A 144,179-nucleotide genomic window follows, 5' to 3' on the forward strand; every position below is an offset into this window, starting at 1 on the left:
GAGTTTCGACAGCCTAGGACCTTCCGGACTGGCCTCGACGAGAAGTCACTCGTAATGAAAAGCCAATGCTGTCTTAAATCACAATCCGAAGCAAAAGTAACAATGCCCGGAGAAGCAGATGAGTTGTCTCCAACGGACCGACATCCCAAGCAACGACTTCTCCTCCTTTCACGTAGACGTCTTTGGCAGTTAATTCCGATTCGGCTCTTTTTCGGCCTTATTCCAAAACTCTCTTTTGATAATTTATCAAACAAGGTTGTAAGTCGGAATGCGTAGGTCCTACTAACATACAGACTTGCAGATAGCCTTCGGGCTTTACCTACATGCTTTAAAATTCCATCCTCTCCCATAAGGATAGGAACCAATAGGGTGTGTGTTTTTTATCCCCCCCCCTTCAACGTGTTTTTTTTTCGCACAACAGAATTAAGCTAGAGGTTTTGTCTGCTTGCAGAATTCTGTCCTCGGGAGCTTCCCTTCATTTTCTCTTTTTTGTTTCTTGTAGTTTTTTCTGTCTATCTAATTTTTGCCGTCTGGTAAAAATCTTCTTTCCATAAGATTGAAATATGATTTAGTTTAGATACCCTATGTCATACGTAGGTAGAGTTGCATGCTAGTGCATGCCTGCATGGAATGGAGGCTTCCCCAAGGGAGAAATCCGACTTGACTGGATCTATTCCGAGGGGAAGATTGTACCTAGGCAAAAGACCAGACATGGGGCTATAATGTGCTTGGAGAGTGCATTATTGTCTCAGGCAAGGTCTGCGCCTTTCGGTGTGGTTGCCGGCTGACCTCGGTCGAGCGCCACTCATCCTCGCGAACCTTTGGGGGCGAGGGTTTTTTTTTTCCACGTTAGAAGCACTTTACCAACAACTTGCTGGCCCATAATGTACATTTAACCCAGTACTGGATCTACAAATCCTGGGCCCCCCTGCAAAATATTACCAGAGGCCCCCGTCTACTTACTTACCTTCACACACACACATACATACACACACACACACACATACATACATATATATATATATAAATATATTTAATTAGCTGGACAAAAAAATCACTGTAATACTGTGATTATGTAACTATACAACAGAATACTTTATAGGTAACTTTTGACTGAGAATTTGATTATCATATTTGGTTTATAATACTTATTCCTACAATCTCTTATAGTTTAATATCTTCACACATATTTACATAAATTTTCATCCAGGCGAGGCCAATTTTTGGCACCAAATGTCCACTCTGATCCCACTACTTTCCACCTTCGACCAATGAAAAACATGACCCTGTTGTATAGTTACGATTATAACGACAATAAATAGCCTTGTTTATTCAATACCTTATTGTGTAAGAACCAGTGGTGTAGCATGAGCATTTCGGATGGAAACGCCAAGTCCGAAGGAAGGGAAGGCCTTTTCTTTTGCTTAAGAGTTTACTTATGGAATTAGCCGACATATGTATTGTCTATTTAAAATCACAATCTCATTGTGTTTATTACATGAAGTCAGCCGGGTTCCGATAAAACATGATCCATGCTTGTTTTATCTAGAAAATAAGATGGCTCAGTGTGCAACAAATGCTTGGAGCACTGGTGTTTTATACCATTTTTAATTAGATTGCTCAAGTCAGAAACACCACACACCATTCGGAGTATTTTGCTCCGCACGTAACTCATGTGTAGCAAAACAGTATTTTATAATCAAGGAAATTTTTCAGCATGACGCAAGTAATTTAAAAAAAACCTACCTGAATCACAAGCGCCTCTAGAACAACACTAGACTTCATTGTTGTGGATGATACAACTATTGATTGATTAGGTTTATTTTACTTTGCTTTCTACCACTTTTGGCTAATCGCAAATATGAATATGAGTGATGATATTGATGGTTGATGAAGACACACACAAAGAACAAACATGCGTAGGCCGGGATTCAAACCGGAAACCTCTGGCATCTTAGCGCGCTGTGCAAAACACTCTGACACGAAGGTGGGTGGATGATCCAACCATTGTACACTCTACTGACGTAACAGTGCCTATTAGTAATTCAGAGTTTCAGACCACTGTTTATTGCATCTTGAGAATGCTGATAAATAGAGCCCGGAAGTTCAGGCATTTATTTTCATTAAAATAGGCAGGCAAAAAGGCATTTATAATGTGGAAAATAGGCACTAAAAATGGGAAAAAAGGCACATTTGAAAGTCACTTACTTTTATCTATAATATCTGGCGAAATGTTAATGAAGCATACATAAAACAAGCAAATGTAGCTGGAGTCATTTCGATAACAGCATTTTCACCTTTTAGAATATCACAAATTGTTTTCAATTGTTTCAAGTCATCATTTGCACTCACTACCCATTTGCACTTTTCCACAACAGCTGACCCCTTTTCTCCTGACACTTCCATCATCTGCTGCATAGATTCCTCGAAGATTTTCATGGATGCTACAAGACTCTCACCTCTTTTTTCTAGCTTTGTAATTGTCTCTGGCAATGCACCATAATGTGCAAAAATAAACGACAGTTCATTCTTCAGTTCTGAATAGCACAGGAGTTTTTTCACTTCACGAATTGAAGCTGCTTCATTTTCTGGAAGAGCATCGATCACCTCACTGATTTTTTCAAGGTGGTTAGCATAATATATAGCTGCTGATATCCAGGTTCCCCATCTCGTCAAGACTGGTTGCGGAGGTAAACTAAGATCAGGTGCAACTTCCTAAAATGTTCGGGTTCGAGAGGGAGATTTCAGAAATATCTTCTTTGTGTTCGAAATCAACCTGTCCACTTCTGGGTGCAACACTCTCTTTTTCGGCGATTCTGCGCATTGCGTGGGCTACACATGTGATATGAAGCATGTTCGGGAAGAGAATTTTCAATGCTATGGCAGCCTTCTTTATATAGGGAGCTGCATCACTGATAAAAAGGAACATGTCATCATGATGTACACCATCTGGCCAGAGCAGAAGTAGGGAATTTGAGAATAACTGAGCTATTGACGAACCATTGGCTCTCTCTAGTTGTTCTGATGCGAAAAGAAATGACGAGCATTCTACGCATGTTGGTTCCATAATTCATATGATGACGTTGGCTATTCAGCGTCCCATAGCGTCTGTACTTTCATCTGTTTAAATCCAAACCTTCTTTCCACCAACTTCAGCACAAATTCTTTGCAGAGCTTCTTCGTAGCAGATGCTTAAATATGTTTTCTGCAGCGTTGATTCCGACGGCACCGTTTCTTTAGTGTATTTCTCCAGGAATTTCCTCAGTGACTTGTTTTCCACTTTCCAGAAAGGTATCCCTGCTTCCATGAAAGCTTTGCACAGTTCAAGAGAAAACTGAGATTGCCTGTTGGATGAAGTGCCCACTGTTGAAATTAGGGATATCTTCTTCTGTCCAACCTTTTTGGCAACTGCAGATTTATGTTTTGCTGTTGACACATGCTGAGATATAATGTATTTTTTCTCATGGTTGAATGTGTTTTCACATATCTTGCAGAGAAGAATAGTACCATCTGTCAAAAATGTGCTTTCACCAAATTCATGCACGTAACCATGTAACTTACCACTTAATAGCACACTAAATTTCGGCATGATGACAACTACACGATCCTTTCCTTCCAAAGTGCAGAACTAAACTAAAGATAGAGAACTTGATTTTGGAATCCATGCAAAGGCCCTTGGGCATTAGTGCTGTTTCTTGTCAATAACCTCCTGACACGGACGCTGGACGTGATGACGTAATTGTGCAGGTGTTCTGCAACAGGTTTTCAGCAGTCAATCATTCACAAGGACATCTTAAAGGAAAGGCAATATCTTAACTCAGCATGAAATACTATTTTTTTTTAAACACACTTTTCTCCTTCAGCAATGTTGAAACATACGTGAGTTCAATATTACTTAAATAAGTCGAAAATTATTCACATAATAAATGAAGAAAACTAAATGCCAAAAACGTTTTTTGGGAGAAAAATAATTTATTTACACATTTTTTTTAAAAAATGTTCAAATTTCATTGAAAAAGGCAAAAAAGGGCATTATAATTAAAAATAGGCAGTGGGGTCCCAAATAGGCAAAATAGGCAAAATGAAAAGGCTTCTAAAACATTCGAAACAACATAAAAAACGTATATCCGGAAAAATTTTATCAATATATGCAGTAGATAAAAAGAGGCATTTTGCCAAACTTCCGGGCTCTACTGATAAACATTTTAAAATAATTTTGTCAAGAGATCATACGATGTTATGAGTTTTGAAACGAATGCTAAACATTTCCACTGGCACAATATTAGGCAGTTAGATACTAACGAAAAAAATATTTTTTAAAAGAAATAGTTTTGCGGGTTAGGTGGTAGAGCAGCCACAGGCTGAACTTCTACCACGAGGACTTTATCAACTTGTTTGACAAAAAACTGTTTTGTTATTTTAGTTTTTAATGCACTTCACTGTTCTTGCGATAAATTACACAATGCAATGGTCATTAAAGATACATCAGTCAATATTGCGTATTGTAGCATCACACAGCACGAGCAGAGGCACGAGGTTTGTCTATGGGCACGAGCGCGAAAAACCGGGTAGGAATTCTACTTCTGTCGTCTGCATCGGAAGTACAGCACCTTGAATCGGAAGGCAGGAAAGGTCACATGGTTCCTAGAACCAATCAGGTGCTCCGTACGCCAGCGTATGGAGAGAGCATTTCGCCCGTGCTGTAGAGATCCAAGCGACAAGCTTTCCCTCCCCCTCTCTGCCTCCAGGAAGGCATGGTCCTGTACGCCAAACCGAGCCGGCGTCCGGCAAGCAGAGACATTAGAGAAATGCTACAACGAGAGCTGTTAGTGGAGCGTTGTAGACGGATCGAGAAAATAGCTTTTATAATGCCATAATGCTCAAACATGAATATAATTAGTCACGTTTTACTTTATATTTACAGCATTTACGCATTTTTAAAATTTTAAATCAGGCAACGCCGAGCGTATGGGCGTACTAGGATGCTACGCTACTGGTAAGAACGTGTATATTGTAGGTTGATATCAAAATAACAGTAGTCTCTTAGTTTACTTTAAATTAATACATGATTTTGCAATTACTTGTGTAATTGAGAAGTAACTTCAATTATTTTTTCTACACAAATCCAATTGTTTATAAAACAAATATCCACATTTATGTAATCAGAAATAAGGATTTGGCTATACTAAATCGGGATGCCCCGGTCTGGCACTGTCAAGGTTGGTGCACTGGGCAATCGCTTGGGTCATTCGGCCCTTAATCCGCTCCTCCATACACACACATACACATATTGTTTTGAACGTTGGTTAAGCATTGGTATAAATATGTAACACTGCAACTTTCATCCACATCAATGCAGTATGAAGTAGCACACACATATTTACAGGTACATGGAAAAAAATACTAATCTGATTAAATAAAACAGTGGCATATTGAAAACAGAATACTTTTAACTTCTGCCTGACTTTTCTGAAGGGACTGGCTCATTCAAGAGCATGAAGACTAGAGTATTCCCATGCTTCTTCCTCTTTTCTCACACATATGCATTCATAATATACCATGTGTTTTCCTTAATTCATTGTCAGTTTGAAAAAGGAAATACTGAAATAATAAACAAAAAGCACAAGAAAGACACTCAAACTGGGTGATAGTCCCACATTATTGATTGTGTCCTTTTTCAGAACAAAATCCTGTGTATTTTCCCAAATGTTGTGTGTGAAGTTTTATGTGCAAAAGTTATGTACCTAGGTTGTATACATTATACATTGGGCTCCTATGGAGGAGGGGGGGGAGAACTGAAGGGGCCCGGGCCCCTTGTCTCTAAGGTTTCTGCACCCGTGGTGATGTGATATATATATGACACTGTTTTCTCACACCTGGAAAATGATACCTTTGTTACAATCATGCAGTCATAACTTTTTCCTTATTACATATAGGTTGAAGAAACCTTCACCACTGCATTCATCGTGAAATTCTAACATGATTTGATCCTAGTCTGACTGCCATGAGGGAGACCCAGGGTGGGTGATCTAAGGTCGAAATTTTTCCGACTTTGTCCCCGTATAAAGCATCTCCAGGGCCCACCCAGCCTCAAATCAAATGGTACTCAGTGGGGGAATAAAGGAGCCGGAGCGTGGTGCTGATCACATCGAAAATATGTGGCACCCTACTCCCACATACCCTAAGTGTGTCTTCTTGGCACAGTGCTATGTGCACAGGGAACTTTAACTTTACCTGTATACTCGTTTCTGTACCACTGAGTAACTATGTTTATTTTTTACTTACGCATAAACGAACCCTCTACCATAGAATAGCACCTTACTATTTGATGCCTATACTATTTCAATGGCTGAGGGCCCCCTAAAGAATTACTTGTCTCTGGGCCGACCCACACTGCGGGATTTTGCAGCTTGTAGATCCAGCACTGATTTAACCTGTGTTGCTGGCTTTCTATTTCCGTGATTTTAAACAAATGAACGAGTGCGGAAATCACGTGACCTAGTCACCAACCATCTGTACTGCGAGCTGTGTACTTGCGCACTTCTGTTCTTGGCGCTTTTGAACGGTAGTAGGTGACATCACTTCCGCCAAGACCATACTTCAAGTCTGTACTTTGTACCTTTCGGACAGAGTCAATTCAGGAATTGAAACAAAACACCAAGAAATCTGTTGACAACCTTTGCACCAACATATGTAAAAATCTATCCCTTAAAAGGACGCAGAAGTCATTGACCATTTCCAGATGGAAGACGGTGGGAAAATATCGAGAGCACTAGAAGAAATTAACTTTTATCCCAAATACCCTGTTTTCCCATTTTTCGTTATCAACTTATAAATCCGGGCAGAAGGTTCTGGAAACTGAACAGGATGATATGAATCTGATAAATAACTGGAAAATGAAATTGGAAATATTGCTTTCATTTTAGTTCAGTGTTACAGCCAGGATATTTTCTTGCATGATTTGTATGTTTTACTTAATACAATTTAAAAAGAAAAACAATTACGTTATACACACAAAGGCATTAAAAATATATTGTTTTGAGTCTCTGATCTAACTCGACTTTAATCGAGACTGGACTTAGAGTACAATCTAAATCACCAATTGCCTCCACTGGGTATCGAACTCATGATCCCTTAATTACAAGATGGCGACATTACCACAATGCCACAGAATGCTGTTTTGGGGAAAACAGTAAACATTTCTCTTTTGGACATTGAGGTGGATGGGGATTCAGCCCCAAAAGCCACACTTTTGACTGTGCCAGCCCAAGATTCAATGGAAGGTCACGTACCTAATAATACTAATACTAATAGACTCAGTCATAATAATAACCCGTGGCACAACAGTTCGTGAGGGCAAAGGTCTACCTACAGACTGCCGGCCTCACTGCCACATGCCTTAGCTTATGGAAGTGGGAGATCATCAAACAAGTTATGGATTGATGTGTGGTCAGCATGACAACACACCCAACCCCCTTGTTGTTGCAGATTTCCGTGAACAGTGTTACGTCAAGAATATTCTATGGTTACGCTACTCATTTGTAGCTCCCCAGTTTCCTCACGATGGTGGGTGGCATCAGGTCCCATACACTGGCCAAAATCTCAGAAGAAAAGTTGTTACCCTTCTCCCCAGGAGACTTGCACAAGCACACCTCCTGTAGCATAAGTCCAAAGCCTTAGACCACATGGCACGGCCACAGTGCAGGACATATGATTTTAGTGTTGCAGGTTGAACTTTACCAAAAATTGTTGGAGTTGACCAAACATTACAAGGTCAATTGGAATCTACTAGAAATAAATAGAGTGGTGATGGGACTGAATTCACTGATCACTCACCACTTAATGAAAAATATATTAGAAGAACATGGCCCACAAATAGTTGTCACAGAGTTTACTTTTAATGTTAGTGGACTTCGAAATTATTAATTATAATTTAAAGATGCCATTTCTTTTCAACATACCACTGAAATTTAAATTTTTTCATGAAACAAAACCTGTTTAATGGATCATCATAATAAAAAATACTCATAATGCTAACACTGTTAAGCCTTGCAAAAGTGTTCCCCTGTGCTTAGCACCACGCCATGAAGGCGTATAGGGGGTGTGAGGGTAATGCCCCACACTTTCTTGATCCAGTCGTGAGTGGGGGTGATGTGATCAGCACCACGCCCCTGACTGCCTTTACCCCCCAGGGTTTCCCCCAGATACACATGTTATTCGATGCTGGGTGAGCACCGGGGCCGCTTCCAACGTTAGAAAAGTTCCCGGATTTGAACCGGCTGGGGATCGAACCCGGGACCTTTAGCATGGTAGTCAGGCACGTTACCGACTGAGCCACCGCATTGAAATACTGACCAAGGCAGAATTTATTGTATAAAAAATATATAAACTTAAAAGGTAATGTTTCCACCCTCTAACAGGGTCTTCTTGAGACGAATATTCACACTAGAATGATGAAAATTACCAAACATCATCTTATATATACACACTCCCAGACAGTCAAAATACCAGTGGCGTGCAGTGCTAAATCAGGCAGGGGAACAGGTGACCTGCACTTGCTCCTCCCCCCCCCCCACCTCCCATGCCTGTCGTAATATAATGCAGTAGACCAAGTAAAATTCAACTCTTACTGAAATGAACTAAATAAATATACGATACATATGTTACAAATTGTCAGAAGTGACATACATGAAGCACGTTAAAATTACGACAATAACATTGTTAAAGTGAATATGATATAATGTAAAGAAAACATTAAAAACAAAATTGTTGATGCACAACAAAGAAAAATATAATGAAAGCAATTTATGAGTGATCAGAGGAAATGAATGTTTGGTCGAATCCTGTTTCATCTCTCTATTTGTAGATTACGTTGACATTTTTTTTGTAGAGTTGAGTATTCTTGTAATTCAAACGTCCTCAATGAAATAATTACATTCAGATGGCCGAATTTTTTCATGCCGTTCGCTAGATTTGTAGAAATTGTGACAAAACCCGAACTGTTCCAAACTCCCTTCTCGGGAACAAACAAGGACAACAATAATTTGCCGCTGGAAGAGTATCCAGTTAATCATTTTACAGAGTTGTAGTAACTTGTTTGAAAATGCCTTGTGTATGATTTTGTTTTAGTCTTTAATCCAGTTAGGATAGGTATTAGTTTGATGTCTTTTCTGTAAAGTTCAATGAACTAAAAGCTTTCGTGTTCGTCTTCAGCCGGTCGATCATACAACATTCGCTTTCTTGTCCTGCCGCTGCGTGCGTCTTGGGTCTTGGCTTGGGGCTGGTGGAACAGATGGATGCGAGCCGTTTCCTCGGAAGCTATTTCGCAGCATTTAGCCAAAGCATTTAGCAGACCCTTACACTATAGAACATTTTTCCAGTTCGTTATGAATAACAGACGCAATTTTGCAATGAAATTAGGAAAATATGGACTTACTACACTCAAAACTATCACTACGACGCAATTAAACTTTAGCACATAGCAAGAATTCGAAGGGAAAGATAATTTAAATAGCTTCAATGGGCGATAAGTAGGAGGGAACAGCCTGTCCCCTCTGTTCCATGGAGGGACCGCCACTGGTCAATACACAAAACAACATGAAGGCACCTGTCCTTATCTTAGAACATTTCCTGTCAGGAATTTTTGAGTGTGGAATCTACTGACACGTGATTGACAGGTACCTGGTGAGAGTCTGTGCATTATCAATTCCTCCACTAATGGACCTAGACAGAGTCCTTATCTCCTGGACTCCTTGCCTCCTCTCTTCTTTCTTCCTTTCCTTTCCTTCATAATGCTGTCAGAGAGTAGCGAGTGCTCTATGATACAGTGGAAAAGATAATAATGGTGACATATATATGGTACCCTGTGTGGTAGTAGAAGAGGGATATAGAATGCATGACTAATTATCAGGAGGTACTGGTACTTAGGGCAAGGAGACATTTGTCCCTTGGACAGTGATCAGAATGCTACATTTTAAAAGTAGAAAAACTCAATATGCTGACCAAGGCAGAAATTTATTTTATTATAAAACATAAACTAAACGTAACGTTTCAACCTTCTAGCAAGGTCTTCTTCAGACTCTGCACCAAGTACAAATGTAACAAGGTACAAAAAAGGATGATATATATACACACACAAACATTACTCCCCTCCAGACTATTAGAAAGTTGTTCTGGAACATTCTAGCAGGTGGGTTTCCCTTGTCAACTGTACTTTCACCTAAAAGGCTAAACATATTTTCTTCGATCTAGAATGTGGTTGGACTCTTTATCTCATGCTCTTTTTCCTTCTTCTCCCCTTTTTCTCTCTTGTCCTTTCCACTCTTTCTAACATCTTCAGTCCCCCATTCCAGTTCATTGTGTCTTCTTCACCTTTCTTCTCTATTTCCTTGGACTCCTTCCATTTCCTCACTAGCATTCTCTTCTCCCTTCCTATCTGCTTAGCCTCATTCCCCTCTATGGCATGTCCTGTTTCTCTTGTGTGTTTAAATATTGCATTTCTCTCTCTCTCTCTCTTAAGTTGTACATCATCCCTATGTTGTGTCAACCTGCCTTTCAGCCTCTTTTTCGTTTCTCCTATGTACACGCTCTGACATTCTTTACATTTCACTTCGTAGATAATACCTTCCTCTTCCTCTTCTCTGTTTTCCTTTTTCTTGTTAGCATTCTTCGTTATTCTTAAGATGCTTCTTCCTCCCTTCCTGTAAGTTTTAATGCCCGCTTTCCTAAGCACTTTGCATATCTTTTCTGCGGTCTTCCCCATGCTCCTTATTCCAAACCTCCTCTCTTTTTCTTTCTCTTCCTCTTCCAATTCTCCCCTGCCACTTTTCTTCCTTCTTCTGTTTATGTCCAGTCTATCCTCCTTCTCATAGCCATTCTTTTCCAGCTGTTCCCATAGGCTATTTATTTTGCCTTCTTTTTCACATTCTTTCGTGCATATTTTCTTGATTCTGTCCTCCATATTCTTTATAAAATTTCTTTTTGTCACCTCATTTGCATCACTTCTATTATGGCAGAATACCCCTGCTGCACACTTCTTCTGATGCCAAGCGGTTTCAATTTCTAGTCCTCTCTTCCTTTTCATCAATATATTTAGGTAGCTTATCTTGCCTTCTTCCATTTTGAGTTCCAATAATATCCCTCTTTCTTCATCTTGTATTTCTTTGGCAAGTATGTTGAGCTACCTCTTCGTTCCCTTCCATATGCCAAAACAATCGTCCACATATCTACAAAACAGAATTATTTTGTCACCTCCTTTTTCTATCACTTTCTTTTCCCATTCATTCATAACCAATTCAGCCAATGCTGGGCTTAGTCTAGAACCCATATTCAGTCATTCACTCATTAACATTATTTTATCCCCCATATACTGTAACCATTATTACAAATGGTTTCCAGCGCCTTCACTACCCTTTCACTATCCCATTCTCCTATAATTTCTTGTCCCATTCTCTTTTTAACAATGTCCAAAACGTGTCCCCTCTTGATGCTCAGGAACATACTTTTTATGTCTAAGCTAAACATTATGGTCTTCATCTCATTTAACTTAAGTCCTTTTATGAGGTCCACTACTTGTTCACTGTTCTTAACTGCTATGCTTTCTTGCTGTGTTACTAACACTTCAATAACTTTCTTTAATTTCCTTTCCAAGGGTTCCAAAATATTGTTTCTGCAGTCCATTACTGGTCTCAACTTTATCTCCTCTTTGTGTATCTTTGGAAAGCCTTTCAAACTTGGTAGTCTTCCTGTCTCCTTTATGCACTTCTTGAATCCTCTCCTCCTACAGTCTTGTATCACCCTTTCTCTTATAGTTTGTTCTTCTTCTGTTCCAAAAATCTCCTCATATCCGTTCTCTTTTAGGTCTTCATACTTCCTCTCGTACCATTCTCTTTCCATCACCACAATTGCTCCTACTTTATCTGCCTGCTCCATCACCACATCACTTCTCGTCTTGATTTTCTTCATCCCTTCCCTTTCTTTTTGACTCAAATTATCTACTTTTCCTTGTTTTTCCATTTCTTTTTTCAGTATGGCTGCTGTTCTTCTAATCTTCTCTTTTTCTGGTTCTTCTTTTATATAGTCTGGAGGGGAGTAATGTTTGTGTATATATCGTTCTGTCTTGTACCTAGTTACATTTGTACTTGGTGCAGAGTCTGAAGAAGACCTTGCTAGAAGGTTGAAACGTTACGTTTAGTTTATGTTTTATAATAAAATAAATTTCTGCCTTGGTCAGCATATTGAGTTTTTCATATCATGGAAACAAGGCTTAATGGTGTTATAATTTAAAAGTAGCTTCGCTAGAGCTACCACTACTCATCCAAAAATGTAGCTTCGCTACGGCTACAGCCAGGGCCGTAATCACGATCTGTAGACCCCTAGGCTGAGCCTGTGGTGCAGGGGGGGGGGGGGGTTGAATTTTTTTAAATTAATATTTTAATTTTAAAAATAACCTATTGTAATTTTAAGTAAACATGTTAGGCAAATTGTTTGAAAATAATATTTCAATTGAAAATAATATTTTAATTTTAAAAATAACATATTGTAATTTTAAGTAAACATGTTAGGCAAATGCAAGACAAAAAACAAGGAATGTAACAAACAAGCAAATTTTACTTATATTTAATTCAAATACAGTACTTTCCCAAACAATCAGACTTAAAATGAAAGTGTCAAATAATCTTAGTGGCTAATTGGTTTGCACCTACACTTCATACTAATGAAGCTACATATCTTCATAGCTTAGTTTCCTTAAACTATCACTTTCAATGCTGAGCAAAGCCAAAACGTTGAGCCTGTCTTCTAACATGGAGGTTCGAAGCCTGTTTTTGATCAACTTCAATTTTGAAAATTACCTTTCTCCACTGCTGTTTGTGACCATAAGCGACAGGTACATTCTTAAAGTGACCTCGATATTAGGAAAACAATCTTTGATGGGTTTTTTTTCGAGGAGGAATTTATACATCCACCTCTCCTAACTAATGGTATTTTCATTTTCCTCATCATCTTTTTGAAACTTGTGGCAAAAAGCCTTGAACTGAATCAGTTCATTTCAAAGTTGATCGTTTAAGCCATTGTTATATGTTTCTGCTAAGTTTTGAGCTGCTGCAATTCTCTCTCCATTAGTAAGTGTATCCAACTTGTTGAGAAACCCAAAATGGGTATCAACTAGTTTGTATGCCTCAAGTCTCTGCCGCAATGAAGATTCAAATTGATCTATGACAGGAAGGAAACTCTGGGTTCAAAATTTTTCTGATGGGGTCAGCTCAACTTCTGGTGCTTGGACAGAGTCAAGAGGTGCCAAACTCACGTTTATTTTGCGCTTCCCCTGTGTTTTACTTTCACTCTCATGCTCAGTGCAATTGTATAACTCAGCAGCTTTCACCTCACATTCTTCAAAGCTATCCCATTTTGTTCCTATGCAGCTTGTTAGCGATGTCAATGCTGAAGCGGCTGTGTTCATGTCAAATCTAGGGTTCTGCAGAGTTTCACTTTGTTTACAAGCATGGATGTCTGCAGGATTCTTTCCAGGGAGGGGCAAGGAAGGTATTTTTTCCAGGGTGGGGGCAAACAAGGCACATTTTCCCCAAACAATAGTGTTCTTCCCTCAAGAAACATAGCTTAAATTTGAATATATCATATTCATGCAATAATTAACACATAGTATTATTGTGGTTGAAATGAAATTATATGTGTGAAATATATAATTTTTGTATGACTTTCATTTTCCAGGGGGGGATTTTCGTATGACTTTCATTTTCCAGGGGGGAGAACCCCCCCCTCCCTTCCGGATGCCCATGATGCTGTGTAGAGCCTCGTTTCCATCTTTGACATTTTGTTATGCAAACTTAGAACAGTAACAAGTGATTGTCCTGAATCTTCTTTGTCCTCTGAAATTTCAAAAAGTGCATTTTTTTGCTCTAACATTACGGATAGCTGGGGGATGCTTCTTTTGTATAGCTAAATGAGCAACAGGTGGAGCGATGCTATACGTAAGTTTCCTATTTGGAATGCTTTCCTGAACACACAATGAAAATGTTGTCACCTTATAAATTAATCAAAGGGGCCCAGGTTCGATACCTGGCAGAGGCACTAGTGATTCGGATCCAGTCTCGATTAGCTTATCTGTGCATAACGTGGACTCAAAACAAAAACTAGGAAAGACGCCCAGTTGGGAGGATGGATCCTCCTGCTCCTCCATTCCCCATACTGTTCATCATCATCATTCATCATTCTTCCTCATTCTCACAATTAGCCAAAAGTGGCTGAAAGCGACTCTAGATAACAGAATAACAAAGCATTCATCCTCACTGTTATGATTAGAAAATGTTACAGAAAAGCGACGTAAAAGTAGAAGAAATTCATACATTTGGAAACTGTATTAACTAAAGACAATTATTGTTTCTGCAGAAAGTCAATAACTCGTACATACTTTTTACAATATCATAAAATATATTGAGGAAACTAATGTGTAAACCCAATTATTCTAAACGTATTGCAATTTTAAAATTTGTGAACAAATACAGTGTGATCGAAAAGTCCCCGCACTCATACTTTGAAAATATGCTACAAGGTCAGTAGGCAACATGAGTTGGCAACGTTGTTAGTAGTGACTGGTATGACCTTGAAGAATGCGATAACGTCCCGGGAGAGCTGCACTGCTATTACAGTCAGTGGTGTGAGTCATTATTGTGCAGTCGGTCGACAATGCCTTTTAAGCGAGTGCAGCGAATCACTTTGTTAGAAGCATATTTTGAGTGTAAGACATACAGAGGTTGTGTGGAGAAATGGAGACGTCTATTCCCTGATGATCCGGTGCCAGGAAAAAGTGCAGTGTATGATCTTGTTCGCCGATTTCGTGAAACAGGCTCAGTGCATGATCGACAACGAAGTGGAAGACCCAAGGTCGTCACACACGAATTCCTAGAGAACGTGAGTGCAATCTCCAAGAAAATCTATACGACGTTTGTCACAAGAAGTTGGAGTATCATATGGATCCACACAGAAGGCACTGAAAGTAGCCAAGTTTCACCCATATCGTGTGAAAGTCGTCCAGGAGCTAAAAGCATTAGATAAAGATAAGCGTATCAAGTACTGCCGGTGGTTCCGTGCTTTCACACGCAACAATGTGGCCATTCTCGATAAAACTTTTTTTACCGACGAAGCATGGTTTCATCTCAGTGGATACATCAACTCACAAAACACCCAAATGTGGGCAACTGTAAACCCACATGCCCTGCATGAAGTACCGCTACATTTTGCAAAGGTCGGTGTCTGGTGTGCCATTTCGCGACGAAGGATTGTTGGACCCCTGTTCTTTGAGGACACAGTGGATGGCGATGTGTACAGGGATTTGGTGCAACAATTCGTGGCTATGTTGGAAGAGGATGAGCGTGAATGTTGGTTCCAACAAGATGGGGCAATGTGCCATACTGCAAACGACACAATGGCTATGTTGCGCGAGTTTTTCGGGAACCGCATCATCTCCAAAAATTTGTGGCCCCCTCGTTCCCCGATTTCTTTCTTTGGGGGTTCCTGAGAGAAAGAGTATATACACACAACCCTCGCACATTGGATGAACTCCGACAAGCAATTTCTGACACTATTGCTGCAATTCCAGCGGAAACATTGAGGAAGGTGTCGCGGAACATGTGTAAGCATGTAGACATGTGTTTACAGGAACATGGTGGCCATTTTCAACACTTCCTATGAACTGGAAACCAAACACTACTTTGCAATGTCCATAGAGAGTGCAGCATAACCTCCATTGTGTGTTTATGTGATTATGTTCTGTTTGTGTTTTGGAAACTTTTTCCTCATGCACTTAAAGTTATATGTCATCTTGTTTGCGTTTTACCGACCGTTGCCATTACAGTATACCTCACTTTTGGTTTACATTTATTTTTCTGTGTAGTACAAGGACTAAAGCATTTATATATGTATTCCTTTCGTTCCCATGTGTATTACTTTCTACACAATAAATTCTTAAAAAGTGAGTGCGGGGACTTTTCGATCGCACTCTATTATGACGAAAATAATTGCAATTCCAGAAAGTGTATGTCTAACATTCTTGTAACAAAAACTTCTTGCTGGTGAGATCCTATGTACTAACAATGATCAATGCTGTTATAACGTACTGAGCCATTGAATGATGGCACTATTGCTTTGTCATTGTCCATCCACTGATCGCTCGCTTTTACACAGTAATTAATTAATGACATTTACCTGTCTCTTACACCATGGATATCCACAGGATTTATTCCTGGGGTGGAGCAAACGAGTCATGTTTTCCCCAAAATAGCGATGCAGCTCAAAAAATGTAGCTGTTAGTCAGAATACATTCATATGGCAGTTCAGTTTAGTTATCTGGACATTAGATTCATTCTATACAAATGAAATAAATTACGCAGATATCTATAGGTAATCTGGGATATCAAGATATTTATAATCTAGATTATACAATTTCCATGTAATAGAATTTGTCTTTATGAACCTCCTGCAAAAGTAAACGTTATTGTTGAACGTTTCTTTGAGCTATGGTCACATTCAAAATTTTCCTCAAAATGCAGAAAAGAAATGTAGATGTAGCGACATTTTCACTTCAACTACAGGAATTTTGTAGCTTCGCTATATCTGCAATTTTGTACCTAGCTACAGTAGTGATGCTACAAGTAGCGTACTACTTCCGACCACTGCCCTTTGGGCTCCACCTCCTACTGAGCTTTTGGGCCCATTTGAATTGTTTAACAGTAAAAAGAAAAAAATAACTACCTTGTCACAGTATAACTAAGAATTGAGAATAACGTACCACATAACAGGAGTGTACAATGTGGGAAATTTATCTCTTATTTGGATATGAAAAGGCTTGGGGCTCATTGAAAATATTTAGTGGGAAGTAAAACTAATATTAGCAGTAACAGTTCATGAATTACCAAGTTGGATTGTTTATTGTGTGGCAATAAGAGACAGACTGGTTGCACAACTGAATATATTCATACTGGATTTCTAACTGTAGACAATTCTATAAGTTGACGTCAAAGGGTGCATACCAGCGGCATATACTCTGGGTCATCTAGGTAATCGGAGATGACCCGGCTATAATTTTATCAAAAGTTGTTGTTTATTTCTTCGCAATATTCTTCCGAACCAAAATTTGATTCACATATTTTTTTGCTTCCAGCATGCAAATGTTTTCAACCGTTTGTCGCACATGTCCTTGAGGCTATCAGCCACTTTCTCCAGCTGGTGGAATCTAGTGACATCAGGGTGAGATTCCACCAGCTCCCTTTAAATCCCTTGACGGGAAGGAAACACTGCTTCTCAGGGCCAGTGATTCCGTGGCAAGGGTAACCTCCTTCTGGAGAGAGTCCATCAGTCGGACTCTCCACCCCAGAGCCTTTGCCGTTCCCTCGGCTCGGCTGGCACCCTCTTCTGCTATTCTTCCCCGACGGCCTTTGTATCGTAGGAGCTGTGTTGTTTACTGTTTACAACAGGGAAATTTCTCAGGAAACAGAATTCTGGGTTCACAAATTACGTACTGAAAAGGGAAGCAGAGAAAATATATCTGAAAGTGCGCGAGAAAACGTGAAATCTGAACAACATTTGCGAACCAATTCTATTTTAATTCTCATTTTACGTTTGCTTCTGTCTTCCTGATCTCTGCTATTTCAACAGATATTGTCAAAGGAAAAAAAATAATATTGAAGATGAAGGTAATTAAATAAATTAAAATTTGAATATTTGAACTAGACATTCAAGAAATTAGACCGACCTCCGTTGTGGAGTGTTAGCACAGCTCCCTACGACGCCCGAGCTCCAGGGTTCGAATACCGGCCTGGGCATGGGTGTTCTTTGTAAATGTCCCTTCATCAACTTCATATCATCACTCGTAGTGATTAGCCAAAAGTGGCAGAAAAGCGATGTCAAATAACAATTTAATCAATCGATTAATGAAGTAAAACTATTTATATGCTTACTTTTATCATTTTTGTATTTTAAACATCTTTTTGTAGCCTTCAAAACCAGTGAGAGTACTTCTTTCACAGAAGTGAATAATTTTTCAAAGGGAAAGCTATCAGAAATAAATTATATATATACGTACACATATATTAGTTAATTTAAGTTGCTTTTCCCCCCTCTTTAGATTAATAATGATCATAAAGATAAAAGATGTATGAATGTGAAATATTTAAACAAAAAACGCTATGATTCCAACTTATAGAACCTCGCGCATCGCAGGGAATATAAAGCTGGGAAAGGGAATTTTTCAGCATCCATAGGGAATTTAATTCTGAGTCAAGGAGTAAGGAAGCACAATAGAAGATTGGTGCAGGGAATTGAATGCGTGTTGTAGGTGGCTTTGTGCTGTTGTTCCTATTAGCAATTCGAAAATTTATTATTTGTTTAGCTGTTAGTGGTTTAGTATTCTTGCTAGTGCTGTGCTTACTGAAGTTAAAGGCAATGGATATAATACAATATTTGCGTGTGAAAATATTTGGAACACAATCTTTTCCGGAGAAATTGCAAATAGTTAATGCAGGTAGGCCAGTAGCATCTCTTGTACCACAGGTCTTGAACTTAAACTTCCATGTATAAAAACAAAAATTGGGAATGCAGGAGTTATTGGGTACTGGGGTAACTTGAATCTTACACTTCAATTAATATTGAGGGTTTTTATTTCACTACCGCATTTCTTTCATATTCTTTGTTACAGTTTTTTTTCTTATAGGTTTATTATATTTTCTTGTTTTATTACTTGAAATTCTAAATGTAGATTAACTGCAATCACAACAATTATTCGACAGGGTTCGCAACAATAAGGTAAAATTTTTCACACAAATATTAAAAAATCCTGTATGGATGTTGAGGTAAATTTGCAGGGAGACTTCAGGAGTGGGTGGATGGATCAAATGTCGGAGATTACCCACTAGTTAAAACCAGCATACGCCACTGGTGCATATAGGTATGAGGATGAAGGTCTCTTTTTCTGTATCAATGGCCATCTGCAAGCAAGTTAATTTGGCATTTCAGAAGGGTCCAGCAGCTTTATCAAGCTGTCCAGGCCCAGTACGTCCTTGCTTATCATCATAGACATCACTTTCTAATACGTTACTAGGAAACCACTCGACCACTTGCACACATAATAAAAAAATAATAATGAAGTTATTATCTGTGGTATTGCAGACTGCTATAATACAGCCTACTTTGTTGATATGGATTATAAGTTCACCAACAGAGGGCGGGGAGCAAGACTGGTTCTACATATTCAGTGCTCGCCTCAAAGAATTTCTAGTTCGAATTGTCATTGTTGACCCACAACTATTTTGTATTGGAGAATTTTCCCCACATAAGTGACATTGTTGAATTTCTGGGGTTATACAAAATTACAGGAGCGCAGAAAAAGATTACATGCCCCACACCTCTGCATTGCGGTGGCAGTGTTGATATGTCCTCCTGGGAAATTGTGTTCATTTATTCTTTTATTTTGTATTTATATTTGAACTGCTTCAATCTTCACATAATTTTGATTGTGTTTTTCTTAGTGGTTGGTCTCTACGTTTTTCTCTCTATCTCTATCTGTGTAATTTTATGTTATATGCAGCCTATTGTTATGTATGCAATATTATATTGACAATGGTTAGGTGGCAGTATCAGGCAGAGCCTCATCTGCTTAAGAAACAAGCTATTATTATTATTGTCATTATAACTTACAATCAAGCATTGTTAAGCACAACATATCCCTGGCAACAGTTAGGGAAAGAAAAATCTTTTGGAAATACCAGTAATGGTTTTTAAATTTCAGTACAATGTCTCCAGTGTCAACACCGGCCCATTCAAATACAAACCGTATGTATAAATCACAGATTATAGTCAGATACACATGCACACACACTTTGTGTCCCACTTACTCATATCAAGCTGCAACACTTCCTGCGAGTCCATGTAATTCAGCCAACAATGCACCTCGGTAATTTGAAAAGGTGCCTGGTACAGCCAGCAGGATGTCTGACTAGGAAACAAAGGACTAAGTTCAAATTAATAAGGGTGCGTGATCTCAAGTGGGATTTTTTTTCTGGCAGTATACCTGTATAAAGTGGCTTTGCAGCTTACCCAGGCTCCAATCAATGAATACTGATCTGAGTAGTAAAGGAATCAGAGGGTGCATGATGCTGATCAAATCACCTATGCACCCTCATGGTATAGTGCAAAACACACTGGATAGTTTTACATTGTTCTTTTTTAAGATGGAGGAGATATCTCAGTAAGTTGAAGTTTAAATATACATGTACCTAAAATCATCAATTATTTTCCTTTACTCGGCAAGATTCAACACATAAAACAAAACTCACAAAAAACAGAACACCTCTAATAGTATGGGGAAAAAATATTTCTGTGGAAGAGCATAGGATAGAAAAGAAAATGAAAATAGTGACGGGCAATTTGTGCCCATTTATCTCTGAACCTAACAACATAAACCACAAATGAAGTAGAAAATTCTGTCATCAGTAAGTTCTGCTGGTGAATTTAAATAGCTTATCTTCTTGCTGAACAAAACCAAGTAATGGAACAAGAAACAAAGTAACATTAGCAAACATCAAATAGCAAAATTGATAATCTTTCTTTTGTTTCCCAGCCTCCCATTTCAGCCAAAGAGTCTTGTGAAAATTGCTGGAGAGGTCGTTGATAAACTGCCTCTTCCAGGCTGCTGGTTCTGGACATTACAAGATGTTAAGAACTGGACAGAAACCTCCCTTAAATTTCCGTTCTACAGGGTAAGTTCTTAAGCACTCGAAAGCATATATATACACAGCTATGGGCGTCCGGAAGGGGGGGAGCAAGGGGGGGCCATGCCCCCCCCCTGGAAATTAAAGTCAACCAAAAAATATGTATTTCACACATATAATTTCATTTTAGCCACAATATGTGTTAATTATTGCATGAACACCATAAATTCAAATTTAAGCAATGTTTTTTAGGGTACAACACTATTTTTGGGGAAAATTTGCCTTCGTTTGCCCCCCCCCTGAAAAAAAATACCTTCCTTGCCCCTCCCTGGAAAAAATTCTGCGGACGTTCATGTACACAGCACGTTCAGTTTGGTTCGGGGCCAAGATAGCGTGTGATTGCAGACGGCAAGGCAAGATGCTGGTATTTTCGATCTGTAACTTCCTGCTTATTTTTAAGCACATATCTTTGCATGCAGACAATTATATTTATATTGCATAATGAGTACTAACCTGCATATAAGAGTTGTTCAAAGTGGCGGGCAACTGCATTCACACATTTCTAGCATTTTTTTTATGAAATTTTGATAGACACACAGTTCCTCTTCCATAATTCTTGTAAGTTCTGTTTCTCCTAATCTCAGAACAAGTTGCCTAACATTTTCTCTACCTGGAGCAGCAACGCCATGGAATGTCTGTGAAAATTGCCTACAAACGTCTCAATATGATTCGGTTTTCAAGTGTCATGCATAAAAATTCTTTGTTCTAAGGTGAACTTTTTGGCTGGCATTTCAATGGTCTCACAATCTTATTAATTGATTGATTTGGTGTTTTAAGTCCACTTTATGCACAGTAAGGCTAATCGGGACTGGACCTACAGTTTAAAGTGGGATCTGAACCACTATGTGCCTCCACCGGGCATCAAACCCGGGACCTCTTGATTACAAGGTGACGACACTACCGCTGCGCCATCGGGAGACCCCTCACTATCTTATTAAAAACACACAAACGTGTGCACACACTGAAATTAGAGAGAAATTACACCACACACTAAAACAAACAGAACTGTACTAATAAGCAAGAACATTTAAGCCTCCATTGTGAGCTTCAGTGTGTTGCTTTGTGCGCTCTCCTAGTGCCTAAACAATTAACTTTTGCATGCCAATGCGATGGTGTTTTCTTTCACAGAATGATCAAGAATAACAACACTGTAACTGCGCTGATAACTTGCATCTAGTGTTTAACCCGTAAGGATGGCTGTATGGGTAAAAATTACTCAGTCGATTTTGAAATATATTTTTTCATCACTTCTGATTAATGTCTGAGGCCAACCTTCTCAGAATCTTTCCAATGAACCCTTCGGAGTGTCGGGACCTTGAATCTGCTGTCAGTTAGTTCCTTAGTTCCACTTGCAGGGCCGTAGAAACATTGCCTGGGTAAATTTCAGTGGTCAGAAGTAGCGCGCTACTTGTAGCGTCGCTACAGTAGCTAGCTACAAAATTTGTAGCTGTAGCTGTAGCGACGCTTCATTTTGAAAATTGTAGTTGTAGCTGTAGCGAAGCTACAAAATTCCTGTAGTTGTAGCGAAAATTTCGCTACAGCTACATTTTCTCTCAGCATTTTGAGGTGAATTTTGCAGGAGGTTCATAAAGACAAAGTCTATTACATGGAAATACAGATTATATAGATTGTAGATTATAGATATCTGCATGTTATTTAATTAGTATCTGAATAATTCAGATATCCAGATAACTAACTGACATATATGAATATATTCCAACTAGCAGCTATGTTTTTTTGAGCTGCATCACTGCTCGTTTGCATCACCCCCGGAACAAATACTGTGGATATCCATGGTGTAAGAGACACCAAAATGTCATTAATTGCTGTGTAAAAAACAACTTGCAGTGCGAAAACGAGTGATGTTTTTTCCGCTGCACTGACAAAGGAATAGTGCCAGCAATAAATGGTTCAGTACGTTAACAGCATTGATCATTGTCAGTATATAGGATCTCACCAGCAAGAAATTATTGTTACAAGAATGATAGAGTTTTTGGTATTACAATTATTTTCGCGATAATATTTGTTCACAAATTTTAAAATTACAATACGTTTAGAACACTCGGGTTTACACGACAGTTTCCCCAATATATTGTATCATATTGTGAAAAGTACGTATGAGTTATTGACTTTCTGCAGAAACTACAATTTTCTTTAGTTAATATACATAGTTTTCAAATTTATGTATTTTTTCTACTTTTGCGTCACTTTTCTGTAACTTTTACTAATCATGACATCATCATCCTTCGCAGTTTCCTGCCTCTGGCTGGGTCGGCATAGAAGTCAAGCCTCTCCATTATTTCCTGGTCTTCCACTACTCCTCTCTTTTCACGGTGTTACAATCTTGTCCTCTTCCCCCAACACTCTCCGCTATCTGCTCTTTCCACCGACATCTTGGTCTCCCCCCCCCTCAGCCTTATTCCCACTCCTTGTGCATTATAATCTCTTACTGGTAGTCTTTCTGCATCCATCCTCTTCATGTGCCCGAACCATCTCATCCATGCCTGATCTATCCTGTCCTGAAGCTTCACCACACCCACTGTCTGTCGGATCTCTCCTCATTCCTTATTCTATCCCTTCTAGTCTTCTCCCATAGACTCCTTAAAAATTTCATGTCCACTGTCTGCATCTTTTTCTTGTCTCTCTATGTCACGTAATTATTGGCGCATAGTATGTGTTATATATTACCTTCTTGCATTTCATAGGTACATCCCTGTTCCATATTAATGTTCGAACGCTTTGATATAGTCCACCACCCATTTGTCCTCGTCTGTTTACCTCCTCATCTATTCTTCAACTCTTCTCAATCATGACAATGAGGATGAATGGTTTATTTAATTATTCTCTTATCTATAGTCGCTTTCTGCCACTTTCGGCTAATTGTGAGAATGAGGAAGAATGATGAACATTGTGGGGAATGGAGGAGCAGGAGGATCTCATCCTCCCAACTTGGCGTCTTTCCTAGTTTTTGTTTTGAGTCTATTTTATGCATAGATAAGCTGATCGAGACTGGATCCGAACCACTATGTGCCTCCGCTGGGTATCGAACCTGGAGCCCTTTTGTAAACAAAGAGCCCCAGGTACTTTTCATTCAAAATGCTGCCTTCATATCAGTCTATTAAAAAATGAAATATTTATTCTCAAGAAAAATATGTTGATGTGAACATAAATACGTAATCCTACCAAATTTCATTTGTGTATAGTTGTAATCATTAATTTGGATAAGACCCTAATTGCAATATTCATATATCAAATTTGAATTGAAATGCCACTTGCATAGGTATGTTATTCTCAAAAAACTATAGTAAAAATAAGTAACTGAAGTAACACTGCTATTAAAATTATCGAGTGACGGGAATCATGATAATAAATAACATAATCTATTTACCAGTAGTAGGGGATTTTTTTAATATCCACATGGTTATTTTTAATTTTTTTTATGCATAAGTAGCGCAAAAAGTAGCGAAGTAGCGAGTAGCGAACAGGAGTAGCGTAGGGAGCTACTTTTTGGTAAATGTAGCTGTAGCTGTAGCGAAGCTACATTTTGGAAGAATAGCTGTAGCGGTAGCGAAGCTACTTTTAAAATGTAGCGTTCTGATCACTGGTAAATTTCACCCAACCCACGCTCATAAGTTTCAGTTTGGTATTTCAACATGTTATTTTTTTCTAGTTTTTATCAATTTTCTGATTCAATTCAAATGTTCAAAATTAATAACATTATATTAATCAATGCAAGTATTACTAATTACATGCTTTAAAACAATTAAAATTTGGAGTAAAAAAAATTCTTTTGGGTATATTTCTACCCAGCATACATCCTACCAGATTAACAATGGTAAGAAAACAACTTGCAAACAGAACAAATATGTCAATCAAAATTTCATCAAAAGATGCCGGGAATGTGTGAATGCAGTTGGCCATCACTTCTGAACAACTCTTATACCACAGATTAGTACTCGTTATGCAATATAAATATAATTGTCTGCATACTAAATACATGTGCGTAAAATAAGAGAGACGTTACAGAATGAAAATGTCTGCATCTAGGCCATGCCTTGCTGTCTGCAGTCATGCGTTATCTTGGCCCCAAGAAAAATGAACACCATGTATATATATTAAACTATTAAGTGATAAACTACGATCTGATGATTCTAAAAAAAGTATTATACAAACACACTGACTATTTTTCATCAAGCATACAGAAAACTATTGGAAACATCATAAAAAGTGTTTTATTGTAAAGGGGTTTTCATTAAGAGCGCTCAAACTTTGAAATTAAATAAAACAAAGTGTGTAAGTGATATCACAATGCTTGTACTTTTATTTTGAAGCCAATTCGATGACACTATGTTTTAAAAATTATATCAGTCAAATGGCCACAGCTCCGCTGGGTGATGCGAATCCTGGAGATCCAATTTTCGATGACATTCTCGCACAAAAGTGGCTCAATTTCACCAATGACGCGAGTTATGTTGGCCTTGAGGGCAGCAATCGTCTGTGGTTTGTCAGCATAGACCCTAGATTTCACGTAGCCCCACAAAACAAATCTAATAGCGTTAAATCACAGGATCTGGGAGGCCAGCTGATGTCACCACCTCGCGATATAACGGAGCCTTCGAACTTCTCATGCAACAAAGTCAGTGTATGGCACATTACGCCATCCTGTTGAAATCACATGTTTGTGAGATCCATCCCATCCAATCTTGGCCAAAAAAAAAAATTGTTAACCGCCCTATATCGATTACCGTTGACAGTGAGTGTGACTCCTTCTGCATTTTCGAAACAATATGGACCGATGATTCCGCCAGACCAAAATGCACACCAACAGTGACTTTGTCGGAATGCAGTGGAACCTGATGAATCTCCCGTGGGTTTTCATCGCTCCAAATCTGGCAATTCTGCTTGTTCACGAAGCCACTCAATCAGAAATGGGCCTAGTCACTAAACATGATTTTTCACCCAAAAGCAGGGTCAGCTTCCAACTGCTCTAGAGCCCAGTCAGCTAATGCACGGTGCTGTCTATGGTCGTTGGGCTTTAGTTCTTGAGTTAATTGCAACTTATACAGGTGAAGACCCAAGTCACTATGCATAATTCGCCAAGTTGACGTCGGAGAAATGCCAAGTTCTTGTGCACGACGTGGAATGGACTGTCTTGGGTTCTCACGCACACTGTCCCAGACTGCTGCAATGTTTTCATCATTTGTGTAGCGTTCAATGGTGAATTGTCAAGACTAACTGAGCACGCCTACTCAAGATAATGGCTGAGTCACTCTCGGCTTGGTCATGCGCAGTTGCCAAACTTCGAGCGTTCCTATTGAAAAACCCTATAGTTAAAAATCTTCATTTAAATCAAGAGGGATTTGAAATTGTGACTACATCTACAGTGGGAATTGGACAAGATAGCATCCACAGAAGGATCAGATCTATGGAACATTTATGGAGAACCTATTCTTTATACGAAGGTCTAATAAAGGAAGCATCCAAATTTACATCAGCATTTTCATTGTTGTAGGATCTGAATACTAAATTTTAAAAATGATAATCTTGAGTTTGAGTGCTTCCCATGACAAAGTTTTGCACATTTGCCAAAAGGAGCCTGAAGCAATGTTATTTGACTCTTACATAGTGGAGCCTGAGGCAGCACGTGAGCCGATACAGTAGTTTTGCAAAGTTAATTGGCGCTTACACCGTGGGGCCCGAAGTGAATATTCCCGAACTGTTAACATTACTGGCAAGTGCAACACTAGTGTGAACTGTTATCGGGAATACTAGTGGTGGTGTTAAACAGCTGGAAGCACCCTTTCAAAGTATTTTGCCGCTTTTAAAGTGGAGAACTTACGTGAAACCATGGACAGTGATAAATTAGTTGAAAGTCTAGAAGAAAAGAGAAATCAAGAGAAGGAGGAAGAAGATAAAAAGCGTAGAGGAGAATTACAGGAGGAAATGGGAAAAATAACTGTAAAGTTAAAAGAGTATGTTAGTGAAGCTGTAGAACCTTTAAGATCTTGGCAAAGTGAAATCATTAAACAAATCGGTTCTTACTTGGAGCTGGCCCAAGCTTTAGCTGAGAGAGAAAGGAATAGTGAACTTCATGAGGAGAAGGTGAGAAATATTGAAAACACAGTAGAGTCCATTCAGGCTTCTGTTCAAGTGTTAAATGACAGAACTGAAGTCATAGAAAGAGAAGTCCAAAAGCAGCTTGGTTCTGTCTTTGCCGAAAAGTTTTTAATAAACTTCCTTCGCCAGTTAGCCAATCCCAAAAATTTTCTAACGTCTTTCCTACATTTAGGTTGAGGGAACTTAAGGATGGCTTCGTTTTTCTTGGGATCTACCTTAATTGTGTCTCCAGAGATGAGATGTCCGAGATATACTAGTTCTCCCTTTACGAAATCACATTTTCTTAATTTAACTTTGAGACCCACTTCTTCCAATCTATGGAGGACCTTTTCAATATGCCTCAAATGAGATTGAAAATCTGCATCAAAAATTAGAAGATCATCAATGTATACAGTTAGATATTCTTCAGTCTCGGGGCCAAAAACTTTATGCATTACCGAAACAAAAGTTGAAACAGCATTAGACAGGCCATAAGGCATCTTCAAAAATTCGTACTGCCGACCTTTATAAGAAAAGGCAGTATACTTTCTGCACTCAGGTTTTAAAGGAATTTGTAGATATCCAGAGGACAGGTCCAAACTGGTAAAATATCGAGAACCTTTGAATCTTTGAAGACTCTCGTCAATGGGTTGAACTGAACTTTTTGGTATAAACATGATAGCATTAAGCTGCCGAAAATCTAAACACGGTCTTACGCTTCCGTCAGGCTTGTCGACAACCAGTAAAGGATTCAGGTAGGGAGAGACGGAAGGTTGAATGATATTCCACGTCTTCCATAGATTTAATTCTTTTTCCAAAGGCTTTCTCTTGGAAAGTGGTACCGGATATGGAGCCCGGTGGACAGGTTCAGAAGTTTTCAACATAATTTCACATTCAGCAGTTTCCATCGTTCCTGGTCTTTCAGAAAACACCTCCAAATAGCGTAGCAACACTTCAAACAACCCCTGCTTTTGGGAATCATTCAATATATTTATAGCTTCGACCTTCTCTTTGAGGTCCTCAGGGCTATTCATCCATTCATCATCCTCTTCTTGGATTCTTTGGACGTAGCGTACTATATCTATATTTAAGGGATTTCCCTCTTCATGTTCAGGAGTCCTTCCGAAGTATAAAATAACTTTATTATTTTTGAAGCTAATCTCAGCTTCATGCTGCTTAAGAAAAGGCATTCCTAATAAAAGGTCCGTTCCGAAACCTCTGAGGATAAACACTTCTGTGCTGAAATTCATTCCACTAATTTCCAATTCAACACTACGACTTCCATAAACTCGTTTCCTGTGACTTCCAGAGAAATCAACCAACCTTACCTCTGGTACTTTTTGAATTCGTATGCCTGGAACTTTTTCCACTAACTTAATCCACACCGAATGACTAAGGATTGAGCACTCACTACCTGTGTCAATAACACAATTCACCAAACTGTTCATTAGTTTGGCCTGAATAATAGGAGATCTGTATTTAGTTCTGGACTCACGTGCAGATTTCAACTCTTGTTGTAACCAACTTTCTTCTGTCTCTGTTAACTGGAAATTAACTTGTAACTCTTGAACATCTCTTGTAGTTGAAATTAGTCGCTCCTTCGAAGCCCCTTGCCTAAATGGGAACGAAGCAAGAAGACAAGGTCCTAGTTTGTTTGACAATATTGGGACCTTTGATTCTGATGGAACTCACGAGCCGTATCAATAGCCTCCTCCTGTTCAGATGTCAGGTCATCTCTTATCTCAGGAGGCCTTTCCAAGTTTCGAGGAGGATTTGGTCTAGTAGAATTAGGAACATCAGAGTTTTGGTTATTTTCTCTAGGTCCTGGTGAACTCCTACCTTGGTTACGGTTTCTTAGGAAAGCATTTCTCTGACCAACATTTCGAGTATTACCATATCGTGCACCCCCTCTATTATATCTCCAAGGCCTACCATTAGTGCCTTCTCTTCCAGTAGGTCTAGATTCGATGTTTCTTACTTTAAAATTTTTAGCTCCATTAACTTCCTTTACTCGTGAATCCTCTTTGTTTTTCCAAGGCTCTGGTTCATCATAGATGTCAAAGTCTTTCAAAAACTGAGTTAGTTCATACACTGTCCTAGGAGCATGGGCTAGACAAAGGCTTCTCATCCGATAAGACAATTGTCCAATAATTAAGTTAAGAACTTCACTTTCACTGAAATTCTCCGCCAGATTCCTGTATGCAGCGTAAACACTCCAAGCAAAGCTTTCCATGTTTTCATACACCAATCGAGAATACTTTCGATTTCTGACAGCCGCCAATTGCCTTTGCTTAGCTTTCTTAGAGGCAAACTCTTCTCTGAACCTATCACAGAAATCTGTATAATCAACAAAGTTATCCATGTTGCCGGCTAACCAATGTTCTGCCTTTCCAGTAAAAACTCGGGGAAGTAATTCAAGCCGATAGTGTTCAGGTACCTGCATGAGCTCGAAGCTAACATTGAGCTCTCGGAGATATTTCTCAGCAGATTGTGCTTCTATATCGCCTTTAAATTTAGGTATATGAGCGATATCTGCCATTCTGGGCATCTTAAAGTGCGACTTTCGCCTTGGAGGGTATTCATCTGAACTATCACCATCACGAGGTCTCTTTCTCCGTTCTAGTCGGTCTTTATCTGTAATACAGAATGGGTTTCGCACTGTAGCTGGAAATTCAAATGATTCTGCTTCGGGATTTAAGCTTCTATCTGGAGTCACTATAGGAGAACTTATCCCATGAGTAAGCTCAGGTTGAATTTTTAAATTTTGGAACTGCACCTGCAAGTCGTCCACTCTTCTAACAAATAGTCCAGTTTGTTCTTGTAATTCCCGCCTTAAGCTTACTTCCAATTTCTGATTTTGTACTTGAAGATTTTTAATCTTATCTACAGTTGTTCTCTCAACTTCATCCCGAAGAGTGGAAGTGGCAACTTCAATAACTTCATGCTGCTTTTGGACTTCTCTTTCTATGACTTCAGTTCTGTCATTTAACACTTGAACAGAAGCCTGAATGGACTCTACTGTGCTTTCAATATTTCTCACCTTCTCCTCATGAAGTTCACTATTCTTTTCTCTCTCAGCTAAAGCTTGGGCCAGCTCCAAGTAAGAACCGATTTGTTTAATGATTTCACTTTGCCAAGATCTTAAAGGTTCTACAGCTTCACTAACATACTCTTTTAACTTTACAGTTATTTTTCCCATTTCCTCCTGTAATTCTCCTCTACGCTTTTTATCTTCTTCCTCCTTCTCTTGATTTCTCTTTTCTTCTAGACTTTCAACTAATTTCTGAAACATCTCCAAGTCTTCTTGTCTTCTAGCTTCCAACTCTTTTTTTTCAAGTTCTCTTTTCTCTTCCTGAATCTGCATTATAGTTTTAAGCTCTTGCAGCTCTTGCTTTCTTTCAGCAGCTTCTAGGAGTCTTTTCTCTTCAAATTCTTGCTTCTCAAGTTGTCTTTTCTCTTCAAATTCTTGCTTCTCGAGTTGTCTTTTCTCTTCTGCTGCAGCCATTTCTTTTTTTCGCTGTTTCTCTTCCTCAATCTTTTCATTTTTCCTTTCCTCTTTATCCTTCATCAACCAGTCTAGTAAACCTTGAGCTACTGGAGTCTGAGCAGAGAAACTTGGCTCTGGATCGGAGGTTACGGAAGGCATTGATAAACACGTCTGACACAAAAGTTCACCTTCAGTTATAATAGTCATCGGTTTACCTTCACAGTGCCAATGGAAATTTTTATGACACTGGCTACACTGGAATGAGTCTTTTCGCTCTCCCTGGTTCCTACAGCAAGCAAATTCAGTCTCTACCTCCATTGTCTTCTTAGATCTGCTTCGTAGGGTCTTGTCTGCTTTATCACTGTCCATGGTTTCACGTAAGTTCTCCACTTTAAAAACGGCAAAATACTTTGAAAGGGTGCTTCCAGCTGTTTAACACCACCACTAGTATTCCCGATAACAGTTCACACTAGTGTTACACTTGCCAGTAATGTTAACAGTTCGGGAATATTCACTTCGGGCCCCACGGTGTAAGCGCCAATTAACTTTGCCGTTTTTTATCCATGTTGCCGGCTAACCAATGCTCTGCCTTTCCAGTAAAAACTCGGGGAAGTAATTCAAGCCGATAGTGTTCAGGTACCTGCATGAGCTCGAAGTAACACTAATGTTTATTTACTCGGTGTATATGTAACCATTGTTATTAGGTTCAAAGTTATTTTATTTACTTGTTCAATGTTACATGTGTTAATACGTGCTTTGATAATTGTGTTTATCAGTAGTGATTATTATTATTCTGTTAATCAGGCCCTGCGTGGTCGCAAAGAATATGTAATATTTCTTATAATTGTATATTAACGTTTAGCACACGTTTAATATTGTAATATGTATTTATCGTTTGTGCCTTGAGCACGTAGTTCAATCGTCTGCCGTAGAGATGGCCTTGCCTGCTCTAGCACGGTTCCACGTAGTTCGCGTGAACGGCGCTAGAGGCGCTACCTGAACCGAGGCTATATAACCAGCCGCGGAGCAGATTTTCTTCAGTTGGCTTTCAGGTCGGCTCACGATAAGATCTCTCTTACCAACTGACCCGGAAGAAAGGAGCACTCCGCTCTTGCGAGAGGCCAAGCTTCTTAAAGAAGGAAGGAAGGAAGGTGCACTCCGCTCTTGCGAGAGGCTTAGCACCCGAGAAAAGCCGCACTCCGCCTTCCAGCGAGAGAGGTTGAACTCTGCCTTTGGCAAGAGAACCCACTCCACTTTCGAGTGAGAGATACCCACTCCGCTTATTGGCGAGAGAAAAACTCCACTTTAGAGTGAGAGGACCCGCTCCGCTTGTTGCGAGAGGTTTCCTCCCCCAATCAACCTGCGGTACCCCGCCAGGGTAGTGTGGCGTGGGGTTTCTAGGCAACCGCCCAGAAGGTAAATTACAGGTCAGTGAAATACTTCGGTTATCGTGAGGGTGACCCTAATAGATGCCCCTTTGTTCCCCGAAAGCCAACAGTTCCCTGTAAAAGCCTGCAGCTACAGAAGTCGGCGCTAGTAAAGGACTGCACTTCCTGAAGTTTGTTGGAGCTAAGGATACGACCCCAGAGGACAGCAGCAGCAGTGAATCTGTTCCCAGTTTACGGCAGTTTGCAGAAGCCATTCTCCCCCCATTGTGCGGCAATATATTGGCGAAGTGAGTATAATATCCTACACGGGCGTGTGCTAAACTTACAACGTTTATAGTTGCATAAAGTGTATCCAGCTACATTCATTAAACTTTCTCTAACGTTGGACAGTGTACTTATTCCCGATCCCTGAGTGAAATAGAGTCTCATACCACCGCTGGAGAAAAGGTTAGCATAATGGGTAAAACTTTGCAGAGCGTATGGTGCTACTGATTGGTCGTGGCCAAGTTAGTAGACTTGCATCCAGCTGACGTGCTCGTGTAGGTGTAGTAGGCACTTTTCTCGAGCAGGACGTTGCAAAGTTAATTGGCGCCCAACGTGGGGCCCGAAGTGAATATTCCCGAACTGTTAACATTACTGGCAAGTGTAACACTAGTGTGAACTGTTATCGGGAATACTAGTGGTGGTGTTAAACAGCTGGAAGCACCCTTTCAAAGTATTTTGCCGTTTTTAAAGTGGAGAACTTACGTGAAACCATGGACAGTGATAAAGCAGGCAAGACCCTACGAAGCAGATCTAAGAAGACAATGGAGGTAGAGACTGAATTTGCTTGCTGTAGGAACCAGGGAGAGCGAAAAGACTCATTCCAGTGTAGCCAGTGTCATAAAAATTTCCATTGGCACTGTGAAGGTAAACCGATGACTAATATAACTGAAGGTGAACTTTTGTGTCAGACGTGTTTATCAATGCCTCCCGTAACCTCCGATCCAGAGCCAAGTTTCTCTGCTCAGACTCCAGTAGCTCAAGGTTTACTAGACTGGTTGATGAAGGATAAAGAGGAAAGGAAAAATGAAAAGATTGAGGAAGAGAAACAGCGAAAAAAAGAAATGGCTGCAGCAGAAGAGAAAAGACAACTTGAGAAGCAAGAATTTGAAGAGAAAAGACAACTTGAGAAGCAAGAATTTGAAGAGAAAAGACTCCTAGAAGCTGCTGAAAGAAAGCAAGAGCTGCAAGAGCTTAAAACTATAATGCAGATTCAGGAAGAGAAAAGAGAACTTGAAAAAAAAAGAGTTGGAAGCTAGAAGACAAGAAGACTTGGAGATGTTTCAGAAATTAGTTGAAAGTCTAGAAGAAAAGAGAAATCAAGAGAAGGAGGAAGAAGATAAAAAGCGTAGAGGAGAATTACAGGAGGAAATGGGAAAAATAACTGTAAAGTTAAAAGAGTATGTTAGTGAAGCTGTAGAACCTTTAAGATCTTGGCAAAGTGAAATCATTAAACAAATCGGTTCTTACTTGGAGCTGGCCCAAGCTTTAGCTGAGAGAGAAAGGAATAGTGAACTTCATGAGGAGAAGGTGAGAAATATTGAAAACACAGTAGAGTCCATTCAGGCTTCTGTTCAAGTGTTAAATGACAGAACTGAAGTCATAGAAAGAGAAGTCCAAAAGCAGCATGAAGTTATTGAAGTTGCCACTTCCACTCTTCGGGATGAAGTTGAGAGGACAACTGTAGATAAGATTAAAAATCTTCAAGTACAAAATCAGAAATTGGAAGTAAGCTTAAGGCGGGAATTACAAGAACAAACTGGACTATTTGTTAGAAGAGTGGACGACTTGCAGGTGCAGTTCCAAAATTTAAAAATTCAACCTGAGCTTACTCATGGGATAAGTTCTCCTATAGTGACTCCAGATAGAAGCTTAAATCCCGAAGCAGAATCATTTGAATTTCCAGCTACAGTGCGAAACCCATTCTGTATTACAGATAAAGACCGACTAGAACGGAGAAAGAGACCTCGTGATGGTGATAGTTCAGATGAATACCCTCCAAGGCGAAAGTCGCACTTTAAGATGCCCAGAATGGCAGATATCGCTCATATACCTAAATTTAAAGGCGATATAGAAGCACAATCTGCTGAGAAATATCTCCGAGAGCTCAATGTTAGCTTCGAGCTCATGCAGGTACCTGAACACTATCGGCTTGAATTACTTCCCCGAGTTTTTACTGGAAAGGCAGAACATTGGTTAGCCGGCAACATGGATAACTTTGTTGATTATACAGATTTCTGTGATAGGTTCAGAGAAGAGTTTGCCTCTAAGAAAGCTAAGCAAAGGCAATTGGCGGCTGTCAGAAATCGAAAGTATTCTCGATTGGTGTATGAAAACATGGAAAGCTTTGCTTGGAGTGTTTACGCTGCATACAGGAATCTGGCGGAGAATTTCAGTGAAAGTGAAGTTCTTAACTTAATTATTGGACAATTGTCTTATCGGATGAGAAGCCTTTGTCTAGCCCATGCTCCTAGGACAGTGTATGAACTAACTCAGTTTTTGAAAGACTTTGACATCTATGATGAACCAGAGCCTTGGAAAAACAAAGAGGATTCACGAGTAAAGGAAGTTAATGGAGCTAAAAATTTTAAAGTAAGAAACATCGAATCTAGACCTACTGGAAGAGAAGGCACTAATGGTAGGCCTTGGAGATATAATAGAGGGGGTGCACGATATGGTAATACTCGAAATGTTGGTCAGAGAAATGCTTTCCTAAGAACCCGTAACCAAGGTAGGAGGTCACCAGGACCTAGAGAAAATAACCAAAACTCTGATGTTCCTAATTCTACTAGACCAAATCCTCCTCGAAACTTGGAAAGGCCTCCTGAGATAAGAGATGACCTGACATCTGAACAGGAGGAGGCTATTGATACGGCTCGTGAGTTCCATCAGAATCAAAGGTCCCAATATTGTCAAACAAACTAGGACCTTGTCTTCTTGCTTCGTTCCCATTTAGGCAAGGGGCTTCGAAGGAGCGACTAATTTCAACTACAAGAGATGTTCAAGAGTTACAAGTTAATTTCCAGTTAACAGAGACAGAGGAAAGTTGGTTACAACAAGAGTTGAAATCTGCACGTGAGTCCAGAACTAAATACAGATCTCCTATTATTCAGGCCAAACTAATGGACATTTTGGTGAATTGTGTTATTGACACAGGTAGTGAGTGCTCAATCCTTAGTCATTCGGTGTGGATTAAGTTAGTGGAAAAAGTTCCAGGCATACGAATTCAAAAAGTACCAGAGGTAAGGTTGGTTGATTTCTCTGGAAGTCACAGGAAACGAGTTTATGGAAGTCGTAGTGTTGAATTGGAAATTGGTGGAATGAATTTCAGCACAGAAGTGTTTATCCTCAGAGGTTTCGGAACGGACCTTTTATTAGGAATGCCTTTTCTTAAGCAGCATGAAGCTGAGATTAGCTTCAAAAATAATAAAGTTATTTTATACTTCGGAAGGACTCCTGAACATGAAGAGGGAAATCCCTTAAATATAGATATAGTACGCTACGTCCAAAGAATCCAAGAAGAGGATGATGAATGGATGAATAGCCCTGAGGACCTCAAAGAGAAGGTCGAAGCTATAAATATATTGAATGATTCCCAAAAGCAGGGGTTGTTTGAAGTGTTGCTACTCTATTTGGAGGTGTTTTCTGAAAGACCAGGAACGATGGAAACTGCTGAATGTGAAATTATGTTGAAAACTTCTGAACCTGTCCACCGGGCTCCATATCCGGTACCACTTTCCAAGAGAAAGCCTTTGGAAAAAGAATTAAATCTATGGAAGACGTGGAATATCATACAACCTTCTGTCTCTCACTACCTGAATCCTTTACTGCTAAGGCTATTTAACCAAAATGATCATCAGCGTTGGTCACAACTTTTAACAGACATTTCATGGTTGCTGAACAATTCTGTGTCAGAAGTTACTGGATATGCTCCTTCGGAATTATTCTTTAACCGACAGGTGCCCAATGAAGTGCTGGACCATTTCACCTGGCCCAATGACGAAGCTGACGCCCAAATTACCAATTGGAACCAAAAGTTATTCCTCGCTAAGACCCGTGAGAGAAGAAAGTGTGAAAAACGCAAGTTTAAAACTAAAGGACATGCCCGGGAATTACGCGAAAATGACTTAGTGTTAGTGAGAAATCACAAGCTTAGCTCTAGAAAGACTAGAACTATAGCTAAGCTTTTCGAGGTGTTCATCGGCCCTTTCATTGCCACTGACCTTCGGAACAACACTGCCTTGCTGGTTCATCCCAAGACGAAGCAAAGTGTGGATCGAGTGAACTTCGATAACCTGCGCCTATTTCAGTGTTCCCCCGGACGGAGAAGTGAAATACTAGGGGAGATCAATGTGTGTTAAGTGTTCAAAAAAATTTTTCAGAAATTTGGAATTTGAATTAAGATCTTGAACTTAAATTTCTTCAAAATTTTTCCCCAGGAGAGGGGCATTTGTAATGATCCTGAGAGATCATTCTCATTAGTAACACTAATGTTTATTTACTCGGTGTATATGTAACCATTGTTATTAGGTTCAAAGTTATTTTATTTACTTGTTCAATGTTACATGTGTTAATACGTGCTTTGATAATTGTGTTTATCAGTAGTGATTATTATTATTCTGTTAATCAGGCCCTGCGTGGTCGCAAAGAATATGTAATATTTCTTATAATTGTATATTAACGTTTAGCACACGTTTAATATTGTAATATGTATTTATCGTTTGTGCCTTGAGCACGTAGTTCAATCGTCTGCCGTAGAGATGGCCTTGCCTGCTCTAGCACGGTTCCACGTAGTTCGCGTGAACGGCGCTAGAGGCGCTACCTGAACCGAGGCTATATAACCAGCCGCGGAGCAGATTTTCTTCAGTTGGCTTTCAGGTCGGCTCACGATAAGATCTCTCTTACCAACTGACCCGGAAGAAAGGAGCACTCCGCTCTTGCGAGAGGCCAAGCTTCTTAAAGAAGGAAGGAAGGAAGGTGCACTCCGCTCTTGCGAGAGGCTTAGCACCCGAGAAAAGCCGCACTCCGCCTTCCAGCGAGAGAGGTTGAACTCTGCCTTTGGCAAGAGAACCCACTCCACTTTCGAGTGAGAGATACCCACTCCGCTTATTGGCGAGAGAAAAACTCCACTTTAGAGTGAGAGGACCCGCTCCGCTTGTTGCGAGAGGTTTCCTCCCCCAATCAACCTGCGGTACCCCGCCAGGGTAGTGTGGCGTGGGGTTTCTAGGCAACCGCCCAGAAGGTAAATTACAGGTCAGTGAAATACTTCGGTTATCGTGAGGGTGACCCTAATAGATGCCCCTTTGTTCCCCGAAAGCCAACAGTTCCCTGTAAAAGCCTGCAGCTACAGAAGTCGGCGCTAGTAAAGGACTGCACTTCCTGAAGTTTGTTGGAGCTAAGGATACGACCCCAGAGGACAGCAGCAGCAGTGAATCTGTTCCCAGTTTACGGCAGTTTGCAGAAGCCATTCTCCCCCCATTGTGCGGCAATATATTGGCGAAGTGAGTATAATATCCTACACGGGCGTGTGCTAAACTTACAACGTTTATAGTTGCATAAAGTGTATCCAGCTACATTCATTAAACTTTCTCTAACGTTGGACAGTGTACTTATTCCCGATCCCTGAGTGAAATAGAGTCTCATACCACCGCTGGAGAAAAGGTTAGCATAATGGGTAAAACTTTGCAGAGCGTATGGTGCTACTGATTGGTCGTGGCCAAGTTAGTAGACTTGCATCCAGCTGACGTGCTCATGTAGGTGTAGTAGGCACTTTTCTCGAGCAGGACGTTGCAAAGTTAATTGGCGCCCAACGTGGGGCCCGAAGTGAATATTCCCGAACTGTTAACATTACTGGCAAGTGTAACACTAGTGTGAACTGTTATCGGGAATACTAGTGGTGGTGTTAAACAGCTGGAAGCACCCTTTCAAAGTATTTTGCCGTTTTTAAAGTGGAGAACTTACGTGAAACCATGGACAGTGATAAAGCAGGCAAGACCCTACGAAGCAGATCTAAGAAGACAATGGAGGTAGAGACTGAATTTGCTTGCTGTAGGAACCAGGGAGAGCGAAAAGACTCATTCCAGTGTAGCCAGTGTCATAAAAATTTCCATTGGCACTGTGAAGGTAAACCGATGACTAATATAACTGAAGGTGAACTTTTGTGTCAGACGTGTTTATCAATGCCTCCCGTAACCTCCGATCCAGAGCCAAGTTTCTCTGCTCAGACTCCAGTAGCTCAAGGTTTACTAGACTGGTTGATGAAGGATAAAGAGGAAAGGAAAAATGAAAAGATTGAGGAAGAGAAACAGCGAAAAAAAGAAATGGCTGCAGCAGAAGAGAAAAGACAACTTGAGAAGCAAGAATTTGAAGAGAAAAGACAACTTGAGAAGCAAGAATTTGAAGAGAAAAGACTCCTAGAAGCTGCTGAAAGAAAGCAAGAGCTGCAAGAGCTTAAAACTATAATGCAGATTCAGGAAGAGAAAAGAGAACTTGAAAAAAAAAGAGTTGGAAGCTAGAAGACAAGAAGACTTGGAGATGTTTCAGAAATTAGTTGAAAGTCTAGAAGAAAAGAGAAATCAAGAGAAGGAGGAAGAAGATAAAAAGCGTAGAGGAGAATTACAGGAGGAAATGGGAAAAATAACTGTAAAGTTAAAAGAGTATGTTAGTGAAGCTGTAGAACCTTTAAGATCTTGGCAAAGTGAAATCATTAAACAAATCGGTTCTTACTTGGAGCTGGCCCAAGCTTTAGCTGAGAGAGAAAGGAATAGTGAACTTCATGAGGAGAAGGTGAGAAATATTGAAAACACAGTAGAGTCCATTCAGGCTTCTGTTCAAGTGTTAAATGACAGAACTGAAGTCATAGAAAGAGAAGTCCAAAAGCAGCATGAAGTTATTGAAGTTGCCACTTCCACTCTTCGGGATGAAGTTGAGAGGACAACTGTAGATAAGATTAAAAATCTTCAAGTACAAAATCAGAAATTGGAAGTAAGCTTAAGGCGGGAATTACAAGAACAAACTGGACTATTTGTTAGAAGAGTGGACGACTTGCAGGTGCAGTTCCAAAATTTAAAAATTCAACCTGAGCTTACTCATGGGATAAGTTCTCCTATAGTGACTCCAGATAGAAGCTTAAATCCCGAAGCAGAATCATTTGAATTTCCAGCTACAGTGCGAAATCCATTCTGTATTACAGATAAAGACCGACTAGAACGGAGAAAGAGACCTCGTGATGGTGATAGTTCAGATGAATACCCTCCAAGGCGAAAGTCGCACTTTAAGATGCCCAGAATGGCAGATATCGCTCATATACCTAAATTTAAAGGCGATATAGAAGCACAATCTGCTGAGAAATATCTCCGAGAGCTCAATGTTAGCTTCGAGCTCATGCAGGTACCTGAACACTATCGGCTTGAATTACTTCCCCGAGTTTTTACTGGAAAGGCAGAACATTGGTTAGCCGGCAACATGGATAACTTTGTTGATTATACAGATTTCTGTGATAGGTTCAGAGAAGAGTTTGCCTCTAAGAAAGCTAAGCAAAGGCAATTGGCGGCTGTCAGAAATCGAAAGTATTCTCGATTGGTGTATGAAAACATGGAAAGCTTTGCTTGGAGTGTTTACGCTGCATACAGGAATCTGGCGGAGAATTTCAGTGAAAGTGAAGTTCTTAACTTAATTATTGGACAATTGTCTTATCGGATGAGAAGCCTTTGTCTAGCCCATGCTCCTAGGACAGTGTATGAACTAACTCAGTTTTTGAAAGACTTTGACATCTATGATGAACCAGAGCCTTGGAAAAACAAAGAGGATTCACGAGTAAAGGAAGTTAATGGAGCTAAAAATTTTAAAGTAAGAAACATCGAATCTAGACCTACTGGAAGAGAAGGCACTAATGGTAGGCCTTGGAGATATAATAGAGGGGGTGCACGATATGGTAATACTCGAAATGTTGGTCAGAGAAATGCTTTCCTAAGAACCCGTAACCAAGGTAGGAGGTCACCAGGACCTAGAGAAAATAACCAAAACTCTGATGTTCCTAATTCTACTAGACCAAATCCTCCTCGAAACTTGGAAAGGCCTCCTGAGATAAGAGATGACCTGACATCTGAACAGGAGGAGGCTATTGATACGGCTCGTGAGTTCCATCAGAATCAAAGGTCCCAATATTGTCAAACAAACTAGGACCTTGTCTTCTTGCTTCGTTCCCATTTAGGCAAGGGGCTTCGAAGGAGCGACTAATTTCAACTACAAGAGATGTTCAAGAGTTACAAGTTAATTTCCAGTTAACAGAGACAGAGGAAAGTTGGTTACAACAAGAGTTGAAATCTGCACGTGAGTCCAGAACTAAATACAGATCTCCTATTATTCAGGCCAAACTAATGGACATTTTGGTGAATTGTGTTATTGACACAGGTAGTGAGTGCTCAATCCTTAGTCATTCGGTGTGGATTAAGTTAGTGGAAAAAGTTCCAGGCATACGAATTCAAAAAGTACCAGAGGTAAGGTTGGTTGATTTCTCTGGAAGTCACAGGAAACGAGTTTATGGAAGTCGTAGTGTTGAATTGGAAATTGGTGGAATGAATTTCAGCACAGAAGTGTTTATCCTCAGAGGTTTCGGAACGGACCTTTTATTAGGAATGCCTTTTCTTAAGCAGCATGAAGCTGAGATTAGCTTCAAAAATAATAAAGTTATTTTATACTTCGGAAGGACTCCTGAACATGAAGAGGGAAATCCCTTAAATATAGATATAGTACGCTACGTCCAAAGAATCCAAGAAGAGGATGATGAATGGATGAATAGCCCTGAGGACCTCAAAGAGAAGGTCGAAGCTATAAATATATTGAATGATTCCCAAAAGCAGGGGTTGTTTGAAGTGTTGCTACTCTATTTGGAGGTGTTTTCTGAAAGACCAGGAACGATGGAAACTGCTGAATGTGAAATTATGTTGAAAACTTCTGAACCTGTCCACCGGGCTCCATATCCGGTACCACTTTCCAAGAGAAAGCCTTTGGAAAAAGAATTAAATCTATGGAAGACGTGGAATATCATACAACCTTCTGTCTCTCACTACCTGAATCCTTTACTGCTAAGGCTATTTAACCAAAATGATCATCAGCGTTGGTCACAACTTTTAACAGACATTTCATGGTTGCTGAACAATTCTGTGTCAGAAGTTACTGGATATGCTCCTTCGGAATTATTCTTTAACCGACAGGTGCCCAATGAAGTGCTGGACCATTTCACCTGGCCCAATGACGAAGCTGACGCCCAAATTACCAATTGGAACCAAAAGTTATTCCTCGCTAAGACCCGTGAGAGAAGAAAGTGTGAAAAACGCAAGTTTAAAACTAAAGGACATGCCCGGGAATTACGCGAAAATGACTTAGTGTTAGTGAGAAATCACAAGCTTAGCTCTAGAAAGACTAGAACTATAGCTAAGCTTTTCGAGGTGTTCATCGGCCCTTTCATTGCCACTGACCTTCGGAACAACACTGCCTTGCTGGTTCATCCCAAGACGAAGCAAAGTGTGGATCGAGTGAACTTCGATAACCTGCGCCTATTTCAGTGTTCCCCCGGACGGAGAAGTGAAATACTAGGGGAGATCAATGTGTGTTAAGTGTTCAAAAAATTTTTTCAGAAATTTGGAATTTGAATTAAGATCTTGAACTTAAATTTCTTCAAAATTTTTCCCCAGGAGAGGGGCATTTGTAATGATCCTGAGAGATCATTCTCATTAGTAACACTAATGTTTATTTACTCGGTGTATATGTAACCATTGTTATTAGGTTCAAAGTTATTTTATTTACTTGTTCAATGTTACATGTGTTAATACGTGCTTTGATAATTGTGTTTATCAGTAGTGATTATTATTATTCTGTTAATCAGGCCCTGCGTGGTCGCAAAGAATATGTAATATTTCTTATAATTGTATATTAACGTTTAGCACACGTTTAATATTGTAATATGTATTTATCGTTTGTGCCTTGAGCACGTAGTTCAATCGTCTGCCGTAGAGATGGCCTTGCCTGCTCTAGCACGGTTCCACGTAGTTCGCGTGAACGGCGCTAGAGGCGCTACCTGAACCGAGGCTATATAACCAGCCGCGGAGCAGATTTTCTTCAGTTGGCTTTCAGGTCGGCTCACGATAAGATCTCTCTTACCAACTGACCCGGAAGAAAGGAGCACTCCGCTCTTGCGAGAGGCCAAGCTTCTTAAAGAAGGAAGGAAGGAAGGTGCACTCCGCTCTTGCGAGAGGCTTAGCACCCGAGAAAAGCCGCACTCCGCCTTCCAGCGAGAGAGGTTGAACTCTGCCTTTGGCAAGAGAACCCACTCCACTTTCGAGTGAGAGATACCCACTCCGCTTATTGGCGAGAGAAAAACTCCACTTTAGAGTGAGAGGACCCGCTCCGCTTGTTGCGAGAGGTTTCCTCCCCCAATCAACCTGCGGTACCCCGCCAGGGTAGTGTGGCGTGGGGTTTCTAGGCAACCGCCCAGAAGGTAAATTACAGGTCAGTGAAATACTTCGGTTATCGTGAGGGTGACCCTAATAGATGCCCCTTTGTTCCCCGAAAGCCAACAGTTCCCTGTAAAAGCCTGCAGCTACAGAAGTCGGCGCTAGTAAAGGACTGCACTTCCTGAAGTTTGTTGGAGCTAAGGATACGACCCCAGAGGACAGCAGCAGCAGTGAATCTGTTCCCAGTTTACGGCAGTTTGCAGAAGCCATTCTCCCCCCATTGTGCGGCAATATATTGGCGAAGTGAGTATAATATCCTACACGGGCGTGTGCTAAACTTACAACGTTTATAGTTGCATAAAGTGTATCCAGCTACATTCATTAAACTTTCTCTAACGTTGGACAGTGTACTTATTCCCGATCCCTGAGTGAAATAGAGTCTCATACCACCGCTGGAGAAAAGGTTAGCATAATGGGTAAAACTTTGCAGAGCGTATGGTGCTACTGATTGGTCGTGGCCAAGTTAGTAGACTTGCATCCAGCTGACGTGCTCGTGTAGGTGTAGTAGGCACTTTTCTCGAGCAGGACGTTGCATGTGACTACATCTACAGTGGGAATTGGACAAGATAGCATCCACAGAAGGATCAGATCTATGGAACATTTATGGAGAACCTATTCTTTATACGAAGGTCTAATAAAGGAAGCATCCAAATTTACATCAGCATTTTCATTGTTGTAGGATCTGAATACTAAATTTTAAAAATGATAATCTTGAGTTTGAGTGCTTCCCATGACAAAGTTTTGCACATTTGCCAAAAGGACATAAAAATATGGCCCTTGTCAGAAATTGAAAAACAAATCTTGCACAGAATGTCTCATCATGACAAAGTACGAATTTGTATTGAAATGCAACATAGCATGTGGACTTCACCTAGTGGATGATTTAGTTAACTAAGGGCTTCAGTCAAAATTTGGCATTATTTGTCCATGAAATTACATGTTTTTGATTGCTATGTATATAAAAATAAATGTCAGTTCTTTTTTCTTTCTCACCAATGTGTTCTTCCAGGATTGTTTCATCAGAAATTTCATTGATGGTCGCAAACTTATTCTCATTGATGCCTCTGTTCTACCTATGATGAACCTTATGTACTTTGAAAACAATAAGGTAAGTTGTCAAAAAATAATTCAAATTCAAATTTCCAATAAAAACTCTTAATGGTCATGCATTTTTCAAAACATTTAAATTTTCAACCTTGATATACATTGTTCTGTTGCCTATGAATAAATCACATAAGGGGAAATGTACAAGTGGGGGTTGACCTTTCAGCACATCTAATGTACACCCTGCTGTCTATTGCACACATACTGCAATATATTGCCTTCCCGCAGAAAATTTATCAACATATAGAACTGAATAAGTAAAAGAGGAGAAAGTTTTGGCTGACTTAACTTGACAATGGATGTTTGGTTGGTCACACCCTTGATGCAGAATCAGAAGATTTCAAAGACTAGTTGAGCCATAAGTTTCCACTTGTTTAATTCTGATAAGAGTATATTTTTACATTTGCCAATATATTCTTTTTCTATTCATTAATTACATAGCATCTAGCTGTATGTCAATATAGGCATATCAATAAAAATATCGATCAGCATACATCTAGAAATAGTCCATAATTTAGTGCTAAATTTTGCCAATTGTTGTTATTTTTATAGATACAGTAATTAATATGCCTGAGTTTTGTAAAGTAAGTTTCTAAATACACAGTTTGTTTGAAAACAAAACTCATTGCTGTCATATGGTTACATACATTCATTCAGAAGGTTAATCAGATGAAGTAAAAAGTGAAATTTTCTTTTAGGTTCCAATTTGGCAAAGAAGAAATTAATTTCCATGACTTTTCCAATGCTAAGTTGATTGTGCTGACTTTCCAGGTCAGCGTAAGTCCTATTAATGAATTGTTTGAGTTCTTAAGGAACATTTGCAATACTATGTTGATTCATTATCAGTATCAGCAAAAAATTACTCCATCCTTAATATATATCTGACACATTTCAATTTTCACCACAGATAATAACTAAATCAATCCGTGATCTGTTGAAAACTGAGCTGGAATCATGGAGTCGCTCCATTAACTTGCCTTTCCGGGAGCCACACACTTTGTACCTTGAGTACAGACAGCACACTGGAAAAAAATACATGAAATCCCGGTGTGAATTCTTTCGAAATAACAACATGCTTCGAGAGGTAGTAGTGCCGAGGAGTCATTGGGATACAATATTTCCAGAAGAACCGGACTTTCCAAGAGAGGTGATAGGTGGATGGCGGCCGCCACCAAGAAATCTTCCATGGAAATATGTAAGTAAAGAAGAAAGAGCACTGGCTCTGTCGAACACACATGCTGCTGCAAGTGTTGATAATGGAACAGAGAATCTGGAGGTGTTGGTCAAGCAAGAGCAGGACTAATGCAGATAAAAATAATTCATCCATAGATTTGTAATATGGCCAACATATATGATCCTTTTTATTGTTTATTATACTGAATTTTTTCAGTGAATACTACAAGTTCCTCTTACTTGTACAATGCAACAGGAAGACAATACAATCATTGTAATTTCACAATTTACTTTGTTACTTGAATAATGATGTCAGTAGAAGGTGGAAAGGAAGAATGGAATGTATGTAACAAAGTTAAAAATATCTTAATAGATATACATTGAAAAATGTAGAAATAAAATATGTTCATGAGGAACAACGGTAATGTCATGACACTATGACATCCAGCAACTATGGGACTGTTTCTCAGTGTGGTCTGCAAACAGTCCTTAGAAAATATATTCTCATTAAGAAAAAAATAATAATTGAAAGTTATGTTACTCTTTTACATGTGCTATACCTAGGTAGTAGTAAAAAGGATCAATTTCAGAATTTCCCTTATTCGCTAATAATGAATTGGTGGAATTTTCTGTGAAAATTTTCATGCTGCACATCTGGCAAAAAAAAGTTTGATAAACGCTGATCTATGGTATGCTTTATGACTGAGATATGAGCATAAGCATAGGACTTCAAATGCATAACAGAAGTACACAAAAACACCTTCATATGAATAGTATTTTGGACACTTTGGGTTGATTTTCAATTTCTTTAGGTTCAGATAAGGAGTATGAAAGAAAATAGATGACAGACAAAACCCAAGACATGTTTATGCCTAAACCAGAATTTGAACCTACAACACCTGGTTTTGTTGTATGCCAGGTGGCTACAATTGAAGTTGCCTTACCCAGAGCCCTCTGGAGCCCGTTCGAAGCATCAGATTGTGGTGAAACTTGGTATAGAGGCTATAAGACCATGGGAGAAAAAAAAAAGTTCAAATTTTCACCACCACATTGAAATGTGACACTGAAATCTAATGCACACTGAACAACATCACGGGAAATGCTTTCTGCACACATTGATCACACTGTCTTATGCTTCCAAAGGGTTGTTCGCATTGACAGGGTGCATATTGAACACTGCTGTACCGACATAAAGTCAAATTACTGGTTGTTGTTACTTCAGCGCTGTATTTTAACTAGTGATGAAAATTTGAACTACTTTTTTTCATCAGCATTCACTTCCCTCCATAGCCTCTGTATCAAGTTTCACCACAATCTCTTTCTTTGACTGGGCTCCAGAGGGCTCTGAGTAGGGGAAATTTGAACTTTTTTTCACCAGTAATCAGTTCCCGTGGTCTCCATAGCATCTATACCAAGTTTCAGGGCAATCCATTCCTTCGAAAAGACTCCAGAGGGCTCTGAGTAGGGGAATTTTAATTGTGGTGGATACCAAGTATTACGACCACAGAGGCCAGTAACTTTCATATTAGGAGAAGTCTATGAAAAACAGAGGTACTATTTTAAAGTAATTACCAGTAAATAATAACAAACACAAGATTGTCGACGAACCTAAAAGATAACTAAAATAATCCATACCAGCAACACACAATCATTATTACTTTGTTTACGAATAAAAGATTTGTATCATGGATATGAAACATAATTAACAAATGAAGAAATATAAAATACAACCTACAAAGTTGAGCAGAATTATACTTTACATACTACTTTGGATCACAAAAGAGCACATGTGATTCTTGGACTTACCTACAAGACAATATTTAAACATAAGACCTCTCAAACAAGTAAAGATGATAACATGGGCAACATCACTTCAGATATTCTGTCAATTTCATGACATCATCACTATCATGATCCCTTCTTCTGAAGTATTGCAGTTAATGTTTTCCTGCAGTAAAAGTGTTATTTAGTACCTGTATGTTTATGAACCAAATGTTCAGTTACAATCAACTCATGATAAAAACAGTCTACACAAACAAGTAAAAGGCAACAAAAATACTCTACACACATTTTCATTTTTTGTATTTACAAGAGCTGTATTCCAATGTTTGTACAACAAACAAATAAATAGAACAGTACGATAAGTCACTTTTTAGGCGAAACACCAAGTTCACTCATAACTTCCGGAATTCTCTCCAGAAGAACTTCTTCACTGATGTCACAATCTTTTTCAACCCAAATTTCCTTCAATTTCCCCAATACTTGTCCAAGTACTTTGCCACCTGAAAAAAAATTCAATTAATTCTTGAGAATATTGACAAAGAATACCAGTATAGTTCAATATATTACTGATTTGCCTCCCTAATGTAAGTACCATAGTATAACTTCTTAAATATGCATGTTGATCCATTGTTTAAGAAAATATAAAAAATATTTAAAAAATCACTGCTTACAATATGAAGATCGTAAGGTGTGTAGTGCCGGTGTTCCTAAAACTGACATTTTCTCTAGACAAAGTTTCTTACAGCTAAAATTAAACTATAATATCTTTTGTTCTATTTTGTGCAAGTGTATTTTTTTATTATTATATTTTATCAACTTTTAGCATGGGTTACTCGAACCAACATGGAAGATTAACATCTGAAGATGTTATTGCTTTGCAGAAGTCTTACTCACACTGTACACACCAACTTTCATATTTTCTTTGTGACAAATCAAAATATTTACATGTGTTAAAACCATAGCTGAGCTGATACCACTTTGAAATGATACCCATATCAATTCCTTACCAATACTGATACTTGAACATTGAAATAATTAAAAGCTGTTGAGAATATTTATGAAGTGTTCCATTGCAATTACACCACATCAACCTAAGTTCATTTTGCTTTTAGAATATGAAAAGAATTATGTACGAGATGACTGGAATTTTAACCCAATCTGATCCTATATCAGATGCAGTCCGACATCATGATTTTTCTATTCCACTCCGATGTTGGAAGACATCCAACACTTTTCTTTTCCTTTGTTTCCCCCACTCCACCGTTGGAGCCTGTCTGATGCATTTCCTAATGTAGTAGACTCTAGCCAACAGGTAGCGCAGATTGTATAGTCTCTCTGTTTCTTGCATTTTGATATGAACAGATGATCGTGCATTTTATTCATGCTGTAGTGCTAGTAGGAAAATGGCAGAGAATACATGTAAGTGACGAAGATATTGCAAAATGGATTTTTGAGGACAGTGAGACTGAAGGAGAGTTAAGTGTTAAAAATGAGCATATTTATGTTTCTCTCTTTTCAAATTGTAGGTTAATTACAAGTAATCCACCAACTTCTTTCCCGCCAAAATAAATAAGAGCTGGGTAGTATACAGGTGGCAGACAAATTGGATTGATTGGAAAGGGTTAAAATAGCTATCATTTAATTATAACATTTACTTTTGTCAGGTAATAAAAGGTATAAAATTAAATAAAATTACAGATTTTGCTTAATTTATAGGATAATTAGACACTGCAAAAGTGTCCCATGAAATTTTTGTGAACCCCACGAGAGATATCCAAACTCTGAAAAGTATCGGTAATTAGGTGTGAAATGATACTTTCTGAAACTATTACTAGTATTGGCTGATATGATACATCAGCATCAGTATAGACTCAGCCCTAGTAAAACCAAAGAAATAGGCCAGAAATAGCAATAGAAGTAAGTGTAAGATAATTATATATCAATCAGGTTAGCACAAGATATAAGTTATGCCAGGCGTTACCAAACTTTATTGTTACACGGCACCCTTAGTGTTTCAAGATTTTCCCATGGTGTCCAACTCAGAATGTAGGCCTATCTAAAACATGCAATGCTCAGTTGGTGTGGTTAGGTTGCTTGACTTATGTTAAAAAATAAACACACATTTCAAATTCAGAAAAAATGTAAGTGTAAAACGTACTAAATAAGAACATATTTGGAATAAATGTTATTTCAGTGAAAATATTGGAACATTTTGTATTGCCCCTGTAAGCTACCCACAGCACCCCAGGGCACTGCAGTACACACTTTAGGAACCACTGAGCTATGCTTTTATAAAATTGTTGTCTTTAATCTCGAAAACATTTGCCACATAATATTTGTGCAAAATTAATTAAAGCACCAGATATTGCAGATTGCAGTGATTCCTTGAGTATGTCAGTTGCATTTTTCATACAATCTGGGATACCCTTTCTTTTGATTCTATTTGATGGATGCAAACCAAAACTTGACATTTGTCAATCATAATGAGAGCAGTGCTAAAAGCATTGAGGCATGCTACTGTTTTCTGGGATATACAATGAACCCCTCATTACAAAGAAGAGATGTTTAAACTAGGGATAGGACAGATTATTCAGTCTGTTATCGGTATAAGCCAATATAGGCCTATCAGTTTATTGAAAAAATGACAGACAATTTTACCATCTAATATGTCTATAAATAACCTGTAATTCAGTTCAAAATTTTGTTGTTATTTTTATGAACATGAACATAGAATTCAGCTACAACAGTTTTGTAAAGCCAATGTCAAAATATGCAGTTTATTTAGAAGGCAAAACCCATGTAGTTACAAGCTTACGTGCATTACTTAAGGAGGCTAAATAATGCATGTAAGCTCTTTGAGAACATTTACAACTTTATATTGGATCAGTAGAATATCAGGTATTGGTATTGGTAATTTCTTATCAATACAGTATTGACGAAAATTTCAGTCCATACCTAATTCAAACAATACAAAAAAAACAATAGTATTTTAACAAATGGCATTACATTAACAAAAATACAAGGTAGCAGGTTATTTCATTAAGGTTCAGCTGGAACTTTGGCATGCGAATGGGCTAATTTTTTCAAATTTTCCTCTCCATTCGAAAAACCTCTTGGATCTTTCAAAATATGAAAAATTAGATACGCTTAGAATTCCTTCTAGAGCACTGACGTGAATTTTCGTGTATTTTCTTTCACTGTTGTCTAGATATTATCAATAGTTTCGTGATTACGTAAGTCTATTAAACTATTGATAATATCTACAACAGTGAAAGAAAACTAGACGAAAATTTACGTCAATGCTCTAGAAGGAATTCTAAGCGTATCTAATTTTTCATATTTTGAAATATCCAAGAGGTTTTTCGAATGGAGCAGAAAATTTGAAAAAAATTGCCTATCAAATACCAAAGGTCCAGCTGAGCCTTAATTTAAGTTTATTTATAGAAACTGAATCAGTCAAATCACCAGCAATTTTACCCCTACCCCTGTATTAGCTGACACTCAGAGGCGTCGCGTGAAGTAAATCATTGGGTGTTCATACCCCCAGCTTAAATGAAGAGAAAATTTTAACCCCCCCTTCCCTAGACCAAGGTGGGCTGCAAACACACAGAACATCAATTGTTGATGACAATTCACAGAGAACAAAATGGTAAATGTGAGTGACACTGATTAACTGAGCATACAAATTGTAGAGTACAAGGGAAAAATAATAAAATAAAGTAAAACAAGAAATATAATATGTAATAATGCATGTTTTATGAAGAATAGGAGCCTGGGACCTTGTATTGTGCTAGTCACTCCACCAGAGTGCCCAGCAAAAATCCATTTACAAAACACAGGTCAATTTTCATTTATTGAGATTTATCGTTTCCACTTAACAACTCTCCCCCCCCCCCTTGCCCGTCAATACCCTCAAACATAAGGAAAAATTACTAAGGTAAACAATGCACTTTTTCCAGTTCAAATTATTGAAATGCCTTACTTCTCTCCTTATTTAGTGTTGGGAATTATTTTACCGTCCTCCTCTATGGCCGTGAGGTCTAAGGCACTGTGCTTTGGACTCCAACTGCGGGACGGCATGGGTTCGAGTCCGCCTGGGTTTTCGGCCTGTGTATAGGACCGGTGGCAACCCACCAACGTGAGGAAATTGGGCGCTACGAGTGAATAGCATAATCCGGTCTCGGAAATCTCCTATAATGGCTGAGGGTTCGACGTGCTGACCCCACATCACCCCATTACTGGTTGAAGAACTCCACACCTCTAGGTAGGATTGTGGGAGGGAGACTGGCAGTCGGGAGATAGGCCAAGGCCTTTCAAGGGCTGTCAAGCCATGGATTATTATTATTATTATTATTATTAATTCTTACCTGTTCTTAAGATTTAACTCCACCACCATTTCCAGTAACCATGACACAGACGAAATATTATTATTATTATTTTTATTTTCGATTTCAATAGCTATTTGTAATTTCACAGCAGCAGCTTTCATTGGTAAGTCTCTGGCAATGCTCCAACTTCATTATGCAAATTACAATTTGCGAAACTTAAAATTATTGTTTTAAAGGTTATCTGTAGAAGTTTATAACAATTATAATTTCTTTTCCATACTCATTTACATGTGTACCAAGATAAACATTATTTTCTACTAGCAGCATCTTCGTCTTCCTTCTTTTTGACTCGTCTACATTATCTAAAGGTTTAAGCAACACATTTTAAATGTCGATGCACGTATAAATCTGCTCATTTTGGTGATATAGTGTTTGAAAACATAAAACCTACAATGATTTGCAGTGGAGTTGTTGAGGACGTTTGTGGCCTTAATTTTTGGCGAAATGAATTGGAAAGAAAAGATATTAGGCTAAAACATCGAAGATCTTAGGAATTACTATAACAATGCAAACAGTGCTTGCATTATATCTTAACTACTGCTTACTTTTCTCCAATACAGAAGCTAAACGAAGCGAAAAATAAAATACTTCAGAATTGAAGAAAAAAAATGTGCCTCTGCCACTATCTGCACATTTCCCTAACATTTAACTGCCATATGTTGATAGTTTCTCTTGGAAGGTGCACGTGCTCCGATTTCCAGTTTTTCCCCTTGGCTTCTCTCTGCTTCTTCCATGGAGCTAGAACACAGGAATAATACAACAGAGGGAGTTCGCAGCACCAGATGTGCACCGGGTTCTCACTGCCTAATCTGGTGAGATTTTCTTGTCAACTGTCAGAGGAAATTGGTAAGACTTTATGAACGAAAAAAGCTACTTTTTAAAATAAGTGTCTTGAAATGTAGTGTTTTATAAAGCAGAAAAGAAGAAAAATTTAAATTTATCCATTTTCAGTTGGGGGTTTGGGTGCTCCATGAACTCCCTTCAGGCGACACCTCTGCTGACACTGATGGAGTAGATAATGGTTTTCATTTGTACCATTTACAGAGTTTAAACATGAATTGCACATTCTGTTCAAATTCAATCTCAAGGGTGGAAACTAGTCAAAGGTTCAGAATTACTGATTTTAACACGTTAACTGCCACAAAACTGGCATATACCAATCACGTCATATTGGTCATTATGACCGAAACATGTGGCTTCTTGTTCCTAGGGTGCCTTCTGTCACAAGTATAACAATGATGCACATAAGGCATGACTGACAAGGCATTGGAGTCGAGGGCCCATTACAAGTTTCTTGACTGTTCTAATTTTTGCAGAGAAAAAAAGCGAAATAGAGTCGAGGGCCCATTAAAAGTTTTGACTGTTCTAATTTTTCCAGAGATAATAAAGTCCAATAACTTGGTGAAATCACCCTGGCAGTTAACGTGTTAATTGACCACTTTAAATAGTCCAGCCATACATTAACATATTAAAAGAAGAAATGGGATTGCATTAAAAAAATATATTATGTCATTGTATCTAAAGATATCAGTTTGGCGGTTACGCAGAGATAGGTAATTAACTCTGATAAACTTACTATTCATTTTTCCTCGTAAGTTTTTTTTCCAGTGATCGATTTTGCCACTCGCCTGACGAAGCCACCAGACAATTGGCGAAATCGATCGCTGGAAAAAAACTTACGCGGAAAAATGAATAGTAAGTTTATCAGAGTTAATATTATCTGGCGTTCAAATTCCCATACCAAGCCTTCACAATTTTTTCCCATTGAACACAAAACTAATGTTTTTTTGAAGATTGAAATAAGTTTTCTTTATTCTACAGACCTGACAAATTACAGACCAAAAAAACTGACTTTTACTGATTATACTAACCATTTTCCACCTCATCTTCAGTTCTTCCAGAATTGCTTGCATTTGGCATCACTGATGCTTCACTAGTACAATGTACACTTGTACACTGGTGATTTCTGGACAACATGGATGGTTATTTCTCTTGATTAAGAAAAGGTTAAAACTGGATATATACAAATAAATCAACAAGTGTCTTAAATTACATAATGAAATTAAGAAAATTAATTTCTCATAATTCCATTCTGTATTACCTGGAACTCCTTTCTCTTTGAGCATGTTTCCATTCAATGGAAACCGAGGTGCCTCCCACACGCTGAATGCCTTCAGCAACAGCAGATCTCCTCTGTACTTGAGCACTTCTTCCACTCCACGTCTTGTGTCATTCAGTTTAGACTTGCTGCTTATCACTAAGCTTTGATATGGCCTGCAATTTTAAAGGTTACGTACTGTCAACTCACAATCACTTATGAATAAATCTAAATGTACATAAATTTATACCTTCTTCCAATGTTTTCAAGATTTAAAATCACTTGTGCTTGGTGCGTTAAATTTTAAAGAAGCGTTAAATCAAGTTAACACTACATTAGCACATCGAGGCATTTCTCCAACCTTTGTTAAGGCTAACAGACCTCTAACGTCGTCGTTAAATCTAAAGGCACTCCTTGGCTTCATTAACATGCTTAACAGCGCATTGTGTGTGCCAGCTGTTGTGTTGAAAGATTATCCCAAACAGATTTGAACACATTATATGCATACCATCGCAAAACATACACTAGTTCGATTTTTTCTACAGCAAAAATAATTTTCCCATTTCATATTTCATATTATAAATTCATACTAAACTCACATTTCATGCAAATCAGAAATCACATGTAAGTTAAATGAGAAATATTGTATCAATGTACTTTTTAAAGTTTTGTCAATAATGGCATTGTGATCATCACACATTATTCAAATTTTATTAATTTTGACTGTCGGGCCTAAAATTTATGCTTATATAGATATTTTATACGAATTTGATTTTTTTAAATGCATATTGAGTTTCCACCTTCACTGCACTGTAACGATAAACACAAAATATCGCATGACTTTTTAAAATAATGTAACCTCTTTTTACATATTTGTATAAGGTAAAGTTATTCACCAAAATATTCGGTGTCATCATCCACACCGTTTTCCAGTGGATCACATAGAAACTGGAGAAAATCGGGGGTTATGCTTGTCTGCTTATGACAACCATTCCAATTTTATGTTGTTTTTTTTAGCTGAAAAATGTCAGAAGACGTAAGAGATAAAATTAAAATGAAGCAACTGACCTAGAAATAGGTAATGCACGTCCTGTACTCTTATTTAATGTAAAAGAAATCTGTGACTTTACACAAAGTAGCCCGCAACCTTTCAAAATAGTAGGGTATTGTTCTTTTGGAACTTTCTCACTTATTATCTACCTACTCCAATTAACATAATGGAAAAAATGATTTTGCAGTGAAGAGAATGCTCGACACAACTGTTAATCATTCTAAATTCTGAATCGCAGTGTGTGCAACCACTAGCGGCTAGCAACAGCTGTAGCAACCTGGAGATAAATGCTAAAAGCACCAAACCCGACTTGCCTAACCTAACCAAGTACAGATAAAGAAAACCTGCCTAACCTATTTACTTATTCAGCTCGTAGCTGTACTTTAGTACAGTGCAATAAATCATGTTATATAACATTAGCCTAACCTAGAACTGTAGTTTTTATTTATATATTTATGATCTTGTATTTGCAGTCGGCAGGCACGCATTTAAATTAACTTACGAAAATTACAATGTAACTGTTAATACATAACATTTTCGGTGTGCGGATGTAAATACCTAACTAACATTCATATCTGAAACATATATTTATATGTTACACATTTCTTTATTTATTGCTGTTCCTGGGGTTTCATAAAAGAAAGTGACAAAACAAGTGTTTCGGAAAAACGTGCTTACGCACAACCTACTGTTCACGGCACAACCAATCAAAACGTTGCATTTCTCATATCAAAGTATGAGAATAGCAAGTAATCAAAGCAAAATGCCTCTAACATATCATTAGTTAACAGACCTATAAAAACGCTTGAGCAAACATTAAAAGTTTAACAGGCTGCTAAGATTTTAGTGATGCGTTAACTATCAGCTTGTTAAGAACGTTTTAATGATGCTTGAGCGAACCAGGCATCGGTGTTAAGGAATTTTATGTACATGGGTGCTTATGAAAATATTTTTTAAAGTTCTCCAAGCATTTTCATTTTTCATAAGAAATGAACTAAAGCCATCTTGCACTTGACATAATTACATTATCTTAGAAAAGACAATGAAACTAAGAACGTAATTTCACATAGATGATATATTTTTACATTTATGATAAAGAAGAAGATTCCAGATATAAATAAATACGTTAAATAGTAATTTGGGAACTTTTCTAACGATGGAAGTGGCCCCGGCGCCCACCCAGCGTCGAATAACATGGGTACCTGGGGGAAACCCTGGGTGGTAAAGGCGGTCAGAGGCATGATGCTGATCACATCACCCCACTCACGACCGGATCAAGAAAGAGTAGGGCGTTACCCCACACCCCCTATATGCCTTCATGGCGTGGTGCTAAGCACAGGGGAACACTTTACCTTTTTTTTTTACCTTTAGTATTGATTAATTTAAATACTATTTAACGTATTTATTAATTTCCTTTAATAGTGAGTAACATGCACAAATCTACAATATGTTATTCCAGATATACAGTCAAATCCCGATTTTATGTTTTTCAGGAGCCCGTAAATAAAAAAGCAGGAAAGCATAAGGGAGGGGTGAAACTCAAGTGTCAGTAAGAAATGACTACATAATTGACTTTTTAGGGGATATATTGTATCAAAAATTATTTAACAATAGGAAAGAACTATGATTATGAATATCTAAGGTAAAAAACAGATCTTCTGTGAAAGCCAATGACTTTGATTAACAATGATTAATGGAGGACCCACTGTCGATGGTATGGACGGTGGATGACTACTTCTAACTGCCGCCCATTAGGTTCAGTTTATGCATCTGATTGTGTGCGATCTATGTTTACTCTGTAAACTGGTAATTAGTTGCTAGTTTTAGAAGTCTCTGGTAATTGGAGGGGGGTGATCATTTATAGATGGACGTCAAGCATCTTTATATACTGTAATCAAAGTTGTCTTCAAGCAATGCAGAATGGCTCAGATCCCACTTTGAGCTGCTTATATATCCAGTCCCGATCAGCCCAACAGCATGAAATGAACAAAAACAATCTTTGTCAAACTTACGCATTTTTAGACGTCACAATAGGTGGATTTTTATCAGTGACGTGCACAGGATTTTCGAAAGAGAGGGATGAGGGTTACGTATACATTTTATAGTAGTCAGTCCTTACTTTCCCATCTTTTGACGTTCTTTTTTTTTTAGAAATACTGGCCAAATTGGGGGGGGGGGGGGTTATGACCGCACCAACCCCTCTTAGGCACGCCACTGATTTTTATTTACATCCATATTAATTGACGATTTATTATCAGATTTAGAAGTCTTGCAGAGGGCAAACACCCCTTCCACCAATAGTTTCACTGTAAATAACATGTTTATTTGTGTTTATGTCAGGCTGGGTGAGCTCCAGAGCTGCTTTACGTGGCAGCTTAGTTCACCCACCTCGAGAATCAAACCCAGGACTCCAGCATGGCAGTCAGACACCCTACCGACTAGGACACCACGGCTGCCCAGCAAATGAGAAAAAGTAAATAAATATTTGCTCTTTTGGCTCAAATACACATTTTAATGACATTTAGATGTCCACTAAATTGGCTGCTCTCAGAAAATATTGTCGCACCCCTCGCCACTGTACAACACACGAGTCACATAATATGCATAGAGAAAACATGCTCTACCTCACGCACAAGAATACATTTGTCCAAACTCCCCCCCCCCCCACACACACACACAATTGGTTTGACAAGAATATCTTTCAGTCAACTGTAAAATATCGCCCTATCTGCTCATAGAAAAAAAATCACTTTCGCTTGTGCGTTTTCAGCTTTATTCTAGCGTACGTGAAAAAACTTCAGATTAAAAATAATTGAACTAGATCCAATCATATTTCCTTAGGAATCCAAACGACTTCCCATTGAAGAAAAAGTACAGTTCTTATCTGGTATGGCAAATCCTTCTTAATTTTCCAATAAATGGATTTAAAAAAGCAAGGGTAATAAATAAAACAAGAATCTACTTCATCCTACTCTGAATCATATATAATAAAACAAAATCTGCCCAAACCTACTTCAAAGGATTTACTGCAGGTTTATCTTCTCTATTTGAAACCACAAACAGTCCTAGGTCTCGTTCAAATGAAGACAGTTTAAGCCGGGAATGTAAAGTCATCATCTGAAAACAACAGCAAAGTAGTTTATTTAATAAATACAATGATACATACATGGGTACTGCAAAAATATTAAGCAAAACACTATGGATGACAAGTATTTCACTTCATGCAATAAAATATCAGCAATATTTACGGACCAGAACTGAAATTCAATAACAGAATAATATATATTTTTTAAAAAATTTGGTTAATACCCATGAAGTACAGAAAAATACGGAGAAACTAGTACTCACTTATCCGAGAAACTGTTTTTTCTTTGTTCTATCGATTTCAGTGGCAACTGTCACCATCCTCGGAACTTGCTGTACTGTTGCTTGGCGTGCGTCTTTTGTAGTAGTTCTCCGACTGCTACTAGGTGTGCTGTTGTGAACTGTACATCTGTGTCCATGTTATCTGCTATTTATTAGGGGATTCCAAGTGTGGTGTGCCTGTCCGCTATCGATGTTTAGCTCCTGCGGGAAGTGCATTATGGCATGTGTTTCCTTGATTTTGGTGTCTACGAGTGTGTGGGCAGTGTGTTTGACTTGAACTTTTTGAATTTTATGGCTATTGTATTTGATGTGTTTAGCAAGACCAGTAGTGGGTTGGGCTTTACATCACTATATATAAATCACATTATGTCGAGACATATTGAGTCTCATAAATCTAACTTATATCTTTCTTGCTGTAGGATAAAAACTGGAAACTATAAGTAATGCCTTTACCTACTTTTCTTCCTCGGTAAAATCTAAAAATTAATTTCCAAAGATTTACTTTGCACAAGTAGGAACACAAAGGAGTTTATAGACTTGAGGCTTGTTGAACAATTAAATCAAGTTATCTTAATCACAAAATAATCAAATATTTCACGTCAATTACACATACCATGTGAAATACAACAATGTAAGATTTGATAATAAGTTGTGGTATATTACTCTTTTATATAGATTTCATATAACAAGAATTCAGCAGTTTTTTTTTTTATGTATCAAAGGCATGGCGTGCATGTAGCCGCTGTTACCACAGGTAACACCAAAATATAAAGAATTGAAGAACCTGTCTTAAAATATTATTACGTACATAAACTGGTAATATTGTCATAAAGTAAACATTGCAGACTGACATTTTTTCTGACAACGGCAAAAGCGAAGAGGAGGACTGATCCGGTACCCTCCTCAGGCAACATGAGGAAAGGGCCCTGAGCCACCACAAGGAAGACTTCGCGTAGCGGCAAAGACTGACCGCGGGAGGAGGAGGCGAGCTGTTTAGCTGGTGCAGTTGCCTGTGATCCTTACCGGATACAGATGAGTGTTGCCATATTCAATTGACAGAAAATAACTAAGTCGCCTAATCGGGTCTATCTTACTCTGAAGGTGTCCAGTCACACTGGGGAACGATGGCGCAGCACCTTATAATCGAGGGATCCCGGGTTCGATACCCGGTGGAGGCACAAGTGGTTCAGATCCAACTTTAAACTGTCCCGATTAGCATTACTGTGCATGAAGTGGACTTAAATCGCCAAATCAAAATTTAAAAAATCAAATCACACTGGGGGAAAAGCAAGCTACCAAGTGATATTTTGTATTTACTCTAAATATCAGCGATTACGAAAGTCCTCTTTGTCCTTCTTCGACATCATGGGCGAGAAGGAGAGGAGAGGGGTGGGTATGGTCAAGGGGTCCGCTGTCCTTCTAAAAATGTCAACCTAAAATTCTATATTTCACACATATAATATTATTTCGGTTACAGGAATTTTTGATAATTGTTGAAAGGGCCGATTGAGATTGACATACGTTGTCGCAGGAATGCGATAATTTTGGATTGAAGCAATGTTTTTGAGGTGGTAGAACTGTTTTTGGGTGAAAACATTACTTACAAGCATAATTTCCCGATTGTCATCTTAGCACACTCTGAAGTGTCAGGTGTCGCAGGTTCGAATCCTCAGCAAAAAATGGTTATTTCAATGTTTGTTGTTATTGTTTTACTTACATAATTATAAAAATTAATAATTACATACACAAAGAAATAATAATTTTATTTCAATAATTCACCATGCATCCTCATCGTCATGATTATCCTATAAAGTGAAAGCCTTAAAGGTAGGAAAGGACGTAAAATATACGAAATAGTAGTGGTGTCAGACATGAGATTTAGCGAAACATTGGAGTGGGAGTAGTTAGGAAACAGCTACTCTACATATGTCTTATTTGAAACGAAAAGTTTCCTCAACTACGACCTGCTCATCCATTGTTTGTCCATATTCCACTTCCCCAGCATTTCCAAAATCCATACTTCTCACTATATCCACAGAATATAAACGGTTACAATTTTTCTTGTATAAAATATTATTTTTTTATCACATTTTGTTATGATTTTTACTGTCATGCATAGTTGATAGAATAAATTGGTATATTATCATTTAAACTTATGTTTTCATTTAATTTACAGCATAAAATTGTGTGATCAAATGTTTTTACCCTCAGCGGGAAAAAGGTCTTTTCCCGTATGTTATGGTTTTTTCCCACAAGAAGATTTTGACACATAAAAACAATCTATAACATGTGTAGGATGAAATATAATAAATTTTGACCAAATTGACAAATTTATAAATAATTTCTACTTTAAACAGCTAATTTTTAGTTACACTTGTTTTCAAATTAACACACGCAAGTGCTGAAACCTAAATTAACTTGCAAAATTTGCTCTATATTATTATATTGCTGTTTTTATGCTTATTGCATTGCAATCGTAAGTACTTAAAGTAGCTCTGTATAAGTCCAGTAAGTGATAATTCTTGTAAGATACCATTTAGATCACAAATAAACTTTGTTGATATTTGATTTTTCATATAAGTTATAAGTCAAAAGAAATTATATCAACTTTATGAAATTTAGGTTCTGTAGCACAACTATTACTATTTTTAATATGCTAATATGCTTACATGACATAATGTGATTAGCATTATAATTATAATGGTATGTAACAATGTACCATTATAGCTTTTTTCGCATCTGTTAGGTGCAGTTGAATTCTTTCATTGACAGATCTGATGGACCTGCCAATGTAATGTGCCTTGCACTTGTACTCTGCATCATATACACCTGGGTTATCAAGGGGGGGGGAGTACTGTTTGCGTTTCTTTAGTTTATCAGCTACTTTGACATTGGGTTTGTGCGCTACTTTGATGCCATATGGGAGAAGATATGGATATGCGGTTGGATGTGGTGGGATGGTAGGAGAAGGCAAACCATATATATTGGCCATTGGAGGTTGATTGTGGCTGGTCAGGGTGTCTGACCTGTATTTCCACTTTACTGCACCAAGTGGAAAGTTGTGCTTCTATGTAGCCATGTTTCAGGGATGGTAGCTATCTCTTCTCGTAGATCCTCTTCTCTGCAACAGTAGGAGAAGGCTCTTCGTTAAAAGTTCAGCCACACATTAGTTGCTTCTGTGTCGATTGGACGTAAAATTCTTGGAAGCGTGCAAACGGTGCCATGTTTTTCCCAAGTTCATTCAGTGGAAATTTCATAATAGAAGTTACAGAATGAAAAACGTCATTCATAATTCACAAAAACGTGCTCTATCTGCAGTCATTTCCGACAAACATGCTGAAATTTGCCGACTGTCACACACGTGCTGACAACAAAAAGCTGCGCTACCAGTTGCAAGGTGGGAGAATGCAAATAACATCAAATACATGCTGCAGATTTTGGAAAACCAAAAAACGAAGTCTCTTCACAAAAATTTCACAATTTGGAAGGAACATGGCCGAGTGAGAGTGAGATCGACCCAGATGGTGGACAAGGAAAAAAACATTGTAAATCGGTCGAATATCTTGATCCCAAGCAAATTCAAAGAACTCCTTGCCTACGGTGATAAGTTTCACGTACAAAACAGTACGACCTCGACCTCATATGTGAAGCAGAAAAAGCAGCTTGTTTTGCCACCAACCCCCAAGATTCGGAAAACATCAGAACATCAGCAGCCAGAATTTTTCAAAAAGTGATAGCCAGCAGTGAAACCAGGAAACCTAACCCAGTGCACAAAGAAATCACTTCAGTCCTCTTTAATTTTCGCAAATGGCTCAATATAAATGACTGCTGGTGTCTATAATCCGACAAAACGAACAAGTTGTAATTATGCACAAGGCTGATTATGCAAAAAAAAAAAGTAAAAGGCAAACTAAACAGTGACTCATACAGTGTCATCAGAAAGGACCCCACAGACAGGTGCAATATAATTGTGAAAAATGTACTGAAGTCTAGCGTTATACTCAGTGAACGACACCACAAATTCCTTCTCAACCCCAACCCTTCACCTGCCATTGCCTATGGCATTCTAAAGACTCATAAACCTGGAATCCCCATGCACCTTATAATAGCTGACTTCAATCACCCCACAGTCTACCTAAGGCTTCAATCACCCCACAGTCCACCTAACAAAATGGCTAAAATACAAAATATCTCAGTTCAACCACAAACTAACATATGTGTTTCGCAACAGCGCCGATGCTAAAAATCTGGTGCAGTAAAGCGGAAATACAGGTCAGACACCCTAACCAGCCACAATCAACTTCCAATGGCCAATATAAATGGTTTGCCTTCCCCTACCATCCCACCACATCCAACCGCATATCCAAAGCTCTTCTTCCATATGGCATCAAAGTAGCGCACAAACCCAATGCCAAAATAGCTGATAAACTAAACAAACACAAACGGTACTTCCTCTCCCTCCCCTTGATAACCCAGGTGTATACGATGTAGAGTACGAGTGCAAGGCACATTACATTGGCAGGTCCATCAGATCTGTCAATGAAAGAATCCAACAGCACCTAACGGATGCAAAAAAAGCCCAACCCACTACTGGTCTTGCCAAACATATCAAATACCACAGTCATAAAATTCAAAAGGTTCAAGTCAAACACACTGCCCACACACTCGTAGACACCAAAATCAAGGAAACACATGCCATAATGTACTTCCTGCACGAGAGCTAAACATCGATAGCGGACAGGCACACCACACTTGGATTCCCCTACTAAAACAGTTAACGCCGGGAAATAGCAGACGACATGGATGCACACGTACAGTTCACAACAGCGCACCTAGCGGCAGCTGGAGAGCTACTACAAAAGACGCATGCCAAGCAACATTTCAGCAAGTTCCGAGGATGGTGACAGTTGCCACTGAAATTGATAGAAAGAAAAAAAACAGTTTCAAGGATAAGCGAGTACTAGTTTCTCCGTATTTATATACTACCGCATCTCTCTTTTTCCAATTATGAAGTACAGATGTTAACAAAGTTACCAATACTGACAACAGTGCTGATCCAACAAAAAATGCAAATGTTACTTGATCATGAATAGTTCATCAACTCTCTTTAATTAATTAGGGAAAAAACTGCATTTTTGGACATTTACTTTACAAATCCACAATATATGAATGTTATGTAAATATTAATAAAAATATAACAAAATGACAGTATTTTGCAATAAATTACAGGATACTTATGGATATATCAGTTCGTCAAAATTATTGGTAATTTTATTCATAAACCAATGCACTGATAAGGCCATATCAACAGATACTGAAGGAGTACCAATTAATCTTTCCCATCCAGTGCTCGAAGTGAGGGGTGAAGCAGGGGAATGGTATCCCCAGCTAACAAAATTTTCGCAAAGCATCCCCCAGCTGTCTCATTGTTCATGTTAAACCATAGGACCATCCCCCCTGCTAACATTTTTCACTTCTAGCACTGGTCATGTCCCTAATTACGGACTTGTAAGAAGAAAAAAAAGAAAACTGCACTTCAATTAACAGTTACTAAGAATTATTATATATATTTTTATTATATTGTTCTCTTACCTCCTCTTCATTCTTTAATAGTGCCATTAATAATGTTATTGGGTGGAGTTGGATATTCTCTCTTCTAAGCCAAACTTGCCTGAATTCAGTGATGTTAGGATTTGAAGGCAGGCCTAGAATTGGAATGAAAATGATAATGTAAAGAAGTGAGCACGTAGGTTCTTTAGGAATTAGAAAAAACTTCATGTCTATGCCTTAAATATACCTTATCTTTGCTTTTAAGGTACAGATGGGGTACAAAATAATACAAATACCTGTGAAATTAGAGAAAATCTTTATTAATATGGGACTGCAATGGGTTTCGGGAGCTATACTTCTAGGCTTTGAAGTTGGTTTGATCAGTTTGGCTTTCTACTTATCTTCAATAACCAGCAGAATGTAAAGGAACCTAAAAATAACCTCCCAAGCTACTCAATGCAGCCACACATCTCCCACGTGCGATGCGTGGTGTTCCCAGATTATCAGCGAGTGTTCCAAAGAAGACTCGCTGGTCTCTAGAGGAACTTTCAGCCTAAATTTAAACGATAGTTGAGGAACACTAGCAGAATTACACACTCAGGGATGAAAATCAGATGCAGTTCGTTGAAATGACAAATTTATTGGCCATTACGACAAGTATCTTGAAATAGCACAGGAGTCATTCCATATGAAATCAACACAGCCCACAACCTGACCATCTCAGATTTTCATGAAATTTGGGGAGTTGAACAAGCTTTCCAGTGATAATCAACAAGCCTACCTTTGGATAAAAATATAATTTTGTCACGTGACCTTGGCTTTTCACCTTGAATATCTCAAAACATATCATCACCAAAAATCGTGAAAAAAATATATTTGGTCCCTCATGCCATATTCTAAAACATATCAAAAAAATCATTCTGGGACTGCAATGGGATCAGAAGATACAAAATAATATGTGTAACTATGTGACTGATAAAAGCCTCATTACATGAACTATGACGAGTCAAATGTCCCTTAACATCCCCTACAAAATGTAAAGGAGTTATCCTGGTCATGAAAGAAATAGGTTAGGCATTATCCTGGTCATGAAAGAAATAGGTTAGGCACAGCTGTGTGTGTGAAGCATACATTTGGCATATTGTTGACCACCATATTGAATTCAACACAAAAATTTCAAAGGAAAGGGGGTGATGGGATATATCAAATCAGGCTAGAATTTCATGAGAAATGAAGTGGCGAAGGTTTTTCCAACGTATATTTAGCCAACAGTTACAGTACATTTAGTATAACTAAACGGGCTCAAAAAGGGCAATTTATGCTAACTTTGACCTTGAATAATTTAACAATTACAAGATGCATGAGACTCAAAATGTTCATAGTTACTAAGTTCTATGCATAGCTTCAACTCCCCAAATTGCATGAAAATCGGAGATGGTCAGGTTGGAAATTGCACATATCTGTGTTGATTTGGCATGGAATGACTCGCAGGCAAAACAAACATTTATGTATACTTTCACACAAACAGAATTTAGATAAGATAACATATGCTACTTACAATTTCTGGATCTCATCCTAGGCGTGAACATTAACATTTTTTACTTGATCTGGGCCCTTTGTTATGCACTCACACACTTTCGAACGATGATGGCTCATTTTTGGGGAGAAAACAGAATTTACGGGCACAAATACACAAGATCCTAAGCTTCGTGGAGCCTCTCCAGACTATTGGTGGTACTGATGATGCTGGATACTTTATCCACCCTTAGATTGAGGTGGATTCCATTCACTATGCATCGTATTATTCAGCCTACACAGCCACGTGGCCAAACACGAAAAGTTCGGGGAATGTAAAGTCTGCATTTTCCGATTTTACCCCTTTTTCATATGCCCGAGTCCCTATTCTTGACTTACATAACTTTTCTCACTGTTATCTGTCCTGTAAGCCCATACTAGGCCTTTGAGGGACTCTTATATCACTTTTACGGTAGTCCCATGTGATATCCGGGTCATTGTGCTCACTCGCGTTGCTTTAACATAGCACGTTTCTTCGTCATGACCTTCACTGGTCAAAAGCTGGTACAGAATAGAGTCCAAGATGGCTTCCTACACACATAATAAAGGAAGTTTGCCATCTGGACTTGACGACATGGCCTGGGATGGTTCCCATTGGCTGACTCAAGTTATGGGTAGCTTGTATCAAGCAGTTCCGAGTCTGGCCACCAGGTGTCAGACTAGGATGGAGTTTTTCAGCTCTCGATTGTTTTTATTCCAAAAAACATAGATTTTTGGGGTTTCTTAAGCACAGTTATGCTAACTGGGGTAAATAAATGGTATTTTCAGGAAAAGGGGGTTATTCTGAACCTAGACAAATGTTCTCTTGAAAATACGTAAGTAAATAAAAATTTTGTCTGATAAATTATAGCACATGGTGTTTATGTATGCAAAATGGCTTTGGCATGTTGATAACTTATTTTGTTATGGATTGCAGCATTAACTTGATTTTAGGCTGTTTACTAGGGTTTTCAGAAATTAATCTTAATTTCCGCTAATATTGATACTAAACAAAATGGCTTCCCATGTCATTTTGGCATGGTAGCACTGATGATGCACTTGAATGGAGTAGTGTGGTGTTTTGCTTGTATTTGGGAATGTATGGCCAATCCTTGATTGGTCATAGGACCACCCAATGACTGAAGTACACTTTGTATGTGACGTGGGATGGACGCCTAGAGGTCATGCACAATGTTTAAGGGAAAATGGAGCCTTTCTTCCTCCAGAGCAGTCTCCAATTCCGAAAGTGTGGCTGCAGGCAGACTTCGAGCATGCAGTTTGGACTCCAAATATCCCCACATATGTTCTATAATGTTCAAGTCAGGAGACTGTGGGGCCATTCAAGATGTCCTACTTCATCGTCATGTTCTTCGAACCATGTTTGGACAGACCCAGCAGTCTGGATAGGAGCATTGTAGTCTTGAAAAAGCGGCCACTTCCCAGGAAATAAAGTCTGGACAAAAGGATGGAGATGATCCCCCAGAATGCTCCAATAGTGATTGGCGTTGATCTTCCAATGCAGAAAAACAAGTGGTCCCACACCGTGCCAAGATATCGCACCCTATTCCATGATGGACCCTCCTCCATGCTTCACAGTCGGCAAAAGGCAGTCAGGATGAAATGCATCTCGGGGCGTTCTCCACACATAAACGTGCCCTGTGATCTGAAATAACGTGAATGTTGATTCATCAGACCAGATGACTTGTTTCCACTGCTGTGGGGACCAACTTCTGTGAACTCTGCACCATTGGTGTCGCTTGACAGCAACGGCTTACGAATTTCCACTCTGCCATGAATGTTTGCAGCATGGAGTTCCCTTTTGAGATTTTTGGTTGAAATGGGGTCCTGGAGATACCTGTTCATTTCAGATGTTATCTCGGATAATGATTGCTTGTGCTTTCGGGCCACTATGCACTTCAACACCCTCCTATCCCGAGCAGCAAGCTTGTTTTTCGTTCACTGTTGTGCTTTGAAGATGCCATGTTACCTTATGTTGTGTACGCTGTCGTAACGGCTGATACTGTGCTCCTTGTACACCGCACAAGGTTTGCGGTTTCCATCACCGTAGTTCCAGCTGAACATGCTCCAACAATCATGCCTCTTTGAAACTCTGTCAGGACGTTGCAGCGTCTCTTGAGAGCATACGATAGACAAATAAACCATCAATGACTGCTGTTGACAGACTAATATCTTCCCCTTCACGACCTCTACGTGGCAGACTTCAGTGCCAGGTGGTGCTGCTGTACTTCCGGTGTGAACTGTAGCATACTTTTTCATAGGTGGTTGAATTATTTTGTCCCCCATCTGTGCATGCCTTACCAAGTTCTCATACACTTTAAAGGAAATTGTAAAGAGTTAAATGATATCAAATTAAGATGATCTGTTATAAAATCATTAAATTCTCAACAGGGAAATGAAATATGAATGCAGCCACACTGGCAACACATGCAGATGATAAAAATGCAAATGTCTGAATTTGCCTTTTTGTGAACATCATTATCTTCAATTTATGTTGAGGAATTACACGATACTCTTCTAACATGGGAATCCTAATTTATAAGTACCCAGAATGTCTCAGAAGCTCTCAAGTTTATTTAACCAATCTGTGTACCCTAAATTGCTCTCTGATTGGAAGATTTATCTAAGAAAATAATTTCACTGTATCCAGCAAATATGACCAAAATGTGTTCCTATTTCCAATTCTGCTATTTTGCCTGTGTGTAACATAGGTTATCAACCAGGTAGAAGTCTACCTGCATCTTCTATCCTAAAGATGAGAGTGATGTTAGTTCGGAAACCTTTCGAGAACTCACCTGGTCGATAACCCGGGAGAATTTGTTCATAATTTGTCACCAGAAAAGCTTCAAGACAAGACAAAACAAAGCAACAAAACATCACACTTACCAATGTAAGGAGCAATTCCCACTTTCAGCATTGTCTGCATTATCTCCCCAGCAAAATTTCCTTCCAAAATCTTCCTTAATTCTGCCCAGATCCTTTCTCCTGAAATCTTCCCTAAACCTCCAACGTTGCTTTCTATTGCTGATAAGGTTTCGGCATCATGATTATCAGGATCTTCTGCAATTCGGCCATAAAACCTATTCAAATAATACTCACATAAATATTCACATAAGCAACTATTTCAGCTATAAAATAATGCCAAAACTATTTTAGTATTGATTTTTGATCGAATTGAGCATAAAATCTAAAATAAATAGTAAAACAGCCATTTGAATTTGCAAAATCTTATTACTTTGCATATCAATTCTTATTCAAAATAAAACTGAATCCCTCCCCCAACACTTTGAAAACATTTCACGACATTCATATTTTATGACATTAAGAACACAAAAGTTACAGTCGTAATAATGCAAATGCAAACAGCACATGATGAAATTAGTATGGTCCCACTTAATAAATATAGAAATTAATAATATAGAAGCATGCATCACAAACATAGAATACAAAAGCAATTAGAAGACACTCATGCTCTGAATAACATCTAGTTTTCCTTTATACTTGACCTTCTTTTGACTTTAACCAGTAAAGTAACATATTCTATAATTGGATGTTTTGTTAATTTTTAACATTTATTTCATAAACAGAGGGTAGTAACTATGATTTATCATCTCTTATACTATCATTATTGATAAATAATCGGAAAAAGTTAGCTAAATTTTATTTTACGTCAACAGATAGACTAAGCGAGCTTTCAGACTGAAGTGACAAGGAACAAAATAAAATCAAAAATAAATGCAACTTTTCAAACAAGAGTGCTCCCATAATGGGCCACTACCTCAATAGCACTCATCAAGTCACCTCAGACTGTTGGTCAGGCCTTCCTACAGACAGGAAGGGCCCATGCTACCAAAACTGAATCTACTGTTTAAAGTGGGATCCAAAGCAGTACACAGTGCCCCACTGGTAACCAAACCACCGATGAACAATCGAACAAGAGTGGAATCATGCACAATGTTTCAGCCGATTTAAGTAACATACGTGGCCTACCTAAAATGTATTTTATGCTGGTTAAAAAAAAAATGTCTGGAATGGTTCGCGACCTAATCCCCTTCAAATTAGCCTGCTTGGGATTTCACATGGTTAGCCCAAAGATCCTGCCATTGCTGGAAGCACTCCTGGAATGCCTCTTTTGGAATGTCTCTCAATTCTGCCATCCCGTTGCGCATAATGTCCTCTCGACTGTCATAATGGAAGCCTTTCAGTGGAGATTTTAGCTTCGGGAACAACCAGAAGTCACATGGAGCCATGTCCATTATCACCATCTACATTTATCACGGTATTGAGAAACTATGCATCCCTGTTGACAGTCTCCAGCATGTCTTGTGTGATGTCACCTCGAAATTCTTGCTGTTCCTGCAAAATCAGCTTGGTACAAGTTTTACTGCTACCTTGTGCATGCCTAAATCCTCCAGTAAAATTGAATGCACAGAATCTTTGCTAATACCAATGTCATCAGCAATTATCCTGATGTCAAACGGCGATCTTCCATTATCAAGGAACTCACTTTCTCAACGTTTTCTGCATTCAGGCTTGTTGATGGCCTCCAAGAACGCTGATCGCTCTCCGCCAATGAGCGGCAATTTTTGAAGTGGTTGTACCAGTCCTTCATTTCGGTAACTCGCATGGTATCATCGCCATAACGCCTGTTGAATCTTGTGAATTGTTTCCGTTCTTGCCTCCCCAAGCTTCTGGCAAAACTTGATGCAGTATCTTTGCTCCATGCGTTCCGTCATCCTAGTGAACAAGGAAATGCAACATTATACAGAAACACTACCCCACTCGCCAGTTGAGTCGACTGACAGGTCTGACATGCCCAGCAACATGCGTGCACGTGCATGAAAGTTCCCTTCACCTCTCTGCAGAGTGCAGCCAATCTACCATAGATATTTTCCACGGGAAAAGAAAAATTTGGATAATTTTTAGAAGGGCCACATATGTATATATATTTATATGTGTAAAAGACAAATTTGGTACCTATACCGCCCGTCACAAAAAATAGCACCACTGTGTTGTGCTCTGCTATGAATTATGTGACCTTTCAGCAACTGGACGATATAGAAAACAATTTATTTTGTTCCAAGCCTGTGAGCTGGACAAAAGTAAGGGTGGAGACATGGTCACATACATTCCATTTTGCTTCATTAATGGGAGTTTTGGTAAACTATTAATTATATAATACAGCTAGATGCACACAATGGAAATGGATCGAGTTAACATGGCTGATCAACAATCAATACTGATTTTAGACTGAATGCACACACACACACACGCCAAACAGCTATGTTGGCAACATGCATACCTGAAATATCTTAAAATTCTCAAATAATCTTCTTTTATCCTCTTCTGAGCATCTCCTACAAAGGCAACTTTTCTATTCTTCAGATCTTCCTTCCCATTGAAGTAATCAAACAATGTTCCATCTAATCCTACAATAAAAGTAGCAGTGTGTGTTATCAGTCTATTTTTGTGCCTCCTTTGTCTTAGTACATTGTACTAAAATATTTAGTAGTATCAATTCTTTTAAGTTCATCATGCTTTACAAAACTGGTTTAAAATTTTTACTTTGCAAATAAAATGTCATATTGAACTTCAGAAACTCCAGTCATTGTTGATGATTTGGACATTCATTTCTGATGCCAAAATGTAAATGAAGACATGTTGTCATCTGCACATTTTCTCCTCCATAAACATGAATATATCAATTTTCAATATGTTTAGCTGTACCTTTTCAGCTGAACTGACACTGGAACTATTTACAAATTTCACTATTCTTGTAATAATAATAATAATAAGTAAGTAAATAAAAGCACTGAGTGGATACCCATAATATTGTCAACACTATTACAATTCCCACCAATAGTGATATCAATGTTTGAATATTGTAACAATTAAAATGAAACTACGAAATTTTATAAAGAAATGCAATTTTTTAACAAAGAAAAAATTCCAATGATTCCACTATGTAAAGATAAACAAGGAAAATTAATTTCAGAAAAGAAACTTGTATTGGAAAGATGGAAACAATATTTCAGCGATATTTTAAACAATGAAGAAACACATGACAATACCCACCTAAGAATTGTAAATCCGATAAATTATGAAGAGATTGATGTCCCAACATATACTGAAATAAATACCATAATAAATATGCTTAAGAATAACAAAGCTACAGGCCCAGACAATATCTCAGCAGAATTAATTAAAATGAATGGACGAACCTTGAAGAAAAATATTTATGACCTTATACTTAAAGTATGGAATAGTGAGCAGATCCCAGATGACTGGTTGGAAGGAATAATTTGCCCTGTATTTAAGAAAGGTGATCGTAAAGACTTCAAGAATTATAGACCAATAACTTTGTTAAATGTAATCTATAAAATATATGCTATCTTATTGTACAACAGACTAAATGAGTTTGTAGAACATCAAATTGGTGAATACCAAATGGGCTTCAGATCTAACCGATCAACCATAGACAATATTTACATGATACAACAGATATATGAAAAATGTCACAAATTTAATATCGAGCTACATAATGTGTTCATAGATTATACCCATGCCTTTGATTCTATTAAAAGATCATTAGTTCCTGAATGCCTATTACACTTTAATGTTCCAGTAAAACTAGCAAACCTGATCCAAATTACACTCCAGAATACTAGGGCCAAAGTGAAAATTAATAATGATCTTACTGATCAGTTTGAAGTAAAATCGGGAGTGAAACAAGGTGACCCTTTGTCAGCACTTCTATTCAGCATCGTAATGGATGTGATAATATCCAAGCTTGAAATAAGAGGTAATATCTCTACCCGATTAAAACAGCTGTCTGCCTATGCTGATGATATATTAATAATGGCAAGAACAAAGCAGGTCATGCTAGACACATTCATAATGTTAAAAAATGAGGCAATAAAATATGGTCTAATAGTAAATAAAAGTAAAACAAAATATATATGAAATGCAGGAGGAAACCAAATACAGAGAATAAACTAATAATAGACACAATGAGTATTGATAATGTTGAATCTTTTATATACTTAGGCTCTATTGTGAATACCAATAATTCAATAGAAGAAGAAATAAGAGAAAGAATTATAGCAGGAAACAAAGCTTTTTATGCAAATAAAAAATTATTACAAAATAATCTACTCTCAAAAAAACAAAACTTAAGTTATATTGGACAATCATTAGACCAGTGACAACATATGCCTGTGAAACATGGGTCCTGAAAGATAGCTTAATACAAAAATTACTAATATTTGAAAGGAGAATATTAAGAAAAATATTTGGCCCCTCCAAATTGAGCGATGGCTCTTGGAGAATAAAAACAAATGACGAGTTAGACCAGTTGATTAAGCATAAGAATATAATTCGATTCATAGAAGCCCAAAGATTAAGCTGGTTAGGTCATATCGAACGATTGTCTAATGAGAGGACAGTCAAAAAGATATATAAATGGAAACTATTTGTTAAGAGGCTAGTAGGTATACCTAAAGTTAGATGGGAAGATGATGTTAGAAACGATATTAGAATAATGAAGATCTCAAATTGGAAGAAGGATGCCCAGGATAGAATTAAATGGAAGAAAATTGTTGAGCAGGCCAAAACTCATAAAGAGTTGTAGCGCCAAATAAGAAAAAGAAAAACAATTAAAAGTTGTGTTCAAAATATTTATAAGCATTAATATATACGTATTCCATTGAAATAATACCATATTATTCTACAAGAGTTTCACATTAAAATATGCAAAGAATTACAAAAAAGATAATCAGATTAATACAGCAGCCATTATTCAGTTACAAAATTCACTATACCACACAATGTTTGTGCAAAATGAAGTAAAATTATAAATTTTGCATAATTTCCAAAAAATAGTGTCACATAAAATTTTTGCAGACCCTCAAAGATGCCAGGGACTCCAAAAAGTATCAGTGATTAAATATGAACCGAAACATATTTAAGTTTAGCACTAAATAATAGAACAGAAATTAAAAACTCAAATCGTTAAAGTCATGTGTTTCTCCTTACCCCTGAAACACCAGGGCTGATTTTCCATGTGTAGGCACCAACACTGGGCATGTCTTCAATGAACAATTTAAAATTCTGCAAGGTCTAGGCCTCATAAACTAGTTACAAATTTTAGCTTGTTTTGTTCATTACAGATTAGTCTATAAGCCAATGATTTTAAAAAAAATCCTTTATCAAGTAGAAGACGAAAGAAAAAAAGAAAGTAGAAAGTAAAAAACTTTTAAAATTTTGTTTTGCAAAATTTGAACTTCGGGACCCCCCCCCCCCCACACACACACACACATGCAATGCCAGGACAAGAGGGTTCAAAACAATACTTGCATATTGCCTGATATGTGTTCCATTCTTGTGGCAAGAATCGTGTACCTGCTGCTCATACTTTCGGAAGAAAAAAATTCTCGTGTAAAAACCATGCACGTTTTCAGCAGAAAATTTAAAATTCTGCAAGGTTTTCAACAAGATGCAACATTTTTAATTATGGCTTTTTCTATTTATTACATTCTAATAAAAAAGTCGCCCATTTCTATATTAATTACAATTTGGACCCTACTGTCAAAATAACGGAAGAGATCAATAAAATGTTATACCTCAGAAACTTTGAAAGTTGGAGTTACAAATTATACCTAGTTTACTTAAGTATGGCATTTCACTTTTAACATGTGATTAGTTTTACATATTTTATTTCTTTCTCAAAAATAATTCATTTTATATTAGTTGCAAAATTCACACGTAAAAAAAAAAACAACTTGAAATGAGGGGGTCTGAGTTCAAGGAGATGATTATTTGATTGTTTGAACAGTTCAGTTTTTATGTTCCACTGTGCTACCTCCAACATTATCCTGCATGATTAATGCTATCAATAAGTTACATAATGAAGTGTAGTAATTGAAAGCATGTACAGGGATCTGAAGAGAAAACCAACAAACAAGCACTTGCCTAAGAACATTGAATTGATGGTGAGATCTCGTCGATTTGCATCTAACTGCCAGTCTGTAGTGAACTGAACCTCTGCATGTCTCCCATCGGTTTCTAAATCAATACGGAGTGTTGTGATCTAGAAAAATGTTAAGTACTTTCAATTATTTTCTGTACAGAAACATATCATTAGAAATTAAGATATATTGCCTCCTGGATCATAAAGAAGAGAATGGGGGAAGGTGTTTCAGATACTCTGCGACAAAAGCTTTAGTCAGTACAGACTGAACAAGTGAATGAAGAAGTAATATATTATTTCAAATACATCTTGCTCAAACCTGTATCACATGAGAGTCAGAAGAAATTACCTGTTGAGTTGTCAGGGATAAATACGACTCAACGTTTCATTATCTATAGAAAAGCAAGTTATACAGGGCATTTTACTAATTTGTTATAAATATATTAATAACTTACGTTTTGCGAGTATCTATGTTCCTCCTGCTACATTTCGGGACGCAACTGCTCCCTTCCTCAGGCTGTTCACATTTAGGTTATATATAATTCATAACCACATCGACCTCTCCATAGGTACAGGATATAAAGTTTTAAAGTTTTAACATTCCAAGGAGCAGTTTCTAATCGGGGAAACAGCATGGTACTACGACGTGCACCTGTAATGGGTTTTAGATTTTTATTATTTTTTAACCACACACCTTTTACCAATCCAATATCCTGTATCTATGGAGAGGTCGACGTGGTTATGAATTATATATAACCTAAATGTGAACAGCCTGAGGAATGGAGCAGTTGCGTCCCGAAACGTCGCAGGAGCAACATAGATACTCGCAAAACGTATGTTATTAATATATTTATATTAAATTTGTGAGTAATTCGCACAACTTTCATCATGAATACTAATTTGTTGGCCCAGTAAATTAATTATTTTGGAATGCTAATTATTGCAGGGGTACAATATACCTAGATAGACAGCAAAGCCAATGATAACATATGGCATGTTGTCACATCTAACAAATCCATGCAGTTTAACAGATCCTTCTTTGAGAACAGAATAATATCAAAACGATTCTCTCCACCTCGGTTCCCTGATCTGACAACAGCAGATTTGTCTTTGGGGGATGCTGAAGCAGGTGTACAGACACTAGGGAGATGCTGAAGCAGATGTACAAATACTATTAAATTTTAACAGCTATAATTATTAGGGAACAGATTTTAAGGTGCAGCACCTATCCAAAAATATAGGTTTTCATACCAATCGTTTGAGATACGTATTTTAGGACATGAAATCAAGTAAAAGGTCATCCCCAATTGTCTGATGAATGCAAGAGATCAAACCCAACCTTTTCCACATCACTGCTCATGAGTTCAGAGAACAAGCCTTTATTGGAACAAATTACCACCTACATTGCAAAATGGCTTCTGTGCAACTAGTGATGTGCCAACAGTTGTCTCTAACAAGCAAGCAAAATTTCCAAGACAGATTTTCATCAAGCATCTTCTTATTGGAGTGGGGTAAAATGATCAATATAGATGTGTTCTGCAGACAGCGTTAACAATCTCACTCTTCACTTAATGCAAAATCCTAAACTAATGAACTGCCAGAAGCCCTACTTACACATGGACAACGCAAAACCTCACGCTGCAAGAAGGACATGTGACATACTTGCTGCACCTGGGTGGAGGGATTTTTCCAATCCAACCTATTCACCAGAGCTTTCCCAAACAGACTATTACCTCTTTTAGGTCCTTGGCCAATCATACATGGAAAAAAGAATGTCCCAAAACAAACATGCTACGATAATTGCCTACGATGTATTCACTCACTCTGTGTGTGTCCGTCTCAAGCCTTTCTCAACATGCTTTGATGAGCAAGGACTTTCAGACAACAAATGGGAGGATGAGCATCTGCTTCTAGTCTTCTCAAGGACTTGATATTAATAAAATTGGAGCAACATATGCAATGAAATTTTACAGTCGTTAATAATTCATCCGACAAAGCAAGCATTTCTTTCTTTCAAAATTTCTGCTCACAACAGGATTGTACAAAACTGTCTACATATTTTGGTGGATGCACTTCATTCGGTGATGCTGACTCCTCACATATAATACACTTCTCTGGTCCACCTTCTGTTCTCATACATTTTTACTTTCTTCAAAGCAGACAATTAAACTGTAGTAATAAAATAAGTAATAAAGAGTATGACAATGTTATAATGTTCTTCTGAACACCACAAATGTTAACCTCATTTCATCGTACTTCACCTCTCCAACTGCAGTCTTGCAGGCCAATGAGGCTTTGGCATCTGCACCTTCGGCCAGTACAATCCTTTGTAGGGTTGTTTGATTTGAGTTTTTGTTTGAAGTCCACCTCATGCACAGATAGACTAATAGGGAGGGAATTTACTGTTTAAAGTGGGATCCGAACCACCATGTGACTCCATAGGGCACAGGGTATCGAGCCCGGGTAGCCTTGATTACAAGGTGATGACATTACCACTAAGCCATCGAGGAGTCTACCTTTGTATGGTTGTGTGTTGTCCTGTATTTTGCCCATGTATATGCCGAGTGTTGCAATACAGCTTCGGTTCTTACCCTGGGTAAGGAGATGTTTAGAGACACGGATGGTGATTTTTCATCTATTGTAAGGCGACTGGTCCCATATAATGTGATGGGTGCAAATATCCTAAGTGCTGATGCTTCCATGGGGAGCTGGTCCGAGCCAAGTGTCTTAGAAATATCATAATAAAAGTGTCTCTATTTAATATGTTCAGTGCTCGAAAATATTTCTTCAAAGTTAGGCGCCAAGAAACCACCTACTAGCAATTATTTATACTACAGTGCATTTCAAAAGTCGCGCAACCCAAACTTTGAAAATGTATATCATGAAAACCGTAAGAGATATTTACACCTGGTTTTCTGCACTAAACTGATCACGTAGGCTATCACTGGGTTAATAAATTTATGTTAGCATTTATCCAAATAAAAGAAATTACATTATTTGAAAAACATTGTTAATTTCCTGAAAACATCTGAGAATTGATTTTCAACAATAAATACCAACTCTTAACAATTTGTGGGATCATTTGTTGGTGTTTGGCTAGTCATAAAACAGTTGCTTTGTGAGGTACAACAGAAGCAGGGTATTTTTCTTTGAAAACTTCTTGCACATGAGTGTAAGAATTAGTAGTATCATAAAATACTCTTCAGCAAAGCACACAAGCTGCTCCAATGTATACGCCATGCTGAATCAATTAAAATAAACAGGCACAGAGAGCAAAGAGAATTCAGGATAAACAGGGGCAGTCTAGGATTCTCTCAAGAGTTCAATTTCGGCACAAAATCTTGATTTATTATTTTTCATGTAAATGTATGGCCAATACTTAGGCACATGTTGCGTGCGTCTGTTGACAATATTTCGATCTTCTAGTGTTGCCATCTACGGAGATATGTCCAAAAAATGTAACTTTTTCACATAAATTCATCAGTCAAAAATCCATCAAATGTTGCACATGACCAATATTGGTTGTAAATGACAGATTGACATGGCACCAGACATCTAATTATGACCCTTTGATAAATTTCTTACATATTTTTCTCACTCAGAAGTGCATTTCTGGAAAAATGTTAACACTGCCTTCTGCCAGTTATTAATTTATCTAATTTTCTGTGTGGCGTAAACTGATAATTCTTTAGCATTGGAAATATCTCAATGGATGAGGCTTTATAATGCAGAAAACCCGGTGTAAATATCTCTTACGGTTTTCATGATATACATTTTCAAAATTTGGGTTGTGAGACTTTTGACATTATGTATAAGAAGCTGAGCATCACGGTATTCAAAACATCGCTAAATCATTTGCAGGCCCGTAGCTAGAGGGGGGGCAGGGGGGGCAACTGCCCCCCCTGAGAGCCTGCTCTGCCCCCCCTGTGAAAAATACAGAACACATTCCTACCTGCAATTTTCACTAATCTTTACAATTATATCATGTGTTACTCTAGCAACATTACAAAGACACTTATTGATTTTGTGATTTATTAGGGTGTATGGGATTCCGTATAATGTCGTATCAGGATTGGGGTGGGGAGGGGATTTCCCTTCCAGATTAGACTTCGGGAAATGATTTCACAACTTTCAGTATCTAGAACAGTTGCGACATTTTGAGTAGTATTGTACTAAAGGTGCCTAATGTGTTTGGATGTTTTTCTTGGATGTGTTGCTATGAACTTTGAATTGCTTAAATGTTTGTTTCCCAAGTCTATCTTTTGGTAATAGTGTGGTAGAGAGAGGGAGTGGATATTTGATTTTTGTAACTTTGCGTTGCTTTTCTGCCACTTCTAGCTAATCGCAACAATGAAGGATGACGTGAAATTGATGAAGAGACACTCATAAACAGTACCATAACTACAGGGGGCAGGGGGCATTGTCCCCTCCCCCTGACCTTGGACAGAAGTCTATTCTAGGGGAAGCAAACATTGAAGTCAAAAAACAAGACTAGGAGAATCTAAGAATAGCAGGACAATTGGGTACTCATGATGGAATTCGTTTTTACGTGTTCCTTGCATTTTTCTACCAGACGGCCAAGGGCACTTGCAAGGGGCACAGAGGGGCAATTGCCCCCCCTCGATTTCAAATTTTATACAAATAAAAGAACATTTCGTAAAATTTTCTTGCTCGCTTCGCTCACAATTTCTGCTGTTCTTATAGTCCAAGTTCAGAGCTATAGCTATGGGGCAGCAGGAGTCGGCCCTGGGAGCCAAATGATCTATATGGGAAAAAAATGTTAAAGAGAATGCCATGGTGCTCCGTGAAATTATTGCACCTATTAAAGCAATTTCTTTCTATGAAACTTAATATGAAATATTAATTTGAATTTAAAATTTTGGGTGCGTCAGCACTAAGGCTATTTTGCACCCGTCACAATATACGAGGTCCAGCCCCTTATCGTTACACATAACAACTATAACGTTGCATAACTAAAATCATAAAATATTCTGACTTTCGTTAAAAGATGAGGCTGTAAAGGAGCACTCAGCACAAATAAGGACAAAACACAGGACAACACAAACAAAATTATACTGGCCATGAGGCCAGTCGCCAGAGCTTCGTTAGTTTGCAGTCCAGGGTGTACTACGTGGAAGTGAGGTTGACTATTGGGTGCACTATATGGAAGGAGCACCCCTTACACCCCATGAAATATTAATGATGACACTGTAATCCAAGAAGTCATTGATCAATCAAGGAATTCCTATTTGTTTGTCAGGTGTCAAAAAATGTATTTCAACTATAATATAATACAATCCACACAATATTTTGCAAAATGGTTAACGTAACCAGTAGGCAAACGTTGTCTGTAGTGATGCAAGAGTCTCCCCTTTGACAGTAATAGAGTCCGTGATGGACTAAGGGACCCATGTTTAAATGTTTTAGCAAGTACAGAAAAAATGTATTAGCTACTAATTTTTACACAATTCATCAAAGTGTAGGTAATATGTAACCATTATTATTTAATTAATTCTATTTTTCTTGCATAACACAACACAATGGTGTTGTTGGATTCTCGTTAGATTCCTTTGTGCGTAAAAATCTTGCATACTGGAAACTAGAGGCAATCATTATGAAGCATCATTTATAAAGGGCTCCCTTAATCAGTTCTGCAGAGGCCCAAAGTTATCTATTAACATTATCGATCTGCAAATATCAACTAGATACATTCCCGATTAGCCTACCTAGGCATTTATGTTAAACTTCATATTCTTTGGCAATCTGAAAAGGTCATTATCGAAATATTGCTATTTGATGTTGCTTGAAGTTGTTTTGTTCGTTGTAGTTTCAACATATCATCCCATTTCTGTTACTTATCTCTTTTGGGCGAGGGGGCAAGTGCCTTTGTGTACCCTGTTATATCTGCCAATGCGACACAATAAATTAAAAATTTGCCCCCTCTAGGATTGACTTCGCCCCCCCTACAAAGAATTCCTGGCTACGGGCCTGATCATTTGAGAAAGCAGGGACTGGGGGACAAAGAGTAAGAAATTGTTACTGATTCTATGGGATGTTCACAACGTTTAAGAAAGAAAAAAAAATGCTAACTTATGCTGTACTGTAATTTGAACTTAGAATCTTCAAAATTTCGTACATATTACAGCAAAATATCACAGTAGTCAGGCTGAAACTTTTAGTTGCCATGGCAGCCTGGCGACCGGGATTTTTTGAGCCCTGGATATGTTAATATAATTATTGATCGATTCATATTAATATGTAAATTAATTAATTAGTACGTAATTTCTCCGATGCGTATAGAGTATTGTTGTATGTAACTACAGACTAAGGAACGGAGGAAAGACAACGTTAATACCTATTTTGTTCTTTACTTCTTGACTAAAAAATATTGTTATTACATAAATAGACACTATAAAATCAGAGATAACACAGCAAATATTCATCATTTAGCTTACGTGCAGTTAAGACCGCTAAAATTTGAGTAAGAAACAACTGTCCTGGCAAGGAAATTAATGTCAAAGAAGTAAAAAGTCGAATATTTATTGAATAACAAAAGGAATGATCCATTAGATGAAAAGTAAAGTTCTTGATAAATATTTTATGTACATTATTCATTAGTAGTGGTGCTAAATCTTTAGAGGGGCTTCCCCGATGGTGCAGTGCTACCGCCGTCGCCTTGTAATCAATAGATCCCGGGTTCGATAGTCAATGGAGGCACATAGTGGTTCGGGTCCTACTTTAATATGTAGGTCCAGTCCCGATTAGCTTATCTTCCTTAGTACTGCCATTCAATCTAATCTCAGCGGAAATAAATGCTTGATGGATTTGCTTTATTTTACCTCGCTTTTTGTGCCACTTTTGGCTAATTTGTGAAGATGGGGATGAGTGATGATATGATGAAATTGATGAATGGACACACACAAACATCCATCCCCAGGCCAGGACCCCTGGCATCATAGTGCGATGTGCTAACCACTCTGCCATGGAGGCTGGCTTTCAGCGGTCACACGAAAGACAGAAGTGAAGAGGATATGTATAAATTGCAGATTTCCCTTCCCGCTTGAATGTAGATAAAACAAAGCTATTTTCACAGTGACCTTCATCCCTCATTTCCAAAACTCCGCAACTACCTGACCTGGCATTAGTGAGGCAGGAGGTTAAAAACATCCACCTATCTTACGACCACGATCTTCAAACAAGAATTGGCAATGAATGGTTTATTTCCTACAGCATTAACTAAGCAGTTACATGCCTTAATGGTCACGTTTGGGTTCAGCTTTCACTTGCCCATGCCTTTCATCTTGCCATCTGATTCCCAGGAGGGTGGGGGTTTGTGATCCAGTGTTTCTAGGAAAATCTATGGAACTTGTTGTCCTGGTCTTCCAATCTGTCACAAGGAAGGATGAACGAACTTTTAGAAAGGACAAATATTGAAACGAGCTGTTGCCTTTGTCCGCTTTTCTATCCACTGTAAATCTTTGGTGTCGATAAAAGAAAATCAACCAATACTCACCGATGCCGATACCGCCCGTATAATAATTATTATTATTATTAAATGTTATTACATGTATATAACAATAATATACTATGCAGTAGTTAAAATAAGTGTAATTAAATAGGACTAAGGATGCTTCCTACAAGAAGAATCTACTGCACACTCTACATAATTCATTTGTTTTATATTAATTCTGAGATCAAAAACAACAAGTGTTATATGTAAAATTAAAGATAAAAGTTTACGCTACAATTTTTGTTTGGAACATTTTCTTCTCAGATGCCTAGATTATTAGAAAATTAATAATTCATATAAAATTATTAGTGAAAAATATGTTGTTTTTTTTTACTAATCCGTGATTAACTACTTAATGGACATTGCAATCAAAAAACATAAGATTACCTTAAATATAGAACACATTTTAAGCTTTGATTTGAAAAAAAGGTCCTTGAAATCAGATCATTAGTTTCAGAGGTATAGTACTTTCTTTTAATGTCAACATCCACCATCTTGGATTGGCCACCATTTCTATTAGCTACCACTTTTGAGATGGCAATCATGGTTTTTTGGTATCCTTACACACCCATACAACTGTGGTATAAAGGAAAATTAGTACCCCCAAGTTATACCGAATTCTTGATTTTTGCTACTTGGCCCATAGACTAAAAGAAAACCGCCACAAAATTTTTAAACAAATCCACTTACCTCAAAGTTCTCCTTGTCATTGATGCGGGCAGTGATCGTTCCATGACTCTCTCCTTTCATATTGATCGTCCGAATGCCTTCTGTAGTGAACATCTCCTTCATCTGCTCTGGGGTGGCTGTGGTGGCAAAGTCGAGGTCTTGTGGCTGCTTCCCCATCAAAATATCTCTTAAAATAAGGAGAGCAAAACTTATAATCAATATATGAGGATCACTCAAACATTACAATGTTTAAAATTTAAATAACCTGCTGTATCATTTCCTGACTGAACTTGCTACTTAACTGACACCCTTACACATAAACAGAGTAAACACAGGTATACAGAAGGTTGATCCGTCTATATGTGTCCGATTTTAAACCTTCACCCCTGCTCATAGAATCGACAGATCTGAATGATTCAAACAGCAGGAGAAAGCCTAAGGCCTCTAGTATCGTGCCAAGTTCGTGTGTGTGTGGTGTGTGCATCATGGCTCCCAAGGTGAACCGATTTTGGGAAAGCTACGTCGTAGCACTTCTCCACCGCAAGTTTTCCGTGACACAGATTCAAAAACAGTGCGGGGAAAATGGATGTGTATTGGGGTTAAAGACCATCAAGAACATAATTAATCGACATAAACACCACGACGTTCCAGCACTTTGTTCACCCACAAAGGGGAGTAGAAAGCGACCGTGTACTGCGGTGACTCCACCTTTAGCTCGGAAGTTGCGCCGAATGGCCTTACAGGAAAACCATCCTATGCAACGTGTGATGGCAAGACGAGTGCACGTGGCACAGTCAACAGTGAACCGCAACCTACGTGACAAATTAAAGCTGCGGATGGTGTTTAAAAGTTGTGGACACTTCCTCACTGCGGCCCATCAGACGGAGAGAAAGACTCACTGCAGGCACCTCTACGAACGGCATCTATCCGGGGAAAAGTGGAAGCTTGTTGCCACACTCTATGGAGCATGGACTTTTCTATCCGATTGTGGCAAAATTCGAGCCGTAACGTACACCCCACGAGGTGCAAAAACCCATCCTGACTTCATCCGTCGGTGCAAAGCAAGTTTCGCGAAGGGATTTCTGGTTGTCGCGGGATACTTCTATGACGGCAAGTTAACGATTCGGCTGGTGCCTAAAAACTGCAAAATCAACTCCGCATTTTATCAGTAACATATCCTCACACTAATTTATACAGACGATCTGCCCCGTTTGTATGGAAATGCAATAAATCAGGTCTGTGTGCATATGGATAAGGCCTCATCAGATACATCTCGTTCTACACAGAGATTTCTGCAACAAACAGACACCAGCATCCAAGCTATTCCCTTCCAGGACATACAGGTGAAGTCACCTGATGCCAGTCCCATGGATTTTTGCAGGTTTGGCCTATAGAAAAGGGCACTTGCATCTCGTTGTGTCACCACTGTCCGTGGCCTCTGGAAAGCCTGCCAGGAGGAGTGGCTCGAGATTCCCGTTCCTGTACTTCAACGGAGCCTCCTACAATGGAAGGTACGGTGCAGGGCTATTGCCAGGACCCATGGTGCTCACATCGAGGGCAACCGCTGGTGGCCCCGTGGTTTTTCCTAAAGTAGGTGAGATGTCAAAATCGGACACCTATAGACGGATCAACCTTCTGTACATTTACGATACAATGAGGACTCAAAAGGATTGATTGATTGTTTTTAGTTTATTTTACTTTGCATTTTGTGCTTCTTGGCTAATTTGCGAAGATGGGGATGAGTGATGAAATGATGAAATTGATGAATGGACATTCACAAACAACCAAGCCCGAGCGGTTTTCCAACCCGGGATGTATAGGTGAATAGGCAAAACATGCGCTATTGGTCGCATGACAAACTTGCATGGACAGTCCCTCCAAAATGACTGGTGCAGGCAAAATTATGGTGTGGGCAGGCATATGGGAAACACTGATGATCGGTCCTTTTTTCATTCAAGGAAATTTAAATGTGGAATGATACCTGGGGATGTTACAAGAACAGATACTGCCAGCTCTGATGTCGGAAGATGATACATTTCACAGGTTTTTTCAAACAAGATGACATCCAGGGGCTTCAGTAACTGGATGAATAATTTCTTGGACAATGGATTGCTCGACGTGGGCCAGTTTAAATGGCCTGCCCAATCACCAGACCTAACTCCAATTGACTTCTACCTTTGGGGACACATTAAGGCTATGGTGTATGGTGTGAAAATTTGTGATCTTAGTCATCTGGAACAACGTATCATGGCTGCCTTTGAGCAAATTTCACCAGATACTTTGATCGGTGTCCACAGACATTGGGAGAAGCGTCTGCACACGTGCATTGCCCAGCACGGACAACATATGGAGCACATTCTGTAACAGGTAAACATCACTTTTAGTTGCCAATACTTTTCACCAAATGAAGTTACATGAAATCTAATTTCAGATTTGACATCATGACGAAATTCTAGCCTATGGTCATGTATCACATGACAAACCTATCATTTTAAATAAAAAAGTTGAATTCAAGATGGCGGCCATCCCCGTGACATACTCCAAAAGGTGTCCCCCTATGCCTATTTTTTATCGCCCATATCAAATTCCATGAAAATACATCACTGTGGATTTTACAAGGGGTGGTAAGGAACTTCTGATACACCCTGTCGTGGAAGGTACTGTAGCGAGTCCCTGTAGGAATATATGTGATGTAAGATGTTCTTCAGTTCTTCACAATCATCTGTATTGCCACATTGATCACTAATTTGTAAAAATTACATTTAAACAGCACCTTACAGTGGCATGTCTTGTTGCATTTACTCAACCTTTAACGCAACAAACATTGGTCTTCCTAAAGAAGCAGCAGAAAATTCTTCAGGTAAATACCAAATATTTTTAAAAGGTTAAAATGTTACAGGTGAAAATGATAAAACTTGGACACAGAGTATCAAGAGTCAGTTGGAGTGGACAGAATGAGATGAGAGGGATACAGATAAATTTTAAAGATTAATCAAAAGTAGAAGCTAACAGCTGATAAAGACATTATTATGAAGTGGCCTATACTTCTATGAACTGTAGGGATGAGACAGTATAATTGGCAAACTTTAGTAAATTGATGATATAAATGTAGTAGAATATCTAAATATTAATCTAAAGTAGGGGAAGCTGTCCCGCATGTTAGCCTCTTGGGATGGAAACTTTTTAGGTATGTGCTTTTCAAACTTGCTGCGATATAGCAGAAAAAAAAGTAACACAAGAACTTATCGTTACAGAGGTGTGAAATCTTTTTTTTTTTTTAAGAACTCTTAGCAGGTGAAAGTTATATATTTTACCTCAAAATTATGAAAGTTTAAAAAAAGAAGAAGAAAATCGAAATTGTATGCCAAAATTTGGAAACCACAATAAACCAAAGTGACCAAAAAAAAAAAGAAAAAGTAGTATGTAGCCACTACAAGGACCCCCAGGTTTCATACCTGGTGGAAGCACATTGCACAGTGGTTCGGATTCCACTAATAAAAATATCTAATATAAACTTCATTCTTGCTCTTAACACACTTTCACATGTCAACGTTCTTACCGAACAGCTCCTCCAGCTATCCTCAGTTCATATCCATATTTCTGAAACAGCTCAGCCAAGGCATCGATCTCTGGACTGAAGATAGATTTGAATTCTGGGGTATCTAGTTTCATCACTAAAGGCTGTTTTGTCCCATAAAAGTGTTTTGCAAATGAAAGAGATGTTTGTGCATATACAGTTTTACTCAATGGCCACTGAAAGACAACGTTTCAAATGAATACGTACAATTGCAATAATAAATACACAATAAAAATAAAAGCAGTATCCCATCTTTCCAGCTGATTTCACCATCTTTGAAACTTTTGCAGCTGCAACACCAGATCACGTAAAAGGTCTCTGCTGCATATTTCTACCCACAACTCCCCACCTTTTATGGAAATTCTTTTACAGTCATTTCTGAACGTCTCTGGAATAAGTTGCATCTTGAAATCCATGCCTCTTTGTTAATTGTGACGTTAAAAAAAAGTTAAAATGACACATGTTAAAATATTAGACATTTGATTTCTCAGATTGGGTTGCATCTACACAAAAAGACAGGAAAATAAGACAGTTACACATTGATTGGCTTTATTTTACTTCACTTTTGTGCCACTTTTGGCTAATTGCGAAGATGGGGATAAGTGATGATATGATGAAATTCATGAATAGACACTCACAAACATCCATGCCCAGGCTGGGATTCGAACCCACGACCCCTGGCATTGTAGCACGATGTGCTAACCACTCCAACATGGGGGGCGGCTAATAGCTATACATATTATATGAATAACGTTAAGATGAAGCACGGTTAATGTATGCTGTTTAGATTCACTTTAGTGCAAATGTTTGTGTATTTGCTCTGTACTAAGTGCATATATGAGGTGGAGTGTGTGTGTGTGTGTGTGTATGTTTGTGTGCACGTAGTATCTGTTTAGCTTTTGTTATTTTATTTCCTTCTGTAGAAAAAATAACACTAGCCAGCAGCCAAATTGCCCTTGAAATGAACAGCAAATTCTTACTAATTCTGCGGTGCTGAAAATGAAAATACAAAATGCTGATTGGCTCGTTTGCTAGATATGCAAAGTACAAAGCTCAGTCCACATAGATTGGCAATACTGAACTTCAAATTTCATTCCTGGACAATAGTACGATAAAATCAGTCAATAAGTCATGCCCCTCTCTTAAGCCATTGCATCACAAAAGTGAGTCATAACAAAACCGATTGTTGACATAAGATGATGCAATAGATTAGTATACAGTGAGGTCTTGTATCATGAGCAGGTTGTCTGTGATACTTCAATCCTGGGCTATACCGTAGCGTACTATGCTACAATACTCCAAACAAACAGTCTTGTGTATAAGTGAGTGTTGCAGTGAAAATCCAACACTAGTCATGCCTTGTAACTGTGTTTTTGTGAAGATTTTTCAAGACAATAAAAAAGCTATTACTCCAATAGTAAAACAAGAATATAGCCTACATGGGACATGACCTGCAAGGATGGAGATTGTTCATACTCGTCAAAATTGAGTCTCAAGGTGGTTTCAACCCTTGCTATAGAAAGAAAAAGAAAACAACTTAAAACACCTGCTGTCTACAATATATCAAGTTCGGCTGGCATATCTGTGGTGACTTGAAGAGAGTGGCTGTGTTAATGGATTTGCAGCTAGGATATAATAAATACTGGTGTTTTCCATGTGAGTGGGGCAGCCGGGCAAGGACATTGAATAATGAGAAGCAAGAATCATCTGCAAGAAAATCTCTGGAGGGTATAGAAATGCACAAAATCCTGTCACCACCCATACACATAAAACTCAAGTCTGATGGTCATGTCAAAGCCACACCGGGCCAACTTTCTAGTACAGTGATGACAAATTTCCTCTCTTAGCAAGGCTAAAGTATAGACAGAGTTTTTGTTGGTCCTCAGATCCAAAACCTCTTCAATGAAGAAAAGTTTGACAATGTACTACAGGGTGATGAGAAGACACCTGGGGACAAAACTTCCTCGGAAATGTCAGGGCAGAAAACTACAAACAACTGATTGAAAATAAGTAGCCTCTGTATCAGAAGCGTGGATGTAATATATCCATAAAGATACGCATGATCCATTCTACTTACACTCAGGTGCAACCTAACTTGACAGTGACGTCGTAACAGCATTGCAAACTTACAGCGTTCATACTTTCACTGTCTGCACTTGGAAAAAAGAAAAACAAGGGAATGAAATTCAATAGATTAAGATACAAGGGAAGGAATTTCAAACTGTCACAATGCAAGAATTCATGCAGAGTATAATAAATAACCATTAAAATGAGCACGATACCTAAACATAATAAACTGTACGAAACTGATTTGGATTCAGATAATGAATACGGGATGGCAGCGTGCATTCGAACGGCAAACTCGCGAGACTTGAGCACAAAAATATAGTTCCTTAGTTGAAGCATGGTGTATCGTATACAGTACATAAAAATGTATTGGAGATGTTAGATTCTGAAAAACCCGTTGAAATGAAGAGTATCCGGTACGATTGTTTTGATGCAAGTCAAAGCTAAAAAAATTATGCGTGGGTTCGTTGATACGAATCTCGGAGGTGTTTGCATGTCGAAGTGAGGTTAAGGGTGAGTCTATCTTTGTCAGCTGGTTATCACGTGTCCTCAGTGAGCGAGATCCCGGTAAGAGTTTCGCTTGTGTGTTACTTTAAATCGAATTATAAAGGGAAAACTTTGAATAGTCATATGGAGGGGGAATGTGTGAACGTATTCGTATTTGCGACGTAGTTGTGATGAAACGCCAATTTCAATTGTCACAAAAACATTTAGGGGCAATGAGAAAGCTAAATTTCCAACAGTGGGAAAAGTAGCCGCCGATCCTGATCCAAAAGCACATCAACAATGAGGCATATTTTGTATGGCCTGGGTTTGTATTAAGATAAGGAAGCGTTCGTAGAAGACATTGTTGCTTGGCTTCACTAAGATCTGTGCCAATAAAGCGAAATCTGATTGCTGTGAAATAAAAATCTTCATTACATGTATGAGACATGAGTTAATGTCAGCCTTCGGCCATTCTGTAAACAAAACTTGGGAGGGCACAACAGTTGTTTGACATTGCAAGCATGTATTTAGGGGATCCATGGAATTCGGACCCCCATCTTCCAAAAGACTCAGTGAGTACTAAAATTAAATATTCAAAATATAATTGTTTAGGATTTGTTGTACAAGGTATGGTTACACCCCACTGAACTTATTGAAAGACAAGGAATTTGGCTCATACGGCTTCCAAAGATTTATACACACTACTACGTATGATAATATGCAAGAAATATTAATCACCAAATTTACTTTTCATCAATTCCAATAGGCAATTAAAAGCGACCACAGTACAATTATTTTTGCCTATTACAATATGATCTAGGTACCTTTTTGTTAGCACCAAGCATTGACATTTCTCCGCAGACTCAGAGATGCAAATGTGACGAAGAAAATTTTTCATGCTTGGTGCCGAGTGATACATCAAGTTGTAGTGTGGTCCCAGCTGACGTCACTGTCAAGATAGGTTGCACCAAGGTTTAGATTTCTATCCCGATAACTGTGGCATGGTTAGTAATGAGTAGAGCCCGGATTTATAAGCACAATCAAACAGTAAAATAAGCAAGTTAATAAGCACAAAATATGAAAAAAATAAGCACCAAACTAAGCATAAACAAATACAGGAAAATCTGAAAAATATTTGTTTATTAGATCTCTTAACTTATTCAAAGCTGTTACAGTATGTAAGGAAGGTCATCCTGAGATTTTCTTGTGTGAAGCTCCAACATCTGTCAGTGAAGAATGTTTGTACAGTGAAAATGTTCTTTCCATGTCGCATGGCATCGCAGGCGCATGTGATTTCCTCTGCAATGTCCGTTTCTTCACCAGAAATCTTTCTATAAATCTGACACAGTGTTTTGTAACAGAGATTTTTCAGTAATACCTCACAGAGCTTGTGGGACGCAATTTTATCATGGCATGACATGGATCGCATTAGCTTACCTACGAGGAAAAGAGGCCGGGAAATTCCCGTGCGGCTATTTGGAAGCATTGATATCATCATCCCAATACCATTGTGTGATTGAAATATGATAGATTAGGGTAAAATATGCTATTTTAAATCAAAATCATAAAGTAAGCAAGCATAACCATTTCCTGCAGAAATAAGCATTTAAGCACTTTCAACCTTAGTTAAATAGCTCATCAAGGTATGTAATATGAAGTATGAACCTCTCTTCTTACCATGAGAAGTCTGGAAAATAATATGCATTTGCTTATAAATCCAGGCTCTAGTGAAGAGCATGGGCAATGTTTCCATCAGGCAATTGTGTTGATGGAGAAAAGGTACCAGGGAAAGTGGACCACTTCCATGTTGGTAGATTACTGTTGGATGATATCTAGGGATAACCCTCATCAGCTGTACAAGTGACACCAGGGATAGAAGCAGACAAAAAACAATGTATGTGGTAAATACATATCGCTGTACTATATCAGCAACTAGACTACTGGGTATCCCTCATAAACCACAGTCAATTTTAAATTTTCATTGTCGTTTTCACATTCAGCAGCTCAAAATTTATAAGAATTGGATGTTTTTCAGGGGCAAAAATTTTGTTTAAATTTGTTGCCTAGTGTAATAATAGAAAGTCATTATAGCTTTAACTCCACCACATAACATTTGGGCTGAAAAGTTCGTTGTCTAACATAGTAAAAAATATTTTTTTGACAAAATTCGATTTTATTATTCAATATAGTTGCCTTCGAGGGCGATACAATGATTATAGCGGTCATACAATTTTTCGATGCCATTTTTATAGTAAGATTTCTCTTTAGCCTCAAAATAGGCCTCAGTTTCGGCGATTACCTCTTCATCAGTGCTAAATTTCTTTCCAGCGAGCATTCTTTTAAGGTCTGCAAACAGGAAAAAGTCACTGGGGGCCAGATCTGGAGAATATGGTGAATGGGGAAGCAATTCGTAGTCTAATTCATATAATTTTGCCATCGTTTTCATTGATTTGTGACACGGTGCATTGTCTTGATGATTTCATCCTTTAAACGCTCCAACAACGCTATGTAATAATCTCAGCTATCTCGATCAACTTCACTTTACGATCATTTAAAATTATTTTGTGGACTTTTTTTATGTTTTCGTCGGTAACAGCCTCTTTGGGGCGTCCACTGCATGCATCGTCTTCGATGCTCATTTCGCCTCGTTTAAATTTAGCAAACCACTTCTCAACGGTTGATTTTCCTGGTGCAGAGTCCGAATAATGTTTATCAAGCCAAGCCTTGGCTTCAACAGTATTTTTTTTCGCCAAAAAGCAATGCTTTATTAGCACACAAAATTCTTTTTTATCCATTTTTTCACAATAACAAAAGCTGCTTCACTCACAATGCTATATCTCACGAACTAATTATCCAGCAGCCGTGAAATTTATACACGTATCTTTTGAAGGTTAGTACTAAGTAAAAATCACATGGATTTAATTCTAGTAACGCCATCTATGAGTCAGCCTACGAACTTTTCAGCCCAACTGTTAAGCAGTCATAAAAAAAATATATATATATACATTTATCTTTGTAATTCAAAGTTCAATATGCATTTGGAACGTTATGGCAATAATGACCTGCAGAGGTAAAAAAAATAAAAAATAAAAGTTGCAATTGTTAATTTGTGGATTTAACAGATAAAGTAAATAAATACATAGAGATGCAATTCACCCTACCTCAGTTACAACGAATTTGTACTTATGTGTTATATTTAATCTCTTCTGATATGCTATTATACATTCTCATCTTTTGTGTTGCACCTATGAAACAATCTACATATGTTTATTATTTGTCAATGTGTTCATTGTATGAATATCTATTTAAGCTTCTTTATACATCAAACTATACTATAATTTCATTTACACAAGTATTTTAAATATGAACAGATAATAAATAACCTTCATAGAACTACAATGACAACACAAAATGTGTGTGTAACTATAACATTTGCACTTGCAACTGATTCTACAGTTAGTGCTTAAATGTTGGCGAAAGTCATTGTATGTAGGATGCATATTTATAATATTAGCCAATTATTGGATCTAATCCACATTGTTTGAAGTAAATCTGATATTACTTTAGGCACACATTTTCTACATGAACTGGATTTTTCTACATGTCTATCAGCACATATAGAACTTACTGCATCTTTTGTGCAGAATGATTTGAGTATGTTATGATTGCTAGCTCTAATATTAGTATCTCAATGTTTTCTTTTCTCTCCACCATGTGTATCACATGGTCACTTGCACAAGCTACTTTTCATAAAATAATTTCTCAGACAACAATTTCTGGGACTTTCAAATGCACATATGTTCAAGTTTTTCCAAATTTCGAACTTATGTCTTTATTCTCAACTCTCTCCTTGTCCTCTTCTACAATTTGTGAAAACCATTCAACAATTGGAACTTAGAGCCAAAGATGCATGTTATTCTGTATTGCTCAATTAATCACTCCTAAGCTATGAACATGCACAACTAAAACTTTACATGTAGACATACCAATGAGGTATACTTCATATGCTTCAGATGAATCAGCCAGAGCTGGCGAAGGAACATCCTTCCTGTGACAGAGTCACATCGAGAAAGCTAAGAAAATAATAAAATAAGCATACACAGTATAAAATGAAATGTATTTCATTATGACATAGTATTAACTCACAAAAAACAATCAATTTCCAATTTCTAGACAAAATAATATGTAACATATATAATATAATATATATAACAAAACAATAACAAATACAAGTGTTGAAGAAAAAAGTACCATTCTTCCAATTTACATACCTAGATACACAAAATTGATTGTAAGTGAATACTGTAATGTGATTTACACAAATTGTTTATTTCTAAACCATTCTCAATAAACACATATGGGCTGCTTTATGACTGGGACGTTTTTTAGAAGGTTAGGCTATTTAGGTTTAGTTGCCTTCATATCTCCACACCATCTTTCCTCTCATGCATGGGTATAGGACCAGGGGCAGCACCAGGGGGGCACGAGGGGGTGCTTGCGCACCCCTTAATTTTCTTCTGCACCACCTACGTTCAACTGAAAACACTAACCCTTAGAGTATCATATTATGTCATGTTGTCATATCGAGCACCGAATGTTAGGTACTGAAGTAAGACCATCATTATTGTATGCATCAGGCAAGCACTGAAATAGGTGCCGATATACATACTTTCCTGTACTGGCGGCAGTTTATTTTCTTTCGTCAGCATTATTGTTATGGATTTCTTCTCCCTTTTTTGATTCAAGTGGTCTGTTTGTGGTTTTCGATAATTGCCTAGAGAATGATGTGAGTTATGTTTTTTTTTTTGTTTTTTTTTCATTTGCATTGTTGATAAATGGTTTATTTTCTGCCTATTTGTTCTTCCTGACACTGGAGCAAAAATTTCAGCTGCTTTCAAGGTATCACCAAGCCACTGACCAAGTCGTGCTCGAGAAATTATTTGAAGGGCTCGGGTGTAAAACATGGTAAGTGACATTTTGGTTATTTTTCAGTTACAAAATAAAATGTGCCATCCTTCAATTTTCGAGTGAAATTGCCATGTCATACAATTTGCATTGGACTCAGTGAAGCCTTCTGAAGTCGGTAAACAATAACCTTTTTTCTTAATGAACTCAGAAATCAACAAAATGTCACTTACCATGTTTTACACCTGAACCCTTCATTTAACGCAAGTTGTAACGTGCAGGGTAGTTTTCTTGTTAATACGTTCTGTGTAATTGTTCCATGTAACATGTCTAGTAAACGTACCATTTCAGGATTTTTCAAACCCCGTTACAAAGAGGCCCAATGTTCACAAAGAAATTTTACAGTTTGTTGTTGGGGATAGTGCGGCAGAAGGAATTTTAACGAAGGCGAAGTTGCTGTGCTAATCGTGTTTTGTCCTGAAGTGGCAGACGGAATGTACTATGTATTTGGTACCTCCATTGGTTACATTGAAGAGTTCAAAAATTGAAGCATTCCACAGAATAACGTTGTATGGCACATTTCAGTGAATGCGAGAAACACGGATAAAACCTGTAGTATGTTACTGGACTACAAGAGAAAAAAAACATTATGCAAGAACAGTATCAATCTTTGAGCAACATCCGACCTTATGACTGACCAGCTTATAGCCGCAGGGCCGCAGCATGATTCCATTGGTAACTCAGCACATTCCCAAAAGTGCCATACATCGTTATTCGGTGGGCTGCTTCAATTGTGTTTTTAAAGACAAGGATAATTTAATTTCTTATTTCACTACATAGTTCAATAAGACTGCAACATGTATAAGACTTAATACATATCATCATGTAAGGGTGGAATGCAAGGGAGGCACAGCCTACCTGGAAAATGAATGTCAATCTTAAGTTATTATATCTCACAGCTTTTTGCTATTTTTGACCCCGTACTATGCTAAACTGTCCTTGCCCCCATCACCCATTTTGGAACATTGCTCCCCAGTTCTGAAAGGTTGCATGCATGTTTCAAGGTTTTCTTTATTTTCAGCATCGCACCCCCTCAGCACCCCTTGATGATTAATTCTGGCACCAACCCTGTATAGGACAATCTTTTAAAAAAATTCCAGTAGAAGCATTATGCAACCTACTTTTGAGGTGTGTGTGTGTCTGTCTATCTCTCTCTCTCTCTATATATATATATATATATAACCATCAAACTGACTGTACGATAATAACACAAATATATTGTTGATAAATATATTTCTTCAGTGTGCTCACAGGAAGGTCATACACCTAGATCATAAATCTAAACATAAAAAAAGGGGAATATATATATATATATATATATATATATATATATATATATATATACGGTGTGACCAAAAGGTAACTGTGCACCTACACTACGCTTCATTACGCAGAGGAAAACTTCCCTTTCTTGATGTTTGAATCAACATCCTCTGACTTTGGTCTACTGACTTAGCACTAAAAGGTAGGCGTTCTAATTTCATGGCTAAAGAATCTATTTCACTTGAAGTTTTGTGAAATTGCCAAGAAGAATCTGTTAGGTACTCAACGTCGGTGGTTGAAGTTCTATACTGTCGAGGCCATCACGATGGGTGCCAAAAAAGGATCTGTTACGTTCCTAGTAACTTTCCTCACCCTTTACTCCTATAGTCGGGAGCATTGAGGCTCTAATGGTCTACACTGAAACCTATCTTCAGGGTAGGTGCAGAACAAATCCAACCAACGTCGTGAAGTTTTAATCAAATGTTTATTTGCCGCTTGAGTACTTACAGCCAGTGGTTAGCTAACTCGTAACTGGAACTTGGAGATCAATTGTTAGTAGATAATTTAAAACTTACTAGAAAGGTCAAACTAGGGTGGCCCAAAACCTAGGTTTTACAGAAGAGCGGCATACACCTATTCACTTCTTCCTAGACTTGGAGTTATCACCCAAAATGGCCAATTTAGGCTTTTACAGAAGAGTGGCTAACACCTATTCACTTTTTCCTAAATTGGAACTTATATCCCATTCGGCTACCCTAGGTTTTACAGAAGAGCGGCATACACCTATACACTTCTTCCTAGATTAGACTGTTCCTATTGGCCAGTCTAGGTTTTACAGAACAGCGGCTTGCACCTATTCACTTCTTCCTAGACTGACACCAGAACAGACCTCCACACAGACCAAACTGCTTCGTATTTATACCCAAAGTTCCAGCCTCGAACACCTGTCTTTAGGTAATTTCTTATTACAATTAGAGGCCAGCATAGTCTGCCTTTTACCTACCCACTGCCCGCTTGCATGCGATAACAGGTTTACCTGCTCGCCTGCCCAAGGCAACGAGTCGACTTGTGTCTCTACCCGGGTTCTTGGTCTTCAAGGTGCTCTGCGCTTACAAGGTACCTGGGCATTCAACAAGACCCGGGCACCTGCAAAACCTGCTGGAAGGAAACAGCCCTCCGGCAGCGTGTCGCTCCAGGTGTTTCATCACCACGTGGATGGCTGCAGCCAGTGTTGCCTACTTACGTAGCTACTAAATCCTACGAAGTCCTAGGAGGAGCTTCTTCTCCAAGGAGAATTTATATACTTAGCGATTTCAGTTCAGCGTAAGCAGTTTTTATCTTATTGCCAGGAAATGCATGCAATATTACAGCTTCATTTATCTAAATGAATGATCGAGCAAACAAAAATCTCCTCACTAAAAACTAATTGTTTTTCATTGCATGGTGCCTTAACCAGGCACGCAGTGGCGCAACCAGAGGGGGCAGGGTGCATTGCTCACAACCTTGGACGAAAATTGTCTAGTGGAGGGGTCAGGGTGGGGGTCAAACATTAAAGTACAAGTCTCATCAAGTTCAATGCCGTAGCAAAGGGGTAGCGGGAGTCGGCCCTGAGCGCCGAACGATCTAAGTGAGAAAAGTTTTAAAACAGAGAATGCTATGGCGGCCCGTGATATTATTTGCTATTAATGTTGGTTTGTTACGAGTTGGATGAATTAATTATGTAATACGTCGCTCCATGTGAAAAGAAAATATTGTAGATGGAAATTTTACATGCCATATGCATGTACATTCGGAATGCATTTATCATGCACTTTCTTTCTTTCAAAAATAGTTTGTGTGCTTGTTTTCCATTATTAGCTAATGTGAAATTGACGTGTTGAAAAAAAATATTTCTAATCCTCTGTTTCAACATAAATGCGTGAGAACCGACTTCTACCCCCTTTTTGCGTGATTTATGAGGATAATAATGCCTTTCATGCTACTTTATTACTATTATTGTGATTGTTGTTGTTGTTACGTTTATCCAAGTACTTGCCCCCCCGCCCCCCCCAAACGAGGGTAACGGCAATGCCCCTGGCTGGCTACGGCCCTGCTGTTCGCAGTAGAACAGTGTGTTGTTTGACTCGCGACCTCAGCGTCGAACGTGACATGTTTCAGTCCTGCCCTATATCACTATATATACGTATGTTGGTTATTTACGACATATACTTATGGATCCTGTGCCACGGAAAACCTAGTTCAATGTGTGTGTGTGGGGGGGGAGCAACATTCGTAAATCTCATTTCATTGGTGATGTGGCTTACGAAGCTTTGAGTTCCCTTTTTTAAGTAGTGAAAATCTATTGCAGTTGGCAACACTGCAGAACAGTGTGGGCCCGGTGCAGTTTCTACTCGAAGCAACTACGTCATGCAGAGGGAGGGGTCTGCAGTTGATGGAAAGAACGAACTGAGACCTACTAGGTATCGTAAGACTGCGGGTACCCGGCGGGTCTACAATGCCTGCCAGGAACGATCTGGACAGGTGGGCATACAAGCTGCTCAAGCGAGGATGTTGCGCAGGTTGCATGGTATTTCAGGAGCGATGTCTCGCGAACGGGTCTGCTCCAGGTCTTGTGCAGGCCTCTGATTACAATACTCCAAATTACAACGGAAGAATATTTGAAAAATACATAGTTTGGCAAATAATAATTTACAAAGAAAGTTTACATATTCATTTGAGTTAACAATTATTTTTCTAACGTTGATAAAATCTTACATTTTGGAAATATATTTACATTTAAATGTTCCGCTATTATTTAATTACAATTAGGTTAGTTCATCAAACATTGATAATCTTTGATTGGCAAATCTATATTTACATCATAATAAATGCCCGTTGTCTTAAGCGAGCTGACTTCATTAGATTGTTACAGAAAGATGAATACATTACTTCAACAATGCCTTGATTGGCGCGTTCATATTTGCGTCACAAACTGAACCATACAACATGTAGTATCATGGACATTAACAAGGACTCGAGGTAACACTATATAGATTTCAACTGCTTTTATTGTTGATTGACCTGGCCTGAAGCCAAACTGACAGTCAGATATTAACTTATTACCTTCAAGGTAGTTACATAATTGCTCTTATGCAATGCTCTGTTATCTTTGAAAATATAGTTACTAGTGATATAGGTCGATAATTATGTGGAGATGTTAGTTCCAGTGGTGTATGCTGGTTTTAACTAGTGGGTAATCTCCGACACTTGATTCATCCACCCACTCCTGAAGTCTCCCTGCAAATTTACCTCAACATCCATACAGGATTTATGAATATTTGGGTTAAAAATTTTACCTTATTGTTGCGAACCCTGTCGAATAATTGTTGTGATTGCAGTTAAACTACGATTAGAATTTCAAATAATAAAACAAGAAAATATAATAAATCTATAAGAAAAAACCTGTAACAAAGAATATGAAAGGGATGCGGTAGTGAAATAAAAACCTTCAATATTAATTGAAGTGTAAAATTCAAGTTACCCCAGTACCGAGTTACTCGTGCATTCCAGATTTTTGTTTTTATACATGGAAGTTTACTACAAGAGATGCTACTGGCCTACCTACATTAACTATTTGCAATTTCTTCGGAAAAGATTCCGTTCCAAATATTTTCACATTCAAATATTGTATTATATCCATTGCCTTTAACTTCAGTAAACACAGAACTAGCACGAATACTAAACCACTAACAGCTAAACAAATATTAAATTCTCGAATCGCTACAAAATGCATTTAAATTCCCTGCGCCAATCTTCTATTGTGGTTCCTTCCTACTTGACACAGAATTAAATTCACTATGGATGCTGAAAAATTCCTTTTCCCAGCTTTATATTTAATCCAATGCGCGAGGTTCTATAAGTTGGAATCATTGCGTTTTTTGTTTATATATTTTACATTCAAACATCTTTTATCATTATTAATCTAAAGAGGGGGAAGAGCAACTTAAATTACCTAATATATGTGTACGTATATATATAATTTATTTCTGATAGCTTTCCCTTTTAAAAGTTATTCATATCTGTGAAAGAAGTACTCTCACTGGTTTTGAAGGCTACAAAGAAAGTAATCACGCATTTTAAAATAGAAAAATAAAAAAAAGTAAGCATATAAATAGTTTAATTACTTCATTAATCGATTGATTAAATTGTTATTTAACGTCGCTTTTCTGCCACTTTTGGCTAATCACTACGAGTGATGATATGAAATTGATGAAGGGACATTTACAAAGAACACCCATGCCCAGACCGCTATTCGAACCCTGGAGCTCTGATGTCGAAGGGAGCTGTGCTAACAATCCACAACGGACGTCGGGGTAATTTCTTGAATTTCTAGTTCAAATTTTAATTTATTTAATTACCTTCATCTTCAATATTAAAGTTTTTTTTCCCATTGACAATATAAGTTGAAATAGCAGAGATCAGGAAGACAGAAGCAAATGTAAAATGAGAATTAACATGGAATTGGTTCGCAAATGTTGTGCAGATTTCCCTGTTTCTCGCGCATTTTCAGATATACCGTGCGTTCATTTCGATCTGCAGCCGAGAGATCGGGAGAAGCGTGGCGGGCGGCGCTGACGGAGATGCCGACATTTGCGGCCTGAAATGCCCGCTTATTTTTATGGACATATGCAGACATTTATATAAATATTGCAAAACGATCACTAACCTGTGTTATAACACACAAAAGTTCTTCTGTAATTCATCCAAGTTCTGCTCTTATATACACAAATAAATACGCTATAGAAACGATGTTAAGAGCCACAGATAATAAAGCATTTTAATCATAGTTTTGACCAGTAACGTCCTGTTTAAGTTTATATCCTTGAAAGAGTTTTGTGGCCATAGGAATCGTTTGGAGGTTTCGAATGTGCAACACTGTATCAGGATTACACTGCAGACGAAACCGATAAAAGTGAATGGTTTTCGTGAGCTTCCTTGCAATCCGAAATATCCGAGCTCGAGTTTTTTGTTCCTTCGCGACTAGATGAAGACAGAGTTGTAAATATAGTGTCGAGCAATGTAAACCAAGAGCGTGTTTCTTCGTACTGTGCGCAAGAGTGTTATTCTTGGTTACTTGCAGTTACTTGTTTGTGTTATTGTAGTGTGTATGTGTGACGTGTCAGTGAGACGATTGGAATGCCAGCCGCAAGATTCACGTTAGAACAAAGATTTTTTTATGTATGACACGTACCTACGTGAAAACAAACTCGTGTCGAGACGTGTGTAGGTAATTTGTACAGAAATTCCCATGCGTTTCAACTCCACACAGAGATACAGTTAAACATCTTGTCCTTAAATTACGAGAAACTGTATCGTTAAATTTTAAAACACCTAAGCAAAAACGACGGATTCTAACCGAAGCAAAACTCGATGATATTGGTGCAGCGTTAGAACGTTCTCCAAACAAACCTCTACGCCGTGTTTCACAAGAGGTGGGCGTGTCAAAATCATCGGCACATACAGTCACTAAGCTACTAAAATTAAAACCATACTCTTATAACACAGGTTAGTGCTCGTTTTGCAATATTTATATAAATGTCTGCATATGTCCATAAAAATAAGCGGGCATTTCAGGCCGCAAATGTCGGCATCTCCGTCAGTGCCGCCCGCCACGCTTCTCCCGATCTCTCGGCTGCAGATCGAAATGGACGCACGGTATTTTCTCTACTTCTATTTGCAGTACGTAATTTATGAAACCAGAATTATGTTTCCTGAGAAATTTCCCCGCCGTAAACAACACAGCTCCTACGATACAAAGGCCATTGGGGAAGAATGGCAGAAGAGGGTGCCAGCGAAGGGAACAGCAAAGGCTATGGGGTGGAGAGTGCGACCGATGGACTCTCTCCAGTAGGATGTTACCCTTGCAACGGAATAACCGCGCCTGAGAAGCAGTGTTTCCTTCCCCTCCCTCCCTTCAAGGGATTTAAAGGGAGCCGGTGGAATCTCACCCTGACGTCACCAGATTCCACCAGCTGGAGAAAAAGCCTCACGGACATTCCGCGGCAAACGGTTGAAAACATTCGTGTGCTGGAAGCAAAGAAATATGTGAATCAAAGATTGGTTCAGAAGAATATTGCGAAGAATTAAAAAACAACTTTTAAAAAAAATTATAGCCGCGTCATCTCCGATTACCTAGGTGACCCAGAGTATACGCCGCTGGTTAGTTCGACACTTTTATATAAAGGTATTGTAAGTGAAATTTTTAGATTATTAGGATAGATGCCCACTGTTATAAAATTAATAAGGTAGGTCAGTAGTGGTAATATTTCATGAATAATATTTTTAAGTACGTAATTAGAAAATCTATAATAATCCTCACTGCTACGCTATCCTTAGCACTGTGTTGGGACTGACCTCAATCCATTTAAAACTAGGGGGCTTACAAAACAGCAAATTTTTGTCTGACAGGAAGCACGTAATCTGTGTTGATTTTACCTCGTGCGGGCTGATTTTCCTTAATATTTTTCACACTGTTTATAAAATAATTGTTAAGTTGTTGTGCAGTTATGGGTATTGTCTTACGTGATTCCCTGCCAAGTTGTGAGTTGATATACCACACAGCTTTACATTTATTTCCAGAGTTATTTATGTAGTTGTCATTTGCATTTATTTTAGCCCATTTTATTTCTTTTTTGTACATTTTCCTTACTCTTTGTATGAATCCTTTCCTTACTCTTTGTATGAATCCTTATCTGTAGAATTCCCTTCTTTACTTTTATCATACCGGATTATGACTAGGTTTCTGAGTGACTCCAAATGAGGGGTAAACCAGCTTAGTCTCTTTTCCTTGTTTTTAGGTTGTTTATCACTTATATTTTTTGTTATTCTTGGACATGTGTTGTTAAATATGTCAGTTAGTATAGATATAAAAGTTTCCCAGGCATTCTCAACTGTATCACAATTTATCAATAAATTTTCCCAGTTAATTCACTTAAACTGAATTTTAAAAGGGAGATAGGGTTAGGGCCTAACAATCTAAGGTAACAGTTCAGTATATCGGAGACACATTTCTTAATTTTTACAGAAGAAACTACTTACTGAAATGAGTTTCTCTAAGGTTTCCAACGTTCCTCGAGGTATTCTGTTTCATCGTGGAATCTATTTGAACGGGAAATCATGTATTTTTCAAGAGAAATATCTCACCGACGCACAAGTGTCATTGCTTTCGCTACGTGAACCTGTTGCTGCATACGTTTGATGACGTAACCCCCTGTCAGTGTTTCCAACCCTTTCTTTAAAAAAAAAACTATATTTGCATAACCTAACCTTATTGGAAATAGCTCGTGGGGCTATCTGTGAATGGTTCGTGGGGGTATCCGTCAGCTACCCATGCATAATGTACAATTAGCACATGTGAAGAACACGATAGTAGGTATTTTTCGGTGAAGGAGGTCGGACACACTGCATACCTACAATGGTAGTCAACCTGTGCCCGCCATATTGTGTGTTACGGAAGCAAAAAAAGGAATAAAAAAACTAATCTCTATGTGAAAAATTGTGTTTGTTTTCTTGTAAAAAGCATAATGGCACCTTGAACTATGTTCCGCAATACACAATTGGTAAGTACAAACCATGCGAAACACAAAATATCCAATTTTAATGTGTGTCCAATATAATGAACTGGTATCCAATCATTTTTTTTTTCTTTTTTGGTGTCCAGTAACGGTTCCGATTGTTTTATGATTTCTCCTAGCACAAAGACTAATTATCGTAGAATTTTGGAAATCACTGTTACACGAAATTTGAACCTTCCTTAAAGTAATGAGCACTGTTGGACTCGAAACAAAAAGTTATTTGGTAACAGTCTGTTATAGGGAAAACACATTTCTTCAATTTTACAGGAGAAACTACTTACGGAACTGAGTTTCAGTAGACTTTTGAAAGGTTGTGGAAGTGTTTTCTCCCTTCGTTCAATTTATTCGGCCGGTAAAACATGTATTTTTTAAACATTAATGTCTCTGTGATGCACAAAAGCTCTTGTCTCCATTACCTTCGACTACGTGAACCAAATGTTCCGTGCCTTCGATGACATAACCCCCGGTCAGCGTTTCCAACGACTCCATTGTTTTCCAGAACATGACAATTTTAACTATGTTTGCCTAACCTTGCCATGAATGGTTGGTGGGGCTAATCGAATGGTTTGTGGGGCTATACATGCATGGTTCGTGGGGCTATCCGTGCATGGTTCATGGGGTTTTGGAACCCGGGGAAAAAAATCTAACACGAAAGTAGGAAATTTTCGGTTATGATGGTTTGAAGCACTGCATACCGACAGATGATAGACAACGCTAGTCAAGATGTGTCAGCCATATTGCGTGTAACAGAAGCGAAAAAGGAACGAACAATAAATACTTGTATTATTTCAGTGAAAAAAGCAAAATCCCACCTTACATAATGTTTCGCAATGCAAAATAGGTAAGTACGAATGTAAAAAAAAGACTAAATGGACGAGTGAAATGTGTTTTCCCTATAACAGACTGGTACCTTGTGGTAAATTTCTCGTATCCGACAAACGGATTTCTTCAAATTTACAGGAGAAATTACTTACTGAATGCAGTTTCTTTATACTTGTGGAAGTTCGGGGAAGTGTTTTCTCACATCGTTCATTGAATTTTGCCGGTAAATCATCTATTTTTCGATATAAATGTGTGACTGATGCACGAAAGCTCTTGCATCCATTTACTTCCAGGTGGATGTAGCCTGTGTGTGATGATGTATTCCCGGTCAGTGTTTCCAAACACGTGTTTTTGTAACTGAAGAAGGGACGTTTCCGCAAATGTTTTGTGGGGCTATGTGTCAATGGTTCGAGGGGCTATGCGAGAATGGTGTGTGGGGCTACGCATATTTTTTTCGAAACCAATTTTTAACTATTGTAACTTATACGTGACCCTACCTAACCTAACCTTACCGGAAATGGTTCGAGGGGCTATGCATCAATGGCTTGTGGGGATACGTAGGTATTTTTGGGTGCAGTGGGGTGTAAACACTGCATGCCGAGTACGGTAGTGAAACTGTGTCCGCTATTTTGCGTGTTACCGAAGGCAAAAAGAAACAAAGAAAACTTACTCGATATGTCGCAAATAGCGTTTATTTCCGTGAAATAAGCGAAATGCCACCTTCAGCAATGTTTCTCAATGCAGAATACGTAAGTACAAATATTCAAATTAAATGAACTAGCAAATTTCAGCCGTTTGTCCGATACGAGAAATTTACCGCTACACTGCGGTAAAATTTCAGTAACCACCAAACGTCTCTAATTCCCTTATTTTTCACATTGATACTTACGTATTCTGCATTCCTAAGGATTCTTGAAGGTGCCATTTCGTTTTTTCCACGGAAATAATATCAATTTTAGACATATCGAGTATTTTTTTATGTTCACTTTCGCTTGCGTTACACGCAATATGGCGGAGAAATCTTGACTAGCGTTGTCGATGATCAGTGGTTATGCAGTGTTGCAATCTCCATCGAAAAATACCTAGTTTCGTGTTACTGATTTTGTTTTTGTTTTTTCCAGTTTGAAAACCCCACGAAACATTCACAGATAGCCCCACGAACCATGCACGGATAGCCCCACGTACCATACACGGATAGCCCTACGAACCATTCAAGCAAAGCCCCACGAACCATTTCCTGTAAGGTTAGGTTAGGTAGGGTCACATATAGGTTACAATAGTTAAAAATTGGTTTCGAAAAAATATGCGTAGCCCCACGAACCATTGACACATAGCTCCACAAACCATTTGCGGAAACGTACCTTCTTCCGTTACAAAAACATGAGTTTGTAACATCAATCCGAGAATACACTTCCCCGAACTTCCACAAGTATAAAGAAACTGCATTCGGTAAGTAATTTCTCCTGAAGAAATCCGTTTGTCCGATACGAGAAATTTACCGCTTGTGCGGCATTTATAGGTTTATAGGTTTGGAAACACTGCATATCATACTGCATATCAGCTGACGACAGACAACGTGAGTCAAGATTTGGCCGCCAAATTAGCAACGACAAATAAATAATTATAATGCTAAAAATAATGCTTTTTTCATGGAAAAAAAGTGATCCCAACTTGAAAAATGGGTAACGATTGTATAAGTCGGAGACGGATTTCTTCAAATTTACAGGAGAAAAGACGAGAAAGTACGTATGGAATTGCCTTCATGAGGACTTTCTGAAGCCAGGGAAATTGTCTTTTCGAATCGTGCAACTTATTTGGCCTTTAAGTAAGGTATTTTTCGTCATTCATCCATCTCCTTTGTACGATAGCTCGTGCCGCCATTACCGTCGACTACGTGAATCAAATGTTCCGTGCGTTCGATTATGTAACTCCCTGTCAGTGTAGCAACCACGTGGTAGTTTTACAAGATGACGTGTGAGCAGTTTTTTTTTCAATTTAAGGTAAGACTAGTTTACGTCCTTTTCCTAAGGAATACGTTTCATATATCGTTAGAAAGCTTATTTTATAAGGAATTCAACAACGTAAATCCCAAGGCGAGGAAAAATTTCCTGAAGGAGTAAATGGAGAAAAACCGATGTTGTCCGGATATGTGTAATTGAACGTACTGAGGATTTTTTTAAATGATGATGCACATAGTTAGGGGTGAAATGAGTGCTAATGGAACCTCATCTAACAGGCCTAACCAAACCTCGTAGGCATACCTCGACACCGTGAATGGATAGTGGGGCTATCGTGAACAGAAAGTGTAAAAAGAAAAAGGTACTTACCCGAAGACATGCCGGGTGCCGCAGCACGATCGCGCACCGCGAATGCAAAGAAGCAATCGCCATGCAGATAAGGACGTAAAGTAGAGACTAGCCTCAATTTTCGCTTAAAAACCTTTTGTGAATAGTTTGTGCGGCATTTATTGGTTCATAAGTTTGGAAACACTGCACATCAGCTGACGATACTGCATATCAGCTGACGATAGACAACGTGATTCAAGATTTGCCGACGAATTAGCAACGACCAATAAATGATTAGAATGTTAGGTAACACTTTACTATACCTGAGACAGATTTCTTCAAATTTACAGGAGAAAGTACTTACGCAAATCATTTTCTGTAGCGTTGTTGATGTTCGGGAATGTAATTTTGATTCATTTTAATGTGAATGCATGTGGTTTTGTACGAAAATCTATTTCCGACGCGCTATTGCTGCTGCCGCCATTTGCTTCCTGCATGAGAGCACAATACGCTCTCGTATTGTCCGTATATGCTAAATTGAACGAAAGAAGTGCTAATGGAACCAAACCTAACAGGCCTAACCTAACCTAGTAGGCATACCTCGTCCCCGTGATGGTTTGTGGGGCTATCGTGAATTTTTGGGCTAACGTCAATGGTTTTTCTGGCTCAAGGAACGATCAACGGTAAGCTATCGCCATGTTGTGTGTGGAAATAAACAAGAACAGTAAGTACTCGTAAATGTAAGAAATATACATTACTTTCCTAACAAATTCAATTATTTCACCTAAATAAATGTTCTGGAATGCAGAATAGTACGTTAGCAAGGTAAAAAAGTGCGAAAGAAATGATTCCCAGGTGTCTCAGGTATAGTAAAGTAGTACCGAATGTTAAAAATAACGCTTTTTTGTGGTAAAAAAAAGTGTTCCGCTATGCATATGTGGTAAGTAGAAATGATTTTAAGGTAAGAGTCTAGTTTACATCCTTTTCATAAGGAATACGTGTCATATATCGCTGGAAAGGTTATTGTATAAGGAATTCAACAAACTAAATCCCAAGGCGAGGAAAAATTTCCTGGAGGAGAAAATCGAGAAAAACCGATGTTGTCCGGATATGCGTGATTGAGGACATTTTTCGATTATGAAGCACATATTTAGGGGTGAAATGAGTGCTAATGGAACCTAACCTCGTAGGCATACCTTGTTCCCGTGAATGGTTAGTGACAGAAAGTGTAAAAAGAAAAACTTACTTCTCTACGGATGCCGGAGCGCCAGCTGTCTGCTAGCACGGTTTTGTAAACGGGCAAGGAGTGCGCAAGAAGGACGTAAACTAGACTCTAGCCAATAAATTTACCCGACTTCAAAATGCTTCAATTTCTGTACACTACATATAGACAATTCAAAGCCCACTTACACGTGTTTACGTTTCAAATTTCACTTCTTCTTCTTCTTCTTCATGCCCCTCACCGCTTGAATGGTAGCAGTCTTGGGCAACGGTCTGAGAACATTGAGGGCTAGAAGTTCGCGCACTAATATAAACAGCACAATATTGTTTTACACTTCACTTCACTGTCGCTATAATACAGTAATGAGGAGGGATGGAATCAAAAGCGAAGGTCGCACTGTCGGGCAAATCCATAGAGAATCCACATAGTAGAGGGGGAAGGTACAATTGGGAGAAGGAGTTTCTTCTTCTTCTTCTTCTTTTTTTTGTCCCTGTCAGCATTATCTTGTCGACTTTGGACATCGTTATTGTTTTTTTTTTATTTCTTTTAATGTTTTCTTCTAAAGTTGGCAGTTAGTCTCACAAATTAATCGGAATCACAAATATATAACAATTATTATAAATAATTCACTTTTTTGTCCATTTTGCTGTTTCTTAAAAATCACTTTATATTTCAAGTCTACATTTTCGAGAATATGCATACAGCATCCAAATTAATGAAGGGGATAAATCTGTTAAAATGGATGATAGTGATATTGGAAATGGAATTTTTAAACGTTGAAAACCTTTGTAGAGTATGATTTGTTGATCTGAATAGATTGGACATTCTAGAATTAAATGTTGAGCATCAGGATTATTATTGCCACATTTACAATTTTCTTGAGTTTTAATTTTTATTTTTGCTAAATGTGCTGGTGTACGTACGTGTCCTGTTCTTAATCTATTAATAAAAACTATGACTTGCCGTGGGAGTGTGTATGAATTGAACCAAGGGACTTTAGATTTAAATTCTGCAATCCATCTATATGTGTTGCCCACAAACTTAAATTGATCTTTGCACCATTCATTCCATTGTTCCATAAGTTTGATTTTTACTCGTGGTAATAAATCAGTATACATTAACCTATTGAAACTTATGAGTTGTAAATTTCTGGCCTGTTTAGCGTATATGTCCACTCTATCATTTCCTACATTAATATCATGTGCTTTGACATAACTGAATTGTATGTCAATGTTTCTTTTGCAAGCAAGTTGAATTTGTTGAATAATTAAAATAATAAGATATGATTGGTGACATAATTTGGGATAGGATGTAGATAATGCTTGAAGAACACTCAGCGAATCTGTAAGGAGAAGAATTTTTTTAAAGTCTTCCGCTATTCCATATTGTAAGGCTTTGTATAGGGCGTAACTTTCCGCAGTAAAAATAGATGAATCTATAGGTAATCTAAATTGTTGATAATTGTTTTTCTCTGGGATGTAATAGGCACATCCTACACTATTGTTATTCTTAGAACCATCGGTGTAAATCATTACATGCATTGGCCATTTTTCTCTGTACAATGCATGTAAACCTAGATCTCTGAAGTGGATTGAACATTGAGTATATAATGGAATATCTAGTTGATAGATCAAAGGATGTAAGAGAGTGAAAGTATTAGATCGAAGTTCTGGAAATAAGTAATGACAGTATACAAGGAAATATGAGGTGGTATGAGGATTTATTACATCGGCTTCAGCCCATTGTTTTTGTATTTCAAACAATTTATTAAATGGATGAGGATGATTTTCCCATGATTTAAGGAGGAATTTTATTGTTAATTGAATCCGCCTGTGACTCAAAGAAGTCTCTTTACTCTCCATATAAACACTTACATTGGGGCTTGATTGCATAAGACCTAGACAAATTCTCAATGCTTTTCTTTGTAATATATCTATTTTGTCGAGTAGATTGGATTTTGCCCCCCCGTAGCTGAAAGCTGCATAGTCGAAAAATGAGCGAAAGCAATTTCTATAAAAGAGAAGTAAAATTTTTGGGTGGCCTCCCCATTTTGTTGTTGTCATGCTACGAATTATGTTTAAAAACTTTTGACCTTTGTTTAATAAATATAAAATGTGTGTATTCCATGTAAAACGTCTATCAAAATGTACACCTAAATATTTGTGAGAATCTGTCACTGGGATGTCAGAAATTTGTAAAATATTATTGGGATAACTATCTGTGCGTTTGTTATTAAAGCAAATGATTTTGGATTTATTTTCACTAAGGGTTAATCCTGCATTATGAAACCATTCTCTAATGGTGTTAATTAATCTCTGTGTTTTAATTATACCTTGGGTTGCATCATCTGTAGTACAGTAAAAACAGAAATCATCTGCGTATTGTACTAACTGGAACGGATAAAGAGGTAAGGAGTGAATTTCATTTGTGTAAATATTAAATAATAAAGGACTTAAAGGTGCACCTTGAGGAATTCCTATGCTAGTGAAACGAGGGTCACTAATTGTTTCTGAGAACCATCCATATATCTTTCTATTGGAATATAAGTTCCATATGATTAACGATAATTGAGGATGAATGAAAAGATTTTCTAATTTGTTACAAAGCATATGTAAATTGATAGAATCATATGCTTTTTCCACATCTATAAATAGACTATAACAGTGTGAACGACTAATTTTGCTATTTTGAATTGCAGTGCTTAGGATAGCTATTGCATCTTGACTGCCATAATTGATTCTAAAGCCAAGTTGAGTAGGATAAAAGAAACGTTGACGTTCTAGTGTCCAGGTAATTCTGAGGTATATCGTTCGTTCGAATATTTTTTCCAAAACTGAAATTAACATTATGGGTCTGTAAGATGTAGCACAATGTGGTGATTTATTTGCTTTTAAAACTGGGAGAACCATATAATCTTTCCACTCCCTCGGTACTATACCGGTACGGAATATGTTATTGTAAAGAGATACAAGAATATCTAAACCTGCTTTAGGTAGATATTTTATGGCTTGGTATGGTATTCCATCTAAACCTGGTGCAGTGGGTTTAATATTATTAATTATATTTTTTAATTCCTCTGTAGAAATAGGAGGGAATTCAAGTGAAAAGTTAGAAATATTTTCCTCTATATTTTTATATGGAAGGTGTACTGATGGTGGAGCCAAAAGCATTAAAAATTGGTCTTGCCAACTATTATCTATAGGTTTTCTACGAGGTGGACATGGTTTACGTAAGGAATTAAATTTATGCCACACATTTCGGGATGATTCCTGCATGTCTATTGAATTGCAATATTTAATCCACGCTTCACGTTTTGCTTGCAGAAATATTTTTTTCCTTGTGCTATTGATTTTTTCCATAATATTCGATTTTCAAGGGTAGGATATGAAGCAAAATGATTCTCACTCCTTTTTCGGTTGGCTTTTGCTCTCTCGCACTCCGAAGTCCACCAATGAATTTTTGGAAAAATTAGTCGTGAAAAATTTACTCTTTTTCGTGAACTGAGAATGTCTAAAACTTCTGTGATATATTGGAGTAGTGTATAGTATGAAACCGATTGAGAGGAATTTATTTGTTCTTTAAGTATATAAGAATCTATTAAAATTGTATATGATTCCCATGATATATTATTAATTTTCCAGCGATTTATGGGAAATATGATATGTTGAATTGGTTGTGAGGATATAAAATGTGAATGAATATAAATGGGATAATGATCACTACCATACATTTCTTCCGCTGTGGTCCACTGAAATTTTGATAATAATGATTCTGATATTATAGTAAGGTCTATTGATGAGGGATTATTTCCGTTGCGTGGGACGTGGGTGGGCGATCCATCATTTAGAACAATAAATGAGTTGTTTTCTATCCAGTCGGCAATGCTGGACCCAAGTCTGTCTGATGATTGTGAGCCCCAAATGTTATGATGACCATTAAAATCTCCAACAATGATGTATGGGCTAGGGGTATTTTTTGTCAATGCTTCTAAATCTGACGGTTTTATATTCTGAGAATTGTAATTTGATGGGATATAAATATTGATTATTGTTATTTTTTTCCCCTCTATGAAGATTTGGATAGCACGTGCTTCTACTTTATAATCGCGGAAGAGTTTATGGTGTTTGGATATCTGAATTTCCTGATATGATATTGATTCGTGGACATATATGCTAATACCTCGTTCATTTTCAGAATAGGGTGGGCCTAAACAATTATAATGAACAATTTTGTATGTTTCGTACTGTCTACCCTTAGTTTCCTGTAAGCAAAGAATTAAAGGATGACATTCCGTTATTAATTTCATTAAGTCCAATTTTCGTGTAGAAAAGCTAATAATATTCCATTGAATGAGAAACATCTTCTGCTATGTGTATCCTACTTGTTCTGTTTGAAAGTAAGGTTTTGTAACACATTTAATAGATTTATGGATAGTTCATTGATATGTTGTAAAAGCTGTTTTTGTTGATGTAACTCTTTGAGTTCAACTAGAGTTGACCATAGGAGTGGTATTGTTTTGAGAAGTGAGGTGTAGACTTCGTGAATATTACCGATAGATGGGGGAGGTTGATCAATGATTTTTGTCGACCATTCAGAATGTCGATTGTTCGTAGAATTAGCAGAAGGGAAGATATTTTTCCCTATAGATGAGGAAGGAGTAATATCAGACTCCGTTGAGGAGCTTTCTGCTTTTGATGTTATGTGATCTGGATTATTGGGAACCATATGTCTCGCCTTGTTATGATATTTTCTTTTGTGCTTTGTAGGTTCATTGTTTTTTTTGTGTGCAATATTAGGTATCTCAACTATGTCTGGATGTGGAATTACTTTTGGGTCCACTGTGTCGTGTTCCAAAGAAAATTGTTGTCTTCCTATATTATTGAAAATGGGCTCCACAGTTGTAATGGTTTTTGTGTTAGTAGATGATTGTTCTTGTGAGCTTTTATTTTTTAAGTCAGTGGGTGGTGATCTGGAATATTGTTGAATAGGTGGAAACTCTTTAAAATTAATTGTGGGCTTCAAAATTTCCTCTATGCTGGGTTGTGGAATATAAGTCCCTTCTATCATTTGTTTAGCTTCACGGTATGATAAATTATTTAGAGCCATACGTTCCTGGATTTGACGCTCTTTGTGCCACATTGGGCAATTTTTATCAAGGGCTGAATGGGACCCCTGGCAATTCGAACACTTGGCAGGGAGATTACATGAATCTCCGTGTTTAATTGCTCCACAGGTAGCGCATTTAGACTGTGAACGACATTGGTTGGCCGTGTGAGCGAATCTGAAACAGTTTCTACATTGAATGACTGTTTTCTGTCGGGGTGTTACTTCATATATGCTGCTATTTATGGCTACTTTTTCTGGGAGATGTCTACCTTGGAATGTCAAACACACTAGTTTAGTATTTCGTAGCTGAAACGATCCATCACTTTTCCAAATCTTTTTCTTCATTCGTTTTGCACTAATGATAGGAATGTATGATTGACTGCCATCCACTACGTCTTCCTCACTGACGTCGAATTCTATACCATATATTAAACCTTCTCGTTGAATTAAGGATTGAGGTATGCGAGCCTTAATAGAAAGATGAGATTGAAATTCTTCGTTTTTAACAAAGTTATTCGCCTCCTGAGCAGTGTTGAAATATACTCTTACCCTATTACGACCACCTTGGTCTATATATTTAACTGGAATTTCTGCTTTTCGAAATTTGTTACCTAGGCTCCCGCCCGCAAGTTTACCAACGTTTCTTCCTGTACCCTCTATCAGAACTATGAAAGGGCCATTACTGTTATAATCGTAGAAGTTCTGAGCCGAGATTCTTGCGTTCGAAGATTTAAGAGAATTATCCATAACTTCTTGATCTTCTTGATGGGTTATTATCTGAGAAGTCTCTACTTCAATGTAGAATGCGGGTGAAATGTTAGGATTCATGTCATCACCAGTGTTGAGAAGGAGTTTGATGAATTCGTGCCAGATGCTCGCAGCCCTGGCCCAAAACCATGGTAACGGTTGAAGTTTTTGCGTGCGATGACGTGTGACCGGCCAAGTGAATGCATCACTTCAATGTGAAGTCACGTGAAATGACAAAACGACAGTGTTGCAGTATGCAGATATTAAACACCAGAACAAGAACAATGTCTAGATGAGGATGTGTACTACAGGCTATGGAAAAGGAGATGCGATAACCACTAACGCCGTCAAACGGTTGGGCGGGAACTTTACGTCACATACCATGAAGAAGTAATAGGATCTGAGCTGATTATGTCCTTTGCGATTAGTCCACTCAGAATTAGTTCACTTCATCAAATGATTTACTCAATCTCATCAATTTACATTGTCGAATTCATTATTTGAGTTTTTTTTTGGTTTAGGTACATCATCTTCACCGAAGAGAAAATTATGCTCATTTCTTTGTTTTCCTTGACCCTGTACATCCAGGGTCAAGGAAGTCAGTAATAAGGTGTGTTATATACAGTGTACGTACAACTATAGATTGAATTGTATCTTCTCCAAATATGATGTATAGAGCCCGGAAGTTCAGGCATTTATTTTCGTTAAAATAGGCAGGCAAAAAGGCATTTATAATGTGGCAAATAGGCACAAAAATGAAAAGAAAAGGCAAAATAAACCGAAAAAAGGCACATTTGGAAGTCGCTTACTTTTATCTCTAATTTCTGGCAAAATGTTAAAATCTAAATTGGGAAGAGCATTTCAATTTTCTCCGTCTTCATTGCACATAACTACAAGGTGCTTTTTAAGTTCTCAACATTCATTGATAGTCGTCTGTCAGAGAGAATGTTTTTCATAATAGAAAATGATCTTTCTACTTCGACAGAAGTTATTGGAGCATACATAAAACAAGCTAATGTAGCTGGACTCATTTCGGTAACAGCATTTACACCTTTTAGAATATCACAAATTGTTTTCAATTGTTTCAGGTCCTCATTTGCACTCATTACCGTTAGCACTTTTCCGCAACAGCTGACCCCTTTTCTCCTGGCACTTCCATCATCTGCTGCATAGATTCCTCGAAGATTTTCATGGATGCTATAATTGCAATTGTCTCTGGCAATGCACCATAATGTGCAAAAATAAATTTGAATAGCACAGGGTTTTTTTTCACTTCACGAATTGAAGCCGCTTCATTTTCTGGAAGAGCATCGATCATCTCACTGATTTTTTGAAGGTTGTTAGCATAATATATAGCTGCTGATATCCAGGTTCCCCATCTCGTCAAGACTGGTTGCTGAGGTAAACTAAGCTCAATCGCAACTTCCTGAAATTTTCGGGTTCGAGAGGGAGATTTCAGAAATATCTTCTTTGTGTTCGAAATCAACCTGTCCACTTCAGCAGTCAATCATGCACAAGAAATGTTAACCGAAAGGCAATATCCTAACTCAGCATGAAATACTTTTTTCTCACACTTTTCTCCTTCAGCAATGTTGAAACATGCGTGAGTTCAATATTACTTAAATAAGGCGAAAATTATTCACATAATAAACGGAAGAAAAATAAATGCCAACAATGTTTTTTGGGAGAAAAATAATTTATATACACATTTTTTTAAAAAAATTGTCAAATTTCATTGAAAAAGGCAAAAAAAGGCATTATAATTAAAAGTAGGCAGTGGGGTCCCAAATAGGCAAAATAGGCAAAATGAAAAGGCTTCCAAAACATTCGAAACAACATAAGAAACGTATATCCGGGAAAAAATTATCAATATATGCAGTAGATAAAAAGAGGCATTTTGCCAAACTTCCGGGCTCTAATGATGTATAAAGAAACAAACTGCCGGAGAACTAAGTGAGGTGAGTGTACAATTTTATATTACTATTATAGTGGAACCACAAGGAAAGAAACCTGCGCTGACTCGCGACTCCTGTGCACCGTACTCCAGTGTGGAGGGGAGGGGGAGAGTGGAGCATGCTCTCTTATAGTCCGAGTTGAACGGAAGAGGAGGAAGGTTCTTTTTCTTGTGGTCGCTCTTGTAAGTAAGGGGAACTGTGATTGGCCATTCATCTATTTTATCACTTCTTCATAATCTCAATTGACTTAAATGGCCGGAAGAGCAAGGAAATTTATCAAATATAAATACAAACACGTACCGTTTAATAAATAACCAAAATGGAATTAAAAGTTATCAGTTTGTATTTTTATTGCTTTATGTGAATATGTAGGGAAAAAGCGAGAGAGAATTGTACAAATGGCAAAGAAATGGTAGGCGAAGTATTTACCAGGATTATACTCCCTACATTCCTGCTCATAATAAGGAGTCGAAGGTATCTTGCTTAAGGAGCTTTCTTCGATGTAAACCTAAAAGTTGACTTTTCAGATTACGTACATAATCTTCTGGGCAGAAATGCGCACTGCAGATTCTAGCATTAGCATGATTCACGTTAGCGTTTCCACACGAATCCAAAGCTCGGTGACCGAAGAATCCTTTTGAAAAACGTATATAACGTATATATTATGTTCAACGTACTTGGAAGATGTATCTTGTGCTGAAATAAAATAAATAATAATAACAAGTGGTGTGCGGTATCTCGGAAAGTCGGGACCGGGATAGGAAAGAAAAATTCCGTCCCTATCACGACTTCAGCAAATGACTTCCCTAAATTTCTGGATCCCGAGCAGTCGGGAAATACCGAATGGTCATTTTAAAACGGTATTAATTCTTGACGTTTTCTACATTGCAAGTGTCTGGAACTTATCGGAAATTGTTAGTTTTCATTCCAGAAATGCAAAGAAAATCACTTAAGGTCAAAATGAGAATTTGAGATTTCCCGACTAGTCGAGAAATTGCGAATATTTCCCGTCCCGAATGTCGGGATTTAAAAAAAATTCCCGTTCCGATCAAAAATATTCTGTCCCGCACAACAATAAGTACCTATCTATATTTATTTTCAATTTGTCTGAAGCCACAAAATGTAAATGGGTGGAAATGCTCATTTGTGTACTCGATTTCGTGTGTTCAGTTTCTGGCATGGTTTCCTACCTGCATAGTGCAACACTAGCGCATAGAATTGGAATTCATTTCATGGATACATTCACCTCTTACCGTCGTTTCGTCATTACGAGTAAACAACGGATTGGCCCAACCTATACTTCTAATAACCTTGATTGCTCGTTTGTGGTCACGTGTCCCGTTCTAAGGCGTAGGATACAGGTGATCACTTCACGAGGCATTTTTAAATGATGAAACCAGGGTCGAATAGGGAGTTTATCATAGAACCATTTGTAAGTAGTGGTTTTTGCCACTGCGTCATGAACCCAATTTTCCCACTGAGAGTGAATTTTTTTTTTGACCCGTGGGAGAAGATCAGTATAGGCAGGCAAGCCGGATAGGAGAGGGGAAAGGAACGTCCACAGCTGTTTTGGCATAATGATCCACAAGGTCTTGATGAGGATTAAGATTGCTATGTGCTTTGACATAGGTAAACTGTACGCGTTGGGCTTTGTTTTGGAGGTGAAAATACTCTTGTAAAATTAAAATGGGAAAGAGTTGCAACCGATAAGCATCCTTACCACAACGAGCGATCGTGAATAATACGCTGAGGGCATCTGTGAGAATTAAAGTTTGCGGGTATTGTGCTTCACGAGCATGGATCAAGGCCTGATAAATGGCATAGCACTCTGCCGAGTAAATAGACGCTTCTGACGATAAGGAAAATTGTCGTACAACATTGTATTGAGGGACATAAAAGGCACATCCAACGCGGTCGGCATCTTTGGACCCGTCTGTGTAGATAAAAGTATGGTCGGGCCAGAGTTCTTTGTAATATTCGTGTCGACCGAAATCAGTAAAGTTAATATTAGGGAGAGGGGCGGTGAGTATTGGTAAAGTGTATATCAAAGGGGATGTAAATGTAAAGCTGAGATGGTAGGCGTCGCGATCAATATTATAACAAGATAAAAAGAAAAGCCGAGGGCGAGAGCGATCGAGTGTTAGAGTTGCATTCAGTTGGCGTTGAATAGCGAATACGGTATTTAAGGGATGAGGGTGTCGTTCCCATGTTTTCAATATGTATTTCGTGGTAGAGTATTGGTATCGGAAGGAGAGAGGCGGTTCAGTACTCTCTCCATAAACGCTCACATTGGGGCTAGATGCCATTAATCCGAGGCAAAGGCGGAGTGCCTGACGTTGTAAGATATCCATTTTTTGGAGCCAGCGATCAGGCATCCCTCCCAATACGGGCGCCGAATAGTCAAAAAGTGAGCGAAAGCAATTCTTATAAAATAATAGCATAATGGAGGGGTGGCCCCCCCATTTGGTAGTGGCAAGCCCTTTCAAAATGTTGATCAATTTTTTCCCTCTTGTGAGCAAATATGTAAGATGTGGTTGCCAAGTTAATTTACGGTCGAAATGAATACCTAAGTATTTACAGGTTTGGACCACCGGAATGTGATGTAAATGAGTTAATGTATTGGGATAGCGAGTAAGCATATACGGATTGAAAATAATAATCTGTGATTTCTCCGGGGAAAATGATAAGCCGCGGAGCGCTAATTGATCACGTAATTGAATGATAAATTTGCGTAGGTCTAAGATGCCTCGAGTGGCATCTGATGTGCTATTATAAAAACAAAAATCGTCAGCATATTGAAGGATCTGATGATTAGAATTTAGTGTTGGATGCAAGTATTGTGTATATATATGGAAAAGAATTGGGCTGAGTGGGGAGCCTTGGGGGACACCACTCCGGATTAATCGTGGTCCCGTAACATTATGGGGGAACCAAAAAACCAATATTCGTTCGTGATATAAATGCCATATTAAGTGAGCTACCACCGGATGAATGTGAAGATTAGCAAGAATTTGGTATAATATGGGAATTTGGACCGAATCGTAGGCGTGAGCAACATCTATGAATAAACTAAAGCAATATTGTCGCAAGAGTTGGCTATTCTGAAGTGCCACTGTAAGGGTACATATAGCGTCTTGGCTGCCAAGCCCGGTACGGAATCCCATTTGAGAGGGAGGAAAAAAATTTCGTTTCTCTAAATTCCAAGTTATTCTGTGTTGTAAAGTTTTTTCGAATAATTTAGCCATTACTGGTATAAGAACTATAGGGCGGTAAGACGTGGCATGGGTAGCTGGTTTAGTCGGTTTTAATATTGGAATGACAACATGTTGAGTCCAACCTCGCGGGATTTTACCCCTACGATAAACAGAGTTGAAGATTGCCGTGAGGATATTGAGTCCTTGTTCTGGGAGGTGTTTGAGGGTGTCGTAAGTGATGCCATCATATCCTGGTTCAGTAGAGGGGGTATTCTCTAGGATATGTTGAAGTTCCGATATTGTAACAGCAGGGAAATCTGATGTGAATGAAATGTTTGTCTGGGCTAGGGATGGGGGAGGTAGGGTAACCGTAGGAGGTGTGAGGAGATCCATAAATTCAACTTCCCAGGCATTATGAATCGGTCGGGGGCGAGGAACATGGGGGTGTCGTAAAGAGTTGAATTTGCGCCAAATGACTCCGATGGGGAGAGTCACATCAAGGGACTGACAGAAAAGTTTCCATGCCAGTCGTTTGGCTTTGGTATATGTATTTTTTGCGAGCGTCTGAAGTTTGTGGAGCTCCAGCCATGTTTCGGGCGTGGGGTGTTTGGCATAAAGTTTTGTGAGTGCTGTTTTTTTTTGTTTTTTTTTTTTTTTGATGGCGGCACACTGATTGTTCCACCAATGAATCTTAGGAAATCGGACGTTGGAAAAGAATTTTTGGCGCGTACCGCTCCGATCAAGAGCTAACGTAATCATGTGGAGGAATTTGGTATATGTCATAGTCCGGTGGGAGGGTATATCATCCGTATAGTATAATTTAAGAAAATAAGAGCGAAAGGTATTCCAATTAATAGACTCACGTGTCCATCGACGGACAGGAATGTCAGTCACGCCTGTTTTCGAAAAGGTATTAGGTAAACAAATAAATATCGGCGTGTGATCATTCCCTCGTAAGTCAAAGTCATTGGTCCAGTTGATATGAGAAAAAAGGTTTGGAGACACTAATGTTAAATCGATTGCAGTCGGACGGGAACCATTGTGTGGATAGTGGGTGGGGGTACCGTCATTCATTATAATAAAGTCGTTCTCAAGGATCCAATTTTCAATGGTGTAACCTAATCTATCGGTCATGACATTGCCCCACAGCTGGTGATGGCTATTGAAATCTCCGGTTATGAGATAGGGTCCTGGGAGTAAGGCGAGAAGGTCAGTGAGGGTGGATAAAGGGATGTTCTGCGAAAAGTGATGGGGAGGAATATAAAGGGAGAGGAGTGTGAATAGGTGTTGATGAAAATGAATGCGGACAGCAACAATTTCGACGTTATACTGGTGAATTAAAGGATGAGAGGAGGGGAGAGAGAGGGGGGAATGTGGAAGATTTTCATGTACGTAAATAGCAACACCTCGTTGTGTTGCGGGGAAAGGGGGACCATAAGAGATGAAATGTGGTAATCTGTAATTCTCATATCGAGTTCCTTTCACCTCTTGTAAACTAAGGAGATGCGGTTTATAATCCGCCACAAGTTTCTGTAATTCGCATTTTCTGGCCGAAAAGCTGCGGACGTTCCATTGAATAAGAACAGGAAATGACATGGAGGGGGAGGGAAAAAAGATAAATAAACAAGAGAGAAAGACTCATGGAGGCGGTCTATGCCGGAATAGGCGAGCGTCCGTTGTAATATATTCATTTTGTCGAGAGGATAAGAAAACAAAAAAAGGAAAAAAGAAAAAAAAGAAGAAAATCGAAAAAGGGTTGAAGGTAAAAGTTTGTTGTAAGGCTATAGTTGTTAGGAACACCTGGGTGGCGAAGGATAGGTAATCAGCCTGCTATGATTGATAACAGTTGGGTCGTGAGTGCTTGTATTTGCTGGATGAGAATCTTTTGTTCGCGTATATTTGATATTTGGAGCACTGATGCCCATAAGGTCGTTATGAGGTCCAAGAGTGATTTGTAGATCGTTTGTTGTTCGGAATGGTGAACTTGCAGTGGTTCCGAAGGCGGCGATGATACCGGGTCCGGGGGGGGCCCTCCGGGCCGGATGAGCGTTACGCCCGATGGGGGGAGATCAAATTTCACAACATGGAACATGCGTTTTCCCACACAGTTTATTGCCAACTTTTACTTTTGTGACTTTGTGCAACAAACACAAACACCCTCTTGGTATTAGTGATGGGCATAATCGATTTATTCGATTATTCTAATAACTCGAGATATTCGATCTTTTTTATCAATCCTCGATTAGCCGAATGGACATTTCCACTACTTTTTTGAAATACCATCCGGGATATCATGCCAACAAAAGTCAAAAGTAGCAGAAACACAATATTTTTCCGCAAAGTGGGATAAAGCTCCAAATATTTTACTCATTGCGTGGTGAGAATAAATAAGGTTCGTTAATCATGAGGACATTAATATTAAAAATGCAGTTTCTTGGTTACTGATTGCTAGGTATCTTATGAAATCTACCTTGTGGTTTTTCTCGCTTCCATACAACTGTCTATCCTTTTGAAATGTTTTCCCCTGGACCTTTTTTCTTTCTGAATGTCGAACTTCCGTGCACTATGAAAATTTACATTTTTTCTTTAAATTGTAAGCTTGGCGCTGGGAGCAACAAAAAATTTTTTAACTGTGTAGTACGAACACAAAAGACTATTCAAAATTGCAATAAGTGACTTAGTATATTTCAAATAGAAAGTATTTAAAGTTCTTAATATTGTTAACATCTCCTTCTATGACATAAGTTTCATTAAGTGTTTCTTTGTAATATTGTGCAGTTTCTTATTTTCAGCTTACGACGCACATACTTGTTTGTTTTCCCTTTAGCCTCTAAGCCCGATATCACCACCGCTTGATAAAATGTATCCTTCGGCAAGCACACATCTAGAAATATATGTCGGGGGAGGGTGTCCGACCAAAGTGTTTCAGAAAAAAATATAATAACATTAACATCAACAATCAAGAAAATGTTTAAATTAATACATTAATATAATTCATAAGTCTATTCACTTGAATATGCAAATTAATTAATTCTATTGTCATTATTATTATTATTATTACATGAAATGTTACAAAGACGGTACAAGAATAGTAATATAACAGCACGAATATTAGCTAATATCTAGCTTATGTGTAGTTAAGTACGCCAAAATTTGCATAAAAACAGCTGTCCTGGCAAGGAAATTAATGACAAAAAAGGTGATGAATTGGATATTTGCTGAATAACAAAAAAGGATGTTAGATCCAGTTGACGAAAAAAAGGTTCCTAATTAATATTTCTGTACATAAATCTTCATTGATACTGTCATGCAAAGCCGTATGGTCGCAATAGAATCTTTGTTCGGCAGGAATAAGTAACCCTCGATTATGCTAAACAAATATATTTTTTGTTTAGCTAGAGCAAGACTCCAGGCGGATGCAAGACGCCGTTCCTGCAAAAGTGTCTGTTTCACGAAGCGAAGAAACTTGACAAAACCACCACGTATGGAAGGAAAACCGGCATTTATTTTATATCGCACATTTTCAGACCCGTGTCTCCTGAAGTTTTAAAAATCCAAACTTCAATGATTTTTTTAGACATGCTATAGTTGAAAAAAATATGTTTAGATGCACCAAAAGTGCATCATTATCAGATTATGCATATAACGTGTTATTGGAATCAACCTATTTGTGTAAATTGGATGCCTCCCCGATGGCGTAGTAATAACGCCGAGGTCTTGTAATTAAGGGTCCTCGCTTTCGATACCCAATGGAGGCACAAATTGAATCGGATCGCACTTTAAACTGAAGGTCGGTTCGCAATTTAGCCTATTTGTAAATCAAGTGGACTAAAAAAATACAATATCAACGTTAAGAATATTAGAATCCACTAACTCACCCGCAGGTAAGTCAAATTTCACATATCCCTTTTCATCCTCGTTCATAGACTTCCTGCAATACTCTTGTGCATGTGTGTTGCATCCTACCAGGTGCGAGAAATGTGAAGAGATATTCTTTCCCTGTACTGCGTTATCTCTTTTTATAAAAGTAAGGCTAAATTCTCGTTTTATCTGAACTTTTAAAAAACGTGCAAAATGCTTCTCTATCTTTAAACGTACGTGTAAAATAATCCCACTATGTCTCAGAAAACCTCTTCCTACGATCAAATGGCGGAAACAACTCTCAAGTCTCAACAATTATAAATTTATGGTTAAATTTCCTACAAACAGTAGCACATATCACGTCCTTTGGTGCAACACTGTCAACAGCTAATTTTACTTTACTCGTCCTAATAAATTTACTTCCAACCAGTGACGGCGCCAGGGAAATGTGACGGGGGGGAAGGTGGCAACACTACATATACAACATATATAATAATAGTTATAATAATAATAATTATTATTATATTCATTATGCTGTTTTGTGTTTGTCCCTTGTTTAGAGTGGACGTTTACTGCCTAAATTTACTTCTTGATTACGAGTTTATCTCCACATGATTCTATTTAATAAAGGCATTAATTCTTTTTTATTCGTAATTTGCGTTGTCTCTAGTGGCCTATTTCAGTATTGGAAGACATTCATAATTTTATAATTCATCGTCTTTCATGAGATGAAACTACTGATATAAATATTCAAGTTATAAGATAATAATATAAATGACGAAAAAATGTTTCGAAGAGTTTAATTTTCTTGCAAAATGAACGTGACGTTGCAAGAAATTAATCTTCTTAAGTATTAGAAGCAATGAAGGGTTTGTTGTAAGAACGGCCCGCGAGGCCGAAACACGCCCTCTCAATAAAGACGATATTATTATTATTATTATTATTATATTATTAATGAAAGTCACTTGGTGAAGTGCAATTCTCCAATAGGAGAATTCTGCTCTATGTGTTTTGGAGAACACATTGCCCACCTTTGGTACGTCCAGGACTTGACATTTCTTCTCAATATCAAGGACAGCCAAATGAGGCAGTTTGCATCCAGCATCCTGTTTCGACCAAGCCTCTTCAAAGATTTTAAGGACGAAAAGGTTCTTTCACATTCACACGCTGCATTGGAAACTGGAATTGTTACAGAGAATACAACTAGAGTGTGAACCTTGTGAAATGCCAATTTATATTTTCCTAGGATTTCAAAGAAATCCATTAAGTGGAGTACTTCAGTGCCATCTTCGTAACGCAGAAGAGTTTTGGGCAAAATTTGTGTTTCACCTTTCAGGGAAATGTTATCACAGGATAAAAAATCTGAAAAAGAAATATTCTGACCCTGGCATTACTTACTCTTGCTCTACCACTCTAACGTATGTCTGTGCTACACAATTCCAGGCACCTATGGAGTTCGTGGGAAGAAGTTCTTCGACTTTGATATGTACGAGAAAGAGCGAACCTGCCCGCGATGTGTTTTGAATCGAATTTTAAGTATAATTTGCATTTTAAGGTTCAAGTCCAATACATTTCCGAATAATATCACCTCATTTTGAAATTAACTTCAAGAGTATCGAAGAAATTCCCTTTGCTAAGCTTTGCCTCAGACTCATCATCTCGAAATTCAAGTCCCTGAATAGTAAGAAACAGCGATGAATCCACAACAACTGACATGTAGTGTCGGTTTTTCTCCGATCACCTTTGGTCCCGGGTTCGATACCCAGTGGAGGCACTTTAAACTGTAGGTCCACTCCCGATTAGCCATACTGTGCATAAAGTGGACTTAAAACACCAAATCAATCAACCAACCAAATCTTGAATGAACTTTGAATGTCTTTTACTAATTAGCATTGTCACTAACGACCCACGATTAGAATAATTTGCCCGTATTACAGATGATGTTTTGTGGTCCTCAAAATATGTTTTAAAACCATCCACATTCAACGCTTTTTCCCAGTTCTTAAAACTGGTTAAAACAAATTAATCTCGACGATTACAGGACATACATGAATGAGAAATAACCTATGCCCAGGTCAGTGCTGGAATCTTGAACGAAAGTCACACACACACATTCGTATATATACTAAAACAAATTTAGTCAAGTTGATATTATAAGCAGGAAAGTGATATCATGCAGAATACACCACTTTGAAAAGGTGAAAATCGTCATACTCTTATAAATGAACTCTCTTATTATTCGATATTTAATTAACTTTATTTGGGGCGACGGGGGGGGGCGAAGTGTCTGACTTGTGGCGCCCCCCTGCCACCCCCCTTTGGCGTCGTCACTGCTTCCAACCCTCTAATAACATCGCTGTTGATAGCCTCAGCTTTGAAATGGAAGCTTGCGTGTCGGAGAATAATACAAAGGACTTGTTTATCTTACAAGGAGTTCACTGTCCTTCTTTCATTCAAAGTCTGCCGTTTTCCATTTCTCTCAGCTTTTCCTAGCAGCTGAAAAGGATCCTAAGTGTCCCTCGTATTATTGTTTCTGCAAAACTTCCTATCGGCAAGCAAAGCAAATTACAGAATTTTTATTGCCCCTCCCTTGCATCAACCTTCGTTCCTAGGTCTGGATTTATGGCACTTACCCGCTACTGCAGGTCAACCTCGCCCCTGAAGCAGCGGTGTCCATTGTTCAAAGCGAAACCTCCGTCAGTGGTGAGCGGCGAAAAATAATCTCGGAATACACCCTGGTCGTAACCAGTCACGGTTTGCGCTGAACTCCCGCCTCTCCCCACCCCCCTTGGCATTGCTGTCAGCTTCCCTCTGAAGTTTTATAAAATCTACTTTGTGAAATTTGTTTGGTAACGAGTGAAAATGTGGACAATATATACTACATGTATTTTGCTCACAAACTAGGCTAAATTCACAGAATAAAAAGAACAGATACAACATTCGTTCATCTGATTTACAGAAAGGCTAATCGGAACTGGACCCACAGTTTAAAGTGGGATCCAAATCATTAAATGCCTTCACCGGGTATCATACCCGGGACCCCTTGATTACAAGGCGACGACGCTATCACTTTACCATCGGGGAGTCCCCTCATAGAACAAAGTTTCCTCCTACGACAATTATACAGGACTTAATTATCTTCCTTCACTTGAAATCTATTCTATTTCAGCCTCAGTATTTCCTTATTACAATCCAACGAATAGTATTCTCCTTAAATAAAAATAAAAGCATTGGGAATAATCTTCAAACGGACGTAAAAATATCGAATCGAACCACCTGTGGAATGCCTGAGGGAAAGAACAAGAATTTTCTTAACAAAGACATTTCCGAAATGTCCATAACATTCTAATAATTTTGCAACCCGCGCAAATAATCATCTGTTAAAATCTTGTCATAGTTCGCTGTAAACACTAAAATCACCAAATTAGTTCTTTCCATATTTCCCGTATTTTCTCCTTCTCTTTAGCTCTCAGCTGCTTGGATTGGGATAATGCAAGATTATTTGTCCCTAATTATCCCCTTCTCTTAGTCTTGCTAATATCTTGGACTCCCTAATAACTTTCCCAACAACTCCTCATCAATTTGTACTGACATGTTTCCTACAATACTCGAAGGTAGAATTCTGTGTACGGTGTCAAGTGGCAGAGAAACGAAAATCGGAAGCGGAGGTAAAGCAAGAATGTGTTCTGTCACCCCTGCTCTTCACTCTCTATATATATTATATAGTGGCGTATATAGAGTGTGAACAAGCCGACATCCCCAAGGTGGGGATGACAAGGGTACCGGCGCTCCTGTTCGCAGATGACATGGTTCTGATCTCGGAGACAGATGCCGGCCTACAAAGGGCTCTGGACGGGTTGGAAAAATACAGCAGAGAATCCAAACTGCAAGTAAATCTCACAAAACCAAAAAATATGGTGTTCAAAAACGGATATGTATATGGGAAAAGACGAAAGGTGGACTTTCAGTGGGCAAGGATTGGAAAGGGTAAAAATAATAAAATACTTGGGATAAGTTCTCACTATGGCAGGGACGTGGACAAGACATATGCAAACGGTACAAGGAAAGGCTGGGGCAATAACGAATGAAATAATGCGGACAGTATGGAAATTGGAGAAATACGATATACATTTTGTGGAAAAACTGTATCGTACATTATTAATAGGGTCAATAGGGTACGGGAGGGAGATATGGGGAGCAAAGGGGGACGATGTACTAAACAGAATCCAATGCACATTTTACAAGAGAGCTTTGCATATCAGCATGGGCACTGCAAACTGCGACGTACTACGGGAACTTGGACTGGTCAAGGAGCATACGTTGGATATGTTGAGAAGAGTTAAATACTGGGCAACATTAATAACGAGAAGGGAGAACTCTGTAAAATGGCAAGCGCTGAAGCAACGGGTACAAGGGGAGGAAATGGCAACGTGGGCGAAAGAGATCAAAAGCAAACTATACGAAATTGGACTGGAATGGATATGGGAGGGGGGACACGTCGACCAGGGGATATTGCAATTAGTGAAACAAAGATTAGAGGATATAGATAGGCAGGAAATAATAGCGGAATGTTAAACTAAGAGATCGCTCGAACTCCAAAGAAGGGGACCGCGGGAATGGGGACAAGTAGCGTACATCAAGAAGGTGAGCATAAAGGCAAGAAAGGGGTTGGCATGGATGAGGCTGGGGGGTTGGAGACACAATACAGTAAAAAATGAGGAAGGGAGATATAAATGCGTATTATTACCGTGCAAATTGTCCATTACTATTTTCATTAATTTTTCTCTTACATCCTATGTGTTTTTAAGCGATGGATTTTTATGTATGCTGGTGCAGAAGTTGTCAACAGCTTGTTTTGAATTTTGTTTCAATGATTGAAGCTCTTATTGGGTCAAATAAAGGGCACGAACATGGTTATGGACAATTTGCACTGTAATACTCATGGATCCCACTGTACCTAATGACGTTTTATACGAAACGTTATTCCTCTCGGTTGAATAGTTATCGGCATTTGAAAATGTGAAGTGATACATTCTTTACATCTCACGCGGCCGCCATTACAACTTCCCTCGTATGGGAACAAAAGTCTATCGACAAGTACGCTGATAAGTATCGTGTGAGGCGAAAATTAGCAAATTGGTATCCAGTCCAGCGCCAACTAGGGCATACCTACTGGAAACCAGTTCCGTGTGATGCGGGCTTTACAAGAGCAGAACAGCCCGAATTTTATAGACCGTGTTAAAAATGTGAACATAAACATTGGTGAGGTCTTGCCCGGTCCCCCCGGAACTTCCGGTTTAGGCCAGTCCCCGTTGTTACCAGTGCAGATTCACCGGCATACGAAGTAAAACATGAGCGCTTGTTATGCGACGATAGTCAAGAAAGGTATTTGTTACAGTTCTACTATGAAGGAGTGGACATCTAGAATCCGTCTGATGATCAACTGCATAGCAGATTATTAAAATATGACGTGTCTTTGAGGCCGCCAGTTGTATAGCACATTACGTACATACACGTATCTCATGGACACGCACGACGAACGTTTAGGTATTATTTTGTAAATGGAAAAGTGAGGGAAAGATAATTCTATAAGACTAGAGATATTATTATATTATAAAGTATGCTTAAGTGAATCTTTGCCAACAAATCTGCAGAAGTAATGAAATGACACATAACAAATGCTAGTAAATATATGTGCTTTCAACGTCGCCTTTCCGCCTGAGGGATTTAGGGAAAACCTATGATATGGTATGCCACTTTCACTTGCACGAATTTACTTAAAGCAACAAGGGAGTTTTCAGACTGAAGCGACAAGCGATCGGGATTTCGCACAGAAGCATTCGATCAAAGCAAACCATTCACCAGTCACGCTTGCGCAAATAACTGGCCGGGGCAACACAATGCACGGTATTAATAAAACGGCCCAGTCCGAGCGACAGTCCTGCAATTTGTCGTTCGGAGGTTTTGTTTATTTTTTTATGTTGGTTTCCAAGAGACACGTATCTCTGCAGTCTGAAAGCTTCCTTTCGAACAAATTCACCAGGAGAAAATGCACGTGTCGCTTGGACTGGACTGTTGTTTTCTCAGTACCATACATCGTGTCGCCTCGCTCTGCTGTACTCGTTTGGTTTGGTTTGGTTTGATTTGGTGTTTTAAGTCCACTTTATGCACAGTAAGGCTAATCGGGACTGGACCTACAGTTTAAAGTGGGATCCGAACCACTTGTGGCTCCACCGGGTATCGAACCCGGGACCCCTTGATTACAAGGCAATGACGCTACCACTGCGCCATGGGGGAGGCCTGCTGTACTCGTATCCAAGGTGAATTGTTTCCTTTAGAGTAAAGAGGCTGTTGCTTGTCGCTTCGGCGTGTAATCTCCGTGCCACTTAAAGTGAATCCTCAGTGATCAATGAAATTTTTCGAACCGAAGCGACAGGACAAGCTGCACGTGTCGCTCAGATTCCCAATGGCGTGTATTGTACCGCCTAAGACTTGATTTCCCATGGGCGGTAAATGCTTATTTATAAACTAAATGGGTCTGTGTCGTTTGTCACTTCGGTAAGAACCAGTGATGTCGCGTGTCGCTTCGGTTTGAAACATCACCAAGAGGCGTGCTTTTCTGCTTCTATCAACAGGTTTCGTCTCTCTACGTCCTTCGGAAACCTATGAAGTGATACTTGACTCAATAAATTTGTTCCCGATCGAACTGTGCAACCATATGCTTCACAGCTGACACCTTATATCCATGTAAAAGAATCTTCACTTTGCCCTTTCATATTAACGTCCATAGCATCGTAAGCATAACCGGATGTTCGAGAGGGACCAGACGAGTGCGCATGCTCCGCAGTAGCTCCGCCTTTAACACCGTCTATAGCTGGTCAGTGTTGTGGATATCACAGTGGAAAATAAAGATTTCACCATTATGCACAAATACGAGTACCAGATGCTCCAATATGATATTTGTCAATGTACCCACGAATGAAAAAAAAAAACCAGACAACTTGTTTGTGTGCGATTTACATGGCGGGGCCACATAAATGATAAACTACAAGAACATTGAAATTGGTCTGAGAAAGCTATGTAAAAGTGCAAGTTACTAAAAATACTGTTCTATTTGATTACATTGAAGTGCATTACCATGGGTGTAGCCAGAAATTTTTGTACGGAGAAGGGGGTTCCGGCTCAGATAAAAGTTAAAATATTAAAATTATTAATAATGGTTATGATTGTTATTGCACAAAAATAACTATTATCAACTAATAAAATAATGGTTTTTATTTCTATAATAATTTTATCATAGGCGTAGCTACGGGGTGTGTCTAGGCACACCCTAATAGGCTGCTTTATCAAAGAGAATTAAAGACAGATATTTCAATAAGAGAGAAAATAAGCGGCAGTTTGTAAGAAGTTGAAAATGTCATTACTTGGTACAAAAGTGTACATTATCGCTGATGAAACGAGTGTGTATAGTTTTTCGATTATTTGATGTCATTGGAGAAAGAAGATATTTACTGCATTCTACTCTGTACTGCAGCGCCTTGCTTCTATACCTGTCACATGCTACACGTGTGAGAGAGAGCTTTCTCCAAGCTTACCCAACTTAAAACTAAATTAAGAGCAACTCAGAAGCAGAATAGATTGGAAGCCTTGCTCTTGCTATTTGTGGAACAGGAAAAAGCTTAGTCTATTGATGTAAATGAAGTTATTGATGAGTTTAAGAACATTGTACCTTTAGACAGACGTCTCTTGTTATAGATGAAGTATATTTTGATGTATTTGCTTGTAACATTTATGAACATTTTGTGTGTGTGTAATTTCTATGCAATTTGATTTTTTCTACTACATATATTCAGAAATTGTCAACACTGTCATTTAGTAAATTTATATTCCTTTACAAACATCAGTGCAGTTGAACAGCCAAGTGATTGTGTTGCAAAATATGATAATAAATAGGTACAAGACCTATTTTTTTTCTTTGTGCACACCCAAATATAAAGTTCTAGCTGCGCCTATGAATTTTATTACATCCTTTCTTGGGCAGGCTGTTCTATTCGGTCCACCAGATGAGCGAATACGCAGCGCAACTGTTATTTATTTATTTACATTTCAAATACAGTTAGTGTACTAAAATGCAAAGTACTATATTTTGTGATTTACATTCACACGCCTTGTTCAAGAAAAAAAATATGTTAGGAGTAAATTTTGGTCATATAGTGCTACTTCTCACATAAGTATTCTATTTATTTTTTTTATTTTTTTTTTGAATTTTGAATTTTGAAAACTTGAACCACCTATTTCTTGGATTAAATAATAGAAATATGGATCCTGCATTTTAAATTCAACTTTTCGACTTCTGTGGAAAAATAGCGACGCATTGGCTTCGAGGAGGAGGGGGGGGGGGGTAACCTTGAGTTAGGACTCACTCACTGCCGTAATGTTCCCAAGTTTACGACCGCAACCATTACCCCGATGCCCAAACTGCTCGCGGATCTGATTCAGGTTTGGCCCGCTTTTGAAGGCCCTACAGGCATTTTCTTCCCCCAAGTCTCGTGTTTACAATCCCGCCAGAGCCAGTTTCTCTGTGACGCAGGCCGGTAGCCAGGAATTTTTAGTAGGGGGGCGAAGTCAATCCTAGAGGGGGCAAATTTTTAATATATTGTGTTGCATTGGAAGATGCCCCCCTCCCCCTCCTCCAAAAGTGATAAGTAACAGGAAAGGGATGATATCTTGAAACTCCAACGAACAAAAAAAGTTCGAGCAACATCAAATAACAATATTTCGATAATGACCTTTTCGGACTACCAAAGAATACAAAGATAAAGTTTAACATAAATAGGCTAATCGGGACTGTATCTACGTTATATTTACAGGTCAATAATGTTAATAGACGATTAATATGTACCAACAGCTTTGGGCTTCTCTGCAGAACTGATTAAGGAAGACGTTTATAAATCGTGCTTCATAATGTTTTCCTCTAGTTTCCAGTATGCAAGATTTTTACGCACAAAGGAATCTAACGAGAATCCAACAACACCATTGTGTTGTGTTAGGCAAGAAAAATAGAATTAATTAAATAATAATGGTTACATATTATCTACACTTTGATGAATTGTGTAAACATTTACATTTTTTTAGGCCTACTTGCTAAAACATTAAAATGGGTCCCTTACTCCACCATGGATTCTATTTGCTTCAAATGAAAGACTCTTGCATCACTTCAGACAATCTTTGCCTACGTTAACCATTTTGCAAAATATTGTGTTGACACCTGACAAACAAATAGGAATCCCTTGATTCATCAGCGACTTCTTGGATTACACTGTCATCATTAATATTTCATGTTTTATCAAGTTTTATCGAGGGAAATGCTGTATCCTCTTTACATTTTGAAAAATACCTTCCTTAATGACTATGGTACGAAACCGAAAGATATAAGGGGCCTCCTTTGCTTTACCCCATTTCCGCGGCACGAAGTCTCTGAGCAGCTTATCGTCACCACTTTTTGAGCAGAAGAGTACAAACCCCAAATATCAGGGATTTTCATTCTGATACTAATTTTTACCAGTCACACAATGGCTTAAGATATATGAATAAAATTAGGAGAATCCACTACATAGCAGAAGAGTTGACATAATTATTTGTCAAAAAATTAGGCTGAGGTAGGTTTAACAGACAACTTCTGCTACAGACACAATTTATTATTATAAATATAAGAAAATAAATAGAATGTAATTTGAGAGATTTTCAATCGTATTTATTTCACTGCAGCTTTTTTCTACTTGTCATTTTCTTGAACCTATATTCATAAGGTGCCGCCTGATAACATTGACAACTTTCACAGTGTGTGCAGGACATCAAGACAAGCAACTTTTCTCAGTCATTATTTGCGCCTCTAATTCATCTTTCGATGTTACAAGCAATCAAAATAGGCATCTTCTGTCCTTAATGGATGCAATCCCATTGTAAGCTTCGTAGTTGCAAATGTCATTTATTTTTACTGTCGTTTAAAATTCTGAGAGCAATATATAACATGCTATTGAAACGATAGCATGCAAACAGTCAGGGTTAAAACTTAACTTTTCCTTTATAAAATGGATATCATAACACACACCAATGTTGCTTATCATATTTGATGCGTTTGCATAGAGAAATAATTCATAAGATTTGAAATTGATATTTACACTCCATAAGATGCTTAGTGTAACCCTATCGAACTACAAATTTTATCGCTTTCTAACCGAAATAATAATTGTGAAACACTATCACATTTTCATCGTGTTTGATAATAATTTGAGCCAGTAAGCTGTCCTACATCTTTCACTAGCCGACCTACATGGTAGGATGGTTACATAACACACTGCGAAGCCAGGGGTTCCAGGTTCGAGCCTGGGCATGAGTCTTCTTTGTGAGCAGAGGCGAAACCACAATTTTTTATCTGGAGAGGGGGGTCAAGTACCAGGACAAACGTGCCAATAATAATAATAGTAATATGGGGGTGGTAATGGTAGTAATAATAGTAGCATTACAAGACGTTATTATCGTCGTAAATCATGCAAAAAGGGATAGAAGTCGGTGCTAAAGCATTTGTGTTTGAACAAATTATTTGAAATATTTTTCCAATACGTTCAATTTCATATTAGCTAATAATGGAAAACAAGCACACAAACCGTATTTTTCAAGGACAGAATAATGACGAACATTATTATTTTGTACATATGACACGTATAACTTTCATGTATACAACATACGTATATTTTAAACATATGTAACATAGAGCGACATAAAATAAGAACACACATATGCAACATGTTAACGCTAAATTGTGTACGTATTCAAAGTTTCTTTAATATATATATATATATATATATATATATATATATATATATAATTTAAATACATTACATGGTCAATTCATCCGCCAAATTGTCTCTCAAATGTGAACGCTCCATTTCCTCAAAAGAATTGTTCATGCATTTAAGCAGCAACAGTCTGAAGTATATATCTGGCCTTACCTCTCTCTCGGGTAATTTAGAATGCATTACAGAAAATAATCATATTGGGATCGAAGCGAGCAGGAAAATCTTTAGGATCAAATATTTGCAAACTGAAAACAATATTTATTTAATAGGGCGCAACAAATTTCACGGGGAACATTGCATTCTCTTTAACATTTTAGATCATTTAGATCATTTTGGCTCCCAGGGCTGACTCCCGCCGCCCCCTAGCTATAGCTCTGAACGTGGATCTATAAGAATAGAAGATATTAACTTTGCGAGCGAAGCGAGCAAGAAAATTTTACGAAATGTACTTTTATTTGTAAAAAAAAATTGAAATCGAGGGAGCAATTGCCCCTCTTTGTCCCCTGCAATTGCCCTTAGCCGTCTGGAGGAAAATATCAAGAAACACTTGAAAACTAATTCCAACTTGAGTATCCATTTTGTTCTACTATTCTTAGATTCTGCTAGTCATGTTTCTTTACTTCAATGTTTGCCCCCTCCCAGATTGGACTTCCGTTCAATATTGGGGGGGGGGACAATGCCCCTACCCCCTGTGGTTGCAGCACTGTTTGTGAGTGTCTCTTCATCAATTTCACGTCACTCCCCCTCTCTATCACATGAATCGCTATTACCAAAAGGTAGACTTGGGAAACTTCTTAGCAACACATCCAAGAAAAACATCCAAATACATTAGGCACTTTTAATACAAGACTACTCAAAATATCACAACTGTTCTACATACTGAAAATTGGTAAATCATTTCCCGAAGTTGAATCTGGAAGAGATTTTATTCCCCAAATCCTGATCCGACATTATACGGAATCCCACACACCTTCATAAATCACAAAATCAATAAATGTCTTCGTTATGTTGCTAGAGTAATACAAGATCAAATTGTAAAGATTAGTGAGAATTCCAGGTAGATATGTATTCTGTATTTTTTACAAGGGGGGGGGGGGCAGTTGCCCCTCTGCTCCCTATAGCTACAGGCCTGCTGTGACGTCACCTACGTAGGTTAGGGTGACCATCCGTACTGATTTTCGCAGTACAGTCCTTTTTTTTGATGGGCTGTCCTGCAGAATGCGAAGCCATGTATAAAATTAAGATATGTCCTTTCTTTCACATATGTCCTGCGAAATGTCCTGATTTCTACTCCGGCCTCCGAAGTCCAAATATTTATTTTCTATTTATATTTTCTTTTGTTTTTTCCATGTCAACAGTTTATGCAGTACATACTTTTCTGTTGTGGTCGGGCTGGAGAGAATGAACATCCGGTTAGAACAATGCGTAGTTACCACGGCAGAGAGCAGGTTGTAGACAGTTGCGAACAAAAGGGTCACGTGGCGCCGATCTGTCCAGTTGTTGCGGGGTGCGTAGAGTGGAAGTCTCGTTCCTGAAGTGCACGTCTCGTATTTCAACACTGTCGGGTGAAGATGCCTCCTAGGAGGAAATGTGCATTTAATTCAGAACTGAAATCTCTTTATCCATTTCTTAAGAGAGGCAAAAGCGATAGTGATGTTCACTGTGAAAAATGTTCAGGTGAGTTTTCAATTGCAAACAGTGGAAGGTCTGAAATAACACGACATCTGCAAACGGCAAAACACAAATCTGCCGACGCTGCTGCTGCATCTAGTGCTACTCTTTCTACATTTTTTCGAAACAAGAATTTTGGGCCTAAAGAACAAAAATTGGCAGCACCAGAAGCGTGTTTTGCATTTCATACAGTGCAACATAATCAATCTTTTCGTTCTACAGACTGTAGTTCGAAACTTGTTAAGAAGTGCTTCGAACCACAATATGCTTGTGCAAGAACAAAATGTGAAGCGATCGTGACAAATGTGATAAGCCCCTATACAATTGCAGAGCTTCAGAAAGAGTTGGATCAGGTAAATTACATTACAGTTTACACAGATTCGTCGAACCATAAAGCCAAGGTTATTAGAAGTATAGGTTGGGCCAATCCGTTGTTTACTCGTGATGACGAAACGACGGTAAGAAGTGAATTTATCCATGAAATGAATTCCAAATCTATGAGCTAGTGTTGCACTATGCAGATAGGAAAACCATACCAGAAACTAAACACACGAAATCGATTACACAAATGAGCATTTCCACCCATTTACATTTTGTGGCTTTAGACAAATTGAAAATGAATATCGATAGGTACTTATTGTTATGCGGGACAGAATATTATTGATCGGAACGGGATTTTTTTTTTAAATCCCGTCATTTGGGATGGGAAATATTCGCAATTTCTCGACTAGTCGGGAAATTTTCGGGACGGGAAATTTCCGAAATTTTTCGACGCTCTGGAAATTTCAAATTCTACACGTCATTTTCACCTTAAGTGATTGTCTTCGTATTTCTGGAATGAAAACTAACAATTTCCGATAAGTTCCAGGCACTTGCAATGTAGAGGAGAAAAGAATTAATACCGTTTTGAAATGACCATTCGGTATTTCCCGACTGCTCGGGAGATCCAGAAAAGTAAGGGAAGTCATTTGCTGAAGTCGGGATCGGGACAGAATTTTTCTTTCCGATCCCGGTCCCGACTTTTCTAGATACCGCACACCACTTGTTATTATTATTTATTACAAGATACATCTTCCAAGTACGTTGAACATAATGTACTGTGTATACCAGAAAAGAAAAGTTCAAATGAGCATTTATGTACGCTATATTTACACTAGGCTATGCACTTGTATTTTTTTCTTCAGTGCAGAACATGTTTCCGCGAATATATCAAAGTCTGCCTAACATGAAATGACAAATGTAATATTGTACAACTTTGCTTTCACGCAAACTTGGCATAAAGTAATATTTCATTCTCACAGGCAGTGGCGTGTCCAAAGGGGAGTTGGTGAGGGTTATAACCCTTCCCGTTGGCCCAGTATTCCTAAAAAAGAAAGAACGTCAAATGTAGGAAAAGATGGCAAAATGAGGGATGACTACCAAAAATAGTGTACGTAACCCCTCCCTTTCGAAAATCCTGGGAACGCCACTGCAGTCAACATGCAAGTGCAGATTTTTTCCACCTTTCGATGTGTAGTCTTTAATTTCTGCAGTAGAAATCAAGTGTGGCTTCTTACCGATGTGTAAAATGATTAATACAACTTTCGTGTCGGTATTTTATAAGCACAACATATACACGAAGTTTTGTTCAAAGCTAAGTTGCGTTACTGCGAAGCCGCAATTAGATTTTGATCAGCTGTAGGAGTTTAGCTTAATGGTTTAATTTTTGCTTTGTAACTTGGCCATAAAGCAGAATTGAGTTGCAGAAGTACTGTATTTCTTAATATCGCTTATACGTTCTATGAAATAAATGTTAATGTGTCTGTAATGGTCTTACATAGTAGTATACATTTTTAAGAATACTTCAGTGAATTGAACACGTTGCCACAAATATTTAAAATACTATTACTAATTTGTATAATACATTTTAAACTTCTGCTCTATAGAATCCTTCAAAATGTCACCAGTATTTTGTTTTCATACAATCAAAAGAACATCACGTTATGAATCTCCTGCATGTGATTGCAGAGTAATCAAACAAACGCCAAATTATCTATTCTTCCATTGCACGTTAAGGAACAAACACAGACACGCCCTTTTTTAACAGACTACACAGAGCCAAGATACCATTTCCTGTATCATACACTCCCTGTTATCTTCTCCCCACCCCGTCGTACAATGTGGATACTATATAGTTTTGCCCGCCAGATTGGTATTTAATTTTAAAATTTGTGTGTATATGCAAGTTTGTGATCGGTGTTACAGGTCAGTTCAGTGAAGTATAGTATTGCGATATCTGTATGACCACAGCTACTACTACGAATTCAATTCTATGGTACTCCTCCATAATTCCCAGTTTTGTACACCTTCTTGACCAAGACTGCCACATACCCGGCGGTGAGGGTCACGAAGAAGAAGAATTACAAACTCTGTCTTGACTTTTTTATATTGTTTAATCAGCACTATATGCCTTAACTTTGTTGAGATGTCAAATGGGAGAGGTCTATGATGCGTTCCTTCAAATAAATTGCGACAATAAAACTGTCCAAATGGTCGCACATGAGGCTCGGTGTATTGCAAACTAGTTGTGTGGCTTTACATTTCTTTGCTCACTAGTTATATGGTACGTATGACTTCTTATTCCACGTAATGTAATGAGCAAATGCCTTCAAAATATTAATCTACGATGTGTTTGATGATTTCTTGCAAGCATATCGGCGTTTTGAAAAAACAGGAGTGATGAAAATTTCAAAGTTTCTTACACGCCACTTGGCAGCCTGGTAGAACTTCCCTCCCTCCACTCGTGGAGGCGTCGGGGGGCGACCTTTTAGTCCAGGTTGATGAGAAAGAATTGGCATCGAATTTAGATATAGATGATCCAAAGATAGGCAACACTGTACAGGGCCGAAATCGAAAGGAGAAGCAGTTTCAGTATGATGAAACTCTTGAAGATCCACTAAAGCGGTACAAAGTTGATATTTATTACCAGGCCGTAGACGATTATTTTAGCTCTAAAGAGAAAGGTTTTAGCAGCTTAAACATCATAGTGAATTTTCCATTTCTTTTATGATATTAGTAAGCTTCAAGACATGCAATCTTATCTTTATTTGAAAATTGTAGAAAACTCCCGGAATGTTAACACATGAAAGCTACTGAATTAAAAGATGAACGAAAAGCGTTTTTGGCTATAAGAAAACAATTACACGAAAGGAGACCTTAAACTGATAAAGAGTCATGATTTTGCACCTAATGTGAGTGTAGAACTTCGGATTTATTAACTTTGTCGGTAAACGTGGCAAGTGGCGAACAAAGTTCTTCTTGGAAATTAAGGCTAATAAAAATACTATCTCCTATCAACCATGTCTGAAACACCCTTGTTTCTATTTTATGCAAGATAGCTTTATACGAAGAAGAATACTAAGTGCAAAGGTAAAGTTCCCTGTGCACATAGCACCATGTCATGAAGGCACGTTTAGGGGATGTGGGAGTAGGCCCACACACATTCTCGATCTCAGCCATTTTAGAGGTGATGTGATCAGCACCACTCTCCGGCCGCCTTTACCTCCCAGGGTTGCCCCCATGGTACACCCATTCATTTGAGGCTGGGTGAATCCCAGAGCCGCTTTATGCGGGGAAAACGCAGGAAAGAATTAAGACCTTAGATCACCCACATTTTAAAAATCCAATCATGTATCACAGGCCTACAACGTTAAACATATGAAGTCAAGCCTTCATTTCTTTCCTAGTACTTGTTACATTTAAGATACATTTAAAAGAAAGAGAGAGTTTTCATAAATTATAATAATAAGTCTAATATAAAATTAGTGTTTAACTGTGGTCGAGCGAGATATCCTTTTTAGGTTAATAGTATAATAAAATTATTTATTTTATAGTTTGATGTTTTACTTAGGAATATATAAATTTTCAATTTACCGTTGCTACGTAATGACGGGAGGAGAGGGGGAGGGGGGGTTCGAGAGGTAGCGGCATCTGTCGCTACCTCCCAGGGCGGCAAAATTACAAGCGCCGGCCCTGGTGTACACTTTATATAGCACACCTTATTAGTGACTTCCTTGGCCCTGGATGTACAGGGTCAAGGAAAACAAAGAAATGAGCATAATTTTCTCTACGGAGAAGATATTGAACCTAAACCAAAAAGAACACAAATAATAAACTCGACAATGTAAATTGATGAGATTTAGTAAATCATTTGATGAAGTGAACTAATCGCAAAGGAAATAATCAGCTCAGATCCTATTACTTCTTCATGGTATGTGACGAAAAGCTCCTTTTCCACAGCCTGTAGTACACATCCTCATCTAGACATCGTTCTTGTTCTGGTGTTTAATATCTCCATACTGCAACACTGTCGTTTTGTCATTTCACGTGACTTTACATTGAAGTGATGGATTCACTTGGCCGGTCACACGTCATCGCAAGCAAAAACTTCAACCGTTACCATGGTTTTGGGCCAGGGCTGCATAAAGCTACGAAATTGTTTCCATTGTTGGTGCGCTACTTCCTTCCTTTGAGCGGAGTGCACGTTAAAGTTCTGGATTTTCAAGATCAGTGTGGTGAAACGTCCGATATTGTGTCTTCGTATATCCTGAAGACATTAAATTAATACAACATTGAAACTAAAGTTGTTGGATTATGTGCTGACAACACCAACTGCAACTTTGGAGGAGCAGCAAGAAAAGGTAAAAAAAATGTTTACAGTATTATTCAGGAATGCTTAAACAAACCAATTGTAGGTGTAGGTTGTTCTGCACATATAGTGAATAATTGTGTACAAACTGCAATGGACTGTTTACCGATTTGCATAGAAAGTGTGGTGCACAAAATATACTCATATTTTTACATATATACAGTACGTGAACATGCTTTACGTGAATTTTGTGACTTCGTGGAGATAGAGTTCTCAAAGCTTCTTTCTTACAGCAAAACTAGGTGGCTCTCTTTGTTGCCAGCCGTAGAGCGCATACTTAAACTCTATCCAGCATTGAAATCATACTTTCTATCACAGGACAAGTGTCCCACAATCATTAAAATGTTCTTTGAGGACCCCCTATCTGAAATATGGCTTTATTTTATCCATTCCAATGCAGCACTTTTTAATGACTTTGTTCACTTTCTAGAGGGTCAATATGTTTTTATGATAGAAGGCTCTGCATTGATTGCAGAACTTAAACAAAAATTAGTTGACAGATATAACTGCCTTTTTTTGCCTCTTATAGTGCAGTCGAAACTGAAAAGTCTGGAGGAAAATGGGTTTGTTTGTATGTCAAGTTTTAAGGAACATGTGCGTTCATTTTATTCAACTTGTATTGAATATATTAAGCAGTGGTCCTCTCCCTTTTCTGAAATGATTGTGTTGGATTGGGTAAAACTGGATTCGATGATCGAATGGGACAGGGTGCAAAATAGCGTACAATTTTTCAACAAATGGTCAGGAAAGCAACTTAATGATTCTTATCTCTTTGATGAAATTTCAAATGTAAGAGCGTACGCTACTGTTGAAAAACTGAAAGCATGGAACACTGCTCAAATGAGAGTAGATTTAAGATGGGTTGAGATATTCAAATATTTTCAGGAAAAATGCATTTCCTTTTATCAGGTATTTGATATTGTAGAGTTCAGTTTGTGCCTTCCAGCCACAAATGCACCCACTGAGAGAGTTTTCTCATTAATGAATAACATGTGGACTGCTGAGAAATCTCAATTGAAAACTGAAACTCTGAAACACATAATAATAACTAAATATAATTTCAGTTGTACCTGTAGTGAATTCCATGATATGGTTATGGAAAATACAAAGTTATTACATGCTATTCACTCGAAGCAAAAGTACAGAACCATTAAGGATGATACTTAAATATTGGTACATTTGGTTATGAAATATTTGTTAATTTGAAGTTATTGGAATTGTTTTAAAGACTTAAAGTGTAAGTGACATGTTCTCAACAAAATTTTGCTCACAACTGTAGTTTGTTTAATATGTCAAATTTAGTTTTCATTTTTGTTTCATGCCACTCATATACTTTGGGGGTTCATCAAATAAAAGAATAATTATTTTTAAAACTTTCGTCCTTTATGCCTTTCCTTTTTTGAAGAAAGTTTGTCATGGTATGTGTGTGTACTGTTTTTTGCTGGTAAGAATCTGGTCACCCTAACGTAGGTGAAACTTCTTCCGAGGGTCGCCATTTCAGCAACGAAAACATGTTGATTTGAAGAAGGGGGGCGTATGTCAGGCTCACACAAAGCATTTGTGGGGGGGGGGGGCAGATTCGAAAGTGTTGAATGCTCAATTGATTGAATTAGGTTATTAACGTCGTTTTCTGCCACTTTGGCTAATCACGGCGATGAGCATGAGTGATGATATGATGAAATTCATATGAGAACATTCACACCATGCCCAGGCCGGGCATCGAAATACACGTAGAACGAAACAATTTAATAATGATTGACTACTATAAATGTGGAGCTGAAAAAAAGGAAGGGGTGGGCTGACATATGATTGGTGTCGTTCTGTCCGAGTCACTAAATAGCTATCCAGGTTCTTTACTCTGGTAGTGAGAAATTGGAATTTCAATAATATTACATCCTTTGTAATGTGATAACTAGGGCTAGGATTTTGATGCAAATCCATATTTTGTTTTGGTAAGGCAGAAACATTGCATAAGTAAATAGCAGGGACGGCGACAGGGGTGGGCACGGGTGGGCAAGCGCCCACCCAAAAATTCCTGTGCCCACCCGATTGCCCACCCAATCAAATTCACTAAATACATATACTTCGAGATATGTGAAGTGAATGTTGCAATAAATAAGTGTATTGTGGTGTTCATTACATGTATATTTTACTAATGAATATTATGTTGCTAGAGATCTTGAAACAAGAAAACTGTGACCAATTTAATACTTCTATGACTAGAAGCAGCTAGTGAGCTTAGGAGGCACAAAATTATGCAGGGTATGGTCAAAATGAGATCAGGATTCAGGGTGAGCTTCAGGGCTGCAACTCCGGGCCTTCACTGGGGAAGAAACTGCTTTGAAATGTACCACATAGAGAAAAAATTAGGTAGTTTGGATGTGATGGAAAAATGTAGAAATACGTATAACTAACCAAACCGACTAAACCTACAGTTTAAAGTGGAGTCCAAACCAGTGTGCATTGTACTTCCACCAGGGAAGGGGGCAGTAGAAACCAGAACCTCTTCATTATAAGGCGACAACGTTATGCCATTGGAGAAAAAATGTACAGAAAGAACCCACAAGGAATGTGTCATTTTATCACCATAAAAGATGCGTTCATTTAAGAGGGTGTATTGCCAGAGAAAAATATTCGAAACTTTTGGAAAACAACGTTATTGTTCACGGAGTTAGCTGCCTTGATCCAACAATGAAACACTGTAAAATTGAAACTACCACCTCAACTTTCGAAGTGGTATGAACTAATGAAACTCCACTTTTAGAAGAGCAAGTTGTTGCTGATTCGACTGATTTGTTCTATGTGAAGTCACTTTTGTGCTAATTTTGGCTAATGGCGACAATGAGGTCCAATAGTGATTAGATGAAAGTGACGAAAGGGAGACATTGAAAATACAACCCCCACACAAATTATTATTTTGACTGTGATTTCAGGCACCAGAGACTCGTTCGCTTGCAAGATTAAAGTTTCCAGGGTGTACTGCGCAGGATAGAGGTTGACATTTGAGCGCTTTCGAAAAGGTCACGCCATACAACCCAAGTCGTCTGTGAAAAAGAGATGAATTACCGGGTATAGTGATCAATTTCGATGAATTCCTTGTGTCCAGAATCACATTCTGCAAAATGTAAACTATTTGTTACCTTAGTGCATGTGTTCATCTAACCATATGTGTGTCACTTCTCCCGCATGAGTAACAAAGACTTACTTCAGAAAACTAATAACAACTTAGCTAACAGATTTTTCAGTGTTACTTGACTATTACTTTTGGGCGATATTTTGTCAAATTAGCCTTTCATAAGCCTGGGGATACTTTATGCAGAATGAATAAAATTGTTTTTTACGTGTGTGTTTGTGTGTTTACATTCCCAACAAGACATTAATTTTAATCCAAATATCCAGTGGCGGCGATTAGGATGAGTGAGGGGGAATCCCCCCCGCCACATTTTGCCACTTGTTGCACCCGCACTATGGCCTCTTAATGCTAAGACTTTTCTGCCAAATAAGTAAACTGTCCTTGCCCCCAAGTTTTTGGTACCCGATAGCCGTTACTGCAAACATTCAGATCCATTAGTCAGTTGTAATAACCTTGTTAGCTAAGAAAAGTGATCATTAACCCCCAATTTTCAGTCAAAAACTCATATGATGAAAATAATATGATCAGGAACATGAATTTAAATTACAAAAAAGTAATTTAATCCTTTACCATTGTCTGCCATCACAATTTCTATCACTGTCGCCTAATATATAAAGTGGAGTAGGTATGTGCCTTGCATTTTTGTACTTGAAGGACAAAATGTGATGCAACCAATTCATATTGATTTCACTACATTGACATGAAGGAAAGAATGATTAGATGGTTGCACACACACAAACACTTCCTTGAAATAATTGTGTCCATCGGCAAGGGCGTATCCAGGGGTTCTGGGCCACCAATTCCCTTCTGCTTTTTGAAAATGCTATGAAGATTCAGCATACTTTCCGATGAGACACTTGATGTGGCAGGTATAGAAAATTCTCGGTGTGTGCACGGTTTGTGGATTCCGAATATAACATCCACTCTTTTTTTTTTTTTTTAGTTTTACACTGGGTAGTGATATATCAGCTGAAACTGTTTTGGTACAGTAAATGGCACGGTCATAGGAGCCGACTCCATGGGGCTTGAGGGGGCTCGAGCCCCCCCCCCCAATGTTAATGATATGGGGGAAGAGACCCTCAAATAATTTTGCTTAAGAGAATCTAATGTATTATTTTGCTTCTCTTGTAAAGTTTACTCTGAATTGTGCAACATGAACTTAACTTAAAATACACATTTGAAATGTTCTAGACCATTAAATTTGGGGGCTGAGACCGCTAAACCATCAACTTTGGGGGGGGGCTATGAACGGAGACAGCAAAACACATGACTTATTACTATATACTAAGTATATAATTATCAGTATTGATAACATTTTTACTAAAAAGAGTTTCAAAATAACGAGTTGATATGACACGGCGTGCTATGTGTTTATTTATTATTGCAAAATTAAATTTAAAAAGTAAAATATTGTAGCAAGAACAAAAAAGTAAAACTATTTGCCTGCGATTTGTGTTAGCATTTATGTAAATAATTAAATAAAACTGTTAAATATTGTAAATATTCGCTATTTTTATGGGTACGTCAACACTAAGGTTCTTTGCACCCGTCACATGTCCTTTCTTTACAAGTCTGTTGCGGACATTAAAACACACCCATGCCCTCGCCGGGACTCGAATCCGACACCTCCGAATCAAAGCGAGTTGAGCCGACCACCCAACACGCTCGGCTACCGAGGCCGGCATAAAACTGTTATGTTGGCCTCTTAATGTAAATACATAGCCTACTTTTAAATAAAAATGTTAATTGTTATCTAAAAAACAAATGAGCAGACACACGTTTTTCATGTTACATTTCATTTGCATGAGGAATATGATAGCTGCTTAAATCTGCTATACGAAGACGTAATTTTTATTTTTAAAAAAGGGAGGGAGGGAGTCATTCATTCATTTATTTCAGTGATCAGAGTCCCCCCAATAATTTTGACAAGTCGGCGCCCCTGGGCACGGTGTTATATGCACGGGAAAATTTACATTACCTTTACCTATGGAACTCACCAGAATACATGTTGCTAAATTCCACTGAGTCTATTTTTGCGTTCAAAAGTACATTTTAAAAAATTGCAACGCATTAATCACTTCTAGGATATTCAGAAAGCACTTCATTAACATTATTTACTGATGTAGATGTATATTCAGTACCACTTGAGAGTTCACAAGGGGATACGAAATCAATACCGGGAAGAACGTTCGCAATAACGACGACCCAATGCGACGAGGAAAGGAATTTTCACAATTCTGGCAAGAGTCACCGCGTGACTTTTTTTTTGGGGGGGGGAGCGGGAATGCAAAATTGAATTTTGCGGTGGCGGTAGCTTACATGGTTTAGACATATCGAAAGTTCTCAAACGACACTGTAAAGATTCGTTATTTCTATACGCTTCCACGTGAACACATCACAGGAAGGCAAGTTCTTCGAGCCGATGTGACGATGACGTCACAGAATTTTCAGACCGCGAGGGTTGACAAAATCCCATTCATTCTCTTTGCAAAAGGGGATGAGGCCTTGCTCGAAAAAGATTTTATATCCCTGCAAAAGGGGACCTTCAGGCAGTGGGCAGAGAACACAACGTAACTTGACTGCGGGACAGAAGGGATGCCTTCTTGCGAGGCATAGAGGACCAGTCGTCCTTGAGCGAGGGAAGGTTGGGGGAGAGACGAATCCATTGACCATAGTTTGATGTCGTGCGTCAACGATTTCTTTAAAAACAACCCGCAAACTCCGTGCTGTGACTTCCTGCGTGATGTAGGCTTTGTCTTGGTTGGAACCAGAGGCGCAAACACGAATTTTTGTCTGGGGGGAGGCAAGTACCAGGATAATCGTACCAATAATAATAATAATAATGTTAATAAAATAATGTTAATAATAATGTTACTAATAATGTTATTGTAACATTATTATTATTATTATTGTTATTATTGATTTACTTTATTTTACTTCTCTTCTTGTGCCGATCACCACTACTAATTAGCAGTCTTAAAAATATTCCCGAATCAAACGATAGTATTATATATATTGTAATATTGGGCAATGTTTGTTAGAAGTTTTAATTTAAATTTTAGATTAACTGAATACTTAAGAAGAAATGATGCCTCTCGCTCGAGCGCGTTCGTCTCCCGAGTTTTTCC

General features: G+C 38.3%; 2 protein-coding genes across 4 annotated transcripts; one reads left to right on the forward strand and one right to left on the reverse strand.

Moving 5' to 3' along the window:
* Positions 1–19,712: 19,712 nt before the first annotated feature.
* Positions 19,713–45,031, forward strand: LOC145985228 (uncharacterized). Its single transcript, XM_083118987.1, has 4 exons — positions 19,713–19,842; positions 20,630–20,768; positions 43,317–43,415; positions 44,319–45,031. The coding sequence occupies exons 1-4, from the start codon at positions 19,781–19,783 to the stop codon at positions 44,712–44,714; spliced, it is 696 nt and encodes a 231-aa protein (XP_082975113.1). The 5' UTR covers positions 19,713–19,780; the 3' UTR covers positions 44,715–45,031.
* Positions 45,032–46,649: 1,618 nt separating this feature from the next.
* Positions 46,650–106,126, reverse strand: LOC145985227 (CCA tRNA nucleotidyltransferase 1, mitochondrial). 3 transcript variants are annotated; one of them, XM_083118984.1, is made up of 11 exons: positions 106,027–106,126; positions 91,655–91,741; positions 85,098–85,291; positions 81,560–81,725; positions 73,362–73,479; positions 69,694–69,820; positions 67,278–67,471; positions 62,862–62,974; positions 56,917–57,020; positions 52,856–53,028; positions 46,650–46,866 (listed from the first exon to the last, which is right to left on the reverse strand). In XM_083118984.1, the coding sequence occupies exons 2-11, from the start codon at positions 91,709–91,711 to the stop codon at positions 46,730–46,732; spliced, it is 1,383 nt and encodes a 460-aa protein (XP_082975110.1). In that variant the 5' UTR covers positions 91,712–91,741; positions 106,027–106,126; the 3' UTR covers positions 46,650–46,729. The 3 variants fall into 3 exon arrangements, with proteins under 3 accessions (XP_082975110.1, XP_082975111.1, XP_082975112.1); XM_083118985.1 differs by lacking the exon at positions 106,027–106,126 and adding an exon at positions 105,967–106,008; XM_083118986.1 differs by lacking the exon at positions 91,655–91,741 and having other exon boundaries at positions 106,027–106,107.
* Between the last annotated feature and the right edge of the window lie 38,053 nt (positions 106,127–144,179).

Source organism: Lepisma saccharinum, chromosome 3 (genome assembly GCF_977018435.1).
Source record: "Lepisma saccharinum chromosome 3, izLepSacc3.1, whole genome shotgun sequence".
Taxonomy (NCBI): Eukaryota; Metazoa; Arthropoda; class Insecta; order Zygentoma; family Lepismatidae; genus Lepisma; species Lepisma saccharinum.

Coding starts and splice junctions, on each gene's coding strand:
- LOC145985227 (XM_083118984.1), bottom strand. CDS start 91,711: ATGTTCCTTCGCCAGCTCTGGCTGATTCATCTGAAGCATATGAAGTAT. Junction 67,472..69,693: donor AGAATTTTAAGATATTTCAG/GTATGCATGTTG, acceptor TTATTTGAATAG/GTTTTATGGCCGAATTGCAG. Junction 57,021..62,861: donor TATTAAAGAATGAAGAGGAG/GTAAGAGAACAA, acceptor TGTTGTTTTCAG/ATGATGACTTTACATTCCCG.
- LOC145985228 (XM_083118987.1), top strand. CDS start 19,781: ATGGTTTTTAAATTTCAGTACAATGTCTCCAGTGTCAACACCGGCCCA. Junction 19,843..20,629: donor GGCCCATTCAAATACAAACC/GTATGTATAAAT, acceptor TTTGTTTCCCAG/CCTCCCATTTCAGCCAAAGA. Junction 43,416..44,318: donor TGTACTTTGAAAACAATAAG/GTAAGTTGTCAA, acceptor TTTTCACCACAG/ATAATAACTAAATCAATCCG.